Source organism: Furipterus horrens, unplaced genomic scaffold (genome assembly GCF_987537825.1).
Source record: "Furipterus horrens unplaced genomic scaffold, mFurHor1.1.pri manual_scaffold_13, whole genome shotgun sequence".
NCBI classification, from domain to species: domain Eukaryota; kingdom Metazoa; phylum Chordata; class Mammalia; order Chiroptera; family Furipteridae; genus Furipterus; species Furipterus horrens.
In genome coordinates this window covers 36307506-36443815 of record NW_028327183.1, presented here as the reverse complement: position 1 = coordinate 36443815, position 136310 = coordinate 36307506, and the positions used below count along the sequence as shown (strand labels likewise).

The 136310-nt window shown below is 48.5% G+C and overlaps 9 protein-coding genes and 2 long non-coding RNA genes across 20 annotated transcripts; 5 read left to right on the top strand and 6 right to left on the bottom strand.

Moving 5' to 3' along the window:
* The first annotated feature begins 31365 nt into the window (after positions 1-31365).
* PRODH2 (proline dehydrogenase 2) lies at positions 31366-41921 on the top strand. The gene is made up of 10 exons (XM_090259611.1): positions 31366-31599; positions 31675-31871; positions 32065-32203; positions 32290-32376; positions 35967-36047; positions 36130-36285; positions 36362-36528; positions 40160-40270; positions 40688-40773; positions 41692-41921. The coding sequence occupies exons 1-10, from the start codon at positions 31423-31425 to the stop codon at positions 41874-41876; spliced, it is 1386 nt and encodes a 461-aa protein (XP_090115737.1). The 5' UTR covers positions 31366-31422; the 3' UTR covers positions 41877-41921.
* An 11603-nt stretch (positions 41922-53524) lies between these two features.
* LOC149994533 (uncharacterized) lies at positions 53525-54123 on the top strand. Its single transcript, XR_016507619.1, has 3 exons — positions 53525-53725; positions 53835-53884; positions 53975-54123. It is a non-coding gene; the product is annotated as an uncharacterized LOC149994533 (long non-coding RNA).
* A 99-nt stretch (positions 54124-54222) lies between these two features.
* Positions 54223-66868, bottom strand: ARHGAP33 (Rho GTPase activating protein 33). Its single transcript, XM_090259992.1, has 22 exons — positions 65174-66868; positions 64833-64930; positions 64670-64754; positions 64223-64303; positions 63980-64117; positions 63455-63547; positions 62777-62899; positions 62614-62691; positions 62462-62528; positions 62319-62378; positions 62078-62230; positions 61890-61992; positions 60742-60886; positions 60579-60661; positions 60398-60505; positions 58889-59034; positions 58102-58255; positions 57872-58017; positions 57718-57792; positions 55962-56630; positions 55479-55870; positions 54223-55395 (listed from the first exon to the last, which is right to left on the bottom strand). The coding sequence occupies exons 1-22, from the start codon at positions 65174-65176 to the stop codon at positions 54601-54603; spliced, it is 3795 nt and encodes a 1264-aa protein (XP_090116118.1). The 5' UTR covers positions 65177-66868; the 3' UTR covers positions 54223-54600.
* Positions 66869-70533: 3665 nt separating this feature from the next.
* PROSER3 (proline and serine rich 3) lies at positions 70534-76830 on the bottom strand. The gene is given in 11 exon segments (XM_090260366.1): positions 70534-70673; positions 70675-70720; positions 70876-70957; positions 71047-71908; positions 72013-72185; positions 74226-74362; positions 74468-74550; positions 75192-75298; positions 75390-75517; positions 76352-76554; positions 76764-76830. Coding segments are annotated over 11 exon segments (1923 nt in total). The 5' UTR covers positions 76770-76830; the 3' UTR covers positions 70534-70577.
* A 1918-nt stretch (positions 76831-78748) lies between these two features.
* HSPB6 (heat shock protein family B (small) member 6) lies at positions 78749-81444 on the top strand. The gene is made up of 3 exons (XM_090259711.1): positions 78749-79195; positions 80173-80295; positions 80405-81444. The coding sequence occupies exons 1-3, from the start codon at positions 78998-79000 to the stop codon at positions 80588-80590; spliced, it is 507 nt and encodes a 168-aa protein (XP_090115837.1). The 5' UTR covers positions 78749-78997; the 3' UTR covers positions 80591-81444.
* A 56-nt stretch (positions 81445-81500) lies between these two features.
* On the bottom strand, positions 81501-86483 carry LIN37 (lin-37 DREAM MuvB core complex component). Of its 3 annotated transcripts, none has more exons than XM_090259707.1 (9): positions 86167-86483; positions 83583-83658; positions 83354-83404; positions 83041-83070; positions 82880-82965; positions 82616-82794; positions 81875-82015; positions 81713-81786; positions 81501-81628 (listed from the first exon to the last, which is right to left on the bottom strand). In XM_090259707.1, the coding sequence occupies exons 1-9, from the start codon at positions 86198-86200 to the stop codon at positions 81547-81549; spliced, it is 753 nt and encodes a 250-aa protein (XP_090115833.1). In that variant the 5' UTR covers positions 86201-86483; the 3' UTR covers positions 81501-81546. The 3 variants fall into 3 exon arrangements, with proteins under 3 accessions (XP_090115833.1, XP_090115834.1, XP_090115836.1); XM_090259708.1 differs by having other exon boundaries at positions 82628-82794; positions 86167-86482; XM_090259710.1 differs by lacking the exon at positions 86167-86483 and adding an exon at positions 85941-86160.
* Positions 86484-87370: 887 nt separating this feature from the next.
* Positions 87371-88759, bottom strand: PSENEN (presenilin enhancer, gamma-secretase subunit). The gene is made up of 4 exons (XM_090260041.1): positions 88623-88759; positions 88346-88488; positions 87841-87945; positions 87371-87651 (listed from the first exon to the last, which is right to left on the bottom strand). The coding sequence occupies exons 1-4, from the start codon at positions 88742-88744 to the stop codon at positions 87512-87514; spliced, it is 510 nt and encodes a 169-aa protein (XP_090116167.1). The 5' UTR covers positions 88745-88759; the 3' UTR covers positions 87371-87511.
* A 46-nt stretch (positions 88760-88805) lies between these two features.
* LOC149994527 (uncharacterized) lies at positions 88806-90790 on the top strand. 4 transcript variants are annotated; one of them, XR_016507684.1, is made up of 5 exons: positions 88806-89140; positions 89550-89666; positions 89768-90174; positions 90326-90374; positions 90682-90790. It is a non-coding gene; the product is annotated as an uncharacterized LOC149994527 (long non-coding RNA). The 4 variants fall into 4 exon arrangements; XR_016507685.1 differs by having other exon boundaries at positions 89505-89661; XR_016507686.1 differs by having other exon boundaries at positions 88807-89140; positions 89550-89661; positions 89768-90083.
* A 141-nt stretch (positions 90791-90931) lies between these two features.
* Positions 90932-93568, top strand: IGFLR1 (IGF like family receptor 1). Of its 2 annotated transcripts, XM_090260040.1 has the most exons (5): positions 90932-91188; positions 91614-91815; positions 92299-92471; positions 92762-93071; positions 93194-93568. In XM_090260040.1, the coding sequence occupies exons 2-5, from the start codon at positions 91662-91664 to the stop codon at positions 93517-93519; spliced, it is 963 nt and encodes a 320-aa protein (XP_090116166.1). In that variant the 5' UTR covers positions 90932-91188; positions 91614-91661; the 3' UTR covers positions 93520-93568. The 2 variants fall into 2 exon arrangements, with proteins under 2 accessions (XP_090116166.1, XP_090116165.1); XM_090260039.1 differs by lacking the exon at positions 90932-91188 and having other exon boundaries at positions 91247-91815; positions 92765-93071.
* A 400-nt stretch (positions 93569-93968) lies between these two features.
* On the bottom strand, positions 93969-113266 carry KMT2B (lysine methyltransferase 2B). 3 transcript variants are annotated; one of them, XM_090260036.1, is made up of 37 exons: positions 112907-113266; positions 111775-111847; positions 109574-111531; positions 109256-109369; positions 109013-109163; positions 108556-108835; positions 108338-108393; positions 107835-108110; positions 107430-107524; positions 107062-107160; positions 106811-106924; positions 106522-106668; positions 106324-106419; positions 105799-105916; positions 105154-105267; positions 104806-104990; positions 104641-104730; positions 104445-104549; positions 104240-104313; positions 103537-103652; positions 103351-103442; positions 103135-103272; positions 102278-102436; positions 101953-102073; positions 101794-101872; positions 101534-101694; positions 100209-100436; positions 98833-100126; positions 98654-98731; positions 98467-98576; positions 95958-96095; positions 95798-95872; positions 95509-95686; positions 95100-95207; positions 94891-94974; positions 94645-94774; positions 93969-94554 (listed from the first exon to the last, which is right to left on the bottom strand). In XM_090260036.1, the coding sequence occupies exons 1-37, from the start codon at positions 113264-113266 to the stop codon at positions 94279-94281; spliced, it is 8070 nt and encodes a 2689-aa protein (XP_090116162.1). In that variant the 3' UTR covers positions 93969-94278. The 3 variants fall into 3 exon arrangements, with proteins under 3 accessions (XP_090116162.1, XP_090116163.1, XP_090116164.1); XM_090260037.1 differs by lacking the exons at positions 111775-111847; positions 112907-113266 and having other exon boundaries at positions 106516-106668; positions 109574-111462; XM_090260038.1 differs by lacking the exons at positions 93969-94554; positions 94645-94774; positions 94891-94974; ... (1 more) ...; positions 95509-95686; positions 98654-98731 and having other exon boundaries at positions 95801-95872; positions 98467-98590.
* A 940-nt stretch (positions 113267-114206) lies between these two features.
* On the bottom strand, positions 114207-117856 carry ZBTB32 (zinc finger and BTB domain containing 32). Of its 2 annotated transcripts, none has more exons than XM_090259625.1 (6): positions 117805-117856; positions 115770-116749; positions 115442-115515; positions 115263-115331; positions 114973-115137; positions 114207-114777 (listed from the first exon to the last, which is right to left on the bottom strand). In XM_090259625.1, exons 2-6 carry the CDS (start codon positions 116648-116650, stop codon positions 114524-114526), a joined length of 1443 nt encoding a protein of 480 aa, XP_090115751.1. In that variant the 5' UTR covers positions 116651-116749; positions 117805-117856; the 3' UTR covers positions 114207-114523. The 2 variants fall into 2 exon arrangements, with proteins under 2 accessions (XP_090115751.1, XP_090115752.1); XM_090259626.1 differs by having other exon boundaries at positions 114652-114777; positions 114973-115049.
* Between the last annotated feature and the right edge of the window lie 18454 nt (positions 117857-136310).

The window sequence follows — 136310 nt, the reverse complement described above, 5'->3', positions numbered from 1 at the left end:
AGGCAAAGAAAGAAAAATACCATATGATATCACCTAATACAGGAAACTAAAGAACAACACAAACAAAGGAACTAAATAGAACAAAGAGCAGAATAGCAGTCAATAGGGGGGAGGGGAGAGGGAGAGAAGGGGGATAAGTAAGGGAAGGGTTTAATTAAAGAGCCTGTATGAAAGACTCATGGACATGGACAACGGGGAGGGATATGATTGTGGGAGAGGGGGTGGGTTGGGTGGGGGAGAGAAATTGGGGGAAAAGGGGACAACTGTAATTGAAAAACCAAAATAAAAAAAATTAAAAAAAAATAATAATTTTTCTCCCTAAGGTTACCCTCCTTGTCTTTAAAGGGACTACATTAAGTCCATTTTTAATTTATCCTGTTCGTTTGCATAAACATAACAAGAGCAGCAAATGATCACTTATGATCTTTAGTTCTGCTTTGCTGAAACTTACCCAAGGAATATTTGGGGTGACCTTCAGTCTGTTCTTCAGGGCACAGAAGCTGTGCCACATATCTGGCATTCATCCTTGCCTGTACACACCTGTTTTTTCCAAGTCTTTCTGGTCTTTCCTTGTGCCTTAAGGTCCCTTCTAGCCATCTTTCAGGAAAACAACCTTCGTTCTTCCCTGGAAAGATTGCTGTGGACCGCACAACCAACCATGGTACCAGGCCTTTTATCTCACGGGCTTTTATTACCTTTGAAAGTCATTCCCAGTTCCTCAGGGCTTTCTGGTAACGATCTGAGCCCAAGTATGTTTCCTTTAGGCTTGACATTCCAGTCAAAGACTTGGTCAAAAAAAAAAAAAAAGAACCTCTGTTGACAACTGGTCTTATTAGTTCTATGCAAAGGAACTTATGTCATTACTTTCTTGTTTAGAATGCCAAACTCTGGAGGGATCAAATAGGAAGAAAAATATACAACGTGAAGGAAAATCTTTGTCCTAATATTCACTGAACTGGCATTTCCATTCTTCATATTTTCATTTTTCCCCCACTAAAAAATTTTTGTTTGTTTTTCCATTACAGTTGTCTCACTTTTTAGCCCTCTTGTTTCCCTGCACCCTGTCCCTCCCCTCCCCCACATTTAGTCCCCACTCAGTTGCACCTGTCTGTGGGTCATTCATATATATATATTTTTTTAACTTGACCCATCCCCTTACACCTTTCTTTTCCTCCCCCCCGCCCCCCTTGTTACTGTTAGTCTACTTCTTGTTTACATACCTCTGGTTCAATTTTGCTCATTTGTTTGTGTTATTCATTAGTTTCCTGTAATAGGTGACAGCATAAGGTATTTTTCTTTTGTTGCCTGGCTTATTTCACTAAGCATAATTTTCTCTAGTTCCATCCATGTTGTTGCAAATGGTAGAAGTTCCTTCTTTCTTTCTGTTACATAGAATTCCATTGTGTAAATGTACCACAGTTTTTTGATCCACTCATCTACAGATGGGCATTTAGGTTGTTTCCAGCACTTGGCTATTGTAAATAGTGCTGCTATGAACATTGGAGTGCATAGGTTCTTTTGAATTGGTGTTTCGGGATTTTTTGGATATAATTCTAGCAATGGAATTGCTGGTTCAAAAGGCAGTTCCATTTTTAGTTTTTTAAGGAAATTCCAAACTGTTTTCCACAGTGGCTGCACCAATCTGCATTCCCACCAGCAATGCACCAGGGTTCCCGTTTCTCCGCATCCTCTCCAGCACAAGTTGTTTGTTGATTTGTTTATGATTGCCATTTTGACTGGTGTGAGGTGGTATCTCATTGTGGTTTTTATTTGCATCTCTCTGATGGCTAGTGATGTTGAGCATACTTTCATATGTCTATGGGCCCTCTGTATGTCTTCTTTGGAGAAGTGTTTGTTCATGTCCTTTGCCCATTTTTTAATTGGGTTGTCTGTCTTCTTGGTGTTGAGTTGTATGAGTTCTTTATATATTTTGGAGATCAATCCCTTGTCTGAGATGTCATTGGCGAATATATTTTCCCATATGGTTGGTTTCCTTTGCATCTTGCTGATGTTTTCTTTAGCTGAGCAGAAACTTTTTAGTTTGATGTAGTCCCATTTGTTTATTCTTTCCTTTATTTCCCTTGCCTTAGGAGATATATCAGTGAAAATGTTGCTACGTGGGATATCTGAAATTTTCCTGCCTATTTTTTCCTCTAGGACTTTTATGGTGTCACGGCTTACATTTAAGTCTTTGATCCATTTTGAGTTTATTCTGGTGTATGGTGTGAGCTGGTGGTCTAGTTTCATTTTTTTGCATGTCCCTGTCCAGTTCTCCCAACACCATTTGTTGAAGAGGCTCTTTTCACTCCATTTGATGTTCTTTCCCCCTTTGTCAAATATTAGTTGACCATATGAACCTGGGCTTATTTCTGGGCTCTCTATTCTGTTCCATTGATCTCTATGTCTGTTTTTATGCCAGCACCAGACTGTTTTGATTACCGTGGCCTTGTAGTATAGTTTGATATCGGGTATTGTGATTCCTCCTACTGTGTTCTGCCTCAAAATTGCTGTGGCTATTCGGGCTCTTTTTTGGTTCTATATAAATTTTTGAAGTATTTGTTCTAGGTCTGTGAAATATGTTGCTGGTATTTTAATAGGGATTGCATTGAATCTATAAATTGCTTTGGGTAGTATGGACATTTTAATGATGTTGATTCTCCCCATCCATGAGCATGGTATATGCTTCCATTTATTTGTATCTTCTTTAATTTCTTTCTTCAGTGTTATGTAGTTTTCTGTGTACAGGTCTTTTACCTCTTTGGTTAAGTTTATTCCTAGGTATTTTATTTTTCTTGTTGCTATGGTAAATGGGATTTTTCTTTCAGTTTCTATCTCTGAGTTTTTATTGTTGGTGTATAAAAATGCCTTCGATTTCTTAATATTGACTTTGTATCCTGCTATTTTGCCGAATTCACTTATTAGATTGAGTAGTTTTTTTGTGGAGTCTAAAGGATTTTCTATGTACACTATCATGTCATCTGCAAATAATGACAGTTTTACTTCCTCTTTTCCAATTTGGATGCCTTTTATTTCTCTTTCTTGTCTGATTGCTGTGGCTAGAACTTCCAAGACTATGTTGAATAGGAGTGGAGAGAGCGGACATCCTTGTCTTGTTCCTGATCTCAGGGGGAATGCTCTCAGTTTTTGCCCATTGAGTATGATGTTGGCTTCAGGTTTCTCATATATGGCCTTTATTATGTTGAGGTATGCTCCCTCTATTCCCATTTTGCTGAGAGTTTTTATCATAAATGGGTGTTGTACTTTATCAAATGCTTTTTCCGCATCTATTGATATGATCGTGTGGTTTTTGTCTTTCATTTTGTTTATGTGGTGTATCACGTTTATTGATTTGCGAATATTAAACCATCCTTGCATCCCTGGGATGAATCCTACTTGATCGTGGTGTATGATCTTTCTAATGTGTTGCTGGATCCGGTTTGCCAATATTTTGTTGAGGATTTTAACATCTATGTTCATCAGCGATATTGGTCTGTAGTTTTCTTTCTTTGTTGTGTCTTGACCTGGTTTTGGAATTAGAGTTATACTGGCTTCATAGAACGAGTTTGGGAGTCTTCCCTCTTCTTGTATCTTTTGGAATAGTCTGAGGAGGATAGGAGTTAGTTCTTTCCTAAATGTTTTGTAGAATTCACTTGTGAAGCCATCTGGTCCTGGGCTTTTGTGTGCTGGGAGTTATTTGATTACTGCTTCAATTTCACTAGCTGTTATTGGTCTATTCAGACTTTCTGCTTCTTCTTGATTCAGTTTGGGCAGACTATAGTTTTCCAGGAATCTGTCCATTTCCTCTAGGTTGTCAAATTTCTTGCCATACAGTTGTTCATAATAATTTCTTATAATTCTTTGTATTTCTGTGGTATCAGTTGTGATTTCTCCTCTTTCATTTCTGATTTTATTTATTTGGGTTCTCTCTCTTTTTTTCTTGATGAGCCTGGCTAAAGGCTTGTCAATTTTGTTTATCTTTTCAAAGAACCAGCTCCTACTTTTGTTGATCTTTTGAATTGTTACTTTAGACTCTATGTCACTTAATTCTGCTCTGATCTTGATGATTTCCTTCCTTCTACTTGATCTGGGTTTTGCTTGTTGTTCTTCCTCTAGTTCTTGTAGCTGTAGGGTTAAATTTTTTATTAGAGATTCTGCTAGCTTTTTTAGGTAGGCTTGTATTGCTATGAACTTTCCTCTTAAGACTGCTTTCGCTGTATCCCATAGGTTTTGGGTTGTTGTGTGTTCATTATCATTGGTTTCCAGGAACTTTTTGATTTCTTCCTTGATGTCATTGTTAACCCATTCATTATTTAATAGCATGTTATTCATTCTCCATGAGTTTGAATGTTTTTGAGTTTTTTCCTTGAGGTTGATTTCCAATTTTAAGGCATTGTGATCTGAGAAGATGCTTGATATAATTTCAATTTTCTTGAATTTATTGAGGCTTGTTTTGTGTCCTACCATGTGGTCTATCTTTGAAAATGTTCCATGTGCACTTGAGAAATATGTATATTTTGCTTCTTTGGGGTGTAAACTTCTATATATATCGACTAAGTCCATTTGATCTAAAGTGTTGTTCAGTGCCTCAATATCTTTGGTGTTTCTTTGCTTTGAAGATCTGTCCATTGTTGACAATGGGGTGTTAAAGTCCCCTACAATGAGTGTGTTGCTGCCTATATCTTTCTTGGAGTCTTTCAAAATTTTCCTTACATATTTGGGTGCTCCTAAGTTGGGTGCATATATATTTATAAGGGTTATATCTTCTTGATGGATTTTTCCCTTAAGTATTATGAAATGCCCTTCTTTGTCTCTTTTTATGGACTTTGCTGTGAAATCTGTTTTGTCTGATATAAGTATTGCTACCCCGGCTTTTTTTTATGTCCATTTGCTTGGAATACATTTTTCCATCCCTTTACTTTCAGTCTGTGTAGATCTTTTGTTCTAAGGTGGGTCTCTTGTAGACAGCATATATGTGGGTCATTCTTTCTAATCCATTCAGCTACCCTATGTCTTTTAATTGGAGCGTTTAATCCATTTACGTTTAAGGTTATTACTGATAAGTACTTATTCATTGTCATTTTCCCCCTTTGTACTCATGTTCTTCTCTGTTTCTCTCTGTTTCTTTATCTTCTTAGAGCAGACCCTTTAGCATCTCTTGCATTGCTGGTTTGGTGGAGATGTATTCTTTTAGTCTTCCTTTGTCTGAGAAACTCCTTATTTCGCCTTCCATTTTGAATGAGAGCCTTGCTGGGTAGAGTATTCTTGGTTGTAGGCCTTTGTTTTTCATTGCTTGGAATATTTTTTGCCATTCCCTTCTGACTTGTAGTGTTTCTGTTGAGAAATCTGAGGATAGCCTTATTGGAGCTTCCTTGTATGTCATTAGTTGTTTCCCTCTTGCTGCTTTTAGGATTCTCTCTTTGTCTTTGGATGTTGCCATTTTAATTATGATGTGTCTTGAGGTAGGCCTGTTGAGGTTCATCTTCATTGGGACCCTCTGTGCCTCCTGGATTTGCGTGACTCTTTCTCTCCTCATGTGAGGGAAGTTTTCTGTCATTAGTTTTTCAAAGAGGTTTTCTATCCCTTGCTCTTCTTCTTCTCCTTCTGGAATTCCAATGATACGGATATTGTTACGTTTCATGTTGTCCTGCAGCTGTCTTAGAACCTCTTCAGTCTTGTTCAGTCTTTTTTCATTTTGTTGCATTGTCTGGGAGTTTTTGTGTACGTTGTCCTCCAGCTCGCTGATCCGATCTTCTGCTTCCTCTAGCCTGCTTTTAATTCCTTCTGCTGTGTTCTTCAATTCAGAGATTGTATTCTTCATTTCCTCCTGGCTCTTATTGATAGCTTCCATGTCCTTTTTGATGCTGGTATAATTCTCAGTAAGTTCCTTATAGTTCTTCTGGAGTTCACTGTAGTTTTTCTGGAGTTCTTTGTAGTTTCCGCTGAGCTCATTTAGCTTCTCCATAATCCATGTTTTAAATTCTGTATCTGATATTTTGCTCCCCTCTATTTCATTTAGCACTCTTTCTGGGGATTCTACCTTTCCTTTTGATGGGGGGTTGTTTCTCTGTCTCCCCATTTTTGTGATTCCTTTTGTTTGTTGGTGCTTCTTGGAATGATCAGTTCTTCCTGGATCTGCCTCTGGTAGCGTCAGATCATGTACCAGACTGGCCCTAGGCAGCCTGTTGGAGACTTCCAGGGATCTACTGCCTTTGTCTCTCTTCTTTATTTGTTACTATACTCAATCTGTGATCAGCCGTCAGGCTTAAGGACCGTGGGTGTGGCAACTTAATTCCTGTAGGCAGGGCTTTTATTTCCCCTTAGTATGACACCACTTGGAGGGGGATGGTCTGTCTGCTGTACTGGGGCTGAGTCAGCACTGGCTGGTCCTGGGAGGGGGTTAGTGTAGCTTCCACTTACTCCTCCGCCCTCCTGGATCTCCGTCTGTGTTGTCCTTGATGATATTTCTTTAATCTGTCTGGTTGTATTTCAGCTACTTTTTGGTGGATCTTTTTCTCTGGTTAGTTGATTGAGAGTCACTCTGCCCACCTTGTCTTGAGATCTTTTGTGAAGGTGCTGCTAAAACATAATTACACAACCCAGGCAAGAAACCCACACCCTCCAATGTCTCCCCCAAATACAATCCCACTATAGGCTGCAAATGAGCCCGTGTTAATATACTTGTGGAGATACTGGGACTCTTATTTCGTAGGAGAAACAGAAAGGAGTTGTTTTAAATGAAGGAAAGGTAATTTTTGAGCTGGAAGTTGATAGAGTATTAATATTAGTAATTGGGATCAAGGTTATGTAAGAGAGCAATTAACACTTACACTGTCTGTTTGAAAAGGAGGGGAGGGTTACAGTGTGGAGTGTGAAAGTTGAAGTGTATAGTATTAGGATTATATAATCGGTATATACTATATGATTAGCATGGGAGGTAGGGTAGACACAACAGACATCCAGGTAGACAGACAGCCAAAAATTGAAAGAGAGGGCTGGGGAGGTTAGAAGGTAGGAAATAGATTGAGAGAGAATTTTTTAAGGATAAAAATACAGAGTAGAAAATAGCAAGACAGGAAGGGAGAGAGTAAAGAGAGAGAGAAAGTAGAGAAGAGAAGGGTAGGAGAGAGAACAAAAGAAGAAGGGGAGGTAGAAGAGAGGGGACCGGATTAAAATTCTTTTTTAAATTATATGTTATAGAAAAGATTAGGAGATTAAAACATGATATAAAGTTGCAAGATAGAGAGAAAAGGTGAATATAGAGAGAGAGGAATAGGAGATAGGAAAGCAAGAGGATTTGGGAGGAAAAGAGCTCAGAGGAGGGAAGGAAATCAGGAGGAAGAGGAGATATTAGGGAGGGGAGGATTGAAATTGAAGAGTTGGCAAAAGATAGGATGAAGGAGAGAAATACAAGAGGTAGGGAAAGAAGTGGGGGGATGGGGTAGAAAAAGAGAAGGGGAAAGAATGGGAGAGTAAAGGGAGAGGGGGATAGATTAGAATTATAATTTGAATATTAAGAGATTAGAATATAAAGTGTAATAGGGAGAGAGAGAGATTATGTATAGGGAGAGAAGGAAAATAAGGACAAGAGATGAAAGAAAAATGAATGTAGACTGAAGGGGGACAAAATAAAGAAAGAAATTTAATAAAGTTGAAGGTGCGTAGCGCAGAGAAAGGAGAGGGTGAGAAAGGGAGAGAACTTAAAATTATAAAATTAACTGAGAATAGGATGCAGGGGAGAATGCTAAGGGGAGAGAAGGGGGGAAGGGGAGGGGAGAAAAGGAGCGAGAATAAGAAGGGACTGACAGTAGGGGTAGTTAGAGAGAGAGTGAGAGATAAAAGAATGAGGATTTTAACTCAATTCAACTTTTATGCACAGTCTCTGGGTATTCTTGGTTTGTTTGTTTTTTGGTTTTTCCTTGCTTCCTTCCTGAGTCTGCTCCTATTCAAAATTCCATGAGTTTCAAATCTTTTCTGGTTGGTTGGCTGGCTGTGGGAGGGTTCTGCTTGATTCTGGGGTTGCTAGTCTTTTTTTCGTGGGCCTACCACCACTCTGCTGTGAGCTGCGTTTAGTTGTCCCCTCCTGAGGCAGCCTCAGCCCTCCTCAGGCTTGTCCAGCTTCTCCTTCCCCATGCTGGTCCAGCCTGTGCCTGTCAGCAATCCCCGCCCTGCCTCCAGTCCTGTCTCTATTCCCAGGCTACAGCTTCTGCTCTCTTCCCTGTCTATATGCCTGCGCACCCTACCTCTCTCCCTGTCTCAAGATCGTCCTTTTGTTCTGCAGGACTCTGGCACAGTCAGTCAAAGTGCCGGGCCCAGTGGCCCTTTCCTGCCCAGGGCCTCTCCCCTAGTCTGGAGCTTTGCAGTGGCTTTCCTGCCTGTGCTCTTCTCCTTGCCCCAAAACTTTCTCTATTCCGAGCTACCGCTTCCGCTGGCTTCCCTGTCTATCGGCCTGCGCGCTCTATCTTTCTTCCTGCCACAGCACCGTCCCTTTGTTCTGTGGGACTCTAGTGTGGTCGGTCAGCGCAGCACTCTCCTACCCCGGGGCTCTCTGCCAGTCTGGAGCTCTGCAGCAGCCCTTCCCTGCGGGCCCTTCTCCTTGCCCTAAAACCGTCTCCCCTCCAGAACCTCCGCCTCCGCTCTCTTCCCTACTTACACACCCTGCACGTCCTATTTCTCTCTTGGCCCCAAACCTGCCTTTTGTTCTGTGGGATTCTAGCGCGACTAAAGAGCAAACACTGATTTCAAGAACACAGTTCTCCCCCGGTCCGGAGTTCCACAGCAGCTTTTCTGTGCGGCCCATCTCCTAGCCCCAAAACTGCTCCTTTGTTCTGTAGAGCCCTAGCGCAAGTGCTGGGCACACCCGGGATGCCGAGCTTTCCGTCGGAGGTTGCAGCTGAGGATGTTTCTCTCTAGACTCAGGTCACACAGTTTCTCCCAGTCCTGGTTGTTCACTGTTCTCTCCCTCCTCTGGCTTTTTCAGCCAAATCCTCTCCCTAGCTCCCTACAAGAATTCACTCCCGGCTAGTGAGCTCTCCGGCTTGATACTGCAAACGCACGGAGTCTCAGAATGACTCAGCCTGCAGTTTGTGATAAACCCCTCCACCCCCCTCCACGCTGCTCCCACGATCTCCTCCCCGTTCACGTTATCAGATATTCCCACTCACTCAGTCATTCCTCCCCGCATTTGTTCCTCCTGGATTGTCTCCTTAACAGGAGCGAGCTGAGAACACTGTTCCTACTCCGCGGCCATCTTGGTCCCCTGCTTAGTTTGTTTTTGTTTTTATTTTTTTAGATTCTGTTGTTGATAGTTGTGGGTTTGTTGTCATTTTAATGTTCATAATTTTGATCCACTTTTTCTTAAGTTCCTTTAACATACTAAATGATAGTTTTGCTGGATAGAGTTATCTTGGTTGTAGGTCTTTGCCTTTCATCACCTTGAATAGTTCTTGCCACTCCTTCTTGCCTGCAAAGTTTCTTTTGAGAAATCAGCTGACAGTCTTATAGGCACCCCTTTGTAGGTAACTTTTTTTCTCTTGTTGCTTTTAAGATTCTCTCTTTATCTTTAACCTTTGGCATTTTAATGATGATGTGTCTTGGTGTGGTCCTCTTTGGGTCTAGTTTGCTTGGCACTCTCTGTGCTTCCTGGACTTGTATGTCTATTTCCTTTGACAAATTAGGAAAGTTTTCCTTCATTATTTTTTCACATAAGTTTTCAATCTCTTGTTCTTCCTCTTCTTCTGGCACCCCCATTATTCAGATGTTGACATGTTTAAAGTTGTCCCAGAGGCTCCTAAGCCTCCTCTCATTTTTTTCAACTCTTGTTTCTTCATTCTGTACTGGTTGACTGTTTATTTCTTCTTTATGTCCCAAATCCTTGATTTGAACCCCAGTTTCCTTCCCTTCACCATTGGTTTTTTGTGGGTTTTTCTTCATTTCACTTAGCATATCCTTCACTTCTTCCCCTCTGAGTTTTCTATACTCAAGCATATCTGTCAAGTCTGTGAGCATCTTTACCACCAGTGTTTTGAATGTCATCTGTAATTGAAAAATTGAAAAATAATAATGAAAATATGCCTAGGTAAATAAATATAATGCACAAGTCCATTTTAGTTAATTATTTAAATTTATGAAATTATTACTACATTGATGGGTTGTTTTCAGTTGTATGCTGTTACAAATATTTCTGGGGTCAGCATACTTCCATAAATGTCTGCACACCTGTCTGACCTTAGACTTAGCCATAGAAATCTAGGGAACTCTAGGACAGAGTTACTAATGTACACCCCACCAACAGAGGCCTCTTTTGCTAACACTGCATATGCACATCCTTTTTAAAAATATTTTATTTATTTGTTTTTTTTTTATTTAAAAATTTTTTTTAAATTTATTTTTAAAGAGACAGGAAGGAAGGTTAGAAGGAGAGGGAGAGAAACATTGATATGTGAGAGATACATCCACCCGGTGCCTCTCACACACCCTCAACTGGGGACCTGGCCTGCAACCCAGGCATGTGTCCTGAATGGGAATTGAACAGCGACTGTTTGATTGGTTGGACAGTGCCCAACCACTGAGTCACACCAGTCAGGACATTTTTTGTAAAAGATTGTATTTATTTATTTTTAGAGTGAGGAGAAGAGAGGAAGAAAGAGAGGGAGAGATGAGCATCCTTTTAAATTTTGATCACTTGACTTCCAGCCAAGATGCAGGCATAGGTAAGACACACTGCTCCCTCCACAACTAAGAAGGAATACAACTACCTCAAAACTGGAGACAACCAGAAGTTCTAAAAAATAGAGCTGCATGAAGATATAAAGAAGAAATACTCATCCAGTTGGCCTAGGAGGGGCAGAGCTGGGGCAGAGAGAATGCGGTGTGGAGGTGGCGGGGTGGTGGTGACTGTGGCTGTGGCTGGCTGTGGGAAGCGCAACCACACATTAAAAAAAAAGTAGGGAGGGACACCTGGGGAGCGCTCCCAGCCCCAGACTAAACTGCACAGTTCATGGTTCCAGCGCTGGGAAAATAAAACCTCATTGCTTCTCACTGTGAAAACCAGTGGGGGTTGGTGCAGAAGAAGAAACTGCTGGTCTCTCAGCAGTCCATTTGTTTAGAGGGCCCCCACAGTCCTAGGACATCCGCAGACCCCACTCACTCTGGGAACCACAACCATGGCAATAGCTAAAGAGGCACCAGTCCCATACCAGAAGTGGGAGAGGTGCCTGGAAAAGGGGCAAGTGCTGAGCAAGCGGCATTGTTCCCTCTCAGACCCCTCCCCCACATACAGCACCACAACGTGGTGTAACAGTTCACCCTGTACTGATGAATACCTAAGGCTCTGCCTCTTACAATGTAACAGCTTTGACAGCTTTACCTAAGACAGCTCTCTCTTATCAGTTGAGAGGGGGAAGGAAGAGAAATGGGGACATGGTGCAGGGATTAAGAAGCATAATTGGTATATACCAAATAGACAGGGGGGAGTTAAGAATAATACATGAAAAGGTGAAGCCAAAGAACTTATATGCATGACCTATAGACATGAACTAAGAGGCGTGGGATTGCTGGAGGGAAGGTTTATACTGCACAGAAGAAAACAATGGGAAGAGAAATTGGGGCAACTGTAACAGCATAATCAATATAATATACTTTAAAAAAAACTTTCTATGGCTGCTGCCAAGCAACTCATTGCATTCTGCCTGTTCTGCCAGGCACTCAACATTCCCCACCTAGTCTCTCCCCTTCCACGCTATTGTTTTTAACTTTTCTTATCCCCAGTTCTAGTTTTGTGCTTCAGGTAGGTTAGAAGAAATGTTTTTCTCCTTTATGAGTCATAGTTATTTCTATCCCCTTGCCTTTAATTTGTGATCTCAACCTAGGATGCTCAACCCCCTTTTTCAGTAAGAATTTATGGGGAGTCTAGTCCACGCTATTGTTAACAAAGATAATTGAAATGATACAAACAACTTTTTTTAACAGTCTCTTTTCAGAAAATTGTGAAAATGAGGCAGAGGACAAGAAACTTTTATAGGATAAAGAATAAAGAATGAGGAAGAGCCCTGGTCAGGGAGCTAAGTGGGTTAAAGTATTTTCCAATATGCCAAAGTTGCTGGTTTGATCTCCGGTCAGGGCACATACAAAAGACAACCAATAAATGCACAACTAAGTAAAACAACAAATCTCATCTTTACCTTTCTAAAGTCAATAAATAAAAATTGATAAAAAGAACAAGGAAGAGACACAGAAAACATCTGATTACCTGGGGTCAAAAAGTCAACTTTGTTTGGGATGAGAAAACCTATGGTTGGCTTGCTTGGTGTTTGGGGATTGGCTGATTGAATATACTGCATTTCTGGTCAAACAGATCATTTACAGAGACATGAAAGTTAAGTAAGTTTTGTTTTGCTGATGTGGCACCCCATGCAGGAGCAGCTCCATCTTAGGCCTAGAAATTTATTTCACTACTGTATTCCAGATGATGCAGATATAAAAAATAGATCTAGTTATCTCTGAGGTTGTGCAATTTCATTTTGATATGCTTATTTATGAATTCCTCCTTATTTATCTAGTTTAGGATATGCTTATTTCTTGGAACTGTAGGTTCATATTTTTCATCAGTTTGTGAAAATTCTTAGTCATTATTTTATCAAAGATTGACTTTACTGCTTTCCCTCTAATCTCCGTTTTGGGGATTTTTGTTAGACATTAATGTATCTTAACCTCTCATATTCATTTGATTGTCTCTCTGTACTGTGTAATTTCCTGTGCTGTATTTTTCAATTCAATAGTTCTGTTTTCTGCTATGTCTAAATCCACTGTTTTAATTTTTCATTTTAAGAATTACATTTATTATAGTACTCATCTTCAGAAGTTTCATCTCTTGTTTTATTTTTCAAATCAACTTTTTCATTCCTGTTTGCTTATATATTTTTAAAGTATATTTTATTGATTATGTTGTTACAGTAGTTCCATTTTTTCCCCCTTTGCTCCCCTCTGCCCAGTACTCCCCTTCCCTCCAGCAATCCCATGCCCCTTAGTTTATGTCCATGGGTCATGCATATAACTTCTTTGGCTTCAGCCTTTTCTATATTATTCTTAACTTCCCCCTCTCTATTTTGTATCAACCGATTATGCTTCTTAATCCCTGCACCTTTTCTCCATTTCTCTCCTTTCCCCCTCCCAGCTGATAACACTCCAGATGATCCCCATACCTATGATTCTGTTCCTATTCTGGTTTGCTTAGTTGGATTTTGTTTTTATTTTTTAGATTCAGTTGTTGATAGTTGTGAGTTTGTTGTCATTTTAATGTTCATAGTTTTGATCTTTTTCTTAAGTAAGTCTCTTTGACATTTCATATAATAATGGTTAGGTGATGATGAACTCTTTTAGCTTTACCTTGTCTGGGAAGCACTTCATCTGCCCTTCCATTCCAAATGATAGCTTTGCTGGATAGAGTAATCCTGGTTGTAATTTGCCTTTCATCACATTGAATACTGCTTGCCAGTTCCTTCCTGTCTGCAAAGTGTCCTCTGAGCAATCAGCTGATAGTTCTATAGGCACCCCCCTGTAGGCAACTCTCCACCTCTCTCTTGCTGCCCCCAGGACTCTCTCTTTAACTTTCACCTTTAGCATCTCAATCATGATGTGTCCTGGTGTGGTCTCCTATGGGTCCAGCTCGCCAGGGACCCTTTGTGCTTCCCAGACCTGTGTGTCCATCTCCTTCACAAAATTTGGGAATTTTTCCTATGGCAGAGGTGCCGCACACACCCTAGGCTCGGTTGGAAGTTGCTCTGTCCAGCAGAGGCTTCGTGACCACGGCAGAACAAATTTTTGCCCAGGACATTTCTTTATGTCTGGAGGAAGGAAGGTGACTGCTCTCTCTAGTGGAGAACAGCAGGTAGACCCCTCGTCCCTCATGCTTTTTATTGAGAAGGATACCACGGGAGATACAAGATCAACATTCATAAATCATTAATAGCTTTCAGGTACCTACGTTACAATTAACAATAACTGAATACAAACTCCAGTACAGCGGGAACAATGAATAGTCTGTGCCAGGGTCTATTAAACATTTTGACCCCACACTGGCACTAGGTACAAGGTTTCAAATACTTCCTTCTAGAGATTGTTTATACTTAATTATATAATAAAGGAAAGCAGAGAAAGTTATAAAGCATATTAATATTCTTTAAATCCAATCCCCCATGGAAACCCTCTGAATGGTTTTCAGATATGTCTCCTACGCAGTCATTGTTGAGACTTACAGACAAGCACGGCCGGGGTGCCGGTGGCAGGTCATGCTCAGGCCAGGGCTACAATTCCCTAAGCCACAAGGAACGGTTCCCCACATTTTCCTAATATTTTTCAATTATTACTTCCTCATTCTGCACTGGTTGATTGTTTTTTTTCTTCCTTATGTTCCAAATCATTGATTTGAACTCCAGTTTCCTTCCCTTCACCATTGGTTCTGTGTGGATTTTCCTTCGTTTCACTTAGCATAGCCTTCACTTCTTCTCTTATGCGTTTGCCGTACTCAAGCATATCTGTCAAGCCTGTGAGCATCTTTATCACCAGTGTTTTGAATTCTGTGTTTGTTAGGTTGTCTATCTCCTCATCTGTAAGGTGAGCTATCTGCTCGTCCCTTAGTTCTCCCACTGGAACCTTGATCCGTTCCCCGTTTTGGGCCATAGTTCTCTGTCTCCTCATTCTGACAGGCTACTGTGTTTGTTTGCCTCCACATCCCAAGTAGAGCTGTCACTCCTGTTACGTTGTAAGGGGTGGAGCCTTAGGGATTTGTCAGTACAGGGCGACCTGTTTCACCACGTTGTGGCGCTGTATGTTGGGGAGGGGTTCGAGAGGGAGCAATGTCGCCTGCCCAGCACTTGCCCATTTTCCTGGCACTTCTCCCACTTCTGTATGGGACTGGAGCCTCTCTAGCTGTTGCCCTGGCCATCGTTCCCAGTGTGGGTGGGTCTGCGGACATTTTAGGACCATGGGGGCCCTTTAAACAAGCAGAATCCGCTGAGAGACTGGCAGTTTCTGCCTCTCCCCCAACCCCTACTGGTCTGCACAGTCAGTAGCAATGAGGCTTGATTTTCCCCGGTGCTGGGGCCATGAGCTGCGAGGTCTGGTGAGAAGCTGGGGAAGCTCCCCAGGTGTCCCTTCCAACTTTTTAAAATGTGTGACTGCACTTTCTGCCGGCCTGCCGCTTCTGCCACCAACACACCGTGTCTTCTCCGCCCTGGCTCCGCCCCTCCTACCTGTCTGGATGAGTATTTCTTCTTTATATCTTTGTTTGCTGGACTTCCATGCAGCTTGACTTTCTGGAACTTCTGGTTGTTTCTAGTTTTGAGGTAGTTGTATTTCTTCTGAGTTGTGGAGGGAGATGCAGCATGTCTGTCTATGCCTCCATCTTGGCTGGAAGTCTCTTATATTTTTGATTGTATATTTTATCTCTTTAAACATTTTACAGAGGCCTAGTTTATAGCTTGATTTTGACAAGTCCAATATCTGACATTCTTTCAGGTCTGAGTTTGTTGTGACAGACTGTATTTTTCAAAGATGGCCACAACAAGATTTGCTCCTCTTACAATGTGACTTGACACTACTGAAATATAAAATAGGGACTATGTTCCCACTTGATCTGGGCAGGTTTATGACTGTGGCAGAAGTGACAATGTGTGACTTTGAAGGCTAGGATCATAAAAGGCAATACAACTTCTTCCTAGTTCCCTTAAGATGCTCAGTCTAAGAACTTGACCACCAGGCTATAAAGTGTCAGAGCAGCCTTGCTCTGAGGAATCACCCAGAGAGCACTGTGGGATCAGGCAATGAGTTTATTGAGGGAAAAAGGGGGGGGTGGAAGGGAGAGGCAACTTGGACCAACTCAAGGGCCCATAGGAGCAAGGGGAATGGGAAGCAAGGAAATGGGGAATGGGGAATGAGGAAAGGGGAAAGGGGACTGGGGACTGGGGACTCCTGGTCCTCTTCATGGGCCTGTTGGAGTCCCACCTGCACTTCTGCAGGCACCTTTTTTATACTTGTCAACCACACATTTCGGTGAGGGTAAGTTTACTTATCAACGTATTCAGTAGGTCATTTACATCTTATTGCTTCCCCCTACACACCAGGTTAGTTAGAATATTGGGCTAGGTCCATTATCATATCCCCTGGGAACAGGTTCAGTACATCAGCATATCCTTTGGGAATGGCTAAGTCTAGGACCAGGTTGATTAGCATATACCAAAAATCCAGGTGTGCATTTTAGCTGCCTCCATATTCTGACATAAAGAAGCCGAAGTATCCTATGGAGAGGAACTGAGGCCCCCAGATCACAGCCTTGGCTGAGATTTCAGCCAACTAGCCAGCATCAAATTGTCATACATGTGAATGTAGCATCTTTGAAAGTGCATCCTCCAGCCTCAAGTTGAGTTGCCCTTGCTCATACTGCATGGAGTTGAAATAAGCTAGTTAGGCCGAGCCTTGCACAAATTGCCACTTTTTAAGCAAAATTAATTATTGCTGTTATTTTAAACCACCAATTATGGGTAGTTTATCTTGTAGCAGTAGATAACTGGAACAATTGCTTCTGCTGACTCACTCATAGTGGCTTACTTTCTTGTGTGCTTGGTGATTTTTGAGTGTGAACTTATGGTTTAATCTTAGATACTGGGAGCTCTGCAAACTTAAATTGAGGAAGGCTTCCTCCAGAGAGAATTTGCTTCTGGTTCTGGTGGTACTGTTATAGAGTGGGGGTCTCCAAAAATCCCCAGAGCCTACATGTTGGGGGATTGGGAAAGGAAACAGCTTTTAAGATGCCTTCACATGCCTGTGGCTAGTGGCTAGTGTCTTTGTTACACAAATGGCTTTGATGCTTCCAAGGCCCCAGGAAGATGGGAGGGGTTTTTGGACCATGGAATGGTACAGAGAGCACATAGAGCCTCTGAAAGGTTCTGTGAATGGTCAGAACTGGTTACCACACCCACTGCATCAGAGAACGCTGTCAGGGGTTTAAAAAATAAGCAGCAGACATTTTAGCTAGGTCCTCCATGTGGTTTTGAGAAGAGGATCTCCATGCGGCTTTGAAAGGAAAGGGAGAACATAATGCAGCTTTGAAAGGGCAAAGAGAACCATGCATGATCCAGTGCAACATGGCACGTGCTTTCCTGGACTGTTATACGAAGGCTGATGACATCGTACCCCAGATCCTGAAGGAGACAACTGATGGATTAGGGATGGGGAACTTCTGGGCATGTTTTTGGCTTCTAGCCTTTTGGTGAGCAAAGGAAGTCCTGGGTCCCATGGGAAAACAGGGCTCTGAGCTGAAGTGCTCACTGTCCTCCCCAGGTTGGAATATTGTAAACAAAGACCTGTTTTCCTCAACACTAGTTGTTGGGTTTTACACCAAGACGCCACGTGAAAGAACCCCCTTTCGCTCTGTAACAGTACTTAAGAGGAACTATTGACCTGAGTCCATCTCATCCCATCAGGGTCTTGGCTTAATAAGAGAATACCAGGGCCATTTCACCAATAACCCAAGACTCACCATTTCAATAGCTGTTCTCTGTTTTATCCTTTGCTGGATCATGATTTTTTGAGGGGGTGATTCTTGGGGCCTCCTCTACTTTTTGCAAGAATCACAATGACCCAAGAAATGGGTCTTATGCACAATACAGTTCTTTTGCTGCATAAAGGAATCTCCAAATCCCTTGTCCATAGAAAATGCCAAAGAAATCCATTAAATCATTCATTCATTCAACAAAAATTAAGTCCTGGGCTAATCAATGGGGATAAATTAATGACAAAAACAAATGTGGACCCTGCCCTCATGATAGTCAGAGTCTGGTGAGGGAGATTAACTAAGTATTCATTCAAAAATGAATGAAAGTGACAGGAACTACAGGTTTGTATTAGAGTGTGAAATGGTAAAATTCCCCTCATCTTGGGGTGGTGGGGAACTGTTCACACCAGGCCTTGTAAGGAGATATCTTAACTCCTGAGATCTGAGGAGGAGTGGGAGTTAATTAGGCAAATGAGGAAGAATTTTAAGTAAAAAGAACAGCAGGTACAGAGAGCCTGGAAAGAGAAGGAAGCTTGGTGTGTTTGAAGAACATTGAGGAGTGAAGGAGGGTTGATGCTAAGTCAGAGAAATGAAGGGGCCAAATTGTGAGGAAGCAGTGCTTCTTAGCCAGGGTGAACATTTAATCACTAGAGGAGCTGGTGATACTACCAATGCTGATAACAAATTACATCATATTTTCTGGGGATGGGGCCTGTGAGAAACATTCACAATAAAATACTGGGACACAGGACTGGAGCATCAAAGCAAGGCATTTATTCATGAGCCTGCAGAGTCGGGTGCACTGCCAGCCAGGAGCATGTGCATGCAAAGTAGACAAAGAAATCTGGTTTTATACTAACACAATTAGCTCCCCCTCCCTAACGCAACTAGTTCCCCCTCCCTTCTCCTTCTCCCCATTTCTCCTGTTACTGGTTAATCCGGGTTCACAATCTAACACGATTAACTATTTAAGTAAGGGTGTTATTAACTGAGGATAATCTAGTTATAAGTCTATCTCCAACTTATTTGCAAAGTTATCTAGCTACATCTTCCCATTTCTCTGTGTTTAGTGATAGCAGTCTTCCTCCTCTTCATCCCAGAGATATGTGTGAGGAGCTACAGAATGTCATTTCCTCGCCTCTTTTCCATAATTCATCTGTTAATTATCTCCTACTGGTTTGAGAGTCCCTGGCTTCTTTATCCCTTACAGGTCCAATGTCAGGATTTTTAAAAGCTCACTGAGTGCTACAAACAATAGAAGTATCCTTCAATAGGTGAATGGATAAACAAATTGAGGTACAACCACACAATGGAATACTACACAGCAATAAAAAGGAAGAAATCGATACACGCAACAGTTGTATGAAGTGAAAGAAGCCAGTCTCAAAGACTGCATACTCTATGGCTCCATATATTTTTATATTCTCTAAGATAAAACTACATTGATGGAAAAGAGATCAACAGTCATCAGGGGTTATGGAAGGGGCGATGATGTGCCTGTGTAAGAAACAAGGACATAGTGACTCCCAAACCAGTAGAAAATCATTAGTAACAACGGGCAAATATAATTAAAGGGTTTTAAGGGCAAATGTAATTAAAGGGTCTTAAGGGCAAGTGTAATTAAAGGGTTTCAAGGGAAAATGTAATTAGAGGATCTCTGAGAAGGGAGTTGACAGCATTAGCATATTTACAAATCACAATAGGGCCATTTAGATAATCGAGTTAGATTGTAACTCCCAGAGTAACCAGTAATGGAGAAAAACAAACGGGGGAGGAGAAGGATGAGGGAGGGGGAGCTAAACGCATTACTATAAAACCAGTTTTCTTTGTCTGCTTGGTGTGCACGTTCTCCTGGCTGAGGGTGTGCCCGACTCTGCAGACTCATGAATAAACGTCTTGCTTTGCTGCTCAAGTCCTATGTCCCGGTTTTTATTGTGAGCATTTCTCACAATTTGGGGGCTCGTCCAGGATCCTCCACCTGTGTGCGGGATGGGACTCTGAGCCGAGGCAAGGAGACGTGTCCTACCCGCTTTTGGGTGGCTCTCTTGACCCAGGGCCCACCCACCTCACAGTGGCTGGAAGCGACCCGAGACAGCAGTGGATTGACACAGGGGGGAAAGAAAAGCAAACACCGCTGCAACCAGGCAACCTCGTGCATGGGCCAAGGTAAGAAAATTGGACTTAAGTACTGCCTTGGTGGCTGGGCATCCTTGGGAAGCTGATTGTGTGTGTGGCTGGGACGTGTCTCAAGACATGAAGCGAGTGTGGAGTGCCCCTCCGCTGGGTCCGTTCTCCCATGAGGGAAATGGCTGGAGACAGACGAAGCATTTCAGGCTGTGTGCAAAGTCTCTGTAAGAGGGTTGAGCACACAGGACTGTATACAAGAAATGTCCAGTAAGGGAGGTTGAGTATACAGACCATGGATAGAGGAATTGGGTTCACGGGTCTGTGTTCAATAAATCTCTGGTAGAGGAGGTTGAGAACACAACCAGGTTCAGCCACAGGAATCAGCTGAGGATGGGAAATAGAAATTCTAGGCCTAAGGAAATTAAAAGGGGTGGGGGCCAAGGAAGGCCCCACAGACATTCCACCCAACAGTCCATTAGGGAGAATGTTAGAGCACTGGGGAGAGGATCCCTGGACCAAAAGTAAGGAAAAACAGACAATGGTAAAATATTGTTGTCTCCTTTGGCCAAAGGAACCCATTTAGGGGAAATCTGTCTTCTGACCCCAATTTGGGTCTGATGAATGTCGGGTTTGTCAAGCCCTGGTCTTATATGTCAGTGATCAGGCATCAGCTTTTTTTTTTTTTTTTTTTTTGGGGATTAATTGTTTGTTTGTTTGTTTCTTTTTGGAGAGAGGGGAAAGGAGAAAGAGAGGGAGAGAGGCATCACTGTGTGGTTGCCTCTCACTCATGCCCCCAGTTGGGGACCTGGTGTGCGGCCTGGTCATGTGCCCTGGATGGGAATCGAACCAGCGACACTTGGTTTGCAGGCCGACGCTCAGTCCACTGAGCCACAGCAGCCAGGACCAGGCATCAGCTTTTAAGGAAGAGAGGGAATATGCTCTCTGCTGATCACCATCTACCAGCAGATCTGCAGGTCTCTTCCCTGTAAAAAAGAAAAAATAAGTCCTGGGACCCTCTGTCCTGTCTCCCACTGCCTTATATCCCTGGTCATCCAGCAGCCAACTGGGCAGAGGCACCAGGGCAGACAGTACAGACAGAAGAGGCCAGGAACACCTAGCAGATACCCCATCAGTATCCACCCCTATGACACTTAAGGCGCCAGTGGGAACTTATTCTAAATTAAGAAAGGAATTGGAACAATGTAAGCAAGACCTAAAGAACTTCCCCATTCCCTCAGAGCAACCGATGTTTCTCCTCAGGGAGGTCCCCGTAGGTACAGGGCAAATTGGATGTGTCAGTGCTCCTTTAACCAGGACTGAAGTCAGAAATTTCAAGTGTGAGATGAAATGCTTGATAGAGCATTTCACCCTTGAACTGGTGGAACAGCTAGACCAGTTCCTTGGACCCTGCACATATACGTGGACAGAATTAATGTCTATTCTAGACATCCTTTTCAGTGGAGAGGAGAAGGGAGTGATCAGACGGGCTGCTATGAGGATATGGGAAAGGGAACATCGTCCTGGTCAAAGAATTGTCCCGGCCTAACAAAAGTTTCCCAGTATAGACCCTGAATGGGATAACAGGCCAGAGGATAGGGCTCAGATGAGAAACCTTAGGAGCCTCATCATCAAGGGAATCAAGGAGTCCGTTCCCCAAGCACAGAATGTCTCCAAGGCATTCAAGATACAACTCCATCAGCATTCCTACAGAAGTTCAGGGACCAGATGAGGAATATTCTGGTCTAAATCCAGAGAATGCTGTTGGGCAGGGACTCTTAAAAGTCACCGTTGTAACAGAAACTGCCCAGATATTTGTAAGAAATTGCAGAAGGTAGATGAATGAGCCAGATAGATAGAGCAATTGAAAAACTCAGGAAAGCTCAGAAAGTGTATGTTAGAAGACAGGAGGAGAAGCAGGAACTTCAAAAAGCTGCAGGATATCTCTGCAAATCTAGGAACTTTTAGCTACCAGATACTGAGTTTGAGTATAGTCCTTCATCATGTGGAAAATACCAAGGATTGGAAGCATGTTGTGGTTAAATCTAAAGAAGTAAAGAGTATTTAGAAAGTTTGTGACTGTTGCAGAAGGTCTGAGGAAAGTTGTAATGATAAAAAGGAAAGTTATGGAAGTTTTAAACCTTGAACAAGGAAACCTCAGCTGCTTGTGTTCTGATTTTATGAAAGCATACCTTTGTCTGTTCTGCTGTGGAATTCTCTGTATCTGTTTTTGACCAATGAGACCTAGGAAAGGTTGTCTGTAAACCAGTTGGCAAAAATTCCTTTTGCCACCCAGGACCCAGGAAGGGTCATTCAGGGATGCTGAGTGCTCCAGCCTGGGCAAATGAACATGCCTCTGCCAAGGGCACATCTCTCTAGGAGGCCAGTGGACATACTGGAGAGGTAGGGCCTAGCTATCTCTGTTTTGAATTATCGTTCTGTTTATGCTCTGAAAGAAAAAAATTTGAGGTTTTCAGGGAAATTTAAAACTTCACATGAAAGAAAGGGAACCAGGGAAAGTGTAAGGCATGTAAATGAAAAGGTTTGTTAGAAGTTTATAAAGGTTTTGAAATGAAATTGTATGGTTTTTTTGTAATAGAAGGTATAATGCATGGAAATGCACTTTTGAAGGACAAGGATTTTCCTTCACGCCTTTATATTTTTCTCCCTACCTGAACCCTCCAGTATTTGGCATTCTAAAGAAGTAAGAAGTGACATAATGTTACAGAAACAGGGGTGTCCAAAAACAAACCCCAGAGTTTGCGTCTGGGGGATAGGGAAAAGGAAGCAGCTTTTAAGACGCCTTTGCTTGCCTGGGGCTAGTTGCTAGTGTTTTTGTTATGCAAAATGGCTTTGATACTCCCAAGGCCCAAGAGTATGGGAGGAGTCTTGAACTGTGGGATGGTAAGGAAGGAGCCTACAGAGCCTGCGTAGGGTTCTGTGAATGGTCAGAACTGTTTGCAACATCCACTGCGTCAGAGGATGCAGTCAGGGATATATAAGCAGCTGCGGACATTTTAGCTGGGTCTCATGCTCTCTCACGCTCTCCAGCTCTCTCAGTCTCATGCTCTTTCTGGCTCTCTGTCTCGTGCTCTTCCTCTCTCTCTCTCTCTCTCTCTCTCTCTCTCTCTCACGTGTGCCCCCTCCATGTGGCTTGATGAAGGGCCTTCTCCATGCGGGTTAAAGAAGCTGAGTTCTCCATGCAGTTTTGAGAAGGAGAGGAGATCCATGTGGTTTTCAGTAAGAAGGCAGTTTACAAGGAGGCTGAGAATCCACGTGGTTCTGCATTAAAAGCTGGAGGGCACCACAGCACAGAAAGGACCTCCCCAATCAGATTTGAGTCATTGCCTGAACTGTGTCTAGAAAGTAGGGAAATGGTGTTTCGACTTTTCTAAGTCTGGCCTAGTTTGGTAGAGGGAGGCAGAACTGTGTGTTTGTGGGTATTTTAAAGAACATAAGACTCAACAGCAGAAATCTGCAAATAATCTAAATCTATTTAACTGTTAAATAAACAGTTCTTTTTCTTTTCACTAAACTCTAATACTGAGAGTTGTAATTCTGGTGGTGAGCAATCGGGCCCCTAACTAAATGGCCTGTGGGTTCCGTTTCAATCGGAGCAGCCCAGAGGTTCTGTTACAATAAGGTTCCTTTGCATAAAACTAATAATACCAGTCACTAATGGTGGTTTTGTCAGCTGAGGCTTTGACTGGGATGTCATGTCTGAAAGAGGCATGCCTAGGCTCTGCTTGTTACCAGAAAGCCCTGAGGAATGGAAGTTAACTTTCAAGGCTAATGAAAGCCCATGAGGGAAAAGCCTGGCACCTTGGTTGGTTGTGCGGTTCATGCCAATCTTTCTAGGGAAGGAACGAAGGTTGCTCCCCTGATAAATGGCTAGGAGGAAACTTAAGGCAGAATGGGAAACTTGAAGGACTTGTAAAAAGCATGGGTTTTACAGGCAAGGCCAGATGGCTGATGTGTGGCTCAGCTTCTGTGCCCAGAGGGAAGACTTAAGGTCAACCTGAAGGTTCTTTGTGTGAGTTCCAGCAAAGCAGACGTAAAAGATTTATGTGATCAATTGCTGCTCTGGTTGTGTTTATGAAAATGAATAGGCTAAATTAAAACTAGACTTAATGCAGTCCCTTTAATAACAAGGAGGGTAATCTTAAGGAGAAAAGTCATGATTTGGGCAAAATCACAATGCTCAGTGGTAGAGTATAAACTAGTGCAGCTAACTGTGTCTATAAAGTTTATTTTCATTAAAAGTTTGTGTTCGTTTGAAAGTTAAACCAGGTCTGTGACATTATCAAAGATGCTTAATTTACAGACAAGAAGAATGTCAAATGCCTTGCAACTGGATGTCTTCCCAATAAGACAGTCTCACAAATTTAGAGACTGGTTTGTGAATTGTGTTGTGTGAATTAACATGTGTGTTCTTTCTGTTTTCATAGGGCATAAGCCTGTGATCTCATTACCTGAGTGATTGTCTGTACATATAGGCCTCACTTAAGAAGCCCATCTGCATTGTCACTTCCTGGGACTCAATAGTTTGGCTGAACTAAGTGGTTGGATTGGTGAAGTATGGGTTGGTCTGTGGGTTCACTTTAAAACTGATCTCTCTTAGGTTCATTAAGAGCCTCAAAACTCCCCACTCAATAAGTTGATTAGCAGGAAGTAAAAACCACAAACAATGACTATTGAGGAGTCCAGTGAAAAGTTCCTCAAATCTTGCAAAACACCAGTAGGGGGTATAAAATTTTTTACTTTCTTATTCTATTCTCCTTCCCAGCAACATGCCCAATAAATCGCCAAGTGCCTCATTGTTCCCACCATTGTGCCCGCTGTTACCCCCAGACCCAACCCATTGTTCCCACCGTTACCCCCAGGCCAAACCAATCACTAGGCACCACGATACCCTGTTCCAGTCATCCTCTATCCCTCCCTTTAAAACCTTGTCAGCCTGTACACCAGCTGATGTTCTCTCCTTTGAGACAGCCCGGCAGGTTCCTCTTAATAAATCTTGCATCTCAGCTTCCTTGGTTTCGGTTTTTACTATTTCTAACAGTCTCTCTTTTGCCTAAAATAACTTTAAGCAAAGGAGCTCCTCCCCCAAACTGCCAACCTCTCCAGTGCAACCCTCTTCTTCCAATACTTAATCAGCCACAGGCCTTAAGTCAGGAACCCCTTGTGGCTACCAGAATTTATGGCCTAGTATCGCGGAGGTGCCACACACACCCTAGGCTTGGTTAGAAGTTGCTCTGTCCAGCAGAAGCTTTGTGACCATGATGGAACAAACTTTTACCCAGGACACTTTGTTATGTCTGGGGGAAGGAAGGTGACTTCCTCTCTAGTAGAGACCAGCAGCCAAACCTTCATCCCTTATGCCTTTTATTGAAGAGGATACATAAGAGAGATACAAGGCTAAAATTCGTAAATCGTCAATAGCCATTAGGCGTTTGACAGTAACAGATTACACATGCCAGTACAGGGGTCGCAGTGACCAGTCTGTGTCAGGGTCCATAAAACATGTTGACCAGATGCAAGGTTTCATATACTCCTTGCTAGAGATTGTTTATGTTACATTACTGATAAGGAAAGCAGAGCAAGTTCTAAAGCATAATGAGCATAATGAGCATCCTTTGATCCAATTCCCATGGCAACCCTCTGAGTGGTTGTCAATCATGTTCTGCACACAACCTTATGTTGAGATTTAGAGACAAGCATGGCCAGAACGCTGGCGGCAGTCATGCTCAGGCCGGGACTACAGTTCCTTAAACCACGAGGAGTATAGATCCAATACGGTGGCTAGGTCTTCACTTAGTGACAACTCCTCCTTCCCTAGAAAATCTAACCTCCCCCAGCCAAACCTCAGAAACACCTCAGAAAAAAACCCATAATGATCCAGCCAAGGTAAAAGTTTTTGAGGTATTAAATCTCAGACAAACCTTAGAGATAGAAACTGAGTATGGGGACGCAAATGCTTGAGTAGAATGGGTCAAATTTACCATTAAATCCCTGAATAAAAGCAACTGTTATGCTTGTACCACAGGGAGACCCCAGGCACAGGTCGTACCATTTCCACTAGGCTGGGACTCTGACCCCTCAGGAATGGCCTGTATGCTCGCTCTTTACCAGGATGAGAATGCATGGGGAAATGAGACTTGCAGAAGCTTGTCTCTCCTCTTTCCCTCTATAAGGAGTAATGAGACTCAATCCCTCCCTTCATACTCAGTGGGGCCCATGAATTACTCTTCTTGCCTCTCTACGTGGGAAGCAAATTCCGGTACCCCTGTGGGAGAACTCCTAACATGCACTCATACCAGAAATGCGAGCCACCTTCACAGTGGGGCAGACAACTATATTCCCCTCCAAATCCCCAGAGCAGATGTCTGGTGGTATTGTGGGCAGAGGAATCTCTGGAAAATTCTATCTGACAGGTGGAGTGGAACCTGTGCCCTGGTTCAATTGGCTATCCCATTTACCCTAGCATTTACAAAACCGGTCCAGACTGCCCCTGCTAGGAAAAAGAGGTCAATGGCACCTGGTGGATCCTTCGATCCTCATATCTATATTGACACCATTGGGGTCCCTAGAGGAGTTCCAGATGAATTTAAAGCTAGAAGTCAGATAGCAGCAGGGTTTGAGTCAGTGCTCTTCTGATGGTCAACCATTAATAAAAATGTTGATTGGATAAATTATATTTATTATATAACCTGTAGAGGTTTATCAATTATAGTAGGAATGCTATAGAAGGAATTGCTCAACAATTAGATGCCACCAGTCGAGTGGCTTGGTAGAACAGGATGGCACTGGATATGATGTTGGCAGAAAAGGGAGGTGTATGTGCAATGCTTGGGGGACAGTATTGCACCTTTATCACTAGTAATACAGCCCCTGAAGGATCTATCACCAAGGCCCTGCAGGGACTAACTGTCTTAGCAAATGAACTAGCAGAAAACTCAGGTATTGACAATCCTATAATAGGATGGTTAAAAAATTGGTTTGGCAACTGGATAGGAATGATCTCATCATCTCTCATATCCCTTGTAGTGCTAGCAGGCGTCCTCACAGCTTTAGGTTGCTGTATTCCATGCATCAGAGGTTTAGTTCAGAGACTAATTGAGACTGCACTAACTAAACAAATGCCAGCAACTTTTCATAATCTCCTCCTCCTAGAGGCCAAAGGGAATCCTAACTATGAGGAAGAAAGTCGAGAAATCCTCCTTACATTTGAAGGGATAAATAGAATGGTTTGAGTAGTCAATTTTCCAAAAGAGACGGGGAAATTGTAAGAAACAAGGACATAGTGACTCCCAAACCAGTAGAAAATCATTAGTAACAAAGGGCAAATATAATTAAAGGGTCTTAAGGGCAAATGTAATTAGAGGGTCTCAAGGGCAAATGTAATCAGAGGATCTCTGAGAAGGGAGTTGACAGCATTAGCATATTCACAAATCACAATAGGGCCATTTAGATAATCAAGTTAGATTTTAACTCCGGAATAACCAGTAATGGAGAAAAACAGGGGAGAAGGAGAGGGGTGGGGGAGCTAATTGTGTTAGGGAGGGGGAGCTAAACGCATTACTGTAAAACCAGTTTTCTTTGTCTGCTTGGCGTGCACATTCTCCTGGCTGAGGGTACGCCTGACTCTGCAGACTCATGAATAAATGCCTCGTTTTGCTGCTCAAGTCCTATGTCTCCTTTCTATTGTGAGCATTTCTCACAACTGTAAGAGAATTTTTTTAGATGATCAGATTATTATCCTGATTGCAGTGGGGGGTGGGGATTAAACAAAGTCTGTACATAGTGTTAAAATTAATTTAATTGTACACCAAAGGAAAAAAGTTATTTTTATTGTATGATGATTTTAAAAATAAAATTGAAATCTCCCCAGGTAATCTCATTGTGCAGCCCAAGTTGAGACACTGATGGGCCTTGTAGAACATTTAAAGTTCTTTATCTTCAGAAAAATGGGAGCAAGTGTGGTGTCACTGAGGTGGGAACCCTGCAGGAGGATTCATACATTGATATTGGTCCAGAGAGTCAAATGCTCATTTGTCTGCAGGTGTCGGAGGGGTAAGACCTCACTCTTTGTTTGTTTCGTACATTCATTCAACAAATAGCTATAACACCTAATATGTGCTGCTGTCCCTGGGGACTGCGGCCTATTAGGAAACAAAACAAAACCAAATTATTAAGGAATGAGAAAGGAGCAGTTTAGAGATTGCAAGGGAAAATCTGAGATGGACATCAGAGGCAAATTATGATCCCCACACTTGGCCAGAATCTCTGTACTTGATTCCCTGAACTTGGGGTTTTCATGGAAAGTTTTTGGGAGTCAGGGTAAGGGAACAGTGCCCTTCAGATGCTGCACCTGATCAAAGTTTCCATGTCTGTTATCCTTGGGACTTAGGGTTACCATGAAGACTTTTTGGGGATCTCCCCATCACTCATTCACATGGCCCTCTGTGTATTTCTGCCCTCTTCTAGCTCATTCTGGTTCAGCCTCATCCTTGCACCCCTGTTCCTGACTCAGCTTTCTCTTCAGCTTCTAGTTTCAGCCTTCTTCTCTGATCTCCTCTCCATTCAGCAGCCAGAGGATCTTCTGAGAGCCTAGGTCTGAGAGTCTCCCTTCCCTACCTAAAATCTTGTGTGGCTCCCTAATACACTCAAAGTAAAACTAGCCCTTCACCCCACAGATATTAAAGAGATGTAACAACCAAATGCAAAGCATGAATCTGGATTGAATCTGTTGTGTGTGTGTGTGTTTTAAAGCAGCTATAAAAGACATTTCAGCTAGTATATCTCTCCACACCATGTCCCTCTCCTTTCTTGGAGAGTAAATAAATATTTTATTCTCTACAAACAGACAAAAAAGAGACAGTTTAGAGACAGTTGGGGGAATTTGAACATGAATGAGATATCAGATACTAAGAAATTATTATTTTCTTACATATGAGAATGGTGGTATGGACATGTGGGAGGAAAATGTTGTTGTTCTTAAGACATGCATGCTGATGTATCTGTCATAAAGTCTCTAACTTACTTTCAAATGTTTGGTGGAAAATGTTTATATTAAGAGACAGGGAAAAGGAAAGTAAAAGCAAATATGGTAAAGTTATTATATCGTGGTGGAAAGTGTATAAGTGGTCTTGTGGTCATTCTTTAAACTTTGTTTATTTGCAAATGTTTATGCTAAAATCTTAGGGAAAATGGAGATATCATCAATGATGGGATCCCATTCCAACAGACCAATCTGCGAATGTTTAAAATGAGGCAGATGAACAAACTATAGAGAAAATTAACAAAGCCAAATTTTGTTGTTTTAAAAAATCAAGAAGATTGATAAAATCCCCAGTTAGAATGACCAAGGGAAAAGAGAAAGAATAGAAAGCACCAATATCAAGAATGAAAGAGAAGTTATCACTATAAATGCTGTAGTCATTAAAAGGACATAAAGAGAATATTATGAATAATTTTGTGCCAACATATTTGACAATTTAGATGAAATGACAAGTCCTTGGGAAACATGAAATATGAAAGCTAATTCAAAATGAAATAGAAAATACGAAGAGCCCTATATTTATTAAAGAAATTGAATTCATGGTTAAATACCTCCCCACAAAGAACACTCCAGGTCCAAATGGCTTTACTGGTAAATTCTATCAATGATTAAAGGAAGAAATTGTTAGAAATAGTAAGAACTGAAACCAAGGAAGCTGAGATGCAAGATTTATTAAGAGGAACCTGCCGGGCTGTCTCAAAGGAGAGAACAGCAGCTGGCGTACAGGCCAACAAGGTTTTAAAGGGAGGGATAGAGGATGACTGGAACAGGGTATCGGGGCGCCTAGTGATTGGTTTGGCCTGGGGGTAACGGCACAAACAATGGTGGGAACAGTGAGGCACTTGGTGTTCTGTTGGGTATGTTGTTCGGGAGAAGGTACTTGGTGATTTATTGGGCATGTTGCTGGGGAGAATAGAATAAGGGAGTAAAAAATTTTCTACCTCCTAATGGTGGTGCTTTGCAAGATTTGAGGAACTTTTCACTGGACTCCTCAATAGTCATTGTTTGTGGTTTTTACTTCCTGCTAATCAACTTATTGGGTGGGGGGTTTTGAGGCTCTTACTGAACCTAAGAGAAATAATATAGAATTTTTCAAATTTGATACAGAAATATAAATTATGATATGGGAGTTATCTTTCGAAAACTTTAGGAGTGGGAGAAAGACTTATTTTTCACTTTGCCTCCTTTTGTATTGTTTTATTTTTAAAATATGAACTGTGATGTAAATTTTTTAAAGTTTAAAGACTTTTAGCTTTGGCTTTGCTGGATTTAGAATCTGAGTCTTGGCATTCAGTACTGTGAATTGTGTACCAAAGAAAGGGATGATTAAAATCTTCAGGCCTCGGAACTAGGGGACAAGGTCATTCAACCCACACTTGGCCACCAACTGGTTGTGTGACTTCAGGGAATTATCTCTACTTCTCAGGGCCTCTGCTTATAACATCTGTGAATGGCAGGTTAATTTTGCCTAGCTCCTGGTGGGTAACCTCTAAGCCCTTGGAATAGCCTGCCCGTTAAGAGTGTCTTGGTTTACCTGGGGGCCTTGTCTGTGCAGTATCAGCTTGCACTCTGGAGAGGGTGGAGACTAAGTTCAGTCATGTGGGAGGTCAGCCATGCCTATGTAACTGATTCCTAATAAAAAGCCCAGACACCAAAGCTCACATTAGCATCACCGGCTGCAGTACTCTTTGTATGTTGTCACACGTTGTTGCTGGGAGAACTGGGTACTATTCACCTGATTCTAGTGGGAAAAGCCAACAAGACTCTTGTGCCTGGCATCTCTTGGACCCTATGCTCCTCTTACCTTTGATATTTTCATCCTGTATCCATTAAGTTTAATAAACCATAACTGTGAGTAAAAACTTCTCTGAGTTCTATGAGTCTCCTTAGTGAATCACTGAACTTGAGGTGGTTTTTTGGATCACTAGACACAAGGGTAATTTTCCCTGCTTCCAAGTTTATTGAATGGAATAATATAGCATGTCCTTTTTGGTGTCTGGCTTCTTTCACTTAACATTACGTGTGTGAGATTTATCCATATGGTTGCTATGTATCAGTAGTTTGTTCTTTTTATTGCTGTATAATATTTAATTGTAAATGGAAATATACCACAATGTATTTCTCCATTCTGTAGTTGATGGAAAGTTGGGTGATTCCCAGTCAGACCTATTGAAAACTGCTGCTATCAACATTCTATACGTATTTCCTGATGCCCATGTTCAAGTTCTCTAGGATGTATACTAAGCGCGAAATGGCTAGGTTACAGGTTACATGTATTTTCAAGTTTATTGAATAACACTGCACTCTTTCCCATTTTAAGACGAAGCGATTACAACAAAAGAGGTCAAGTAACTTTCATAAGATCACAAAGCCACACTGCCTTGAATCCAAAAATCTTTGCACCCAGAATTGGGCTCTCATTTAGCACCCAGTGGCACGTGTGGACACTGAATACTTGTGAGCTATCATGCTGAGGGTATATGGGGGGCTGTTATTCGGGGTTTTCTTTCCTATCTGAGTTATTCTGAACTCTGTCCCCATCAATTAATAATTAACTTTCCTCCAAGAAGCCTGTGATCCTAAAGATTTGCCTTTTCCTGCCTACTGTCTGGTTAATCAGTCACTGCCTCTGGCTTGTAGCTCTGCTGCCTCCAAAGCCTTTACCTGGTGTGGAAGTGGTGAGGGATTCATGATGCTCCGGACCTGCCGGGTGCTCTATTCCCAGGCTGGCCCCCCAGCTGGGGGCTGGCAGCCCCTGAGTTTTGATGGTGAGGTCTTCCACTTCAAGGGCACAGGAGAACTGACGCGGGCATTGCTGGTGCTACGACTGTGTGCCTGGCCCCCTCTGGTCACCCATGGCCTGGCGGTGAGCAGTGACCTTGGGAACTGGCCTAAGGGCTCCCCAAGGTCTGGCTCTGAGCCCTCGCTCCCTGTCACCCAGCTCCAGGCCTGGTCTCAGCGACTCTTGGGCTCCCGGCTCTCTGGTGCTCTTCTCCGAGCATCCATCTACGGGCAGTTTGTGGCTGGTGAGACAGCAGAAGAGGTGAGGGACTGTGTCCAACAGCTCCAGACTCAAAGCCTCCGGCCCCTGCTGGCAGTTCCCACAGAGGAGGAGCCTGACTCAGCTGTCAAGACTGGGTGAGTAGGCACAACCACCTCATGGGCCATCACAGTCCCTACATGCCTAGTCCCTGGCTTGTGATGGGAGGTTATATTAAAAATAAAATTTGAAAGAAAGACTGGACAAATAGGGGCCAGGGCCCAGAGAGGCTGATAGGGTGATAGAAGGGGGTAGGCAGGCTCCAGGACCTGACGCTTGCTGACTGGGCAGTGAGGCCTGGTATGAGGGGAACCTCAGGGCTATGCTGCAGTGTGTGGACCTGTCGCGAAGCCTCCTGGAGACCTCTGCTCCGGCTGGGAACATCCTCATGCAGTTGAAGATGACAGCGCTGACCAGCACTTGGCTCTGTGTAAGAGACCGGCAGGATGCGGGAGAAAGTTGTGGTTGGCTGCCCACCATGTCCCCCTCACCCCCCAACCCACCACCCCATTCCAGAAGGCGCTAACTTCATGGATCAGAAAGCCAGGGGCTTCCTTGGAGCTGAACCCTGAGAGGCTGGCCGAAGCCATGGACTCTGGGGGGGTAAGAATCTCAGGCTGGGGGTTAAATAAATGGTTGGTGGGGAATTTGGGGAGAGCAGACACCTGCAAGCAGGATGTTCAAATGATTTAACTACCACTACTTTCCAGGCTCAGAACAATCAGAATAAATGTGACTGTAGTTGGAATGGATGGAATATGGGTCATCTGAGGGTTCTAGGAGGTGGGCCTGGGGACTCGGAGCTCTGAAGAGTGATTGAGACAGCAGCTGTTCATCAAGTAGAAAAAAGTATATTGATATTTTATCAATCCACTTAGCTATGCCAGTGTGTGCTGGAAGTTATGATTAGACCAATGGGGTTTGGTTTAATCATTCATTCAGCCATCCGTCTATCCATTTCTTCATTCCTTTTTATTTTCATGTCCTATTTCTACCCTGCCTGCCATTGGCACCCATTCTGTCCTGTATAGTGTATATCTTTGTTATTGTTGTTATGGGAGAAACTCCCAGAAATTCAGTTCTTGCCAACACAGTAAAGAATTACAGATCAGCGAGTCTATTATCATGCAAGTAGGGGGGTTTATTGGTGATCTATTCTCATGGAAGAGATCGGGCCTAGCTAAAATGAGGGTGAAAGGCATAGGCAAAGCAAGTTAAGGTCAGTGAAAGTAAGGGCAGCCAAAGGCTAGGGTGGCAAGCATGCACACTGGGGTGGCCTGAGGCTGGGTGACCAGAGAGTCCTTTGTTCTGAGGACTTATCTAATTGGCAGGATGGGGGTGAAGAAGTTACATGTTGATTGACAAGTAAAGGTGGTGCCGGCTTTCCCAAGGTGTCACGACTATCCAAACTTAGGTATGTGTGGGGGTCAGATAGCCCGAATCCTTCTCTTGCTCCAGGCTTCATTTGTTCATTTTGTTGTAAAACAGATATGTGACAGGAGGCGGTTAATTAAAGTTGTGTAGTTACCCAAAGTTACTTCTGAGCTCTTTCTGTGAGAATTAGAGACTCCCTTATAAAGCAGATAGTGACCAGAGGTAGGCAATTAACCAAGGTTGTTCTTTGAGCCTCTTCCTTTGAGCATTATGGGCCCTTTCCCATTTTCAGGCTTTGGGATGAATACACAGTTTCAAAGGCTTTCTTTCCCAGATAGTGAAGATGATACACAGAATTTCAAGGACTGCCCTCGTCCCTTGTTAACATGGTGTTTCTTGTGATGTTGGAACACCTGGCAATATTATTGGAGCAGGCTCAGGACTGCTGAGTTAGTGGGTGAGACAAGTCTCCCTCCTCCTCCCTGCCTTGATTTGCTATCTACCCTACCTAAAATTATGATTTTGTTTTGCCAAGTATATACTGTTTGGGGGCATATTTTTTCCAAATTTGATTAAGAAAAATTTTAAACATATATAAAAGTTGAAAGAATTTTACAGTGAACACCCATATACCTGCCACTGTTAACATTTAACTATACTTGCTTTAAATCATCTGTCCCACCCTGGCTGGTGTGGCTCAGTGAATTGAGCACCGGTCTGCAAGCTGAAAGGTCTCTGGTTTGATTCCCGGTCAGGGCACATGCTTGGGTTTGCGGACCAGATTGCCAACTGGGGGCATGTGAGAGACAACAGATCGCTGCATCTATTGCACATACATTAATGCTTTTCTCCCTTCCTTTCCTCTCTCTAAAAATAAATAAATACAATCTTAAAAAATATAAGTAAATCATCTATCCCTCTATCCATTGCTCTGTCCATCCATCAATCCATCTTATTTTTTGATGCATTTCAAAGTAAGTTGCTCACATCAGTACACTTCCCCTCAAATGCTTCAGAAAACATCATTAATTGAGCTCAATAATTATTTACAGTACGTTATTTCTTTTCAGGTAAACTTTTCATATAATGAGATGCACAAATTGTAAATGCATGCTTTAAAAAAAAATTTTTTTGTATCCTCACCTGAGGACATGTTTTTATTTCTTTTTAAGAGAGAGGAAGGGGAAGAGAGAAAGAGAAACCAATTGTTTGCCTTCCGTATGCCCCAACTGCGGCTTCCCAACCAGGGCTCAAACCTGCAACCTAGACAGGTTTCCTGACCAGAGATAGAACCCAGAACATTTTGGTTCACAGGACAATGCTACAACCAACTGAGCCACACCAGCCAGAGCTGTAAATGTCCACTTTGATGAACTTGTACAAATACACAAACCTGAGCAATTCAAATACCTATCAAGTTATAGGACATTTCTATCATTGCAAAAGCTCCCTGTGTCCTTCTCCATCAATCTGGGCGATATATTTTAAGATGTACATGAATAGTGTTATGTTATCTATTTCATTGTTTTACATACATTTTCCCCTGAGTTCTCCGACTTTAAGGTCCATCCAAGTGTCTTTGTGAACATCTAATACATTGTTTGCAATTGCTGCTTCTAGTAGTGTGGTTTATCTTTCTTGGGATGGATATCTTGGTGGCCTCCAAGTCTCTACCACCCTAACCAATGCTGTACAGCTGAGTTAGAGATAGTTACGGTTTCCAGTTCCCTAAATGTTTATTGGCCATCTACCATGTTCAGGTGCTATGCTAAGGTGGAGGAGCAATGACAAAGACAAACTCCCTGCCCTCAAGGCACTCACTTGCTAGTTAAGAGACACTTAATAATGAAAACCAAAGCCAATATATAGCAAGCTAAGTATAAATGAGCATTGTAGGGGAAAATAAGACTGCAGAAGGGGCAAGGAAAGTCCTAGATAGGGAGTTGCAAATTTAATCCAGGGGAAAACCTTGTTGAGAACAAAGATCTGGAGGAGAGGTAAGTGGATCTCTGCAGGAAAAGTGTCCCAGGCAGAAGGAACAGCCAGAGCAAAGGCTCTGATGTCAGAAGGTACCTGGCATGTTTAATAGCAGGGAGGCCAGTGTGGTTGGAGGGCAGAGAGCAAGGTGGATAGTGGGAGGCAGTGAGAACAGAGGGGCCAGACAGAGTGGAGCCTAGTGGGCTACAATGAGGCCTTGGCATTTGTTGAAGAAATTGAGGTCCTAAGAGACTAATAGGAGGAAAATATGGCATTTATTATGAGCTAGCCACTGCTCTAAGAATTTTCTATAGGTCAATTCCAAGTCACTTCTCTGTCTGAGCAGTTTCCTCACTGGAAAATGGAGCTTGGAATAACACCTGTCTACCAAGGTCATTATGGAAAGTAAATAAACACAATAGTATATGCAGTCATCTATTATTATAATAACGACAACCTGTATTGAGTGCTTATTATGTGCTGGCACTGTCCTGTTCTTGTTATGTCCAGGCACATCTCATCTATTAACCTATTTTTATCCACATAACTTCATGAAGAAGCTACTATTATCATTTCCATTTTACAGAGGAGAAAACTGAGGCCCAGAAGTTATATGACTTGCTCAAGGCCACAAAGTAACTGGTAGAACCAGGATTCAAACTCAGATTCTGAGCTCTTAACCATTGTATTATACTTCAATAAATTGCATATATGTGATACAGCTACTTCTCAGATCTCTAACAATTTCTAAATATTTTTCCCTTCTTGTGGTTGGGGAGAGGAGACTTAGCCCTTGAAGAAAGTCCTGAGCCGCTCTCACCTTTCCTGCTGCCCTTTCCCAGGACCCCCGGGTCTCCTGCCTCAGCACTGAGCAAAACAGGCATCTCCAGGCCTCTCTGAGCCGCTTGCAGCGCGTGGTACAGGTAATGCCTCCTGCCGTGGCCTGGCTCTGCTGTACCTGCTGGGCACCCCTGGAGCTCTGATCACAGTCTTTCTCACCCTCAGCATGCCCGGGTCCAACATGTGAGGCTCCTGGTGGATGCTGAGTATACCTCTCTGAACCCTGCTCTCTCTCTGCTGGTGGCCACTCTGGCCCTTCGCTGGAACAGCTCCAGGGAGGGCGGACCCTGGGTATGGAACACTTACCAGGCCTATCTGAAGGTACATGGTGCATTCCTGGGGAATTTGGGTTGGGATTTCAGCGCCCTGACCTGAAGTGGCCTGTGCACTCTACCAGGACACACATGAGCGGCTGAGGCAGGATGCTGAGGCTGCAGACAGAGCTGGCCTGGCCTTTGGAGTGAAGTTGGTACGAGGGGCGTATCTGGACAAGGAGAGAGACATGGCCCGGCTCCAAGGGACCAAAGATCCCACTCAGCCTGACTATGAGGCTACCAGTTGGAGGTAGGAGTGGGTCAGGCCAGCCTCTGAGACAAGAAATAATAGCATCTAAACTTTAGAGCTCACTACCCATGATGCTGAGCATCCTGTATGTATCTACATATCATTCCCTCTTCCTGGTCCAGGACTCCACCACATCCCACCTGAACAGCAGCCTCCTCCTTGAGCTGCTTGCTCTCTTCTTTGACCTCTCCTTCCCTGTCTGTTCTCCACATACAGCCAGAGGGAGCCCGATTTATACCTCAATCATATCATGTTCCTCCTCAGTTCAAAACCCTTCCATGGATAGGGAAAGGGAAAATAAATGGGAACAACTATAACAGCATAAACAATAAAATGGTTTTTAAAACTCCACATTATTATTTTTTAAAATCCTTCCATGGATCCCATTGCACCCTCAGTAAACCCTAAATCCTTACAACAACCCACAAGGTCCCACATAATCTGGTCATCATCACTACTCTCACTTTCCCTTCACTCACTGCACTCCTTGATGATCCCCAGGGCCTTTGCACTTCCTATTCCACTGCCTAGAATGTTCTTTCTCCAGACAGCTTCATGACTCAGTCCCCCATCTCCTTAGGTCTTGTGTATTGGTACCTTCTTAGGGGACCTTCCTTGACCTCCTTATCAAAAACTAGAATCCCTCCTCACCTACTCTCTTCCTGGATTAATTTTTTTCCGTAGCACCTATCAACAGCTGAGGTTCTATATAGTCTCATATTAAATTGCTCATTGTTTGTCTCCCCCACTAGTGTGTGGGCCCAGGAGGGCAGGGTTTTCTAATTTGTTCACTGCTGAAATTCGTTCACTGCTTACAGTTGTGCCAGTTGCATGGTGCTGCTCACTCAGTACAGATTTTATGAATGAATAAATAAGCAATTCCAAGTAGTAGGTACTATTATTACCATACCCATTGCACAGAGGCTAAAACTGAGGCACTGAGAAATGGAGTCCCTTATCCAAGGTCACATAGCTAGGAAGTGGCAGGGCCAAGATTTGAACGCAGGCATACTGGCTATAGAACCCACATTCTTACTCACAATAAATCACCCCATGCTAGGGCAAGATGTGTGTGAGCTTGAATATCCACCTCATGGCTCTGGAAAGAAGGAATTTATTTTTTCAACACAGACTTGCCAACCACCTGATTTAGATCAAAATCTGTTTTGGAGCCTGGTCACAATAGCAACCAAGGTTGCCCTAGGTCCTGTCCTCATGGAGTTTTCAAAATCTGACTCTATTTCACAGTGGATCATGGAGAGGTTTGTACAGCTACAGGGACTTACCCGAACTATCAGGGCAAGTGGCCAAGCCATGGTTGGAACCTGAGGTTGCATCCAAGGCCAGTGACAGTCTCTGGGCAAGTACCATATAAATCACATGCCATAAAATTCACCATTTAAAAGTGTACAATGAACTCAGTAGATTTTAGTGTATTCACAAGGTTGTGCAACCACCACCACTATCTAATTCCAGAACATTTTCATCACTTTAAAAAGAAATCCCATATCCACTCATTAGAAGTCACTCCCCATTCCCTTTTCCTCTCAACCTCTGGTAACCACTAATCTTTTTGTCCCTATTCTGGACATTTCATATAAATGAAACCATGCAATATGTGGCCTTTGTATCTGGCTTATTTCACACAGCATGTTTTCAGGGTTCAACCATGTTGTAGTATGTATCTGTGCTTCATTCTTTTTTGTGACTAAGTAATATTCTATTATACGGATGGACCACATTTCATTTATCCATTAATCAGTTGGTGGACATTTGAATTGTTTACATTTTTTGGCTGTTGTGAATAGTGCTGCTGTGAACATTCATGTACACATTTTTGTATAAATGTACATTTTCAATTTTCCTGAAAGTTCAGTTATCTGGGAGTGGGATTGTTGGGTCACATGGTAACTCCATGTTTAAACTTTTGAGGAACTGCCAGATGGTGTTCCACCATCCCACACCATTTTACATTCATACCAAGACTATATGAGGGTTCCAAGTTCTGCACATCCTCCCTGGTATGGTAGCATTCATGTTTTAATATAGATTCTGAGGGAATAATAAATTCACATTATTAAAAAATTAATATGATATGAAAATGAATGCACTGACATATCTCATTTTGACCCAAATACTTATCTAATCATGGAGTCTCCCTGGCCCCCACAGGTAACCCCTTTTGTTAGTTTCTTATATGTGCCTCCTAAATTCCTCTATGCATACAGAGGCAAACACAAAGGTTTTTGTACATGCAAAAGTCATCATGTCTACATACTGCTCCTTACTTTTCCACTCAACTTCATATCTTAAAGGCGAAATAGTCTAGTGATGAGCCCAGGCCTTGGAGCATCAGACAGCCTGGGTTCAAATCCCAACTTGGCCATATCTAGCTGTGTGACCTTGGGACAAGAGACCTAATCTCTTTCAGCTTCAATCTCTGCTTCTGTAAAATAGGGATAATGAGAACATCTGCCTCACGGAGTAGATTTGAGAATGAGATAAGTGAATATATGTGTGTCAGGCAGCGTAAAGGAGATTAAGTGAAGGGGCTAAATTAATGGAGTGTATGCCCTGACTGGTGGATTTGAGTGCTGGCCTGTGAACCGAAGGGTTGCAGGTTCGATTCCCAGTCAGGGCACATGTCTGTGTTGCAGTCCAGGTGCCCATCTGGGGGTGTGTGAGAGGCAAGTAATTGATGTTTCTCTCCCTCTCTTTCTCCCTTCCTTCCCCTCTCTCTAAAAATAAATAAATAAAATCATTAAAAAATAATATTTAAAAAAATTAATGGAGTGTGGGCAAGGTCTGAAGAACCCACGGAATGTTGAGGCACTCAGCAACCCACAAAAGTGGGAAGTGGTTATGACCCTTGTGCTATAAGTGAGGAAGAAGGGCCATACTGAAGAGGGTGTGGCCACACATAGGGTGGGCCAGAAGAGGGGGCTAAGGGACAAACACTCGAGCTCTCTTTTCTTCCACCTTCTAATCTCCTGCCCATGACTCTCTAGGTGATGCAGGATGTAAAAGTTATCTTCCTAAGGGCAGAGAAGAGCAAAGAACAGGTATGGAGGGCAATGGAAAATAACCAATGTGGCATGTGAAGGCCGTAGTGTGGCACCTGGCCTATAGCAGCTCAGAAAGCATTTTTCTGTCTTTTTATCTTTCTAGGTCAGTACCAAGAGTCTCCTTGTTCTTTATACAGCTGCATGGCACTCCTGTCTTCTCTATGCACCATCATTCATCTACCAGTCCCCTGCTTATGGACATTTGGGTTGTTGTTATTCACGTTCTGTAGATAATGCTGCAGTGCATGACCTTGAGAAAATGTCATCTTGTGTGTGTGAGGTGGCCCTTTCTTGTGAGACTGCCATTGTGCCAAAGGCTTTTTGTACACCTTCATCTCATTCCATCTCACAGCATCACTGTTAGGTGAACTCTCACCATTACAAGAGAGGGAAGATGTTCAGAGAAGGGATGTCTCTTGCAGCTGGTCCAGGTGGAAGTGGGGTATTTTATGACTCCAGAGTCCATGTCCGTAGGCACCCCATGTCCCAAGGACAGATATGCCCAGTCCTTGAGGGCTGACCTTCACTCACCTGGTACCATAGCTGAATGAAGCATCTCTCTTCAGTTACAGACGCTGTCTGGAGCTGATGCTAACCCATGTGTCCCACCGTGGCCCCATGTGCCACCTCATGGTGGCGTCCCACAATGAGGAATCTGTTCACCAGGCAACCAAACGGTATGAGGTTTGTCCCTCCCTTCCCCTCCCTAGTTTATGTGCTAGGGATTGGTAGAGGGTGGTGGATGTGGAACAAGGGAAGAAGCAGTGTGGGGACTGTAGGTTCAGAGGAATTCTGTGGAGAACAATTAAAAACATTAAACCCCTGCTACACCTATAGGTCTTATAGTTCCCAGTTGAACAAGGCATCACCCCTTATTTGCTAGGGCATGGGGAAGTCCTAATGTTCTGGGGAAGGAATTGGGATTCACTGGGGAGCCTTCAGGGGCCTTAGAGCAGTGGCTTTTTTTTTTTTCCATTCAGTTTAGAACTATTTCAATGTTTAAATAATTAGAATAGCCATGTGGGTGCCTAATGGCTGACTTTCAGCTCTGGATCTAGGCACTGTCTGGATTGATGATGTGACCTTTTCTGTAGTATGTGGGAGCTGGGGATTCCTCTGGATGGACCTGTCTGTTTTGGACAACTTCTGGGGATGTGTGACCATGTCTCCCTGGCATTGGGTATGTACATGACCTGTTCCCCACTGCCACCACTATGCCCTGCCCTGCCCTGCTCCAGGCCTCATTCCTTCTCAGCCAGGTCCCTTCTCCCATTTTCAGCCAATGCCTGACTATGCTCCTATCTAGAGCCTGCAGATGGTCTAGTTGCTTCCAATGTCTAAAGCCTTGCAGGCCTTCTCTCTGTGCCTGCTCTCTGTTGTGTTGCTGGTTCTTGATCGTTGTATCTTGTTTTCTATGTGCTTTGTTGTATTTATCATGTTGCTCCTCATGGATGGACCTGAAGATTTATATTTTTCTCTGCCAGATGTTAAGGGGTACAAAACCCTTGTACCCTAAATTCATAGCTTGAGTTTTCCTAAGACATCCTAGATATGCAAATTTGGGCTGCAAATATGCAAGGGGACTAATACTGGGCCACAATCTCTCAGAGATGGATTTCTCTATTTTCTTCCCTGCTCTGTTGATAGTCAAGGCCATCCCCTGGGAGTGGAGGGAACTCTTACTCTGAAGGTGTACATTTTTGGGTTCCAGCTTAATGTGAGGAAGTTCTCCTTTATACCTCTCACCCTGTTCAGACTTTAAGCCTCAATTTCTATATCTCCTTGACTCTGTGAAATCATCAAATAGCAGCTCAATTTTGTCTTCAGGGTAGAAGTGCATCCTGTACATCCTTTCCCTCTCTGGTTCTCACTTTCTCTTAATTCTTGGATTAGTAAATTCCTTATTCTCTTTGCAACATTTTAATAATATTAAGATTTTTAAAATGTTTACTCCATAAGTTTTCATTTTTAATTGGGAAATTTTGTCTAACTCATCTATCTGTCATGTTCTCAGAACTAGAACTCTTTGTTCTGAATGGGGTCTAGGGGAGCCTCTCTCCAAACATGAGCCCACACCTTGCCAACACTCTCCCTGCAGGGCAGGCTGGCTATGCCGTGTATAAGTCCATCCCTTATGGCTCCCTGGAGGAGGTGATCCCCTACCTGCTTCGGAGGGCCCAGGAGAACCAGAGTGTGCTGCAGGGTGCCCGCAGGGAATGGGAGTTGCTCAGTCAAGAACTTCAGCGGAGGCTGCTGGGGCGGAGCTTGAGGGTACCTCATTAGCACCACCAGGGGTTATGTGGTCAATAAAAGTCCTGAGCTACTGCCCATGCTGCTGCCTTGCCTCCTTGGAGAAGGGCTAATCTTGACCTCAGCCAGCCCAGCTAAGGTGCTCTGCAGCTCAGGGGAGACCTTTAGATAAACCTAGAGCAGCACAGGCATTGAGCAAAGACTAATGAAACCTCCCCTACCCTGAAACAGTCTACCCTGCAATGGGCCTTGGGTCAGCTCTACTCAGTCCGTCAATGAGTGAAGCAGGAACTTTCTTGACTTCAGTGGATGCCCAGATGAAGAGCAGACCTGAGCCACTAAAGTCAAGAGGCTGGGCTAAGGCTACACGTGCAGGGAGGCACAGAGGGAAGAGGCAACCCACTTTCTCATTTAATAAATATTTTCTGAGGCCCCTTCTGAGCTAGACTCTGAGGTGAGCAATGCTGGGGACACAACAGTGCCAAAGACAATCCCAGGCCCAGCCTCACAGTGCTCTAAGTGCAGTAGGAGTAGAAAGACCCATTTCCAGACAGTGACAGACCAAAGTGGTGAGGCTGTGATGGGGGAAGCCCACACAGAGCATCAGGGTGATGTTGAAGAAAGCAGGAGGATGTAGAAGGCCAGAGGAGACACCTGGTGATCAAGAGAGCTTCCCAGAATATTCATAAAAACAACTAAGTAAATATTGAGAAAACATTCAAAGGTAATGGCACATGTATAAACAGAGAATTGTGAAACAGACTGGGGAGTGGATAGACAAGGAGAGAGTATGGGCAGGGCCAGATGATACAGTCTTAGATGCCAGGCTACAGGGCTTGCACCTGGTCCCAAAGGCACTGGGGAGTCAGGAGGATTTCAAGCAGGGGAGGGACAGAGTCAGGTTTGGCTTTAAGAAGATCCCCATGGCGGCTATGTGGTGAGTGGACCAAAGTGGGGACACAGGCTGGGAGCACCGAGGAACCTGGAGTAGGAAATCCCTCCAGGGTGAGGTTGTGGGGAAGGGAGGAGGGGGCTGGTGGAAAGGACAAGTAGGAGGTTGAGTGGGACGTGGGAATGATAGGCTGGATGGGAAGGAACATTCAAGGCAAGGCCTAGGGTCCTGGTTTAAAGAGAGGACAGCAAGGCCAACCCAGAGACAGGGCTCCAGGAGAAAACGCAGTTTGGGCGAGCTACTGAGGTCGATGTGGAGCCTGGTGGGTATGAAGATCCCAGGGGACATCCGGAACACAGTGGGGCCCCAGGACTGGGGCAAATAGAAAAGGCTGAGGCAGGGACAGAGAGAGGAATCACCCCATGGGGGTGGGTGAGAAGCATGGGAAGAAGACAGCCAAACACAGGGATCAGGAAGGACCAACCACCTCAAACAAATCCTGGGACGGGGTAAGAATGGGGTAACATGTAGGGTGCAGCTAAAAGTTTGGGGGAAGACATCACTCTCTCTTCCCTCTTGTCACCTCAAGACCCTAGAGGGAGGGGTGCCTCTCACTGGAGGGAGCCTACTGCACAAATGCAAAAGTGGCAGGAAGCCAATGATGCACTTGCATGCTTATGATTTCTGCCCAAATCACCAGAGTTGGTGCCCCACGTGGCAGTCATGTGGCAACCACTGTCGGAGCCCTTTTGTAGGTGCCAAGGCTTTTGGACCCTGGTCTGGGCCCCAAAACCTTCTTAGAGCTTACTGGGTCCTCAGCTCTACACTAGAGCCCCCACTCCCAGCCCACTGACCCCACCCTCAGGCTGTCCCCTTCTTCCCTATTGCTCCTACAGCCCCAGGCCCCACTGTTGATTGGAGCCTGGCTCTACTTGGCAGACTCTTACCCCTGTCCACAGATAGCCCTCAGACCTGTTTCTGCCCTCGGTCCCTTTCCCTAGCCTGTAGACCCCACCTCAGCACACAGACACTTCCCTAAACCTCAGCCCATGCCCCAACCCTCAGACCCTCTTCATAGCCCTTAGACATTGACCCATCTCTCCTCCCTCAGACCCCAGCCACCACAGCGAGGCCCTTTCCTCAGCTCACAGACCCTATCCTCGGACTGTCTTCTTCACTCTCACAGCTTTTAGACACCCCCACCCCCACCCCTGATGATTAGGCCCCTCTTCCTCCAGCCCATAGATAATCTTCAGACCCTCTTGCCAAACCTCCAGACTCCTCTCCCAGACTCAGATCATATCCTTGTAGCCTTTACACTCTCTCCCCCAGTTGGTGCCCAGCCCTCAGGTGTCCCTAAATCCCTTTCAGCTCTCAGAATCCCTTAGACACCCACCGCACCTCTTTCCATTATTATCATGTAGCTCTCCCTGAACCTACCCCTTTTATCATTCAGACATCCCTCTCCAAATCAGACCTCCATCCTCTTCCTTTTCACACTGCCCCTCCAAGGACTCCCAGCCACTTCTGTCTTTATTGCTCCCAGAGGTCCTGTTCCTTCCTCCTGCCCTCATGAGAGATCCTAGCTGATCCCTGCCCTGGAGCTGACTGAATCCAGAGCCCACCGATACCCTTTCTGAGCTCTCACTTCCCTGTGGATCTGGGCTCCATTTGGGATCCAGAAACCCAGGTGGGCCATCTGTATCCCTTGGCTGTCACGGGGGGCTAAGGCTGGAGTCTCATCCTGCTCCAGAAGAGATGTGAGGTTTTGGCTGCTGAAACTGCCTGTGGGGGCTGGATGAAGGTGCAGTATAGAGGTTTTGACTTCAGTTGACCAGTCAACAATTTTGTACCACACATCTACTATGTATCTGGCTCTGTTGTCTGTGATGGGGATTTAGGGGTGAACATGACCTTCTGGGTCATTGTAAATGAAATATGGAAATATAAGAGAGTGATGAGCATGAGGTGGACACACTTGAAAGGATGGCCTTTTGGGTGGGGTGATACTTGAATCTCACAGTAAAAAAAAGCTGGGGGAACCCTGGCTGGTGTGGCTCACTGGGTTGAGTGCCAGCCTGTGAACTGAAAGGTTGCTGGTTCAATTCCTGGTCAGGGCACATGCTTGGGTTGCCAGCCAGGTCCTCAGATGGGGCTGTGAGAGAGGCAACTGGTCTATGTCTCTCTTGCACATGTTTCTGTCCCTCTCTTTCTCCCTCCTTTCCCCTCTGTCTAAATAAATAAATAATTTTATACTTCTGGTCAAGATGGTAGCATAGGCAGACACGGCTGGCCTCCTTGCACAACCACATCAAATTCACAACTAAAATACAGAACAACCATCACTCAGAAGCATCAGAAATCAGGTGGAATTAAAGTCTGACAACTACAGAATTAAAGAAACCACATCCAACCAGACTGGTAGAAGGGCTGGAGACACAGAATGGGCTGGTGCCACATCCACATGTGGTGGATAAGAATTCAGGAAGGTTATCACAGAAGCAAGGAGTCCCAGCCCCATACCAGTCCCCAGCCCCCCCCAGCCCAGGGTTCCAGTGCCAGGAAGATAAGTCCTCATAACTTCCAGCTGCAAAAACCAGTGAGAATTGAGTCAGTGGGAGAAACTTCTGGAATCCCAAGCAGTTCCTCTTAAAGGACCCACACATAGACTTACTCAGACTCACTCCCTCTGAGCTCTAGCACAGGGGTAACAGCTTGAAAGGCACCAGTGGCATACAGGGAGGAACTGAATTGTCTCATCAAGGCACGAGATGGGGACAGCTTTCTCCTAGACAGAAAGATGGACAGAAGCCAGTGTCCATTTTCTGAATCCTTCCCCTATAGAGCAACAGAACCAGTAGGTTGGAGCCATATCTGAGAATTCATCAACCTGGCTAACACTGTTTTTCCTGCCCTGGAGATCACCTGAGGCTCCCTCCCACCCAATTTACAGCTGTTAACAGTGACTTTTCCATATGAATGGCTGGCCTTGGCTCATGCTTCACAACTTCCTAAATCCTTTCAAACAATCAAAAGCTGGCCTCAGTGAGCCTGCAGCCCTGTACTTCTTGTTAAGTGGCTCCAGGCCCGGCACTAGCAGCAGCCAGTTAAGATTCACAGCTTGGTTTCACCTGGGAATCTAAGCCCAACACAAATAGCAGCCATCTCAGACTGCTTTATAGCTCAGGCAGGGTGACCCTGGACAAAACACAGGTAGGGGTTGACCTTGTCCTGCACCACCCAGGAAATCCCAGGGCCTGCACACCCAATGGATAGCTATAGACCATGTCAGAGCACCATCACCCTTCCCCTGAATAGCTGATCATCCACGGAGGGCAGATGTTAGTGGTCAGTGGTCACAGCCAGTCCTTAAAGCTGACTGGCCTGGGTAAATCTCTCCCATTGACCTTCCAACAGCAACCAGGTTTCAACTACAAGAGGAGGGTGAATTCAGCCCACGTGAAGGGCACACCTCGAGTACCCAGCCTGGGTGATAGGGGAAGCTGTGCCACTGGACCCTACAGGACACCCACTACATTAAGCCACACTACCAAGACAGAGAGTCATAGCAGCTCTACCTAATACATAGAAACAAACACAGGGAGGCTGCCAATATGAAGAGGAAGAAACATGGCCCAAATGAAAGAACAGATCAAAACTCCAGAAAAATAACTAAATGAAATGGAGGTAAGCAATCTATGATGAAGAGTTCAAAACACTGGTTATAAGGATGCTCAGGGAACTTAGGCAGGACCTCAGCAGCATAGAAAAGATCCAGTCAGAAATGAAGGATACACTAATTGAAATAAAGAGCAATTTACAGGGAAAAAACAGTAGAATGAATGAAGCCAAGAATCAAACCAATGATTTGGACATAAGGAAGAAAAAAATAACCAATCAGAACAACAAAAAGAAAAAAGAATAAAACAAACAAGGTTAGTATAAGCAGCCTGTGGGAAAACTTCAAGTGTGTGAGAAACGCTCACAATAAAAACTGGGACACAGGACTTGAGCAGTAAAGTGAGGCCTTTATTCACGAGTCTGCAGAGTTGGGCATACCCTCAGCCAGGAGAATGTGCGCGCCAAGTAGACAAAGGAAAATAGTTTTATAGTCTTAGCTTCCCCACCCTAAAATTGCCACCCTAAAGTGATTATCTTCCTCGCCCTAAAGTCAGAGTGATTAACTTCCCCACCCTAACACAATTAGCTCCCCCTCCCCTCTCTGTCTTCCCGGTTTCTCCATTACTGGTTACTCCGGAGTTACAATCTAACACGGTTATCTAAATGCCCCTATTGTGATTTGTAGATATGCTAATGCTGTCAACTCCCTTCTCAGAGATCCTTTAATTACATTTGCCCTTAAGACCCTTTAATTACATTTGCCCTTTGTTACTAATGACTTTTTACTGGTTTGGGAGTCACTATGTTCTTATTTCTTACAAGTGTTCCAGCATTTTCATCATAGGTGTGCCAAGAGAAGAGAAATAGCAAGAAACTGGAAATGTATTTGAAAAAATAATGAAAGAAAACTTCCCTAATTTGGTGAAGGAAATAGGCATGCAAGTCCAGAAGCACAGAGAGTCCCAAACAAGATGTATGCAAAGAGGCCCACTTCAAGACACATCGTAATTAAAATGCCAAAGGTTAAAGATAAAGAGAGAATTTTAAAAGCAGCAAGAGAAAAGCAGCTAGTTACCTACAGGGGAATTCCCCTAAGACTGTCAGCTGATTTTTCAAAAGAAATTGCAGGCTAGAAGGGATTGGCAAGAAATATTCAAAGTCATGAAAAGCAGGGACCTACAGCCAAGATTGCTCTACCTCTATGATATCATTAGGATCAATGGGCAGATAAAGAGCTTCCCAAACAAGAAAAAAAACTGAAGGAGTTCATCATCACCAAAGCATTATTATATGAAATGTTAAAGGGACTTATTTAAGAAAAAGAAAAGCAAAACTATGAATAATAAAATGGCAATAAATACATATCTATCAACAGTTAAGTCTTAAAAACAAACCAAACAAACAAGAAGAACAGAGGCAAAATCATGGATATGAAGAGGGTTTTGATGGTTGCCAGATAGGAGGAGGTGTGGGGGAATTGGTGAAGAGGTAAGGGGATTAAGAAGTACAAAGAAGTGGTTACAGAATAACCATGGGGATGTAAAGTACAGTATAGGAAATGGAGTAGCCAAAGAACTTATACACATGACCCATGGACACAAACAATGCGTGTGAGCATTGCCTGAGGGATTAGGGGGTGCTAGGTGGTGGGGAGCAAAGGGGGAAAATCAGGACAACTGTGATAGCATAATCAATAAAATATAATTTAAAAAATAAATCTTTATAAAATAGCTGGTGGAAATGAATTTTGGAAAGATGGAATAACCAATGCAAAGGCCCTGAAGTCAAAACACACTGCATATGTGTTCCAGCAGGAAGCAAGGGGACTAAGTGTGAGGACTGCAGCTGAAGAGGAAGCAGGTACAGAGAGGAAAGGGCCTCAAAAGGATTATATGAATTTTTTTGCATTTTGTTCTGTGTGTGATGGGAAACCATTGGCATTGTAAGTAAGGAATTAATATTACCCAGTTTACAACTTTGTTTTCCTTTGATTTTTGTAATCTGATTGCATATCTGACCACTTTGTGAACTTGCTTAATAGTTATAATTGTTGATTCTTTTACTTTTTTGTTATCTGCCAATGGTGACAGCTTGGTCTCAGGTCTTCAATCTTTAAACTCTAATTTACTTATTCTGTCATAAGGTGTTGGCCAGAACTCTCAAATCTTGTTATCAATGAGCAATTTTTTCTTTGTACTTGATATTTAAGGGAACAAGTCTATGTTTCCGCATTGTTTCATGCATGCTCATGGGTTTTGTTTTATAATTTTTATTAAGTAAGGAATTTCTTATCTATGCTTAGTTTTCTGAAGTGTTTTCCCCGATCACAGGTAGGTATTGAATTTTATCAATTACTTTTTCTGTACCTACTGAGTTAACATGATTTTTGTCCTTTAATCCACGAATGTGCTTTATTACATTGATAGATTTTCTTTTGTAGAATCATTCTGCTTTCTGGGAATACATTGATGGGTTATCCCTTTTCCTTTTTTAGGGGTTTGCATATATAATTACAAACAGAATTGACATGTAATTTCATTTTCTTATTCTGGAAACTCTCATCTGGTTTTGGAATTAAGGTCATACTAGTCTCATAAAATGAGCCTTGCTCTCTCTCTCTCTTTTTCTTTTTTTTTTTTTTTTGATTTTGTAACAAGTTGTGTAAGAGTTTCTGTACATGAAATGAGGTGATTGTCATTATAATAATTAACTATATTAAGAAATGTTTTGTGTTTTAAGATCCATCTGCAGGGATCATTAAAGACAAATGCAGAAACCCAGTTAGGATGCCATTGCAAAAGATAGTGAGCTATTGAGAAAAATAAGGTGCACTAAGTGTGATATTCAGAGGTTCCTAAAGGATCTCATTTGGAAGGATTTTGTGGCAGAGACCAAGCTGGGTTGGATCAAATGCACGATTGATTAGCCATGTCTGCGAGGATATAGGAGTACAAGGACAAGGATACCATGCAGTTGCTCTCCTTGAGGATATGATATAGAGTATTGAGGAAGAGGAACTCAAGGATGATGGCTGCAGAGAAATAATGCTTAGGGCATGATGGGTGCAGAGACGAGGACTTGGGAGGGGTGATCTGAGCAGGACTATTGGGGAGGGAATTGGCAAGGGCATGGAGGCAGAAGTGCTGAGGGGGTTGCTACCTAGATTCTGTTCTTACAGTACTCAAAAATAAACTTAAGAGCCTTAGCCAGGTAGCTCAGTTGGTTAAAGTGTCACCCTGATATGCCAAGGTTGTGGGTTTGATCCCTGGTCTGGGCACATACCAATGGATGCATGGATGAATGGAACAACAATCGATGTTTCTCTCTCTCTCTCTCAAATCAATTTTAAAAAATTTAAATAAACTCAAGAGATTTCTTGATAAAGTGTAGAGTTTGCTTTCCTTGAAGAATTGGATGGGACCTCTACATACACTGAATTAGGGCTAGGTGGAGGCTGCTTGCCCTGCACAGTACGTGAGGCTCATGTAAGCCCCAATTCACACAAGCCCACTTTGCTCTGGCCCTTAGGTCCCTTTGTGTGATTTTGACATCTCTGGGGTGGGGGATGTATGTTGACATGGCAGGTAGATGTCATCACTTGTTCCAGCACTCTGGACTTAATGATGAGCAGTGCTGAGATGGATTCTGAGGCAGAGTTCCCAGGGGCTGGAGGGTGGGGATTCCAGGACATAAGGATGCAACCTGGAGTCAAGGGTCTCCCAGTCAGGGAGAAACTGTAGGGCCTGGGAATCGGCAAAGGTGCTGCCGGAGTAAGGGATAGGGAGCTTCTAAGCCTTGCTGCCCTCAGTTGTCCAGATAGATGGTGAGAACTCTGCTGAGCAGACAGGGCTCTTCTCAGTGCTACTGTGCTACAGCTCTGCCATGCATCTCCTGCTGGCCTTTCGGAGCCAACCCAACCAGTGAGTGGACAGGTGGTGATGCCCCCACACTCCCAGGGCCCTGAGTGTCAGCCCCAGAGAGCTAAGGCTCTCTTTCCCAGAGGCATCTCTTCCTTACAACCCCATCCCATTCCCTGATGACCTTCCTATCACCAGTGACCCCTCATCCTCTCAACCCCTTCTTGTCTCCAGTGAGTATTCCCAGTCTCCTGGTGCCTCCCACACTCACAGTGATCCTCTCATCTTCTCAAAGACACTGTTCTGATATCCACCTCCCATGTGACTCCTTTTATCCCTCAGTGCTCCCATCCTGCCACCTCTTGTCTATATTTTGTCCCTTTTATCATCCATTCCTTTCCCCACTCTTCTGCTGCAGCTGCTGCCTCAGTGGCAGTATATCTGTGCACGACAATGCCTTCTTAGGCTGCAGCCTGGTGGTGCAGCACCCACTGCAGGCGGAAGATGACTTATGTCTGCATGACCAGCAGGGTCGCACTCCTCAGGACTGGGCAGAGCAGGGTGGTGCTGCCAAGCAGAGCCAGGAGGTAAGCAGGGCCCAGGTGAAGTAGGGGCATCAGGGCCAGCATCCCAATCCTACCTCACCCCACATACTCCTCATTCAGGTGCTGGAGCTGTTACAACTAACTCTGTTGTGCCCATATATCTGCACTAGTGCGTAGTGGTGAGTTGGCACCTACTGCATTCCTGGGCCAATTGCAGGCTGGCTCTGGACACAGCCTGTGTGGCTCCCTGTCCTTACTGTGGCTAGTGCAGGTGGACAGGTAACTGTTCACACTGGGAAGCTTACCCACCCACCACTCCAAGTTACCCTAGACTTATCCTCAGACTGCCCTTTATCCCACGGCACTAAGGCCAAAGCAGACCAGGAGACCTTCCCAAATTCCAGCCTTGGGTTTCAGCCAGGTAAGTGGGAGAGATTGGGAGAACAAGGACCACCCCTGTCCTTTTCATGCCTCATAGTCCCGTTCCCTTCTCTAGCTGAGCAGCCTGTGGCCACTAGGGCTGGTAACAGGTATACCCCTCGTGGAGCCCAAGAAGCTGCTGCCAGCCTAGGGTGAGCCCTACTGCACCTCTGAGAGCAGCTCTCACACACTCATGGCCAAGTGAGAGGTAGCCCTCCAACACCCCTCTATGGCTGTCCAGCAGAGAGCTCTGGGGAGAGTCAATCTCCCACTCCCTTCACAAGGAAAACCCCTTTGTCTTTGATGTACACTGTCTCCCCTCTCCATCTCAGCGTCCTATGGAGGGGCCCCCCAGTCACAGTGCAACAGCTGAAGGCCCCCGGATTCTAGCCTGATATGCTGTTGGCTGACCTGCAGCACTGCAGGTGTGCCACCCCTAACCTCCCTAGGCCGACATAGTCCCACAGACCAGTCTCCTGCCTGCCCTCCCAACTCAAGTGCTCATAAACAAAAGGCCAGGGAGTGTGACAATGACCATGGATATAGTCTTCATCTCTGAACCAGCACCTCACATGGCACCCTCCTACTGAAGTGAGCATGGGTATGCAGGTCTATGTGCTGTGTCTTATAGACTGCAGAGGAGGCGGTTGTACTACAAACGGTGCATTCTGGGTGCTGGCTCTGACAGCCAGGCTTTGTGACCTGGGCTCTGTTTCTCTCCTGTCCAGTGGCTGGCATAGATCAGCAGCCCCTGGCACATGGTGATCTCTGCCTAGAGGCAGCTTCCACCCTATGCAGGTTTGGGCCTCTGTGAATAGCCTGCTTTCCTCTCACCTAGCACCCTGCACCACTCCAACCTGCTGCTACTGCTGGTGCTGAGCCCCTCTGCAAACCTGTTGGGGCTGCACCTTCTCTTCGAGCCTGTGTGGCTGGGCCCCCTGTATGCGGCTTTGCAGCCCCAGGGAACAAGCGAGGGGCAGTCCGGCACTATGCCAAGCTTGCTGCCCAGCCCCCTGCTGCTGCAGGTGCTGGAGGTCCTGCTGTTTCTGCAGGCCCGCTGGCATGTTCATGGCGGTCTCAGCTCAAGCTGTGCAGCTGGTGTGACCAAGCCTGGCCAAAGTGAGTACCTGTCTCACCTGCATGCCCAGTGTCCCTGTCTAGCAGCCAATAGCTTACCAGACCCCTCAGTCTCCACAGGACTCAGCAGGGCTAACCCTGAAGAGGCTCAGGTCCAGGGCTGACCCCACCTCCCAAATCGTACCCATGGCTGCCGCTTGAGTTCATCTGTGGTGATATGCTTGCTGCCACCTCAGACCTACAGTTTCTGCACCCTGACCTAGGAGGTCTTCGTGACCCTACACGGCACCCTGCCAATCATGCCTCCTCACAGGAGAACTGTTCTGGGCTGGAAAAGAGGCCTGGGGTAAAAGCTAAAATGGAGGCAGGCGAGAGCCTGGCCTTGGAACCTCTGGTCCCAGGCCCCCACCAGGCATTGATTCGGGCTGGACTGGGCCACGAGCCTGCTAACTGCTGGGCCAGCCTGCAGAATACCCGATACCTGTTGCAGGAGGCCATGATCCAGGTACAGGACAGGCTGGCAAGAGGGAACGGTTGCCATGGAGCCTTAGGCAGAGCCCGTGTCCCCACATCCAGCTTCCTTTCCACAGGACTCAGCTCCTGAGGTGAGCTCCCCAGTGGATTGGACCACACTGTATTCCACCAGGTTGGAGGGCAAGGAGGGGTGGTGGTAGGTGCTGGGCATAGCTCAGCTATACCCCCCTAATTCCAACCAACTGGTTTGTACTCCTAGAAACACTGTATTATGAGGTGGCTCCCAGAGGCAAGACTCCTCCTAGGCCTGTGCCCCCTGTGATGTCCCAAGGCCCCTCCTCATTCCAGGTAAGAGCCAAAACAGGAACGTGGAGGACCAAGGGAGCTACGGAGCACCTGGGCCACCCATGCCAGCTCTCTGCCATCACTCTGCAGGCCCTGTAGACTCCTGAGGTCACAGGCCACCATGGAGTCCAGAGGGACTCAGCCTGGGACTCAGACAACAGCTTGACTCTAGGCAGCAGTCCTATTCCCAGCCCTGACCTTTGTCCAGGCTACAGCCCCACAACAAGGGTCAGCCTGTACCACTGCCTGGAGCCCAGCTCAACAGTAGGGATACCCCTCAGGGCCCTGTGTGACCATTCAGCACCTACCTTGTGACCATACTCCCTCCAGTTGTCACCAACCCCAATTTCTCTGGCTGCCTCTCCTCTGACCAGGGACTCCTCCCCAGGAACCCCTACTGTCCCCTCACCCCTAACGAACTATCCTTCCCCAGGGGCCCTGTCCTGCACTCCAGCCTTCAGGACTCAGCCTACCTGCTGCAGACCTAGGTTTTCAGGAACAGCCTGAAAGGAAGTTCTCAGCCAAAATCCCAGTTCTGCAGGGGCTATGGCAGCACAGGGATGCCCTGCTGTACCCCAAGCCCTGCCTGTTGACTCACAGGGAGGCTTCCCATACCTTGAAGATTGCTGGCAGGGAAAGCCACCAGAGCAGGTGAAGCAGAAAACCCTGAGCCCATGCCCTTCCCCCAAACTCCACACCAGGCCTGTCCTGGGAAAACTCCATGGCCCCTGAATGGCAGCTCCTGCTTTTTCCCCTGCAGGCTGCCAGTCCTGAGCTGATAAGAGGAGGTTCTTTTTCCAGCATGCAGAAGTGAAAAATGGGCCCCGGTGGGAGTCTTCCTGGGCCGCTTCCTCATACCTCGGGTAACTCTCAGCCCATCCCTACCCCATTGCTCCCCAGGATGGATCTACTGGAAGAGTTCATAGCAGAGCTGCAAGGTGAATGCCAACGCGGAGACAGACACAGCCTTTGACCCTACTCCTGACACAGATTCTTAGGATATCCATGGCCTCTTCTCTGCAGATATCACCCCTCAGAGCCTCCCAGGAAGGACTCCCCACTCAGCACCTGCTGAAGTGATAAAATTATAAAGCAACCTATTGCCTCTTTGTTCACTGAGCCTAGCCCCAGCATGACATTAGCAGCCATACTTTTACCATTTTTATTCATTAATGTTGTCAGATGGTTTAATGGGGTATGTGGAGAGATGGGCAGGAGCTGGCCCCCACCTCTTATGCACAGGTCAGGACATGCTAGGGGCTGCTGGAGGGAGAGGGAGGACAGTGTGTCAGTCTAGCCCTCAGATTTGTGTGAGAGTCCCCATGATGGAGGATGGTGGGGGGATGCGTGTGCCTTTTAGCCCAGGGTAGGGAAGCCATAACAGGTTAGGGATCCACATCAGAAGCAAGTTACAAAGTTAGAAACCTGGGGTAGGGGTCAGGAGCTTAAGAAAATACAAAACAAGGGATTGGGTTGGGCCAAGATCAATGAGGGAACAGAGAAGAGAGAAAGGTCTCTGCTCTGACTCAGCAGTAGCTTTGGGTTTGGCCCTCAGAGTGGAGGGACCAGCTGGGAGTTGGGTAAGGGGGTGGAGGCCCAGCTCTCTCCCTTCCTTGGCCTCCATTCCTGTACAAGGACCCTTGGTGGTGCTCACCCCCCCTCCCATAGACTGGTGGGGCTGCCCTGTAGAGCAGAAGAGGTTCGGGAGGGCACCAGGGCCCAGGCACCCTGTGAGGGGTGTGGGGGCCCCAGGAGGCCCTCTGTTTTGGGGGGAGGCAGGGGTCTGGAGGGCAAGGATCTGAACGGCTATGGGTATGAGCAGGAGGGGAGGAAGAACTGGAAGAGGTGGATGAGGGACCCCTAGGCTCTAGGGCTAGGTTGACATAGAGGGGCTCAGGCTGAGTGGGACACTGGGCAGTGTGCTGAGGGGCTGAATAGCCCAGGTTATGGGGAAAGCAGGAGGGGGGGGGTGGGTAGCGGAGCAGAAAGTCAGGGGACCTGTGGAGTGGTGGTGATTGACCAAGCATGCCATATGAGGCACTGAGCCTATCTGGGGGCATGGAGAGGAAGGGACTCCAAGACCGGATGGGGCCAGAGTAGGAGGACCCCTCACCTGCCTCAATCTCATAGTATAGACTCTCTCCCCTGTAAAGTGGTGCATGGGGACCCAGGGAGTTCCTCCAGACTGGGGCTGGGGAGCTGGCCTGGAAGGATGAGGAGGACAGGGGATGCAAGCTTGGTTTGGGGACCCCAAGAAAGGGAGGCAGGTACTCCTGGGGAGCTGAGGAGAAGTAGCCAGGGGTTCTCACAGAAGAAAGAACCTGTGAGGAGACAGAACATAGCCATTAGGCCGATGTCTCTGGCATATCCCTGAAGTCCCACCCGTCCTGAGCTGGGTACTGACCTGGGCAGGGCCTCTGCGTCCCCTCCTTGAGATCCCCATGGGCCACGGGCTCCTCATGAGGCTCCCAACACTTTGCTGCCTTGGTAGGGAGGGTGGGGGTCCTGGAGCCCAGGCACCAGGGTGGGCTAGGGGTTGGGAGGGTGGCCCACTCCCTGAGATCCCCAGGGGCTCATCACCCACTTCCTGGGAGAGTGAGTGGCAGAAAGAGGAGCGGGGAGCAGATGCGGTGCTCCCATGCTCCTGGTGGCTCTGTCTCTGAGCCACCTGCTGAGCCCGCTCGGCGAGGGCCAGGGCCATGAGGCGTGCTGGGTTCTTGGGAGGTGGAGGTGGGGCCCCACCAGGGCGCAGGAGGGACACGGATGGGGGCAGCAGCGGTGAATCCATGCCTGGCCCTAAACAGAGAGGAATGGGAAGGGGTATCAGCTGGGCCCTGAGTGTAGCCTCAGGGTCCGTGAGGGTGTTAATGGGCTGAGTAGGACTCACCATACTCTCCTTGGGCTTCCTGGGGACCAGGTAGTGCCAGCTTGCTGCAGATCTCCTGTTGGCAGGTGTCACTCAGCTGGACTTTGGCTCCATGAGGCAGCAGGGGGATGAGGTGGGGGTGCAGGCCTGCGCTGGGACTGAGTGCTGGTGTCGGGGTGACTGAGGCAGGTGTTACCCCAGGCGCCAGCAGCTCCAGGACAGCAGGTGGCACTGATACTGCCAGGGGTTCAGAGATGTCCAGGGCAGTGGGTGAAGCAGGGCTGGTGGGCCCACGAGGTGAGAAGGCCTGGGGGGTTGCCCTGGGTGGGAAGGCAGAAGCAGGGGCTGGTGGGGCCGGGCTGGCAGGAGGTGCAGGGTCCCCCGGGGTAGGACTGCTGCAGCGAAAGGTAAGGGGATCAAAGTCGAGCCCCCGGAGCCCCTCCAGGCAGCGGGGAGGGCTAAAGTCCAGATCTTCACCATCATCTAGCCAGGCTGAGTTTCGGTGCGGGGAACCAGAGAGTGCCCCCAGCCCAGCTGCTGAGGATGAGGAGGATGAGGACTCAGAGGATGAGGAAGACTCAGAGGAGGAAGACGAGGACAGGCTCTCACAGGAGCCAGCAGGTGCCGGGCCCACGGGGAAAGCATCACTGCTCGAGTGGGGTCGCCGTAGCCTGTGCAGCCTCTGGAGGCCTGAAAGGGTGGTGGGTGGGGGGAAGTTAGGGGTCAATGCTCAGAACTTTACACACCCATACATCAGTGAGAAAAGAGCACACAACCAGGAGGCTGGGAAATAACATGCAGAGGCACTTCCCTGGATAGGGTCACAATGGCTGTAAATCCAGGGAGAGCTGGCTGTTCTGACACATGGTGACAAAGGAAGTGAATAGCAAGTCCCTAAGGAGAACCATTCCAAACCCCAAGACCAGAATAAAGTCTGACAAGCCCCCAGGCTGTGAACATGGGACCAATAGGATCTTAAACAAGGCTGCTAGAAGTACAGACTGGAACGACCACTTTTGGAAAGCAATTGGGCCTTTTCTTCTTCAGCTGAACATGAGTATACCCTAGAGCATGTACCCCACTCCTGGGTACATGTAGAGCTCTCTCAGAAGTGGGGGCATAGCAGGAAATGCTCATAAGAGCCCCCAAATTCATCGGGAGTAGGAAGGACAAGCAACCCTGGATGGGATATCACATGGAACACTAGGGATAACCAGATGGAAGTGAGCCTGAGCTCTACCTGACAACAAAATGGTAGTCTGTAACGCAGTGGTGACTGACAGTCAAGTTCCACATACAGCATGATACCCCCGTTTTTATAGTGCCTTTAACCTAAATTTTAAAATGACTAAAACTGCACAGTATATTTATGTATGCACCTGTATGTAATAAAAACCTTAAAAACAAGAGGATGATGACCATCAAATCAAGAGGATGCCTCTGGTGGGGAGGCAGCAGGTAGGAGAGGGGAGGAGCTTATAGGTAAGGTTGCAGGGCTCTTTTAGTTCTGGCCAGTGGGTACATGAGTGTTCATTATATTATTTAATTTTTTTCAAATGAAATTAATAAGATTGAAAGGACCCTGTATGGACTAATGATCACAGTGTATCATAAACCAAGTGTGATGCTTTATCCAACTCATTATATCCAATGTCCAAATTAAGAACTTATAAAACCCCAAGATCCCCAAATTTGAAGCACAGCATTCGGAGGTCAACTCAGGGTCCCAGCCCCTCCCAGCCCAACCCTGGCGCAGGCCAGCCCACCCTGAGCTCACCGGCCCCGCTGGCCTGCGATGACAGAGACTCCTCACTCTTGGCAGATCTCAGTGTGACTGTGTCAGGTCGGCTGCCTGCAAGGAGAGGTAGAAGGGTCACAAGGGCACTCCAGAATGCCTCCCACACTGCTATGCCAGCTACCCGACCTCTGACCTGAAGGCTGCGCTGGGGCACGCGTGACCCCCAGCCAGGGAAGAGGCTTTTTTCGGGGGATGCTGGGGCCTCGGCCCAGTGCAAAGAAGGTCTTCCAGCTGCTCCCCCCTGGCTTCCGCTGTTTCTTACTTCTCTCCTTTTTCCTCCTGGGGTTTGGGTGAGACCCAGGAGGCAGTGTGAGGAGCTGAGGCCTCCAGACTAGACCCTCCCCTCCTCGGCACCCCACTCACCTTTCCACAGGTGAGGCTGAGGCCTTGGGAGCTGTGGATTCAGTGGGTGTCCCCAGTCGGCCCTGGGTGCGAGCCTGGGCTTCCTCCAGCGTCAGCAGGCGAGTGGAGGGGCCACTGCCCACAAGGGACTTGGGCCTGGAGAGGAGGCAGCGGCCTGGGGAGTTGGGAAAGTGGGCAGCTGTTAGCCCAGGGGCCTTTCAAGGACACAGACAAAGCCAAGCACTATAGCCCAAGCCCCAGCCCCAAAGCGTGCCCCCCTCCCCCAGCTGGCAAGGCAGGGGACCAGAGAGTATCAGGCAGAAATGGGTGGGCAGCAGGCAGGTGAGCAGAAATGAGGCAGAACCAGCTGATGAGGCAGCTCCCAGCAGCCAGCGAGGGCAGTGGCTCTGGCTTCAGTTACCTCGGGCCAGAGGACCCTCCGATGTGCTGAATCTTGGTTGGGCTGGGGTCCGGGACAGGGTGGGGAGTCTGGGTGGGGCCTGGGCAGGGTCAAGTCTGGGGACCTCCCACCTCCTCCCAGGTGAACCCTTGGACCCAAAAGCCCCCAGGAGCTACAAGGGGTGAAGGAAGAACGATGTCCGGGCCAAGAAGTGGGGATCCTGAGCGTAGGAGCTGAAATGAGAAGGGTGGGGTGGGGTGGGAGAGGCCGGGGCGGGGTCCTCAAGGAGCCGTGAAGGAGGTCCAGCTTCAGTGGGTAGAAAAAGGGCGGGAGCCCACCTGCCCTCCCACTGCAGCCCTGACAATGAGGAGGCAGGAGCCAGAACATCAGGAGATGGGACAAGCTTACCTGCAGGGTCAAGGCCAGCAGAGGTGAAGGTGTCACTGAACAGGACATCCACATGGGTGAGCAGGAATTCCACCACCACCGACTGCACCCGCACCTCTCGGAAGGCTGCTGCCCCGCCCAGCCCCACTGACTCCAGCTCCATGGACCTGAATGGGAGCAGGGGGAGGGAGAGCAGATGCCTTGAGCCACAGCTGCGGGGTATCCTAGCTAGGTTAGGTGGGGAGCAGATGGAGGCAGTGACTGGCATTCAACACTTCTGACTTCATCAAACTGATTGCACTTAGCCAGGTTCTCAACCTTTCCCCAACCATTCTCCCTCACCACCTTCCCCGTCCCAGTCAACATAATCTTTCAGTGGTAGTTCAGGCCAGACACCTTGGGATTGTCATTGACTTCTCTCTTTCCCTCACACCCACATCCAATCTGCCCCCAAACCTGGGGAGTTCCACCCACAAAATCTATCCAGAATCTAAACTCTTCTCTTTCTTCACTGCCTCATCCTGGCCCAGCTTCCATCTTCTCCCCCTGGAGCATCACAGCTGTCTCCTCCCTGGTCTCCTGCTCCCGTCCCTGCCCCCAAAGTCTACTTCCCAGTCACAGCTGGAGGAAGATATGAACACCTGAGTCATGTAAGGGCATCCAGGCTCAGAGCCCTCTCCTGGCTGCAACTCACTCCTGGTAAAGCAAAGTCCTCACAGGACCCACAACTCATAAGTCATCCCTCTATCTGGTCCCCCACCACCTATCTGACCTCATCATCTCCTCCCCCTCATCCCCTTACTCACTCACTCACTCAGCTCCAACACTGGCCTTCCTACTTGTTCCTCCTGACCCAGTCCCAGGACCTTTGCACTTACGGTTCCTTCTGCCTGGGTTTTATTCCCCAGATATACACATGGCTCCCTCTCTCACCTTTTATAGATCTTGACTCAAATGTTACCTTCCTCAGTGGAGTCTTCCCTATCCACCTTATTTAAAATTATAAACCTTTTCTGTATTCCAAGTCTGTCTTTGCTTCTTTTCCCCCATAGTTCTTATACCCACCATCTGATGCACCACTTATTTTATTTAGGACAGACGGCTTGCCTTTCTCAGTCACCATCAAACCCTCTGGGGCTAACCCTGCTGCTGGCTATAGAAGACTTCTTACTGAAGTCTTCCCTGACACTCTAAACATTACAAAATGCCATGATCCTATGCATGCCCCTTCCCTGCAATCTTTCTCCTTGCCACGCACTACCATCAGACCATACTGTGTATTTCCTAGTTGTTAGTTCACTGTCCATCTCCCCCATGAGAATGTGAGCCCAGGAGCCCAGGATCTTGCTCACTATTCTGTCCCCAGTGCTGAGAACAGTGGCTGGCACACTGGAGATAATTAACAAATTATGAATGAAATGAACAAGAAAACAAAGTTGAGTGAGTTCTTAGGGTAGGGGTAGGAGGAGACTTGGGGCTCAGCCCATGGGAGGGTGCTGTCAGTGACAGCCTGGTGAGCTACCAGCTTACCGTAGCAGGTTGGGCGCCCAGACAATGGCCAGGTTGCGGGCATGCATGCTGGTGTTGGCACTGTGTCTTGCCATGCGGGCCAGGTGCCTCAGCAGGTATTCCAGAGTTCTGGGGTAGGGAGTGGAAAGCGTCAACTCCCTTGTGAGCCCACCATAGCCCTTTCCTACCCCACCTGGTTTACCTGTAGTGTGGCGGGGGCAGCTGCTGTATAACATCATGGACACGCACCAGGCGTTCCTCTTCCCCAGGAACTGACATGGCCTCCTGAGATTGTGCACAGGCATGAGTGGGGCTGGGCCCCATGCATCCCAACACCCTCCAACCTCACCAGCTCCTTTACTCACATTGAACTTCCCATAGAGCTGATATGTGAGCAGGGGGTTGGGCAGCTCTCGGAAGTAGAGCTTGCAGAGGGAGGACACACTGTGGATGTCCTGAAGGAAGGCAGGGCCAGACAGTTCAGGGATCCTCTCACTGTCAAACTCATGCCTGAGGCCACCAAATCAAAGAGCAGAAAGATTCATGTCAGAGCTTGCCCACCTGGCTGTGCCTTTCCCCTCTCTACTATCCACAGATGGCTGCAACCCAGAGACTTACTTCATCTGCAATAACCCTGTGTGCCAAAGACAGCGGCAGAGGAGGTCACTGAGGCTCAAGTGGGAGGTGCCCTGCCTGTAGCTACCCAAGGCTATCTGATTCCAGAGCACAACCATGCTATTTCCAACAAGCTGTGCTTCGAGAGGTCACTGGAAAATGTGGCTGAAATCCCAGCAGCCCTGCTCACAACTGTCTGGTGGTGCCCCACTGCTTGAGGATTAAAGCTCAATACACATGAACTCATGCTGCATCTCACATCCCCAGACTCCACCATCTTCACTTCGTGGCCTTCTGTCAGCCTCAACACTTGTGCCTTACTCTTTCTCACATTTTAGACTGCCATGCGTGCTGTCTCTCCTTAGTTCAGAACCCTCCCGTGTAAAAAAAAAGCCTAACATTTGTCAGAAAGGCCTTACATGTTCTGCCCCTAATTACTTCTCAGACGTCATCTCTTACTTTCCTCTTTGGACTGGCTGTTCCCTCCACCATGTTTTTCCCAGGATATCCACGTTGCTCGCTCACTCCCTCCCATCCTCCAGAGGGAGCTCTTCCCCACGAGGCCTTCTCTGCCCACTCTACTGAAAACTGCAATATCTCTCCCAAATTTATTATGATCCTCCTAACCCTCCAATCTCTTCTTCTCCATAGCACTTGTTATTTACTAGTAAACGCTCTCATTTCTTTGTTTCTGCTTCCAGAATGTGAGCCCCATGAAGGTGGGAAGGTGTGTCACTTCCTCAAAGAAGCCCTCCCTCCCTCCAGCCCTGACCCAACCCCATTTTATGCCTTTTCAACTCCCGAGATCTTCCCAACTTGGCACTTGGCACATGGCCTAGACTAGGGATGATGTTCAGTAAATGTTTATAGAGGGAAAGAATCGGTGGAGGGCCCTTACCGTAGCCTCTGGATATTAGATGACACGCCTGAGAGCCGGTAGATTCCATCCACCACCCCATGGGCCTCAATAAACTCAGAGCAGCAGCGAAGCACCTGGGGCACTAAGGGAAGGCAGTAGGGTCAGGGCTGGTCAGGCCAAATCCTGAGTGGGAGCAGTGGCCTAGGCAGGTGGGCCCAGGACCTCACCATCTTGGCCCGAGTTGCTGAGGTGCTCTCCAAGGTCACAGCCAAACACCCTCTGCCGCAGGATACCTCTCTGTCGAAGTCGCTGCCGAGAAGGACGGGAGCGCATGAAGGTCCGCAGGAGGCCAGCCAGCTTCCCACGTGGCCGGGGCACAGCTGCGGGGTAAAGGCAGGCCACATAGGGTCAGTGCAGTTACCAGTCCGGTGAGAGGGGGACAAGAGCCTAGCCTCTTGTTTTCATTACCTGAGGTCAGAGAGGAGGCACCCTGGGAAGCTGGGATACCACATAGGGGACCATCGGCATCTGTGGGGTGAACCATAGGTGGAAAGGATGGATGGCAGGCCAAGAATGCAAGAAGGCCTCCCCACTTTGCCCTTGGCACTTACCCCCCTTGAGTCCTGAACAGGGCCGCTCTGTGAATAGTTCCACACACTCACTGGGGAAGAAACCAACCTGAGGAGGGGTCGGGGTCAGTGCCTGGGCCACCCTAGCTGGCACAGCGTCCTAGCCCCACCTGTCTACTCCACCCCAGGCTCACCTGGAAGCCTCGCTTGCCCCGCCACCAGCTTCGATCCTCTGTGGGTGGCATGTCAATCACTGAGACAATGTCTCCTACCTGGGAGTAGGCAGATGAGAGAGTCGGAAGAGGCTGGGAAGTGGGGAGTCCAGCTGGAGTCTGCCCTCTCCCCCGAAAGCCTCACCTCGAAGGACAGCTCATCCGGTGCCTGGGCTGTGTACCGTTTCACCACATGGGCAGCAGCCACGGCAGGAATATTGAGCGAGGCCTCCTCACTGAGAAGCAATCGCCTGCCATGGTTGTCCAGCTGAAGTGGAGGGTGGATATGGCAGGGAAAGTCCAGAAGGCGATAAATAAGAAAGACACAGAAGGTTCTTCCATGCCCAGTGGAGACCACCACTTGTTCCCCATCTAGTCACTCAGAGCTATTGGTAAAACACCTAAATTCATACCCCTTCCAAAAACAAGGCCCCTTCCTGCCCCTCATATGTCCCAGGGCTCCCCTGCCCTTAAGTCCTCCTGACACACCCCTGCACCCTCACCCTCCACAGCAGACACTGCACATCGGCTATCTAAAAAGCTGCTGGTTTTAGTCACTCTTAGCCAGGCCAAACCTATTTCTAAATGATATAACTTGAAATTCCCACATCCCCACAGCCAAACAGCTGCTTAAACACACACACACGTACACATGCTCGCACTTATTCACTTTCACAGGGATTAACCCAAACAGACACTGAAACGCCAACACCTTCTCCTGTCCGGCTCGTTTCTTTCCTGTGCCCACACATACTCCCAGGTTGGTTGCTCCTCAGACATCCCTCACTCACTCCCAACTCCAAGCCCTGCTGTCCAGGCCCACCTCCATCCAGGTGAGCACAGGCCCACAGTTGAGGTTACTGTCCACCAGTCCTGACAGGGTCTCCAGGTATTGCAGCAGCAGCGGCACCAGCATCTGGGGTCAGATTGTCAGGGTGGGTTCTTGTGAGGAGACCCCATGACAGTCCACTGTCCTTATATACTACCTTATCTTGCCTCTAGGCAGGATAGAAATTCAGCCTCAATGCATGGGTGCCACTGCACTGTTAAGTACTAAAATATTGTCATACCAGTTTGTACACAGACTATGCCAAGCTCCTGTGTGCTTCCATTGGTCTGGCCATAATGACCCTCCTATGGAACACCCCAAAACTCCCCATGATCCTTAAACTAAAAGGAGCCTTCAGAAACCTGCTATAGTCCTAGGGCTTCTGCATTCTAATTGGTTGGGAGTTGAGCCATACTTGTGTTTAAATATTTATTAATCCCCCCTGCCTTGATGATTTCATACATTCATGAGGAGGACACACCATAGTTGAGGCAGGGATTGGGATAACAAGCAGTTTACCTGGGCAGCCCTGGCACCCTCTGGAGGTGGGGGAAGTTCTGGGAGGCAGGAAAATCTCCGGTCAAATATGCACCGGTGGAGGTGGGCATCCAGGGAACGGAAGTCGTCATAACTGCGGAGAACTGGCCAGGAACGACCCTGTGGGAGCCAGAGGGAGAAAAAGGAGCAGTGGTCCCATTTCACTGAGCTGAGGACGATAGCAACCAGTCCACCGAGCTAGATGAGAGGCAGGCGTGGCCTTACCTGACAAGTCACCTGCACCCCAAACACCAGCTCATTCTCCCCAGAGAAGCTAGAGCCTTCACGCTCTGGAGAGAGTAGGAGCTGTGGAGCAAAAGAAAGGCCCAGGTGAGGGCCTTACTTTTGTTCCAGTCCTAACCTTTCCAAGTGAGCACTGTCTAGGGATAGGGCTATGTTCCCTAAGGGCAGAGTCTGATGATACCTCAATCTGAGTACAGGGTCTTGGCACAGAGTATTTAACTAACAAAAAGTTGTTGCTAAATGGATATAGGGAAAAAAAGGTATGAATGATGAGCAGCTCTGCCATTCTGCCCTGCAACTCCTGCCACTGACTGCTCAGATGGGTGGGGAGCAGCCAGTCCCAGGGACTGGTCTCAAGGGTAGGGTAGCTGACATTGCTTCAGGGTTGGGTGGGATCTCATCTTCCCACCTGGGTGAAAAACCTCATACCTGAATGTGTCCAAAGTCAACATTCTCATAATGGAAATGGGCACAGTCAGCCAGCCGAGGGAAGGGACCTCGAGGAGCTGAGAGCCTGGGGAATAGGTGACACATCACTAGTGGCTCCTGTGCTTTGCCCACTTGTAAGCTGAGCTACTCCCTCACCTCTCACCTCTTCCCATGCTTCCCCTTCACACTGGGACCCCCAGTGGGGGGTAGGGGCTGCACGGAGCCCTCCCCTGGGCCATTCACGCTGTCAGTGCTTCGAGCCTGTAGAGCAGGAAAAAGAGTCAGAGGCCCCCAGAGATGGGACTAGAGATAACAGGAGCATTGTTATCTTCCACTCTGAGCCTAGAGGCCTGAATCACTCCATACACTGCTCTGAGCAGGGTAGGTCAAGGGGAGGCGAAGGCCAGGCTGAGGACAGGCCTTCATCTTCCTGTGTGGTCTGGGGCGGGGGTGGTGTAGAAGAGCAGAGGCCAAGGGTGAGGTGGGGAGAGAGCATGCTGGTACCATGTCTCTGGGTTTAAACTCCTCCTGTAGGCCCTGGAGAGCATAGTCATCTTGCAGTTGTGCCTCTCCACACCTCTCGTCGATGTCTGGACAATCACAGCTTCCATTTTATCAGTTGTCCTGCTCCCAGCCTCTCCCCTCCTGCCAGCATCTTCACAGCAAGCAACAGTATAATTTTCACACAACACAAATCTCCCTCTGTCTCTCCGTAGATCATGGACCTTCAATGGATCCCTGTTGTCTCCAAGATAATTCTCTGGTCTGTTTATGTCTCCACCCTCATCTCTACCCATTGTCTCCACTCTCAGAGCCCTCAAATTTCTGAGTCTAACAAAAGTACCATTTTTTCATTTCCTTCTAGGCCTTTGCAAAGGCTGTTCCCTCTGCATGGAATACTCTTCCCTATTCTTTTACTACGTTCAGTCTTCCTCATCCCTCAGGTCTCAACTCTCATGCTTCCTCCTCTCAGAAGTTCTCCCTGATCCTTCAGGCTGTAGTAGCAGTCCCCTCTTCTGGATTTCCCCATCCTGAGGTTCCCCAGACTCGGCCTGGACTGCCCCCATCATAGCCCTGAGCACTCTGAGATGTCAATGTCTCGTGACAAGTCCACCTTCCCCATTGAACTGTGACCTCCCCAGGATCGGGGCCTGGGGCTGAGCCCCCAGCTCTCCAGCATTGCCCAGCACATAAGTGGGCACAGAATTGGTGCTCCTCATAGGTAGGGTTGTGCCTGATTCCTTGCTGCGTCCCAATGCCAAGTGTCAGTCCAGTTGCCAGGGGGGTGGGGTAAAATCTGATGAATAAATTAACCAGTTACCAGAGTGGACACCCCAAACTGGGCTCTAGTTTCTCCCTCCTTCACATCCCTGCAACCCAAAATTCTTCTTGGGTCTCACCCTAGGCTCTGTTCCCCTCCAATCCATGAAACTCCCAATGGCAGGATGGGACCTGACTCTGTGTCTGGAGCATGGGCTTGCAGAGGTCACAGTTAATGCCTGTTAAGTGAACGAATGAGGAAATAAATGGATGAATGAGCAGGAGCAGCATGGTGGAAGAGGGAGACAGAGAGGAAGGAGGATGAGAACAAGATAGAGAGGAACCAAGGATCAGTGCTGGCTTGGGGTTGGAGTGGAATGAGGAGGGGCACAGCTGGAAAGGCTGGGGTAAAGGTTCAGGCTGATGTGAGTAGAGGTTTGCTTGAGAGAGACTGGGATAGGGTGAAAATGGTAAGAGAAGAAAAGGGTTAGGCTGAGGATGGAGCTGAGTGGGGGCGGGGCTCGAGAAAGAGAAAGGGGCTGGTGGTTAACAGGAGGAGGCCAGGCCAGGAAGGGATGGAGGTTGGGACAAGACGATGAAGATGGCTCTGGGATGGGGACTCGGAGGACCCAGTGAGCTTCAGCAGGCCCCTGCGGGGGCCACTGGGGCGATGCCGGGTCCTTCCCGGGACAAGTCCCTCCTCCTCCCAAGTCCGAGCCTTCGGCCATAGTCACCCCCATCCAGGGTGTGGAAGAAGATGCAAGCTGAGAGGGCGGGGCGGGGTAAGGGCTTGGGACCAAGATGGGGCTGGGGGACAAGAGGGCCCGCAAGGAGGGGTGAGGGGCGGCGCAGGCCTCGAGCTCGGGCGGAGCCAGGGGAGGGGCGCGCAGGGCGGGGCCGTGCACGGACAGACTGCCACGCGGACCGACTGATGGCCGCGTAGGCCCCTCACCACCATGGTCGCGTGGCCTCCTCAGGTGCTGGCCGCGCTAGACCCCTCGATCGTCGTCCTCGTCGCTGATGCCGCCGCCATGGCGACACAAAGGGGAGGGCGCGAGCCGCGCGCGCGGGCAGCTGCAAGCTCCGCCCCTAACCGCTGCCTGTGGCTGAGGCCCTAGCCCCACCGGGGCTGGGACAGTAGGGACGAGGCGCAGTTTCTCATTGGCTCCACCCTTGACCTGGGACGCCCCGCCCACCTAGAGGCTTTTCATTGGCTTTGGCTTGAGTCCCATCCTTGGCTGGGTCCTGCCCGGAGTAGTTTGACAGCGCCACGCCCATGACTGCTTTCATTGGCTGTCATTCCCCCGAAACACACCCCCAGGCTCTTTAAGCTTTGTTTCTAACCCTTTTAATGCTAAGCAATGGGCCCTACCCCTTAGTCCACTGTTTCCTCTCCTCTGACACTCATAATTGGGTTCTCCCATAGGCTCAAGGCTTTTCTCTATCCCCAAGCAGCTTTTCAGTCTCAGTCCTGTAAGCCCCACCTTGTCAGTCCTAACACCAACCCTTTCCACAGAATACTGAGGACATTTCGCCCATGGACGATTTCCACTGGCTCAGATGCTTTGCCTGGAACATAACTCTAGGCACTCTGCGACTTAGCCCTACCCACTGGATATTGACAGCCTCAGTTCCCATGCCATCCCCACGCCTGCCTGCAGCTGCTTCGAAAATAGCGATATTTTGAGTCGGGAGTTCCCCGCGATAGCAGGGTGGGTCAAGCCGAGCAGCGTTTGGCCTTGATCGGCCCGTCATGCTTGCAGGTGCAAGATAACCAAACTAAATTCAATAGTTCCTTTTTTCTTCCCCCTATAAAACAACTCCCTCCTTCCCTAGGAGTCCATAGTCAGAGCCACTCGCGGCACAGCTCCCTCCCTGCCTGCTTATTCCCTCAATAAACTTTTTTCCTGCTCGCTGCGTCTTGGTGGCTTTCTGAGCGACTCCGTTCTTACAGATATTTTCCTTGCTTTCTCTACTGCTTATTGCAGGCCGGCCTCCAGCCTTGTCTCCTTTTCCGTAGTAAAAAGTTTAGCCCAAAACGCCAGAATACAGCCACACCTCCCATAAAGCCAATTCCAATAGTCCCCGCCGTTTACGGAGCCAGGTTCAGAAAATGCTAACAATGCCCTTTTCAAGAGGACACTCCCATTGGTCATATCCTCAACAAGGGTCTTAGTGTCAGACATATATTTTTGGTTTTATTTTAATTTATTGATTTTAGAGAGAGGAATGGGGGGAGAGAGTGAAACATCGATTTGTTGCTTCACTTATTTATGCATTCATTAGTTGATGTCTGTATTGCCTGACTGGGGATCCAACAAGCAACCTTGGTGTATGGGGATGACACTCTAATCAACTGAGTTCCCCTGCCAGGGCAGAAGGTACATCCTTGATCTATCTACTCATTCATTCAAAAACTCTGATCACGTAATTTGTAGACACATAAGTGACCAAAATGGGAAAATATACCCAACGCACATAGAACTCAAAAGCTACTGGGAGGAAATAATAAACAAAATAAATAATTTAAATATAGAATATTAGGTGATGTGTTTTATGGATAAAAATTAAGCAGGGATTAGGGAAATGGGGTGCTGGGAAAGGGGTCAATTTACAGTTACTTATTTCAATTTATTGAACTTGCAGACTTTACTTCCATCACAGATACTTCCTACATGATGTTCCCTCTACCCAGAGCATTCCTGTCACCCCAACTTCAGCCTCTTGGGTGGCTGCAAATTCTGACACTTTTCTCATAAAAAGTAGAGTGTACACCCTCTCCCCTTTGAATCTGGGCAGAATTGTGACAACTTCAACTAATAAATAGAGGAATGGTCACTATGTGACTTCCAAGGCTAGGGAGTAAGAGGTAATGCAGCCTCCTCCTGTCCACTGGAACAACTAGCTCTAGACTTGCTGAGGCATCATGTGAGAAGTGTGATTATGCAGAGGTAGTCATGTTTTGAGGAAGCCCAAGCCACAGGAATTCGTGTACTGGAGTCCATAGTTCCAGCTGATCATCTGAGCCCTGGTGCCAGACTGTTTTATGCCACTGTTTTGGGAGTGGTTTGTATCCCAGCAATAGTACTTGAAGTAGCCCTCTGTCAGTTAGTTAAATCGGACCTGTCTCAGTTTAAATGTAACTTTCTCAGGAATCTTTCTAGGCCCTACTCACGCTCCAGTTAGACCAGGTTCTTCTACTATAAACATCTTTTATTTCTTCTTATATCTAAACATCTATTTCCTTGTTATTGGTTTTATTTCAATGTAGTTTGCTCAAAAAGGCTGAAAACAAATATTTACCATGTCTGTGACAAACAAGCCACTTTTTATAGAATATAGTCCATCTTTTAAATAGGTATCAAAAAGGAAACTAGTAGAAATTCTGTCATCTTTGCTAATAGTTTAGAAAATTTTTTTCAATTATTTATTTATTTTTAGAGAGAGGGGAAGGGAAAAAGAGGAGAGAAACATCAGTGTGTGGCTGCCTCTCGCATGTCCGCAACTGGGGACCTGGCCCGCAACCCAGGCATGTGCCCTGACTGGGAATCGAACCAGCGGCCCTTTGGTTCTCAGGCCTGCACTCAATCCACTGAGCCACACCAACCAGGGAACAGCTTAGAAATTTAAAGCAGTATCATTTCCTATGCATTCGGTTTATGGAAGTCAAAGTTCTATCCAGTTTCAAGAAGAAACCTAGATTCTACTTTTTGAAGGGAAATGTTTCAAAGAACTTGTTGACAAAACAATAGGTTTTTAATAATCCAGACAGGTGATGATTGTCGAGACTAGGGTGAGGGCCGTGGAAGGGGAAGAAGGGGTTAATTTCTGGGTAGATTTTAAAGGTAGAGATGACAGGACTTGCTGGTCAATTGACTGTGGGTGTGAGGAAAAGAGAGAAGTCAAGGAGGACCATGAGGTTTTTGGACCAAGCAGGAAGAAGGAACGCTTGGGAGGAGCAGGTTTAGGGGGAAGATTGGGAGCTCAGTTTAAGATTCGTGCAGTTTGAGACATCTTGCAGACCTCTGAATGAGGATGGTGGGCAGGTAGCAGGATATAGGAGCCTGAGGTTTAAAGGCCAGGTCTGGGCTGAAGATAGACATTTGGTGACTATCAGAACAGAAATTGGATTTAGATCCATTAAGCTACAGCACCACCTGGTCAGAATGAGTATAGATAAGAGAGGTCAAGGCCAGAGAGCCCTGGGACACACTAAAGTGACAGGTTGGTGATGCTAGAAGCAGTGGTAGGGAATGCTTCAAGGAGGGAGGGATCAATGAACCAAATGCTGCTGTAGGCTCAAGCAGGATATGGACTGAGAACTAACCATTGTCCAACTCTCTGATAACCCCATTAGCTTCATGCCCAGAGGGCTGTTCCTTCTAATCTGAGACAGTAGAGTCCACTCTGGAGTTAAGGTGAGTCCCAGTCTCGAGTAGAACCCCTCCCCCGGCTTGCCTTCAAAGAGGATGAAACCAGAAAACAGTCTGTATCACAGGACAGAAATTAGGGTTGGGGTGGGACAGGAGAGAGGTAGGGGGCACGGGGAGCCATTTCTCTAAAATAGCATGACTCTTGGCCTTTCCAGACTTAGAGACAACCAGTAAACTGAAAAATATTTTTCATTGGGAAAAACAGTTTGTACAATTCAAAGTCTTCTGGTCTCAAATGAGGCTCCTTCCCTCCTCAGCTGCATCCTTGGCAGCCTGGGGGATGACCTAGCTGGAAGAAACCAAGACCCTGGGGTCTTCAGTGTGGCCCAGCAGGAGGGATAATTGGGCATCCACTTCCCTGGAAAAAAGCCAGGTAGTAGAGACTGAGGTATGTGCTCAGGATTGGGGTCTGGGGCTGTGGACAGTTCTGGGTAAGGGGTTCAAGAGAGGTGGGCACTCGATGGGGGTCTCAGAAGATTCAGGGTTTCGGTGTCATAAATCCTAGATAGTCACCTTTTCTGCTGCTGCAGCTCCACCCTCTGAATCCTTAGCACCTGCAGTACAGGGTCCTCCGGGAACTCGCTGCTGTCGGAGTCTGGAGGAAAAAGAACGAGCTCCAGGAATTTGTACTCATAATGCACTGGACAGCCATCCAGATCTTAGTAGCCACGCACATAAGCTTACCTTCAGCAGCCTGCAGAAGCCCAGCGGCCTGGGAAAGTAGGTCCTCTGGAAGGGTGTGCTTAGCAGCAGGCGAGGATGTGACCACATCCTCTAGATACCCAGCCTTGAACATTGTGGACGGAGACTTGACGCTTCTGGAAGCCCCCTCAGCTGGAGAGGGCGGGAACTTGGGCTGAGCTAACCTGACTTCCCTGCAAAGCACAGACCCTGCTATGCTGGGTGTGACCTTCGCATTCAGAAACTCCGCCTTAGACCAATCTGGCGGGATCTCCGATTGTGGGAACCGTGAATCATACAGAGGGGGTTTAACCCTGGTTTGATGGTGTGTGGTCTTGATTTTCAGAGATTCAGCTGGGGATGGAGGTAGGCCCTTGAGGTGAGGGTGAGTGTCCTCCAGGCTTTCCGGAAATAGCCGAGCAGCCACTACTTGGCCTAGAGGGCCTCTGAGCTGCGGGCTAGGCCCCTGGTCAGCCACTGTGATTAGTGCAGCAGGTTCTGGGCCCTGGACTCTACTCCTCCGAGGCTTGGGGCCCTGCCTCTCGGGCTGGGCGGGGCTGCATGGCTCAGGGTCGCACAGGCCCTGGGGGGCGGCAAGGGGCATAGGAGTAGAGGCCCAGGGTGAGCCCCCGGAAGATACCCACGGACCAGTCTGTGGGGCCCAGAAAAACCCATGCGTGCTGGGGCCTGAAAAGATGTGTGGAGAGAACCCTGGGGGAATAGCAGGACTCTCCACATAGAAGGCTTCGCGGTTACCAGGCCGGGCCACATTGCCCCAAAGTGGGATGCAGTTAGGCTGTGTTCCCAGAGAACCAAGGGTCTCTGCAGGGGCAGGTGAGGTCTGCAGACAGATGGGAACAGGAACCTGAAAGAAAGGATAGTGTCCTCAGTCCCACTCAGGCTTCCCCTTCCTCCGGCTTCCCTTAGGATCCTCCTCAGTCCCTCAGGTGCCTCCCTTCCCCATCTCACCGGAGGGGTGAGGGAAGAGGTCCTTGGCAGCACCCAGGTTCCATCACCCTGACCTCCTTGAGCCTCTTCAAGCTTCCGCCGCTGCCTCCACTGGTACAGAATGTCATCCTCTGGCTGCAAGGGTGCCTGGGAGACCAGGGCTGGAGCAGGGATGGGGGCTGTTGCAGGAGTTGCTGTTGGGTAAGTAGAGGGAAGGGGGTAAGACAGGAACCCGATGACAGCCTGCACACAAACCCTTTGACTGTACCAGGTTATCAGACAGGGTCTCCAGATAACGTCCCAACTCCTCTCTGGAGTGGGAAGTGGGGAAGGGGCAGTCAGAGGAGAGAGGATTCATGGACTTCTCAATCTATCATCATTCAATTCTTCCTTTATTAAAAAGTGTTTATTGAGCTCTTACTATTGAGCCAGGCACTATTCTGGCTCATACAACAGTGACTCACAGCAGGGCCACTGGATGTCCTCAGTCCAGTGGGGCAAAAACGACATCTTTCCCATCACCCAGAACATCATTTCAACAGTGATTATCAGTAGACAATTATCATAGTCTCCCAGAAGCCCTACCATCTGATGCTGCACAGAGAGGGAGGGGCATCATCTCAGACTTCTCTCTCCTCCCCTCCCCTCTAAATCCCCCAAAAAGATGTGTGGAGAGAATCCTGTGAATCTACTTCCAAACCTGGCCACATCCTTCTACTCTGCTCTTCAGGCTCTGGCCCAAGCCAAACTACCAGCATCACTCACTGGGTATCTATAGCAGCCAGGAGGAGTTTGTTAACACTCAAGGAAGGTCATGTATCCTCCCTCCTCAGACCCTCCCTGTGGCCCCCCAGTACTAAGATAATGACCAATTGCCTTCCTAAGCCTACTTAGCCCAAAGTAATCTGACCCCTGCTGACCTCTCCTTCCTTATCCCACAGGACTCTAACCTCTAGCTCTTGCCTTTTCTAGCTCATTGTCTGCACCATGCTTCCCTCCACTTCGGGGTCTCTGTACATGCTAGAGGGCTCTTGTCCCCACCATCATTCAGGTCTCCACTTAGATAGCATCTCTTCTGGGAAGGCCTTCTTTGACTTCCCAGCATCACAATCCTCTCCTGCAGGGCCCTCATTTCTGCTTACATTTCACATTTGTTTGTGAGGTTATGTAGCTGCTCATAACACTCACTATGCTGTGAGTACCCTGAAGATTAGACTATGTATGGTTGGTTCATTTTGGAATCTAATCCTGCTCACAAGGACTTGTACACAGTAGGAATTTAATGTATGTTAGATGAATGAATGAATTTGATCCGGAAAAAAAAACAAAAACCTTCATGAGATAGGCACTGGTTTTATCCTCATTTTACAGATGAGAAAACTGAGGCTCAGAACGAAAAGGTGAAGCTTAGATGGAGGGAAGAATCAGACAGGCAAGTGCTTGAGCTGGATCACACAACATGCACGAACACCTCCCTGTTTACTTTTGCTCACCTATTACCACTCCTGGGAGCCCCATGAAACACAGAGCACCTGTCCTATGCTCCACTGCATCCCAGTACCTGGGCACAGAGTAAAAGTAACGACAATGATGGCAGTAATAGTAACCCAAGTCCTTAATCTCATCTCTGAAATCTTGGGGGCAGAAATTTGAGAGTTCAACAGTTTGCATGTTTTAGCAAAGTTGCATGGTATGAAAAGTGTAGACAGGGATCTGGCGCAGTACGCCAGACTCAAGAACACTGGTATTTAGTTGAACAATATGCAATTGCCAATATTTAACCATTTCTTGCTTACAAAGGAAAAATTTCATGTGGTTCAATGTAATATATCCATAGCAAAAAGTATGAAGTTGCCCTAAATGAGATATAGATAGATAGATAATAAGTTTCCTTCTTATTGTAAGGTCAGATTTTGCTGTCAAATCAGGTGTGGTGCCAAATTTGCAAAAAGCCTTCTGACTTTGGAGCTTTATGTACAGATAGGCAGACAATACAGAGAGAGAACCTGTCATACAATTGATAGGTACTTACTAACAGAGTGGTGTTACGTACTCCATATATTCACCAACTCATTTAATTTTCACAACACCCATAGCAGAAGACTATAATTATTATCCGTGTTTTAAAGTTGGAGAAAGAAGGAAGGCCCAGAGAGGCCCAAGGTCACATAGCTGGTTAGTGGCAGAGCTGAAATTCACACCAACTGCTTCAATCCTTGCTCTCTAGAACTCACCATGTGCCTTGGGGTCAGAGCCCTTGCTGGAGTCAGGGGTGAAGGTCATGGAGGAGGGGGAAAGGCCATCAGAGCTGACTGGGAATGAGGGATTGCTGGCATCACTGAGGCTTCGGGAGGAGGAGACAGAGGCCCTGCTGTAGGAGGAAGGCAGAAGTGAGGCAACAGGGGTCTCAGAGGCAGTGAGCTAGGCCTGGAGCTGTAGGAGTAGGAAGGATGATGAGGTGGGTGGAGGAAAGCACCTGTGTTTCAGCAGCCTGGAAGCTCTGCTTTGCAGGCTCAGGATCTCCAGGTCCAGTAGGGATGAGTTCCATGTGCTGAGGCTCTGTGAGGTGAGAGGGTCAGAGGCCAGCCCCTAACCCAAAGACTGTTCAGAAAAGGGCTCCAGATAAAAGGCCTGGAGTACACGTCTGCACTCCACCTGGTACCCTCACATGCTGGCTTCAAATCTGCTCCTTCTCCTCAGGGAAAAACAATCCAGTTTTCCTCTGTGGATCTACATCCCTCGATACAGTCACTGTTATAGAAGGGTTGACCCTACCTTCCTGACCAGGCCTGGCTAATCAGTCTGTCCTCTGGTTCACAGTGATTGTACGTGAAGAGAGTGAGCCCTGGGGCTTTGGATGCAGCTACTGGAAAAGCCTCCACTTTCCTGTGAATTAAATGTTAGAAGTCTAGAGCTACTGAAGCCATTTAGTTACTTTGAAGGGAAAGCCTGCCTGAGACTGAGCCCAACAAAAAACAGAGAGTCAAGATAGTCAAGTTCCTCCCAATAGTGTTCAAACACCTGGATCCAGCCATGCCTGAAAACATCTACTTTTGGATTTTTTTAAATTGCAGTAGCAAACAAATCCTTTTTTCTTAGTTTGTTTAAGCTTCCTTGAATTAAGGATTGACTCTAATTCTATCCCAGGGCTGATGCTGTCAGTTCAGGTACATAAGGGAAGGAGTGGATGGGGATGTCACCTGCTTTATTTCCTGAAGGGGGGCCATAGCCTTAGGCTGTGATGCACTGGCCACCTTGGCAAGAGTCGGGACTCCTGTGTTGAGTCTTCCTTCTGGTTTACTGGCTCCTGGTGAGAAGCCCCAATTGATTTGGGAGTGCCAGGGAGCATTGAACAGGAAAGGTTTTGAGCCAGCCATGGATGGGACTGAAGCAGGTACCTGCTTCAAGTTGACTGCTAGGGTCTGGAGGTTCAGGCTTCAGCCACCAAAAGTTAGCTGAGGTTGGACCTGTGAGCTGGCGTTCCTCTCGGCTTGTGGGCTGAGCCTGGCGGAACCGGTTTATGAACCTGTGGGCCTCAGAGAATGAGAGGTGAGTGGGGTGAGGAGAACCAGATAATAATAATCCTAATCACAATAGCCAATTTTTATTTAGCACTATGGCAGTGCCTGGTAGTTGTCACTCAATATCTGTTCTCTTTTCTTATAGAGTAATGCAATATTATGTAAGACTAATACTAGGCACATAAACACTCTTCTATAGATACATTTACCAGGTGCCCTTGTAGCTTTATGGCCATGTAACTAGGCTCTTGACTAACAGGGTATAAAGAGATGTGATTCTGAAAAATGGATGTTGTTGGGAGCCATTTTGGTCCATGAAGGAAAGGGCAACACCCTAAAGTTGGGAGGGCAACAAGATAGAAGGAAACTGTATATCTGATACCTCAACTCAGGGCTGCCATATCAGCCCTGGTTGCTTCTGCCTGGACTGTTAGGTTAGGGAGAAATAAGTACTATCTTGTTTAAGCCAGTATTAATTTGGGACTCTATTATAGCAGCTGAATTTGTGTCCTACAAATCCAAGTGCTCACTATGAGGCAGGCATTGTTATAGAAGTTTTACAGACAGTAACTCACTGAAAGCTTAAACAGCCCTAGAAGATGTTATTCATATCCCCAATTTACAGACAAAAAAAAAAAAAAAAAACTGAGGCCAAGCTCATACAGAGAGTAAGTGACAGAGCTGGGATTTGAACCCAGGCAGCCCATCTCCAGAGCCCTTAACACACATGAAATGTGGTCCTGAAAGTCCCGCATAAACAATGCTGGTTGTGATGATTATTACAGGATGCATGCCTAACCCCCCAATCTTTCTTGCCCCTTAGGGGTAATGGTACTTACCTGGCCACCACAGAGTCACCACTGTCAATCAGGGTGGGTGGTAGGGTGGTACCCATCTGCTCCTCAGTGGTGCTCGGTGGGGAAGGGGTCCCCGAGCTGGATGGCCAGGACTTCCCAAACAGCTCAGGGGAGTTGGGACTTGTGGCCAGGGCCTTGGGAACTTCTGGGATGCTGGATCTTTGAGACCTGGATGGGCTCTGAGACTAAAATAGGGCAGATGGGGAGAAGAAAAAGTGAGGCCTGGGGACATTCCTGTAGGGAAAAAGACATACATGAAGTCTTAGCCCAGAGGGGAGGAAACACATTTCACAATGGTAACAAGTCAGAGAAAATGAGGCTGTGATGGTGGTAGAGGGCTGGAAATAGGCAGGGCCATGGGGAGGGGAGGAGGGAGAGTCTCTTTATCTCTCACCTGCATCTCTTATCACAGGTCTTCCTTCCCTCTAGTCCTCACTCCCTTGCTACTGGGCTGGCACACAGCACTCTGTGAGGTGTCTTCACCTTCATGTACCAGGTCTGGCTTCCAGAAGGCCAGTAGTAGTTTCGACTTGGGGGAGCAGCCCCAAATGGGCTGTCTTGGGTGGAGAAAACTGGCTGGCTGCAAGGGGAGAGTGGGATTGGCAGGCTGAGCATGGTCACGGTGGCTTGGGAAGAGGTGGGGGGAGGAGTGTAGAGGGTAGCATCAGGAGGATGGGAAGAGGAGAGCAGAACAGACTACAATTCCCATGGATTCCTGTAAGATGAACTATAATTCCCCTGCATATTCAAGATAATGATACTGGAGGCACAATTCCCACCAGCTCTTGAAGCAGTCTCAAAACAGAAGAACCCAGAAACTGCTAACCGGTGCTTCACAACACTAGAGCCAGCCTAGGAGTCGTCTTTTAAAAATACAGATGTGTGGTCCGCACCCCAGACCAAAAGAATAAGAATTATCTAGAAGCAGGAGCTAGACATTTGTATCTTTCAAAGCGTCCCAAGTGATTTTGAGGTGGAACTCAAATAAGAACCATGGCTAAACACAATCACTACATTTCCCGCAAGTCCCTGAGACACTGTCTAAGGAGAAAAGGGTACAGGGACTACAATCCCCATCAGTCACTGGGCTCGGCCTAAGCAAGAAAGTTCAAAAAAAAACAACATCCACGGGAGTCTGGGGGCAATTTCAAAATTAAGAACCTTAATTCCCAAGATCCCCCGAACCATTTTAGAAGAAACAAAAAAGCCCTCGGGGCCATTAAGGGAGAGGAACGGAAGACGCTATGGGACCTCTCGATTGGGAGTTGTAGTTCCCATACGATTGAGAATGAGAGACTACAGACCCCAGTAAACCTGACCCTAGGCTGTGTTGCTCCCACCCTTAGCTTTCCCCAAGCCTCCTATGGTCCCCGGAAGAGAGACTGACCTCACCTGCGGTTCATCCCGCAGCTACTTCAGCGATTTCTCCTGCCCCTCTCCTTCACCGCACGGACTTGGCGAGGCTCTCTGTTGCTTAGCAGTGCCCTATCAGCCCCGCCCCTCTCCATGGGTGCCCGCGCGGAAAGATAGCAGCCTCCAAAGCGACCAATGATAGAGAGGAAAATAAAAGTAACTGGAATGTGGCCAGAGGGGGGTGTCTCACAACTGGCTGTAATGTCGGCCTGACGGAGAGAGCGTGTTTGATTGGAGAACCACAGCGGGCACCAGTAATTGGCAAGCCTGTGGACCAATGGCAAGATGTGAAAATGGGCTTGGGGGAAGGAGTTGTAAAGTACACTTGCTTCCCAGCGGTCTGTCTTCAAACCTCGCCCCTTCTTGCTGCGGGGATCTCGACCAGACCGCATTCCAACAATCGTTTTTCCCTTAGCAGGGGCAGTCATGGAGACTCTCCCCTATCTAACGGATGCCCCTCCATCATTCGGACCTGCAGGCCTGCCCTGCATGGTCATCTAACAACTTTTGTCCTGCTGCAGGAGCAGCTGGTTGCTCCAAGTGCCAAGCCTGGGCTCCTGGCCAGGTGGCTGGATCAAAACGAGCTATTTTGGGCCAGGCACGCGGCCCCTGGGAGGCCAGCCTGAACTGTTATTGCCCACGCCCCCTGGCCGCTGCTCACCTGGCAGACCCGGCTACCCTGTGCATCAGAGGCTGAGTCAGAAGCACAGAATTAGGCCCGGCTTGCCGCGGGGGATGGGGTGGAGGCTGGGCTGAGATGGGAATAGGCTCTGTCCTGTGTCCTGACAGTTTGGCCGATCCACCGCATTCCCTACACCCAAGACTCTGCTCGTAAGACTGCCATCTGCGTCATCTCCAGAGCTGCCTACGGGGCGGGGGTAAAGGGACTGGGAACTCTGCGGAGGGCTTCTCAGGCCCTGGGTCCCAAATGCCGCGCTGCGCTTCCCACTCCAGCAAGGCTTCGCCTCCTGAGCCTTAGTTTCTCCTTCGGGAAGTTGGGGAATCTTGATACTTCTCTGGCACCAAGCGGGAGCTTAATAAATGGCCAAGTCATTGTTGGCTTTCTAAATAAGGCTCTGTTAGTGTCTGGGTCTGGCCGCGGTCCGAAAGTCCTCGGGCGGCCCGCCGAGGGGCGGACACAAGGCGTACTATAAAGCAGCGGCGGCGCACTCAGGGGCACTACGAAGCGTAGGGCGGCGGCGGAAGAGGAGCAGGATGGAGATCCCGGTGCCTGTGCAGCCGTCTTGGCTGCGCCGCGCCTCGGCCCCGTTACCCGGGCTTTCAGCGACAGGGCGTCTCTTTGACCAGCGCTTCGGCGAGGGGCTGCTAGAGGCCGAGCTCGCTGCGCTCTGCCCCGCCGCGCTGGCGCCCTACTACCTGCGCGCACCCAGCGTGGCGCTGCCTGCTGCCCAGGTGCCAGGCCTGGAGAGGGGCTGTAACCCGACTACTTTCAAGGCCTGGGGTTCAGGTCACCCTGGGTGTGTGTGTGAGAGAGGGAATGTCCCTTGACTTTCTCGGTGAGGAGTCCGGCCACTCAGAGGGGCTTCCAGAGCTTCCTAAGTAGGGAGTCTCCGAGGCCGGATTACTGAAGCGGGTCGGAGGTCCCAGTTTATCTGAGGAGGGTCTCAGTTCTAAAGGGACTGATAGGGTGAGGATGTCACTTTGAGGGGGGCGTCTTGGTGACTTTGAAGGAGGCTGGTGACCCGGGGAATCCGGGGTGGGGGTGGGGGAATGGGAGCCCAGTCATTCTGAATGGCGTGGTGGCTTCCCAGTGATTCCTGTGGGGAAGGGCTGTTTTGCTGTTCTTGGTGAAGAGAGAGTTTGGAGACTGTATGGGGTGACCCTATGTATCCTGGAGAGGCAGAGGGGAGGCAGGGCCCTGTGACTTAAGAAAGGGGGGTCTGGCCACTTTGAGAAGCAGGGGAGGAGTACTAATTAACTGCTGAGGGCGCAAGTGGTCCCGTGACTCGAGTGGGAGGTTAGAACGAGGACTCTGGAGACGGGAGAAGGGACATCTTGGTGATTCCTGGAGGCAGGAGCCGCGTGTTTGTGGCAGTAAGGACCCTGGGGGCTCTGAGAGGAAAGGGGCTGAGGAGTCTGTGTTCCGGAGGACACGTTGACTATGGGGTCATTGAAACTGGGGGAGTTGGGGTGGGCCTCACTCTGTGATAGCGGGAGTTCCTCTCTTGGCAGGGGAAGGTGGCCTCATCACTCCGGGTGAGAGGTGGATGAGACTAGTCGTGATGAAGAGGTCATTGGTGGCTGTGAGTAGGAAAGGGACTTCCTAGTTTCAGAGGCCGGGGTCAGCTGCAACATCAGAAGCGACCAGGGAGAGGCCTCGCTGGGTCCTGGGAGCCGTGCCCCGCCCGCTGACAATCGGCTGTGCGTAGGTGCCGAACGACCCTGGGCATTTCTCGGTTCTGCTGGACGTGAAGCACTTCTCGCCAGAGGAAATCTCCGTCAAGGTGGTTGGTGAACACGTGGAGGTGCACGCTCGCCATGAGGAGCGCCCGGTGAGCCGCCAGGCGGGGCAGAGACAGAACCCAGAGCGTATTCCTCTGGCCTAAGGGAGGGGGACAGTGATTGGGAAGGGTTGGGCTACGCTAGCCTCTCCCCTTCCAGGATGAGCACGGATACGTCTCTCGCGAGTTCCACCGCCGCTACCGTTTGCCGCCTGGCGTGGACCCTGCCGCCGTGACGTCAGCGTTGTCTCCTGAGGGCGTTCTGTCCATCCAGGCCGCACCTGTGTCCGCTCAGGCCCCACTGCCACCGCCAGCTGCTGCCAATTTGGGGTCGGGGCACGCCTGAACCCTGGGAGCCGCCTCAGGCCCCCTCTTTTAAAGCCGACCTGACTCCACCCAGCCAGATATCCCAAGCATGCCAAGACACTCCCTTCCCACCCACCCAATTTGGGATCCAGCCCAGACCCTTCCAACCTAGACTCAGCCCTGATAATCTCGACCTTTTCACTGGCACTCCTGCTCATACCCGGACACCTCTCTATCTTCCAGACCTTATAAGCACAACCCCTCAGTTTATAGTCTACCTTCCCCACTAACTCCCTTCTTGGCAGATAAACCCATTCAAAACTTCCTCCTATTCCTTCTGATTCCTCTATGAAAACATCTTCACTCTAACACCAGATTATGATAGAGACAGCCCTGCCCCTATTTTAAAGCCAGTTAAGCATAATCCATCCACCCCAGGGCAATGTCCCACACTCTGCAGACTTCCCACACCAGACAACCCAGGTATGGTCTTCCCCTCATTCCAACCAGACACTCCACTCCCCACCGCCCCCAACCCATCTTTTGACTTGAACTCTCAGCCAGCCACCAGGGACTCTTGAATCCCTTTTGTGACTCTCACCCTTGGACACCTATTCTAGGCCAACCAGCACCCTCAACCGTACAGATACCCTGCCCATCTCCCCAGACTCTGCACAATGTCCTTACCGCCATCTCCAACTTTACCCAAGACCCTGAAGTCTCTAACCACAGGAAATCCACCTTCCAGACACCCCCTCCCCCCTTATTCTCCAAGACCCAGCCCAGCAACCACTTTCTTTGATTCTCCACAATCCTCCTTCCTTGAATTCCCTGCCGCCCCATCCCCTCACTCCTACCTAGGCCCACTCCCCCAATAAATGTGCTAAAGCTGTGCCAGCTGCTTTGTGTCTGGGACTGGAAGGATGGGCTGGAGCAATCAGAGACCAGTGTGAAGAGGGGAAATGTTTATTGGGGTAGGGTCAGGGCAGGGGAATATCACTGTCGCTCATACATCTCCCGTAGGATCTTCATGCTTTCAGAGTAACGAAGCTGGTTCCGATGAGATGCCTCCTTCCATCTGCAGCAGGCGTGGGGAAGCAGAGGGAGGATTCAGCAGTTGGGGCAGAAGCCATAGAGGGGCAAGCAGGTTGGGGATGCTCACCTCTGGCGGATGCGTTTCCAGCGCTGCATGTTGCGATAGATGAGTGTGGAGGGTGAGGGCTCAGACTCAGAGGGCTGTGTGGACAGAGAGGCGAGGCTGGGTGGCCATACCCAAGCCCCACAACATATGTCCCATAGCCCCAGGCAAGCCTTGCAGACCCACCTCATCATCGGTGGTACCCTGGGTCTCAGGCTGCAGTGGGGATGGAATTCGGGATCTGCAGGCATCTCCAGGTGGCCCAGGGGCTGTGGGAGGAGGCAGCTTGTACACATCACAACTCTTGCTGTTGGTGACCTCTGAACCCTAGGCACACAAGAGCCCCATACCAGGCCCAAAATTGTCAGAGAAGAGAGCAAAGGGTACTCATTTTACCTCTCCTGCCTTTCCCAGTGACAATAAATATGAGGGTCCCATCAGGGACCTATACTTAGGAGTCATCTCTGAAAGATGGGGAGTTTACCCAGCTTGGAGGTCAGGTCTGCCCCAGAAATCCCTGTCTTCTCCTTTCCAGTCCAGGGACCCCCTCTGACCCCTACTAAAACAGTCCAGAGACTCCTATCTATGCCTGCCAAGCCCAGAGGCTCCCCATATGCTCCTTTAGATCAGGTGGCTATACCTGTTTACAGTAAGAAGCCCTCTCTGGCTCCCCAGTTATTGAGGACCTGATATTGGAGGTCACACTTGTCTGCCCAGGGGAACCCTGTCTCCTATTTCTCCCAGACCAGACCGCTACATCTATCTGCTCTAGAGAGCTAACCATCCATATCCCTAGCTTAAAGGTTCGTATCTGTGTGCCTCACTGGATCCAGGAGACATTTAAGGACACAGAAACCTGTGCCTGTCTATCCTACTAGTTTGTGACCATCTACCTACTTGCTCCCTGACTGTTGGGCAGGCACCTACCACCCATCCCACCTCCTCATCCTCAGGCAGTGGAGGCAGCGGTGAGCTGGGTGAGCGTTCGTGCTCACGCACTGAGGGGCTATTGCGCATCCAGGCACGGCAGATTGGGTACAGCGGTGTGTTCTCACTGAATTGAGCCAAGTCCACACTCCGGTCAAACAGCTTAATCACATACGTATCTAGAATGGTAGAAGCGGGAGATATGTGAACATGTTCACATAGCCCCCTATCATTGCCCACCCTCTAGGGCCACCACCTACTCACTGGACCGTTGTGGCCCTCCTTCAGTGAGCCCATCATCCATCTCCCTCCTCTTCTTCCTCCGCTGGTGAGGGAAGCGGGCAGATGGCCTGTGTGATTTGGGAGAACATCAGCACCAGGGCTGGGGACCTCTTGTCACCTGGCTGGGACCCCTGCTACCTTACCGTTTGCCAGCGGCCGCAATGGAGCAATCCCTGTGGGGAGAGACAGGGCATTAGCAGGCTGACCCTTAAACAAATGCTTGCTCAAACCCCCCTAAAGGACACCTTAGGGATACTAAGATCAAGCCTGAGAGGCTCACATGGACCCCATTAACCACTTAGGCCTATGTCCCACCTACACCCCTGAGGATCTAGGTGCCAACTACAAGGGGACCTAAGTGGTTAGGACTGTGGTGGAGGGGGCACAGTCAGAGCTTAGATGAGGGAAGTCATTCACCACAAACCCTCAGATACAGATCCCATCAATAAAACTTACTTGCTGTGGGTATCTGAGGGGGTCTTCCCAGCTTCCTCATCCAGACGCTCCCTGGTAGCAGAAGAGAACTGTGGGCTCAGGGTTCCAAGGGACCAGGGTGGGAAGGTAATAAGTGGCCTCTCCATTGGGCCCCTTCTTCCCTAAGCCAGGGTCTGGGGTCCCACCCAGATCCACCCAAGACCAGAGGGCCCCCAACCCCCTATCACCTCAGGCTGGCCTAGGTCCCAACCTGTCCATGTGACTCTTCTCCAGGAGACACTGCAGAACAGCATCCAGTTGGTTCCGGGCCTTCGCCATCTCCAGCTCTGGAGAAGAGGGTACCAAGCAGGAGTCAGTTTCCAGGTCCAAGGCAGGTGGGCAGCCAACTTGGCTTGGGAGGGGCATGCATAGCCAATCCTATGGTCAGCTCCAGGTGTGCTGAGAAGGTGTGGCGTAGCCTGACTATTGAAGCAATGAGCAAGAGCTCTGAGTTCCAGTACTGTCTCACCCAAGGCAAGTCGCCTTACTTCACTGAGCCCGTTTCCTCATCATGAAAATGGGTGTCAAAATGATACCTATCTGCTAGGACTGTTCTGAAGTTTTAATAAACCTATGTTGCATATAAATCTCTTAGCAGAGTGCAATAATAAGTAACATGTACATAGTGTTTATTGTGTGCCAAGCATTGTTCCAAGCATATCATACATATTAACCCACTGAATTCTCACTTTAACCCTGGCAGGTACATATGATTTTTATCTCCATTTTACTGAGGCACAGAGACGTTAGGTAGTTGCCCAAAGTTACACAGCTAGGAAATTGCAGGGCTAAGAATTTGCACCCAGGCCATCTGTCTCCACAGCTGAAGTTGTAAGGCAGGAACTCAAAATGGGTGCAGATATGCTCTATTTGGCTGAGGCAGTGGTATTATTTTAAACTTGAATTAAATCTGAATGAGCTGACATTTAATCTGGAGATTTCACCCAAAATACCCATTTTGCCCCTCACTCCAGGAAATATCTGGGCCCACCTTGTATGTTACAGGCCCTGCCTGGCCCTGTCAGCCTGTGTTTGCCTTTCCTTCATCACAGAATTTAAGGAGATAATGATGTTATAAACAGTCTCCTCTCACACTGTAAGGTGTTCACTCAGCTCTTCCAACTAGTAGGTGCTCTGGTCTAGTGCTCAGAGCCTGGAAGGACACTTGGGGATATGCTTTGGCCAACCCTGAGACTTCCTGAGGATACCAGGAGATGCAGAGATTCCTGACATCACTCAGAGGAGAGACAAGGTAGGGATGTGGGTTAGGGACAGCTGAGATTCTAGCAAAAAGTCTTGGGCAGAAGCCATGGTATGGATCATGCCCACATCTCTTTCATTAGCCCGGGTTTCTGTTCTGAAGTTCAGATCTTGGGATCCCATGATTTCCTGGACACCTCCCCCTGGATATTGCCCAGGCTCCTTTAACCTACTGGGTCCCACACTAGCCTCATTGTTTTCTAAACTTACCCTCTTTCCCGAACCCCTACTAAGGGGTAGCCCTGCTGTCCCTAGTCCCTTCCTGGGCCTCACATGGACACTCCTCTCCCTCCTCCATCCCAACCCACCAATTCCTGTCCACTTGGCCTCCTGAGTTTCTCTCCCACCTATCCCAACACTAACCTGTCCACTCTGGTCCTTTTCTTCCTTCCCCTGGGCTGCCAACCCCTTCTGATCCACAGTCTACAAGGTGGCCAGAGAAATCTTCCTAAAACCAATTCTGACCCTTGATCTTCCCCTTAGAACTCTCCAGAACTCTGCAGTGTCCCCAGGACAGACTTTGCTCTTCAGCCTGGTGTTCACAGGCCTCCATGACCCTACCTTCCCTTCCCCAAACCATCATTGTGGTCAGGTCCCCTATACTTTTCCACCCACGACTTTTTTGGCATGTGAGGGGCATCTTTATTAACGCACTCCTCAGTTCAAAACCCTCCCTTGGCTCCCCATTTCCCTCAGAGCAAAAGCCAATGTCCTAACCTTGGCCCACAAGATCTGTTCCTCTCCTCTCCCCTCTTTGCCCTTATCTCCTCACTCTACTTCATTCTGTTCCAGCCACACTGGCCTCCGTGCTGGTCCCTGGATAGGTCAGGCAAGGCTTCCTTCTAACTCAGGGATTTTTCAAAATTATTTCCTTTGTCTGATTTGCTGTTCCCTCACGTATCTTCATGGTTCTCTTTCACACCTTGCCTTGCTCCTGATATCCTCACCTTCTCTTTCCTGTTTCATCTTATTGCCACTTATACCATTTAACATCCTACATCATTTTACTATTATATTTTGTCTGGATTCTGTGCTTCTCCCACCGCCATTAACATGCCAGTCCTGGATTCCCATAAGCTCACCCCCAACCCAAACTGACTTCCTCTCTCTCAGTTTGTTTCCCCATCTACAACATTTCCCATTTTTAGGGTTACTGGGATACAGTGACTGCGAAGATTAAAAACTTCCCTGTACTTCAGGCAGTCAGTACATTGCTTGACTCATGACCACTGCTGGAAATGGAGAAACTGGGACACAACGAAGGAGAGTCGTTCTCAGAGTCGCACGACTCAGGATCCCCATGTCTTACCTGTACCACACTGCTTGAGCCACCATCAATCTCAAAGCTATTTTGAGCACAAACCAGGAAGGTATGCAGGTGGCCAGGAATCGCTTGATGTCTGACAGCGATACTAAGAAAGGCTGCAAGGGGAAGTCGCGTAGTCTGCCTCACCGCAATGATCCTGTCTATCAGGACTCCCATACCCTGATCAGTTCCTTGCTCCTTCACAGGCCCCTGATCTCTGGGTCCTCACCTGATTTCTCCACTTTCACCTTCACCGGGAACATGGTTTGCGCCTGGGGTCTGACTAGCTGGGTCAGAGGAGCCAAAAAAAAGCCTAGGGTCACAAGTCAAGGCTGCAGGCCGACTCGGAGCAGTCAAAGATAAGCTGCGAATGCGAGACGTCATCCGCGGTGAGCAGCCTCTAGCTCCTTTTCTTGGGGCCCCATCGGGCAGTCGCTTGTTCCCATTAGTCAGTGCAACCGTCGATCTCGTACCCTGACCAATTGACAGCTACCACCGGGGGCTCCCAGTCCTATGTCCCACTTTCCTGGGAACCCATTTCCGGAAACAAACCAACCAAGTGCCGGTGCGCCTTCTGGGAGGTGTAGTTCTAAGTCCGGAGATTCAGCCGGAGTAACAGCGCCTGCGCCGCGCGAGGCTTGGCATGAGACACAGGATTGGGGGGGTGGGGCGGGGACATCACAAAGCTTTTCGGATTTCGGTGTTAGTAGCTTCGAATAATGCCACTTAGGTATTAACAGGACTTGTTAGGCTTTGTTCCCTCTGAGCACTCGCTGGGTGTCAGCTACCTATTAATTTCTTTTCAGGCACAACCTTACTCACTTAGCAAATATTTATTAGTGTGCAAGTCAGTAGGTACTGGGGACAAGCAGTGTACAAAACAAACAAAAATACTTGCCGTAATAGTTTATATTTTAGAGGATGGGAGATAAACAATAAACAAGTAAAACATTTTAAAGGAAATGTAGTAGGGGAAATAATATAGCCTGAAGGAGCATAGTGAGTACCAAGGTGCAGATTGAAATTTTAAATAGGACGGCCAAGGAAACTCTCTGATAAAGCAGACATCTTCAGAAAATGGGAAACTTCAATTTTACCACATATGCCTTGACCACTATGCACTGTAGTCCACACTTCAGATGAGAATACTAAGGTCAAATGGGAAAGTACTGTTTTCAAACTCACATACTACCTGTAAAGTATAGCAGCCCCTAGTAATGGAAGCATTATTTCTTTCTTGGTTCCACTTCTGTAAAATAGGTTTTTGGCACAGGACAGTTCCTATATCAGAAGGTTATGAGCAGTATTCAGTAAGAAAATGCCCATAATGTGTGAAGCACTAACCTTGGAACAAAGTAAGCATTCAGTGAATGTTTCTGAATATTAATAATCATTTTCTGTTTCTGTGTCCAAAAGATCCCAGGAAGTCAACATACAGAATTAGGGTTATTTATTGGGGGATGTCAACAGAGAACATAGGAGATGGGAATAAGTATTTGGGGCTTGAGCCTGGGCTCAGAGTACAGAAGCCCATCCTGCAAGAATGATCAGGTCTCAGGCCTGTGCAGAAGTTGTCAGGGGGTACCCAGGGGTATGGTGAAGGAGAGGTAGTCCCCAAGGGCACCCCAACGGGACCGGTAGATCTGAAAGATGGTGATCCAGGTGGTGAGTATAATCACCCAGAAGAGGAAGCCTACAGCTGAACGCCAGACATCTGTAAGAGATATTAGAAATGGGGAAAGTTGGCTTCACGAGCTCTCTGATCACCCCCTGACCAGCTCTCTCTTTTTTTCCACAGAGCCCTAGAATTCCTGAACTTCCATCATCCCCTCCCACTAAAGCTCCATGTTTTCTCTCCACCCCTTCCCCCCACCGCCTACTTTCAACCGTGCCCTGGACTCACAGCCTTTGATTTGGCTCTGCTCTGTGTATGCTGGGACAAGGAAGGCCTCTCGGAAGAACCAGAAGATGTTGACCAACCAGAGAAAGGGCAGGAAAGCAAACCCACCTACAGAGAAAAAAAAAAACAAACTGAGACATAAGGCAATGAGTATCTTCCCCAACACCCATCTAGAGGACTATTTGGAAGGTCCTCTCCCACACCCAAGTTCAAACTGAGATCTCTGCTATTAGGGACTCAGGTATTGGGGCTCCTCCCTAGGATCCAGGAATCTGATTCCTCAGCCATCTCTTTCTCAGGACCCAGGAGTCCAACCCTCAAATCCGCTCCTCTCTTGCGACCAAGAAGTTGAGACCCAGCCTCATACTTCCTCAGGACCCAGGCCCTTCCCTCAGACCCAGGTGTCCGAGACCTCAGCCACTTCATCCCTTAGACCCAAGAATCCAGGCCCACAGACCCTATTCCCATCCTCTCTCTTCTTGTGGGACCCTGGGAGACTAGTCCTTACCCAGGTAGTACTTCCGGCACAGGTTCAACTTCTCCTCGTTGGACACCCGCTCCAAGTTCATAGTTGCGCTGGGGCCGGGTGGTCCCGAGGGTCTGAGGGACAAGACCCGAGTCTTGATGCAAGGATCGTGAAAATCCACGCCCCTTTAACGACAAAACAGAGATAAACTGAAGGGTGGGTTTGCTAAAAGCAGGGCATCCCTGCCCCCACCAGCAAGCTGAATGGGTTGAGACGCTCTTTATGTTTATCGGGATGCTCCAAAAGACCCCCATCTCACTTGTGGTGTTTACTTCCTCCGGCTTGGGTGCCTTTGCCACTTTCAAGTACGGACGTTTGCGTGAGATGCCGCAAGTATCCCTGGAGTTTGTAGTCTTTTTTGATAGGCAGCACTGTACGCATGCGCTTTCAGGGAATTCCTGACGGTAATTCTGAGGAGAGCGTGCAGGCCTCCAACACGCACGCGCACTATGGAGTTTCTGAGGGCGCCGAAGAACTACACTTCCCAATGCTCTAAAGCAACGGAAGTGATTTAAGAGCAGACAGTGAGTGTTGGAGGATTCGGGTAAAAATGGCCGAATATTTAGCTTCGATATTCGAGACTGAGGACAAGTGAGAACGAGTGCAGGCAAGGACCACTTGGGTTTCCTGGTTGTTGTGCGGCGTGGGACGGTATTTCTGGGGTATCCGGCCTCCCCATCCTTCGGTTCACCTCTGTCTTTGCACCTCTTACAGGGTTAACTGCTCTTTTTATTTTAAGATCGGGGCCAGCTACACAACAAACCGACTTTCACCCAGGTAAGACCTGGCAACGGATCCGATGGGTTAACGCCTCGCGGCCATTTCCTTTCTGTTGCCCATCATCACGAGGTCCCGCCTTTTCCGGATTTCTTGGGCTCACCCTATCGCCCGGCTTTTTTCTTGTCTGACCTCTGCGAGTTCCTCCCCAAATTTGTTCATGCCCCCCGTACGTACAGACTACACCCCTGGATTGTGTCTCACTTCTTGGCCCTCCCTCTTCTGGTTTCCTTAGGGACATGCAATGCTCATGCACTCAGGATGATTACTTAGTCTTCTTCTCTGGGAACCTACGTGTACGGTCCCACCCCAATCCTTTTGCACGTAGCCCCGCCCTCTTTGCTCACGCCGTGCCCCTCTGAAGTTTAACCAGAATAAAGTACTGCCCATCCTGCACTGGAATCCACAGAACAGTGCCCAAACCGCAGACGGATCGCACTGTGAGTGAGGGACCGATCTTGAGGGCAGGGCAGACGGCCCTCAGCAGACCAGCCCTTGATTCCATCCTACCCCACCTCCAGGTCACGTGAACAAGAACACTATTAACTTTGAGGATGAGGGCTGGCAGGGCTGGGTTGAGTTTCTAATGGTCCAGAAGCTCAGCTGAACGCCTCCTGGTCTCTGCAGGAGGTGTTCACGGACCTGCAGAAGTAAAGGGAGATTGAAGAGATGAATGTGTGCGACACTTGGGGAACCACCGTGTGAGCAATGTCTGTGTCAAGGTGCCTACTTTCCCCCCATTAGAGCCCAGAAGTGGAGGCATTTCAATGCCTGAAGGTCACCACTGAAGCCTCATAGCTGAAGGTCCATCACTAAATCCAGTCCAGCCCCAGGGCTGCTAACTAATCTCTTAAAAGGTTTCAGAGGTTTACTGCTGACCCTGACCAGCTTTCCAGTCAGTTTCAGTGTGAAGAGGATGCTGAGCAGGCGGTAGCTGAAGTCGGTAACTGCTCGTGCCGTGGGCAGGTTGTATGTGCTAAGCTGTCTTCTGTCACTGACTTCTGGGAGTCATGCTGTCAACAGTATGAAATGGGGTATGGCAGTACAGGGGTGGGATGGGCACCTGGAGTCCCAGACTCCTTGTGTGTATGTTGGTGGAGCTATCATTCATAATGTTCTCCATCAATTTATGCTCAACACAGAGAATGTACCTGTGGTGGCTTCTGCAACTTCATGCACCTGCAGCCCATCTCCTAGAACCTCCACTGACAGCTCTATGGGCAGGAACCCAAGGGTAGGTATCAAGACATCTCAAACCCCTTAGGCTCTTATATCCTGAAATGAACCTCATCCTATGCCCCAGTAACAATGGCTCAAAGCCTTTGGTATCCTAACACTAGCACTGCGCCCCATTCCAGGACCAGCACCTAAGTCCCATCCCCCAAACCATCCTGAACCCCAAACCCAAGACCAGCTTGGATCTCCAATCCTGAAATCAGCCCCCAAGCACCTATCTTGAGACCACATCCAGGAACTCTAGTTACTTCATCACCTGGTCTGTTCCATGCCTCTAAATCTCCTCTCCCCAATCCTGTTCCCAGGTCAACCCAGAGGTCGTATACCCACCACAGTCCCCGAGAAAGAAACCAGTGATGTTCTCCAGACCACCAGCATGGCTGCTTTGAGATCCTGGCCCTCTTGTCCTCCACCCTGGAGGACAAGCAAAGATGTTCCTGGCCAGGACCCCTCCTCAAAGCTCCCTTAACTTCCCAGGGCCATCTTTCCCAGCCTCTGGGGTCTACTACCCCTCCCCGAATAAAATTCTTTATTAAGGTTTAGAGCTTGAGCCTAGCCTTGGGCTGGAGTTTCCGTCCTCCCTCATATCTGACGGAAGGGGAAGTAGGCGGGTATCTAGCCACAACTTGCAGTTGAGGAGCTTCAGCAGACTCGGGACCGAACGCCCTAGAAATCCCCAGGTGGGACTGGTGGGCTGGGGGCACCTTTGTGCTGGAAACTTACATCCATCTGAAGCTTTTCAAGGGGAAGGCACTTGGTTGTGGCAAGTTGGAGGATTCCCAGCCCAGAGGAGATTGGAGTTAGGAGCTAAGGTAAGGTCACCTGGAGTTGAGTGGGAGTCTCCAGTGGATGAGACCTGGGTCCTTCATCCTGATTCCAAGATGGAAGTTGGTAATACTTAATGCTTAAGTTTATCATATGCCAGGTGCTGTCCTAAGAGCTTTTTTAAAATATATATTTTTTCAATTACAGTTGATTCTAGTAAAGGTTTTAATTACTCACAATAATCCTATGAGACAGGTGATATTAGCTACTATATGGATAGAACATGGCTGAGGTGGGATATGTAGTCCCGCTTTCTGGCTTCAGAGCCCTTGCTCTAGCCATCTTGAGACCTTGTGGCCTCTAATAATGGGCCTGGAGGACTTGGGGCTGGGAGTAGATTCCCGGATTTCGCAGGGACCTGGGGGTCCTATACCCTCACATCGACTGCTTCCTTCCTGGTTTCCTGGGAAAGTGTCTAAGGCGCGCTGTGGCCGGAAGTGTGGTTGTGGGCCCCAGCGGGATGGGACTCCTACGCCTCCTGTCTGCCGTGCTACTCTTTGCCCAGGCGGTGTCGCAGAAAGCCTCCCAGCACTGCGGCCGGCTGGAGTATTGGAACCCCGACAATCTATGCTGTGGCAGCTGCCTGCAGCGCTTTGGTCCGCCTCCGTGCCCAGGTGAGGAGCAGGGACTGGGCGTATACGTATGCATATGTTTGTGCGGAGCGAGGGGGTGATGGGAAGCCAGAGAAGGATGGAGGTTTGGGGGGGTTCGCTTTGGGGTAGGGCGGGTGGGCCTTAATCAGATAAGGTAGGTATGGGGGCTAAGCCAGTGAAAAAATGTTAAATGAGGGCCATCTCTAAGGTTTTTGGCCCATTAGGTAGGGTCCGGGGGTGAGGGAAGGGTAAGCTGTGCAGATACGTTCCAGTATGGGCGGGGCTTGGTGTGGAAGCAGGAGGGGCATTAAGGGGGCGGAGCCTGTGGAGGTTTTGAGAAAAAGCGCAAGTGTAGGGAGGGGCGAATGGAGGGGTAGGCACGTTCGCTGATGGCTGATGGGCGGTAGTGCAAGGGGCGAGACCTGCTCGGGTAGGACAAAGGAGGAGGGACGTTGCCGAAGAGATGGGCCTGGGAGCCACATATGAAACCCTGTCTCCTACTAGACTACGAGTTTTCGGAAAACTGCGGGCTCAATGACTATGGTGATCACGTAACGCACCCCTTCAAAGAATGCCCTCATGGGCAGTGCAACCCAGACAGCATGGAGCTATGTAGCCCCTGTGGTGGCAGAGCCAGGGCCCCAACTCCCGCGGGAACCTGGCGGCGCTGCGAAGAGGTGCTGATCTGATGGGGCTCTGGACAGCTTGGGGAAGGGGGTAGCCTGCAGGTGGTGGAGCAGGGCCTGGGGGTTGTGGTTTGGGGTTGGGTGGGCGGGGTCTGAACCAAAAGAGGTGGTATAACCCTGCTGAAGAGGATGGAATGGGAACATATTATCTAGGGGTTACCATTTGGAATTAAAGTAGCATGAGGGCTGGATTTGGCGGAGATGTGGCCCCACGGAGGGGAGGTTTGGTCAGAGGAGACAGGAGTGAAGCCGCCTGCTTCACTCAAACCCTGTACTCCCAGAAGCTGGCCCCTACCAAAGAGCCCTGTCCCCTGAAGCCTGAAACACCCAGGATCCTAAGCTCCCAGAAACCCAGCTCACCGGCAGTTTCCAGCCCCTCATGGACATCTGAGCACACCGTCCCTTGGCAGCCCTTGCTGACTATTGCCTTGCCCCTGGTGCTGGTTCTGCTTGTGACCTCAGCAGCCATCCTCTTGCTCAGACAGAAAAGCCATAGCTCCCATCACCATTGGAAAGTTGTCCATTCCTATCCTGGCTTGGCTTGCAGTGATTGCAGTACCTCTCCAGGTTCTCTGGAGTCATCAGAGGCAGGTAACTAGTTCATGGGAGGTGTGTGCTTCTATTCCTGGGCAGGAGGTTAGTCTTAGGCATGCCAAGGGTAAGATGGACTGGAAGCCCACCCTTCCTCCACTTCATGCCTCCTTGTCTCCCAGAGCTGCCAAATCTGACATCGCAGCCCCTGTCTCGCCTCCTGGATGAACTGGAGGTGCTGGAGGAACTGATTGTGCTGCTGGACCCTGAGCCTGGGCCAGGTGGGGCATTGGCCTGTGGTACCACTCGACACCTGGCTGCAAGATATGGACTGCCTGCTGCCTGGTCCACATTTGCCTACTCACTGCGACCCAGTCGCTCACCTCTGCGAGCCCTGATTGAAATGGTGGTGGCAAGAGAGCCCTCTGCCTCTCTGGGCCAGCTTGGCACACACCTGGCCCAGTTAGGGAGAGCAGATGCTCTGCAGGTGCTGTCCAAACTTGGCTGATTTGGGGCTTGCCCTTCCTAGTTCTCAATAAAGTTCCCCTTCAGGTTAAGTGCTTGCTGCCTCCCAGATTCATTAAGGAGCCCTCTTGAAACAGTCCCATTTGGGCCAAGACACAACATTCTCATCCCCTACCCCCTCATAAAAGGGCCCATTCTATCATACATATAAGACCAGATGTGGGAGAGCTGGTCTCAGGTGCCTCTGGGCAACCAGGGTCCCCTCTTGAGAAATACTTCTGCTACCCCTGAAGGAGATCTTCCACAGGGCCCAGCTGGGTTCTAATACTTGGAAGCCTTGACAGACCCCCCAGTTTACTTCTAATTCTGAACAATAGCCTCTCACCTACCTGTTGAGGCTGATGGGCTTCCTTAGCTCAAAATGAGTGTGGGACACAGAGAAATGGGAGCTCTTACCTGCCCCTAGCACCATACTAACCAGAAGGTCACCTCTCCAAACATTGACAGACTTTATTGTGGGGGGTTCCCACCAGGGATCCCACCCTCTTAAATAAAAAAAGTGCATAGAAAAGAAGGGATTTAGAAACCTTTGTACAGTATCTACATTCTGGGCCCCCAGGGCACAAAGGGAACAACTGCTGGGTTGGCTGGAAGGGTAGGGGCAGGGAGGGCCCTTGACACCTGCATGCCCACATCCACCCTGAACACGAGGGTAGGGGCGAGATGCTCTGAGAGGGACTACGGAAGCCCCCAAACCGGGGCAAGATGGCAGCAGGGGGATGGGGTGTGGGCAGCCACAGCTTCAGTTAAGGAATCGACGGCAGCGCTTAGCGCCACAGTTGCAGGGCAGCTTGTTGCTGGCATCCTCAATGGGGAACTTGTAGTCGTAGGTGAGCTCCTCGCCACGGAGGATGCGGCGCAGGGCAAAGATGACGATATGCTTCTGGCCCTCCACATGGATGACTCGAGAGAAGCAGTTGGGCTCACAAGAGTGGTTGATGAAGCGGGCAGCATTGCCATGCATTGTGGCATCCACCACATCAAAGTCATCCATGCGGAACATGTAGCACCCAATACCCTACAGGGACAAGGTGGGCAGTCAGGTGCTCTGTTCCCAAGGATAGGCCCTGCTTCACCCACCTCAATCTCATGATCTGGCAGAGCCCACCTTCCCATCGTAGAACTTCTCACGCTTGTCAGTTAGCACAGAGCGAATGACAATACCAGAGTATTCAATGACCATCTCGCCAGCATCAATGTTGCGCTTACAGAACAGGCCCCGCCCATGGATCGCAGATCTGCAGGGTAAGACGGGCAAGGGTAGCTCAGGGGGACAGGGGGAGAGAACAAGGCAGGTCCACACCAGGGCACCAGTCACCCACCCAAGGGGCACTCTTCCCACAACCCCACTAACCTGTAGACACCCACAGCCTCTTTGGATGTCTTCTTGAGGTGGCGAAAACGCATGGCCATGGGCAGCTCCAGGCTGGTGGCACGTCTTGCGGGGGACGGGGGGTATATAGCAATGTCATACAGGCTGATACCCAGGAATAACCTCTCCTGCCCGTCACCCTCTTCAGGACTCTTTCAGACCACCCCAGCACCCTAGCCTGCCCTCCATACCTAGTTGACCTGAGCTGCACCTCATCCTCCTCCTCGTCACAGGTGGCTCCCTCAGGGAGCACCCTGTGCTGGGAGGCCAGGAAGTTGAACATGTCAAAGGTGCACTTCCTGCCGGCAGAAGGGAAGAAAGGAGGGAGGTTTATAGCCATTACTTTGAGACAACATTATCCCTCTATTCTTGGGCTGGGCCTGCTGCTGGCATGGTAGGAGGAATACCACTACTACTGAAGATACAGCAGAAGGGGAATGAATGAGGTTCATTCTTCTCATATGAACTCTAGAAATAACTCTTGGAATGGCCTAGTGTCTTCTCTCAGGCCTCAGTTTCCAATCTGTATAGACTTAATTCCCACCCTTGAGACTGCCCATCCGTTCTCCCAACCCAGGCATCATACCCCAGACCTCTCACCGAAGATACACCTCGGCTCGGGCTGCCCCATGGGGATTCAGGGGTGGCTCCTCCTGGCCCTCTCCTTGCTGGTGGTAGCGAAACTTATAGTGCTGGCAGCGCTGGGCCCCAGGCAGCTGCTCTGCCAGGAAGATGACAGCATCATGGTGGATGCCCAGGAGCCTTGCCCCACTCATTCCTGAGGAGAGTCAAAGGTGAGGATGCACAAGTCATATCAGAGGCCCATATTGCCCTGAGGAAGTCATCCTAGCCCCCAGAGTCCCTGTGGGCTCCTCTCCCACCCACTTACCACTAAAGGAGAGATGTCTGAGCCGGGCATGCCCTCGCGCCTCTTGCACCTTCTCAATCAGAGTTCTCCATGCCCCTGAGGAGAGGGCAGGGCCAGAGCAGAGTCAGGATGGTATTCTATGAGATACCTTCCCTCCCTATCACCACTACTCCTGACTCACCCTCCAAGCTCTCTGCCTCCACGCTGAAACCATCCTCACTGCTGATTTCGAAGCGCAGATGTGGGCCAGCCCGTTTCGGGGCCTGGTTCTCCTTATCCTCTGGGGATGAAGGCTCTTCCTCAGAACTTGAAGCTTCACCTGGTCCCAGGGAGCAGATCAGAGTAGGTAAGGATCACCCCTCCTGGAGTCAAAACCTCCCAGTTCCGTTCTCTCCCTCCCTTCCTGGGCACAAGCACAGACTCTAGGTCTGAAGGCCCCTGCTATATATGCCCAATGAGCCATACAGACCAAACTTGATTTTTTTCTAAGGGTCTGCAATCCCCTTCTGTAGGACTTCTTGGCTAGATGAACAGTTCTGCGGAGGTCTGGAGTGTTTAGGCTCTACACGCCATGGCTTACTCAAACCCAGTCTACCATAAACGTTCACCTCTCATTCTTCTGTCTCACGTAAATAGTACAAATATATTATTATATAGGACCATCCTCAGAGAACCAAATACATGTACTTTATGAGCTATTTAAGGGACTTTTCAGCACTAAAGATTTTAAAGATAGAGCAGACAGGAATTACTGATGTAGGAGATGTAGATGTGAGAGAAAAGAGAGGAACATGTCAAGGAAAACTGAGTTTTGGGGCCTGAACAACTGGAGGGTTAAAACTGCTATTTTTAGAGAGAGTAAGGGTTGGGGAGAAACAAGTTTGGGATAAAGGTCAAGAGTTCAGTATGGAACATGTTAAATCTCAGATTCCTATTAGAAAAACCTTCCTGGCAACTTGCTGGTGGAGATCGTATGCAGGCACCAGGATAAAGAAATGTGGCTAGCAACTTGGGGGCTATCAGAATTAGAAATGGGATTTAGGGCCACAAAATTAGACAAGAGCAGCCTGGACATGCCAAAGCTGACAAGTTGAGGCAAAGAAGGAGCACGACCAGAGAGGTGAGGAGAGGGATAGGGTTCTGGAAGCCAGGAAAGAAAAGTGTGTCAAAGCGGGAGGGATCAGCACATCAAATGCTGCTGACTCAAGCAGGATGTAGACTGAGGACTGACCACTGTATTAGGAGAGGCAGGACTCTCATTGTCACTCTTTCTCCCCACATCTCTTCTCTGGGCCAACCTGTCCACATGCCCTCCCACCCCTAAGCAAGATTCCAAACCTGACTTGCTGTGTGACCCCCATCATCTCTAGGCTGCAAGTGCCCTTAAGTCCACCTGATTTCTTCCACCTCTTCTTAGCCCTCTTCCATCCTCACCTCCATTCTGTTCCCTGAACAACATTCTCTTCGCCTTCTTTCTCAATGTTCATTCTAAACTGCAGTGCACTAGCTGATACCCATGTATGTTTCCTCTACCAAAATGTGGTATGCTCCCTAAAGGGCAGTCAGAGACCTGTCTGTCATGGTCACTGTCATTGCTTCATGCCCTCTCTAACCCCATAAGCAGTCTTTCCAGTTAAGCAGTCTCATTCCACCTCATTCCACTTCCATGGACAGCAGCTACACTCTACAGAATGAAAAAATCCCCATGTTGGGACAGGACTGGGGCCACTAGAAACTCCAAACCTCATGCTTTTCGACTACCAGCTTACTTGGCTGCAGCACACCCCACAACCCCTGCCCTCCCTGAGGGCTTTGCTGTCTCAGCCCTCACACCAAACCCCTCTAATCTGTTGGCCCACCTCCTCCTCCCAGATTCTTAGCTGAGCTTTTGGGCAAAGTGCCTGGGTGTTGTTTTGGCTTCCTCATTAACCACTGTTGATGATTCTAAACTCCGACACAACATCCTCCCTACCTTGTCCCACTGGCCCACACAGTACATACCAATCCTAGACCCTGCATGCCTAGGGCCCACTGTGCATTTGGGATTGGTGACTACTCCCTTCCCTGGGCCTTTGGGATACCTCTCTTCTCTAACATTCTTCCTACTGTTCCCTCCCCTCCTCTGGGTCCTAGGTCGGAACCATCTCTGGATAATCCCCAGAGATTCATCTTTGGTTTTACTAGGTACCTAACCCTCTGACCTGGCTCTGGAGGTCTCCCTGGGGCTCTTGGGCATGCTGGACGAGGCACTTTCAGAGGCCCTCTCACCTTAAGCTGAAACTTCCCATCTCTGTTTCCATCACAGGCCATAAGCTTCCCGAGGGCATCTCTATAATTTTAACACCCAGCCTCAGCCTTGTTCCCAGATGGGTGTGCAATGTGTGACACTTAGTAGTTGTTTTCTGTTATTTATAATTTTTATTTATTGATTTTAGAGAGAGAAAGGAAGGGAGAAAGGGAGAAAACATTGATTTGTTGTTCCTCTTATTTATGCATTCACTGGTTGCTTCTCATATGTACTGTGACCAGAGATTGAACCTGCAACCTTGGTGTACTGGGACGACACTCTAACTGAGCTACCTGGCCAGGGCCCATTAGGTGTTCTTTGAAGTGTATCAATTCTTTATTGTATCTATCACTCAGCTGAGCACGCACAGGGAAGGCAGTGAGAGAAAAAGGCCAGTCCCTACCTGAGTAGTGGTGCCACTGGGATTCAAGCAGCAGGTCGGGGGGACCATCAGGAGCCTGGGAGGGACCATCACCTGGAAGTGGCAGCAGAGGGGACTGCTCCTGGAGGGGCCTGTGAGGAGACACCTGTCAGAAGAGAAAAGGGACAGAGATCCCAGAGCTTCCAGGGAAAAGGCACTGGCCACTCACCTTAGGCTTTCCTCCCCATGATCATCCAGATTGAGAACTCCACGCACTGTGGGCGTTTTCATCCTCACTCGACTAAACCTGTTGGGTGGGGGAGGGGGGGGACGACCACGAGAAGCCTGAGCTGCCTTCTTCTGCCCAATTCTCTTGCCCACCTCCACAGCGTTAGCATACTCACTCACCCGCTGCCACTAAGCCCTGGACCCTGGGGGGGATCCTCCAAGGCCTCTCCATCTTCCTCCAGCCGGGGGGTCTTGCTCGGAGGAGGCACTGGTGGGGAACGGCCAGAGAAGGTGGACACCCTTTTGACACGGATGGCCTGGCGGGGTGGGCTGGAGGGCCCACTGCTCAACACCAGCGTCAGTGGAGGGGGTGGTGGAGGTGGGGCAGGGCGGACCACACCTACCACTGGCAACACACCCAACAAGGGTCCTGGGGGCAGAGTCCAGGAAGTGGGAGCCGTGGGGGGGATGGGAGGTGAAAGAGGCAGCTGCTTTACTGGGGGGGAGACAGGATCACCCTCCCCAGCCATCTTTACAAACACTTGCCCCAGCTTGTTGACAAGAATGATTTTGGATGTGGCAGGTTTGGGGGGCTCAGGGGCAGGGCCCAGGCTCAATACTCGAACTCCTGGAGCCCCAGGGAGCCAGGCAAACGTCCGAGTGGGGTCAGCTGGGCTAGGGGGCAGGCCCTGGGGGGGTTGGCTGCCATTGGCCAGGGGAGGTACTGGGGGGAGTTGCTCTTCTCTGGGCCCAGTACCCACCTCCCCAGGCCCCCCTAAGTTCTTCAACACAAAATCCACAATTTCCGAAGGCAAATCCTCAGGAGGTCGGGCCCTGTCCCCTGCAGCCCCAATGACCCCAGCCCGGCCTGCTGCTGGCCCTGAAGGAGGAGCCCCCTGGCCCCGAGGCTGCTGGGCTGCCTCAGCCTCGCTGTCTGTGCCATCATCCACTCCGTCCAGCTGTTCGATGCGAGGGGTTCCAGGGACAGTGCCAGAAGCCAAGGGAGGGCCAGACACCACAGTCACAGGGAAGTGGATGTAGTGGGGGATAGGGCTGGCCTCCTCCTCTGAGCTGTCCCCTGGGCCCCCATGGCTGCTCCCCACTGCCCCTGTGGCCACAATCTCTTCCTGAAAGGGCTCAGTCCCCAGCAGGCTGGCTGCAAAGTCCAGGTCAGCAGCACTCAGTCCTGATACCACCTCCATGTCCTCAAAGTCTGGGCCCAGGTCTTCAGGGGGTGGTGGAGATGGGGCAGGGCCAGGGGGAGCCAGCTCCCCTGAGGTAGGTGCAAGGGCTCTAACGAATGAGGTAGGAGGGGGCACCCTGAGCTGAGGAGAGGTTCTGAGAGGGGAAGAGGCCCGCCATGATGGTGGCAGCCTAGGGGCCAGGGGGCTGGAACGACGGGAGCGCCTGGGGGGAGCTGGGAAGTCCGGGTCTCCCACTGTGGGGATGTGGTGGGTCAGAGAAGATGGACTTCCTGTGGGGGGAAGGGTCATTGTCAGCCAGGTGCTCCCGCCTCACCTGTCCCACCCATCCCCTGAATATTCCCAGGTGCTCACCAGGGGAAGGCAGAGGTCCAAAGGAGACACCCCCCAAGGGCCTCCGGGATGGTGAGTAGTTGGGCACTTTGATTCGAGCCCCTGAAAAGGAGCGGGGAGCCGGAGGAGGGGCACTGCTTGGATCTGGCCGAAGAGTGGGGTCCAGGTTCTGAATAGGTGAGTGGTGCTCAGGAGCTCCAGGGATAAGGGCCTCTGCATCTGGTGGGGGGTTGACATGATCTTGGGGCTCTAAAGAGGCAAGAAAACAGCATCAGGGATCACAGGGGCTCTTTAGCAAAGCCTCTCCTCACATGCCCTCCATCCTTTTGAGCCAACTGCATGTTCTTCACCCCTGTTCCTGACCTAGTCATGAGCACTATTTCTCAGTCATCACCCTGGGCTCAAACTCCTCCAGGGTTTGTGCAAAACCTCCACAGGTACCTGGGTCAGGATCCCTTTGTGACTCTTCCCTTAGCCATCCTTTGCTATCTCCCCACTTCCTGGCTGCCTACTGCTGTGATTCAGGCCCTGCATGCCATGAGGAGCACTGTCCTCTCTCCAGCACAGCCAGTCTTACCACTTTCCTTACCTGCACTGTGCGTCCCTGCCACATCAAACGCATCCGCCCTACCCTGGCACTTCTGGCTCCCCATTATTTGGCTCCACCCAACCTGTGCAACCTGATGCTGCCTCCTCCCAACGTTCCCTTGTTTCCATCCAGGACAGCTGCACCCTCCTCCCCTCCCCACTTCATGTCAGACTCTAACCTGGAACAAACTCCTTACTGCAAACACAATCCCAATCTCTTCCTCCTCCCATTCAGCCCCCAATGGCTTCTCCCTTTATCAGTCTCTAAGCCCATTCTTTGCTCTGTGCCATCATCTAGACCTTAGCTATATCCCTCAGTGCCAACGTGGCTGTGAAGGTGCCAGATTGGGAATCGAGCAGATCAGGTTAGAATCCTGGCTCCACCACTATGTTACTGTAGAGAGAAACTACCCTTTCAGGTTGCAGTACAGCAGAGCTCGTACCTTCCTCAGAAAGCTGTGGGGAGCATTACATAAGCATGAAGCCCTGAGTCAAGTGTCCCTAAAGGCTCCTTCCATTTGTACAGAAGTTGTTACCACCTCCCCCATCCCAAAGCAGGTAACATGGTGCTCTCCCCTCACTCCCTATGAAATGCTGAGCATAGCCCCTGGCACATAATGCACAGATACTAAGTTGTCATTGCCATTACAATGAAGGAAAGAATGGCAAGCATTCTTGGAGCTTCTTTAGGGAAGAGAAAATTAAGGATCAAGAAGGTTGCATCCAGGGAAAAAAATTAGGTAGTTCTAAGGCCATACCAGAGGAAGGGGTAGGGCTGTGCACAATGGTCTGGTTCTCCTCTGCTGCCTCTAGGTGAACTGGCTCTTCCCTTGGCCCCCACGGTCGATACTCAAGAATTCGGCACCGATACCAGCAGCGCCGCCGAGCATCCACCGTGCTCCAATACAGACGGGAGCACCTGTTAGGTGGGTGTGTGGGACACAGGGTCAGGACAATTTAGGAAATGAGATCTAGTCCTGGAGTCCCAAACCCCACCAATTCCCCCTAGGCTGCTCACTGGTAGCCAATGGGGAAGAGCCGTCCCTCGCAGTCTGAGAGATCAGACAGAGTACCCAAGGAGTCAATTCGGATGGAGCCTATGGGGCAGAAGAGATGTCAGGGAGGGGGGGGGGGGCAGGCAAGGTCAGAAGAGCACAGTAGAGAGCAAGCGACTTACCAATGAGCACATTGATGGCATCAGGTTCAAGCCCTGTCAAGAACTTTCTTTTGAAGTTGATGCCCTCAAAGTCCACATAGACTCGGCGGAGAACATCAAAACCATCCGGAGTTACAATCTCCTGGAGTGGATGGGAAATGGGGTTACTGGATTGGTGGGGTATGAGAGGGATGGGAGGGAAGGCTCTGTAGGCAGGGACTGGACAGCTGGGGGCTTGGCTAAAGGACACAGGGAGAACAAGAAGCACTGAGAGGCAACAGAGGTCTGTGAGTGGAAGGGGGAAAGAGAGCAGCAGGGAGCTTTCTCCCCCATTGTAATGGCCCACCTTGCCATCCAGCAGATCTGTGTGTTTCTGACAGAAAACTTTCTTGTCATCCTGGAAGATGCAGTAACTGGCCCGGGCACACATGAAGTGGAAATTGCTGAGGCAGGAGGAAAGGCAGCAGCCCACCGTGGCTCCAGGCTTTAGGCAGAGCTCACAGCGCTGCGGGTGGAAGGGGCTGCTGAGGGGAGAAGCCAGTGACCGGGGCCAGGGCCTGACGCTCAGCATCACTGTCCTTGAGATGCTGCTTGGACTCGTCTAGCCAAGCACTTCACAAAGCAAGGGCACTCACCAAATATAACCTTTCACCTAACTGCATCCAAGGCTAGGTTCACATCAAAACTATTTCAGATTTTTTTGAGGCAGAGTGTTGAAAAATAACAAGTTAACACTTGCCGAGTGGCATTTATCATCTTTCTCACATAATTCTAATATAGAACCTGTATTATTTAACTTAATCCTCACATCTGCCCCCTGCAGTAGGTACCTCTACTGTCCCACTTCCTGACAGTGAGCTTGAGAATTCTACAGGTCCCACATTAGTGAGGGAGGGATTCTCACCTCACAGAGACATAGTAAGAGGTAAATGTCATACTGTATGGAAAACATCTAGCTTAAGATCAATCAAAGGGAGGTTTTCCTAATCTTTAGTGTCCCAGGACAGAGGGCACAAAAAAGGTGAGGAAAAAGCCATTATCTCTCCCACACCAGAGTCTTGGGACAACCAAAAAAGGTACCTTGGACCAGTAGTGAAAGGACATGCTGTGGTAGAGACTATGGAAAAAGAGCTGCCACCACTGAAGGAGGGGCCCTACCTGAAACCCCAAGGGCTGCCCACCTCTCCAGGCCCGTGCCCTCACCATCTGCCTCCCTCGAGCCACAGCAGCATGCACATTCTTGAGAGAACCATCGTTTTCCTCAAATACTTCAGCTGACCAAATGGCACAGTTAACATGTGTCCACTCATTCTGCCCGATATACAGGAGCCGCCCCGCTTCCTAGGGACAGAAGAATGATGTGAGAAGAGGCCTCAGGAACCAGCCCCCAAAACCTTGGGTTCATGCAGTAACCCACACCTTAGAGTCCGCATCCCCATATTTAAGGCAGAGTGCACACTGACGAGGGTCCTCCAGGTGTGAGAAAGCAACTGAATCCTTGCCCTGGAAAGCTAGAAAAAGTGTGAAGGGAGGTCTAAGATTCAGGTCCTGGAGCCTGGCCCACAAGCTCAGCGGTTCTAGTTTCCAGCTCCCACTTCCCAATACCTGCTGAGGGGTCCCCTGGAGGCTGCCCTGATTCTGGGGTCTCTGGTTCCTGCTGTCTCCACTGAGCGTAGACATGGTCCAAGGATGGGGGCAACACGGCATTGGGAAGGACTCCACTGTGGATAGGGTGGGTCAGCATCTGACATGTCTAACAAGGATGGTTGGACTGGGACCCACCCACAATCTCAGCCTAAACACGCCATGACACCCTTTGTTCTCTCTCCATGGGGCATTTTGCTGTCTCCTAAACAAGCCAGGCCCTCTCATGCCACCTTTGGCACAAAGAAGGCCTGCTATTCCTCATGCCTGGAATACTCTTCCTTCACATCTCAGATAGGACATCATCACTTCTAGGAAATCTCCGGTCCTGGTCTCCATCAGGCACCTCTGCTGGGCTTCCTTATTACCACCCTGACCATCTGGGTCATCAGTGACTGCCCAACTCCCCAAACATAGCTCACTCACTGCTATCCCCCTTCAACACTGCCTTGCACAAAAAGAAACAAAGTGAGAGCTAACTTCACAGTCTGAATCTTTGCTAATCTACAACCACTGCAGACTGTCATCCTGGTCCCACCACCCTCCAGATCCCAACTCTGCTCCTTCTCTATTTTCAGCCCAGTTTGACCCTGGATTCCCATGAGGTGCCCTTTCCCTTTGCTCTCACTCCCTGGTTCCCCTCCTGTTACCCGGCCTTACTCACTTCGGCAGCCGGGTATTCTGTCGCCAGTACTTGGGGTCATGGGCATCGAACCAGCCAAATGTAGATTCTAGCAGCTGGGGAGTGGGTAATAAGATGAGAAGAACTGGCTTCCCCAGGAGAGTTGGCAGGGGAATAATATGAAGGACCCACTCTTTCCTCCCCACACCACTGAAGCCACCCTAATAGCATCCCCCAAAGAGCCCACCTTCAGTAGGAGCCCCTTCATCTGGCCTCCAGCCCGGTGCTCCGGGGTCGCTCCCTCTTCTGAGTGTCTCATCAGGATGCCCACCATGTCCTCCATGAAGCTGTGCTGTAAGGGGGCTTGTCAGGATCTACTCCCCTGCCCAACCCCACCTCTCTCCTCCTGACATCCACCTGTTCCTCTCAAGTGTCCCACTCACCACAGACTTGTAGTGGCCTTCCTCAAAGCGCTGACTTACAGCTTGCAGATCACATGGCCCTGGGTGCAGTTGCTTTCCACCTTGTCCACACTGCAAAAAGGGGAAGTCAGCACGGCTGGTGATGGGCCTGGCCCCACCCTACCCTGCCATCCAAGCCCTCCAGACCTGGGTGCACAGCAGCAGTGGGACCGCCACCTTGGAGCTCAATAGGCCCTGGAGCACCTGTCGCAAACCCCTCTGCAAGGTCCCACTCAGGGCCTCTCGCCAGCGGGGGTGCGTAGCCCCAGCACATGGTCCACAGGTATACAACACTGAGTCTGGCAGCCCTGAAAGGATCTCATAGTCTTCATCTAAAACAGCCAGGGTGAGAAAGGAGAAAATGGTTTGGGGCTCTCAACAGCTGCTAAGTTGCCAAGGACACTTAGACCAACTGTCTTCTGAAGGCCTGTGATGGGGCACAGGACAGGAATCCCCACAGGCTGACATCACACTTCTGGTACTCTGCTTACTCACCTGAAAGCCCCTCGCACTTGGCATGCACCCAGTGATCACACTGTGCACACTGCATCATCTTGCTTTCATAGTCATTGTCTTCATAGCAGCGTGTGCAGATCGGGCAGTAGTTTCCTAAAGGAAGAGAACAGGGCAAGTCAGAGGGCTGGGACTACTAACTGCCCCTCAGAATTTCTGTCATGGGGGTGGGAGCACCATCCCTTGACTGCTGCATGGGCTGCCTCCATTATGGTCTATCCTGGGTCCCTACCATTCCCAAAAAGCTGGCTGAGAATAAGGCCTCTTTTTTAACCCTGCAGCCTGATGCTTCACAAAGAATAGGGCCTTGTTACACATGATGCCTGAATAAATGAGGAAAGCCCAGGTTTTCAAAGGGTTCAATGGAGACTTGATGTTCCAGGAAGAATCTCAGGGACTACCATGTGAGTGGGGTCCCAGGCCCTCCACTTCCACTGCCCTCAGAGAGACTGCATCCCCATTTTACATACTGGATGAGCTTCTATGGAAGAATACCCTAAATAGAAAGATTCCATATCTAATAGGGTGGAAAGCCCTAGGAAAAAGCATCTGATTTGTTCTAACTGCCTGTGCAGGAGCCTGGCCCACTCCCCAGTGGACACCCAGGGCCCACTGCCAAGTCCCCACCTTTCTCATAGAGCTGGGTGCACCTGGAGCAGAGGCTGTAATCTCCAGACCACTCGACGTCCCAGTTCTTGCCTGGAGTCGCCCCACAGCTTTTACAGCGCACACAGGCTGAGCAGATCTGGGAAGGTGAGGGGCAGGGCAACGTTAGCGGTAGAGCCAGACATCAGGTTAGAGCAGTGTGAGTGGAAGATGGGAAAAGAGTGGACGGCAGGCTCGAGATAAAAAAGGTAAGAGGAGAAAAAGAGAGGAATAAAGTAGAAAGACTGGTGATGAGGAAACTGGGAGGAGTGGAGGTTAGGCTAGAGCAGGGGATTCTGAGCCTGGGACTCTGGAATCCATGTTCCCCTAAAAACGTTACGTGCAAATTCTTGTCTGTGTGAAATTCCTTAAGAAAAAATGTTTATCCAACTCTCTAAAGAACCTCCAACCTTTCCCTCCTCATGAGTCCTGGCATAGAGCAAGGCTGAGGATGGTGGCAGCATTAACTAGAACTCCAAAGCAAAAGGTGTGGGCCTCATTTCTCACCCAATGGCGCCTTTTGCGTGTGGCCCGGGTTGGGTAGCTGGGACCCAGGCAGGCTGGGTGGTAAGCATGGCGGCAGCGCTCACACTCCAAGAGGTGCTGTTGGAAGTTTGAGAAAGACAGCAATGGCAGGATTTACTGACAAAAGGATACCCCTTTCTTCCATTCCTCCACCCACCCCAATGGCTCCAGTACCCAAACCTTGGATCCCCGGCCTTTGCGCCCACAGACATGGCAGAACTTGCAGCGGCGGCAGCACCAGGTGTCATGATGTTGGGGCAGGGGCCGCTCAGCTTCCTCCAGGCAGAATGGGTGGAAAGGGTCACAGCAGACTTGGCAGAACACCAACTAGGAATTGGGAGAGTGAATGGTAAGCACAGTGTGAGGCCAGGAGGCCAGGGCATGAGACCCTGCTAAGAGGGCCCAAGAAATCAGACAGTAAGAGCTAATGGAGACTTGGGAAGTTGTGTAAAAAAAGTGGGGATCCAACCTCGTGCAGGCCTTTGCTGGCACACAGCAAGCACACCATAGGTGGCCCCCCTGGTACAGAGGTGAGCACACTCAGGCCTCCCATCAGCCACACGTTCTCCAGGTCACAATCCTCCTGACGGAAAAGACAAGGGATCAGAGCAGTCAACAACATAAAAGTCAAATCTATCTACCTTAAAAAGCCCTGGCTTCTCAGACACAATAAGTTTCTTTCATCCACAGTCCTTGCCATCCTCCCCTTCAATGCCATACCTTGAAATCCACACGAACCCGGTGCACACCATCAGGGGACTTCTGTTTTCCAGTCCAGCCATTGGGAAAAGAAGTAAAAGGACCAGGGACCAAAGCATCCTAGGGAGGGATGGTGGTGGTCAGAAGGCCACCCACCCCACCTCGGCAGGCTTTTCTCCTTGCTACTCTCTCATCCAGCCTGCCCTACCGTGTCTTTTGCCAAGATCCTTTGCTTTCCAGGACAGGCTTGCCTCACCACTCAGGGCCTGTTTTCTGCTGTGGATAACCCCTGGCACTCAGGTGAGCCTGTTACCCTGACTTGCCAGAAGTTCCTAGGGGGCAGGAGCCATGCCTTCCACAGGGGGTTCTTGGTGTGGGGCTGTGCTAACCTTGTCCAGGCGCCTCCGGGCCTTGAGCTGCAACACAGGCTGCAGGGTGGGTTTGCGGGGCCGGCTCTGCTCCTCAGGTTCTGGCACTGGTAGCTCTAGGCAAGACACATGAGCAGAAAGGTTCCCCCTCTTCCCTGCCCCACTGTCCCTCTTTTACAACCCCCAAATGTTACCTGATTCTCTAAGGCCTTCTTTAAAAGGTCTGCTAGGGTTATCTTTAGTTAGGCCTTGCTCAATAAACCACTAAAACACCTCACACACCAGCTCCCCCATCCACTAAGGCCTACCTTCTTCTCTACACTCAGCTACTTTCTCTATCACACCGATAGAAGCCCAGAGTCAGAGCCCTGTCCCTTCCACACACAAGACACAAATCTGACCAAGGAAGCTATAAGCAATTCGCACCATTCTCTCGGGGGGTCCGACGCCGGGGAGCAGGGGGACCCCCGGGCTCTGAGTCATCCGAATCCTCGAAGATATCATAGGAGGGTCGCTGTTTGACGCAGCGCCGGGCTGACTTGCGCTGCAGGAGGGAGTCCTGCTCCTCGGACCCTGGGGGGGCCACCACCTCCTCCCGGGGCCCCCCAGCTCCCGCCCCCCGGCGTGGGCCTGGAGGACCAGGGGAGGCCTCAGGAGATTCATCGGAATCCCAGGGCAACAGCGTCTTCACTATCGTCCGGCCTGTGGGAACAGGGGACTTAGTAGGATCTGAGCTCAGCCAGGGACATGGGACATTTAGATGGAGAAAACCCAGAAAGTGGGGCAGAGAAGAACAAGCAAAAGAAACAAAAGCACACAACAGAAAGAGAAAAAGGTGGTAGACTGCAAAGGGGAGGAGAGCAAAGAAAACATGGTTTTCTCCATACCACAAATCTAAAAGTTCTTAAATGCTCCTCAAAACTTGTTACCTTTTTTAGCCAGTCGCTCCATCTTCCGAGCCTCTATCTTGTCGCACTTTCGGTATCTGGGGAGGGGAGCAGCACGTCACCAGGGTAGGGGACTGGTGGTCTGGGGGAAGAGAGGGAAGCTCTCCACAAGGATGCCAATCTCACTGCTCTGGTGGGGCAGGGGGCCTTGGTGACAGACAATCATGGGTGGAAAGAGAAGCTGAACCATAGCTACTCACACACAGCATTGCTTCTTGGTGTTGGGGCCCCCAAACTTGGGTTTGTCCAGGCAGTTGACACAGGAGCCACAGTCCTGCACACGCAGACAGCCCCGACAGTGTCCACAGCGTGCCATCCGCATCTTCTTGCCATGATGGGAGGGCAATGAGCGTCGGGGTGTGTGGGCCAGGGCTCCTCCAGACCCAGCAGGCTCTGAGTCTCCCCCAGGCCCTGCTGAATCCACCTTTCCCTGTTGTGACTGTGATGGGACACTCTCAGTCTCAGATGCTGATGATGTATCTAGTGCAGTGGAGAGAAGGGGATGGAGCTACAAAGCCACCAGGCCTACCGCATCTCTGTTCTCTCCTAGACCTCATTCAATTGGCCCTCTGGCCACTCTCCCAGGCTCTTGGTGCACTTGCTTGCTCCCATATTTGACAGAGCTGTCAAATTTCCCCATAAGACACCTGCCCCTACCCTCTGTGGCAAGGTCCTGCCGATCCCGGAGAGGCAGAGCACTGAGGCGGGGGACGTCTTCAGGTACCATGGCCCGGGCCTGACCTAGGGCCACAGCAGCATGACGGCATACATGTTTGATGCGGGGGCCTTGCACAGGGGATTCAGGGCCCTGGGGAAGGAAAACCAGGAATACATGTGAGTGGCTGCTACTTGTGTTTCTGCAACAAGGCTCCTTCAGAGGGCCCTCCACCCACTCCATACCGATGGTCTCTCTCTCTTAGTTTCCACTGATTCATCTTCAGACTTGACAGAACCTCTGTCTGAGATTTGCTGGACACTCCCCACGACTTCCTCCATGGGCCCTCCAGGACTTGGCTGGTGAGAAAATAATAAGCAGGGTCAAAGGCTGGAAAGTGATGGAAGACAGAACCAGGGAAGCAATACAGGAAGCTGAGGAACAGGGAAGGACTGACTCTGAAGAGTCCCTACAATTTTGGAAGGAAGCAAGTGGTTAAGAGATTGCAGGGAATTGAGGCTAAATGGCTGGGTGCAGGGGCCTGGCCAAAGCACCATGCTTACCAGGATCAAAGACGCCACCTTTTGCTGTTGCTGCTGGTCAATCTTGAATAGCTGCACCTTGGCTCTCTTTAGGAGGCTGAACATTTTCTCCTCTACGCCAGACAGTGGTAAAGGACCCATGCCTGCAATCCTGGCTTTTTCCAGTGGCGGCGGCTGCTGTAATGGTGGCTGCAGTGGTGGTGGAGCCTGGGGTAGCAGCTGGGTTTGCAAGACCTGTAGAGGCTGCTGCCCATTGCTCAGAGCTGGAGTCCCAGCCGGGTGCACCTCGGCCTTAACAGGGGTGGCGACCACGGGGGCAAATCGAGGCAAGCTGAGATGGTTGGTGCGGCCCACTGCCCGTGGCTCAGGCTCAGCTGGAGATTCATCAGCAGGAGGAGGCTCTGGCTCAGGGGCTTCAGGGGCCCCAAGAGGAGGAGTAGTAAGCACCGATTCATAGATCTTCAAGTGGGCTTCACTTGGGGTAAACTGAGGGGCCCGAAGGAGCAGGGGCCTCCGGGATGGAGTGACAGGGGCAGGAGGTGGGGGTGGGGCCGGCGGAGGAGCAGGGGGAGGAGGGGGCAGTTCCCGGGTCAGTGAGGTCCAGCGAAATGTGGGTTCCCTTAGGATGGACCGTCTCTTTTCAGGGAGTGGGACTGGGATAGATAGGGGAGTTGGGGCACATGGTGGAGAGGGGGCTGGTGCTGGTTCTTGGGGGGCAAGTGAGGAAATTGCAACAGGTCGTAGAGCAGGTGAGACCTCCACCTTTGGGGGTTTGGGGGGGTCTTCATCCATAAATCGCCGGGGTGTCTTGATGACACGGGAGGACCGGGCACTCACCACAGGCATAATAAACTGTCGGATGTTCTTCAGGAAGGTGGTGCTTTTGGGGGCCACAATGGGGCTGTCTTCCAGAGGGCTTCCTGTGGTGGTGCTGGGGGTTGGTGTGGTAGGAGAGGTGCCCTCTGGTCCTGCCCGAGCAGCTTCCCGCTCTGCCCGTTGGCTGGGAGTCAGGGGAGGCCGGCCCCTCTTCCTGGAACACGTAGCTGGGATTACAGGAGGGGATTCTTCCTGCTCCTCTGGGGCAGGTGGTGGTGGAGGGGATGGTGGAGGTGGTGGGGTCACTGAGGGTGGCAGAGGGCATAGTGGGAATGGAGATGTTGAGGGAGATGGAAGAGGTGGGGGAGGTGGAAGGGCTGGAGGAGTCAGGGGTGGTGAAGGCAGTTTTGCCTCTTCCTTTTTCTCAGCTAACATCGTCTCTTCCTCAGCTACAGCTCTCTCTTCCTTCTCTTCCCCTTCTTCCTTGTCTTCCTCTTCTTTCTCTTCCTCTCCCTCCTCCTCCAACTTCTGCTCCTTGCTCCAGCAAGGGTCTTCTCCCTGTCCAGATTCAACTGTTCCTTGGGAGACATCCTGCCAGGTTTCCTCATGTTGATCTTGACCCTGACCTGACTCATGTCCCAAGGACAATCGTCCCATCTTCATTCTTTTGGCCTTTGAAACAAACTTGATCATGAGGGGGTGTCCACCTCGGCCTCGGCCCCTGCCTCCACGGCCTCCTCGCCCAGACTGTCCTCCACGCTTGGGGGTCCCAGGTCCTAGGCCAGGCCCCTCCTTGTTCTTCCAGCTGCCAGTTCGATGTTTTACTGGAACCACAGGAGGTGGGGGCTCAGGTTTGGGGATTGTCACAGCTGCTTCTGCCACCATTACTGCCTGTTGCTTCTTCCTACAGGGGCCTGCTGGCCGTCCTGGGGGCCGTCCCCGAGACCGTCGGGGAGTAGTGGGCTCACATGCCCGGCTCCGGGGAGCTGGGGGAGTCTGGGCCCGCCGGAGAAGTTCAGTCAGTGCTTGCACCATCCGTTCTGTGCCCTCCTCACCCCGTTTCCGGGCAGGAGTCTTTGGGGGGGTAGGAGTCACATCTACTAGTCGAGAAGGCAGAAGGGGGGTCGTCTTATGTTTGCGGCCCCGACCTCGAGAGGCTCGACCTAAAAGGAGAATAGGTGTGGGGAGATGGGTCAAGCCAGCCCCGTGGACTGAGAAACATACTCCAAGAGGGACAAGACTAAGTCTTACTTGTCTACTTCCCCCACAGCCCAGCCTAGCTTGGGTTTTGAACACAGAACATATTCACTAACTGATGGAGACTATCTGAGCAGGGAAAAGCTGACACAAAGAGTGAGAATAACATTCCTATAAAACTACAGAGGTAGCATTTTCCCATCACTCACCTCGCTGGGACCGGAGCGCAGAGCGCAGGGAACTGGGGGCCACATCTTCATCTGAATGAAAACCCTGAAACTCCTGATTTAGGGGACCAAGGGTGGAAGGGAGAAACAGCAGTCAGTGCCAAAGCCCTCGTTCCACCTTAAAGTTGGAACGAGGAATATCCCCTTTAACCTGCGTACTTTCAAAAGAACTAAAAGTCTGGAAGGTGAAGGGAATAGAAAACAGGGTCTCTCCTTCCTTAGGGATGAAAACACAAAGTATTCCGAACTCCCAGTTCCTGCACTAGACCATACCACCACAGCTGTCAGTGGTTTGTTGGCCCAGAAGGAAAACGAACAGGGTCTTCTCAAGCCAGGCAGTAGGCACTACCATCAGATTCCCTTATATTCCAACTCATAAAAAAGTGGGATCTCTGTTTACATCCTTTTGGGCTGTAGTTTCTTCCAGAATGCAGATGGAATTAGGGCCACCCAGCCTGGTGTCTATCAAATTTTTATCACATTAGGATCTCCACACTTTCCTGCCTTTTCTGAGAGACTGGGGAAAAATCCTGAGCTGAACTCAGACCCGCTAGAGTGCCCAGTCTCAGCCTTCATTCCATTTCTCTTCAATCTGTGCCCCTTAAGAGGAAGCCCTCCACCATTCTACCCTCTCACCACTTCAGGTCAGAAGAGGAAATGAGGCACTGGTGAAACAAGGGCTGGGTGAGAGGTTATGAAGCTGGGCGGGGCAGGTTACAGGTAAAAGCCCAGAGAGCCCTAGCCCACTACAGCCAAGCTGCTGCTGTCAACCACCGCTGGCTGGGTATGCAGTCCCCATTAACTTCCTCGCCCAAACCTCTAATGCCCTGGCTTTGCCAACTACCAAGAAGGATCAGCCCAGGACACTTCAGTACGACCCGCCACGGACCCAAGTGCCCAGCTGCAGCTTAGGCTTCTCTGCTCACTTGTAAAGCCCCTTCCACCGACAGCTCCATGCAGCCTACCTCCTCCCATGCCTATTTTCAGGGCTCTTTCTCGCCGCAGGGGCCCTGAGAACCTCGCTTCCCCACGTCACTCTTCTGGGCCACCTAGACCCCTGGAAGCCCCCGGCCTCCGCCCAGCCTGGCGCTGGGGACGCCTCCGACCGCCTCACCTCATCGTCGGATTCCCCGTCACTGCTCTCCTCCTCTGGCACGCAACCCCGGCTCGGGCCCCAGCCCCGACCTCGGCCCCGGCCCCGCTGAACGCGCGGGCCGGCCCACAGGCGGCGGAGCCGGCGCAGGCCCCGGCGGAGCCCCAGCAAACGGAGCAGGGCCGTGTCCTCCCCGGGCTCGGCTCCGCCCGGCCCCGCCGCGCCGCCGCCGCCGCGCCGCAGAGCTACCCGCACTCTCTCGGCCCCGCTGCCCCGTCCGCCGCGGCCCCCTCCCACGCCGGAGCCTCGCGGCCGGCCCGGGAAGCGGCCCCGCGCGGAGCCAGGCCCCGGGCAACTGCCGCCGCCCGCCGCCGCCGCCATCTTGGCACCGTGAGAGGGGCCGGGGAAGCAGGGGGAGGGGCGGCCCGAAAGCAGGGCCGGGGGGAGGGGAGGGACAGGAGAGGTGGTGCAGCCGCGGCTTACGACAACAACCCGCGCCACCGCAGGTCTGGCGGGAGCCGGGGGCTGGGCCGGCCACGCGCGGGGCACCACGGGAGTGGGAGTCCGAGGCCGGTCAGCTTTCACCTTACACCGGGCCTGAAGAGCACAGACGCCGCGTCCCGGCCGACGAGGGGGTGAGGCGCAGAGGCCTCAGGGAAATGTAGTCCAGGCCCCTCGCTCCTTCCTCCGTGAGTTAGGACCGCAAGAGCTGTGGCTGTGGGGTCCCAGCCCGGACCAGAGAATAAGCTAGCTCGAGAGCCACCAGGAGGTGTGGTTTTCGCCCCAGACTCCTCCCATAAACTACCACTCCCAGAATGCAGAGGGCTTCTTACCCTGGGAACCCCGAAGACACTGGGAAATGAAGTTCGCGACTGCAGGAGGCTTGGGTTGGGGAAGGGGCGGTGGCCAAAGGTTAGTCTCAATTCGAGGTACAACCTGGCCGCCGTTCCGCACAGCGTGGAGGAAACGTGCCGCAGAAGCCGTGGCCCTTGTCCTCAAGGAGAGGAGGCGGGTGGTTGAAAGCAGAGCGGAGCACGCGTTCCCCTCGAGCCCGGGCCCGGGACCCCCCAGACTCAGACACCGCGCACCTTCGCTTGCTGTAGAAGGGGCAGTAACTTGGGTTCTCACAGCCTTGCCCCTCAGAGCTTGCTGTTAAGTCGACCTGAATCTCGAACCCTCCCGGTCCTCTTCCTCCCGGGGAGGACAGGGAGGTATAGGAGGCGGCCGCCGCGCTGAACAGCGGACGCACGGCCACTAGGGGCCGCTACAAGCCTAAGGACAAGGCTGCGCGCACTCCCACCCACCCACACAGACTCAAGTCTGGACGCACAGAAAATGCTTTATTTTGGTGATGAAATAAACATTCCCCGTACAGTTAACCTTCACTTGTGAAAACTTCACTTGCCCTCACTCCGCACGGGATCGCTGACTGAGGCTCCTGCCCCTCCACGATCATCTGGGAGAGGGCTCTTGGCGACCTTTCTTCGGTGCTTCTTAGAGCCGAATCTGCTAGACAACCGAAGCCGCGGTGCCGGGTCAAAAGCCTAGCCAGCCCACCGGCCCGTCTTTAATTTTTTCATTCTTTGGCTAAAGGCAAAAAAGCTACTGATATCCCTTCAGGTGCAGGAGGAAGGGGGCCTACGTGGAGGTCGAAGCCCGGGATGGCCTTGAGGTGGAGGAGTAGAGAAAGGTGGAGCGAATGGTCCAGCCCGGTGGGAGCTGGCTGGGCGAGTGGCCGCGCATGTGTGCCTGCATGGAGGCCAGGCTGGGGCAGCCGGCCCCGCACAGAGGGCAGCGGTAGGGTGCAGCCCCGTGTGTCCGCAGGTGCTTGGTCATGGCCGAGAAGTCCCGAGAACGCTGAGGACAGAGGCCACAGGAGAAGGGCTTCTCTCCTATGGAGGGTGGAGAGGAAGGCCGATGAAGGGCCGGTGAAGCAAAGAAGGAGACTACGGCTGGCCTTAGGGGTAGAACCGGGCAACTGGGCAAGGGAGTTGCGTGGGAGGCAGGCATGCAGAGAGGGACTTCGAAACGGGCAGACCAATGCTTGGAGAGAAGCAGACAACTTAAACTGGACAGGTCGCACCTACCTGTGTGGACCCGGTAGTGTGTCTCCATCTGATGCTTGAGTGAAAACCTCTTTCCACAGACTGAACAAGAATAGGGCCTGGACCGAGCAGGAGGGGGTGGGGGAGGATGTTGGCAAGATGGGCGTCCTGCTTTGCCCACATGCCCCACACAGGTTGCAAGTGCTCCTATGGGGATAAAGAAGGCAAAGGAGGGCAGAGCTGGGAATCCCAGGACCAGATCACTAAAACACCCAGGCAAGACATCAGGCGCTATGGTGAGACTGAAGCAAAAGTACCCTCACCCTACTCACCTGTCTGCCTCTGATCAGACTCTTCCATTTCCCCAGGGATGAGCTTTGTGGAGCCCTGGAGGAGGGAACCTGGAGGAAGCAGAGTGAAGTAGGGGCCCTGCACAGGCTGGACTCCTGCAGCCCCAGCCCCAGCAGAGAGATCGTATTACAGGGTTCATGCAGGACAGTGAGGGGCTTACCTGAGGCAGGGCTAGAGAAGGCCAGCTGGTTCTGGCTCCAGAGCCCTTTGTGGAGGTCCAGGGACAGTGGGATCCTGGGGGTGGGGGTGGGGAAGAGTAACAGATTTGGTAAAACCTGGGATCCTGATTGATCCCATCCTGGAGAGGAAGGTGTTATGAGTTCTCAGGGACTGAGCTTTGGCTTCCCCTGTGATGAGAGCTTCTTGTCCTATCTCCAACTCAGGAAATGTACAATAGAGATAAGAGATGTGGTGCCCTTCCACCCATCACTGCTGCCTCACCTGAGCCATGCCCTCCCAGCCAGGCTTCCTATGGCCCCTTCACTCACCTCTGGTCTGGAGGCCAGACCTCTTGCCAAGCTCCAGTAATGGGGGTGCTATGGAAGAAGGGAGTGCCATATCTTTGCGGCAACAGCAAGAAGCTCCTCCACAGGGCAGGCTGGCCCTCCACTAACCAAGGGGCTTCAGCCCACCAGGGCCTAGAGGTGATGCTGGTTTGGAGGGAACCTGGGGAGGGAGTGGAGCCAGGCAACTCCCCCAGACTTTCCTCAGAGTCCTCTGGACTCTCCCTTACCCACATGATCACTTTTTGCTTCCCATCTATTCCTCCATGGCCAACATGGGATTGGCTGAGTTTCTCCTCTGATCTCATCTGCTCCCCCTGACCCTCCTGCATTGCCTCTGCTATCTCAGGGCTCTCTCTTGGTGTCCTGTGCTGGTGCACTGTCTCCTGTTCTCTCCCACCAGCTCTAATAAACTTTGGTCCCTGCTCTCCAAGGCTCCCCACTCCCCTCTCAGAATCCCTTGTGGGTTTCTCTGGCTCCTGCTGTTCCTTCAGCCCTTGACTCAGCTCTACTCTAGCCCTGTCTCTTCTAGCCTTCCTGCATGCCTCTTCCAGGGACTGCACCCCCAAGGCCCTGGCAGCCTCCTCAAGGGGCCCCAGTTCCCGAGGTTGCAGCTCAACACTCTCCCCATAAACAAAGTACAGAAGCTGTGCAAAAGTGGAAGGGCTGATGCCTTTCACCAGAGTCCAGTGGCCCCTTTGGCCCAGCTGCTGGCTCACACCTGCCAGCACCAGGCTATGCGCAGGGAACTCCTGGCTCCCCACAGTGATCATGGTATCACATAGTGCTGGCCAGAGCCTGGCTGCTAGCCGTACCAGCCGATCAGAGTCATAGGGGCTAGGCAGTCTTGTTGTGGACAGGGGCATTTTGCCTTGCCTGGGAACCAATCTCAGAGGTTCTGAGACAAAGGCCACAGCGTGAAGTCCATGGTGGAAAGGGGAGGGAGGAACAGCATATTCTCAAGCCTGTGGAAGTGAGGGGAGAAAGAGTGAGTTGCTGGTTCTGGATCAGAGCTCTCTGTCCTGAATGGAGCAAATAAACTAACCCAGGAGAGGACCTGAGCTTATCCAGAATCATAAAAGGGGCCTCGGGTGGGGTGGCAAGAGAATGGAAATTAGATCAAAGTCAGGACTTAAAAGAGCAAGGACCAGATAGTTAACAAGTATGTCAAGTAATGGGTTAAAGACTAGTATGGACTGTATTCTGCCAGTTAGCAATCTCTGACTTAAAGGGTAGCAGACACTGATACTTCTGCTTCTCTGGGCCTATCTTCAGGGAAAGACCTCTGGGTAGGCCAGGCTCTTTTCATTCAAGACAAAGAGATCACCACAAGACCCAGTCAGCCCAAGCAGTTAGGGATAGAGCAAGACACAGCTTCATGAGAGAGTTTTGAGAGCTGGTGTATCCCCACACAAGCCTATCATGTGGAGGTGAGGGTCCCAAGAGGCAGAAAAGTCAGCAACGCAGGAGTCATAGCTGCAGGAGGGCAGGATCCAAGGTATCAATCAATCATCTCCTTGAGGCTGAAGCTTCTAGAACTGGAATAGACCAAAGATGCCTGTCCAGTGACTTAAGAGAGCAGGTGCAGAAGCCACAGGAGAGAAGTCTCTTGACCCAAGGATGGAGAGAGGTTGGAGAAGATTTTGGCCACTGAGGAAGTGAGAGAAAAGGAGATGAGAGCTGTAGAGGGGCAAAGTTATTTACTTTCAAAGTTAAGATAAGGAGATAGTTTAATTTTGTTTTTCATAAGCCAAAAGTGAAGAATAGAAAGACAGAACCCAACAGGCAGAAATTTATCACACATCAAAACCACCACACTGGCTTTTAAGAAAACTAGGGACCCAGATACAAAGAGACAGACCCAAGTGTCTCAGTGCCCAGTAGCCTAGGTGTGGTAAGGACCCTTATGCGAGGGAAGATTGTTACTCCCTCAGGGAGAGGGCTACAGCTTGGCAGGAAGTGAACAGAAAGACGGGTATAATGGGAGGAAAGTCTCAGCTGAGGAGAAGAAACCACTCACCAGTTGTAGCTTCCTCCTGAACACCGCATGTTCTGAACTGCTATTTGGGCTCCTGCCCACCACCCCAATAACCCCGCCCCTGACCTCACAGTCTTTCATTGGATGTCCCAAATATCAATCTGCCACAGTCCCCACTTGGGGTGTGGTCTTATACCCCTGGCTCTGCTTCACCCCTCCAGGAGAGAACACCCCTTTTACTTCCAGAATTCAGGCACTCTGCCTCCTAACCTCCCATCTCCTTATTTCTTTTGTGAACTTCTAGTCACATAAGTGTTTCTGAGGCAACAAAAACTTTGAACTATTCAGACCTGCATTTAAGTCTCATCTCCGTCATTTACTAGTTGATTCACCTTGGGCAAGTCATCTCTCTGAGCCTCTATTACCTCATCCATTAAATAGGGATAACCTCTGCTTATCTCATTTGGAGGTGGAGGTGAAAATGAAATGATGAATATGAAAGTGGTCTGTCAGTACATAGGATCATTCAAATAGCATTAATTCTGTTTTGTAGAGAAGTCAATAGAGCTCTAGCAGATGAATCTGTTTCTACTATCTCAGAAGTAAAAAAGACTGAAATATCTGGATTCCAAGGAGAGAGTGAAGGAGGGCCAAAGCATGCTGACTTGGTACTAGGAAGCATTGACTGCTTTGTGGAGATGACCACTGTCATTTGGGTTACCACTGGGGTTGGGGTGTGTGACTCAGATCCTTCCATCAAGCTCTGAAGGGGGCAACCCCAGAAAGGGTCTGTAATGGTCTTTGAAGAGAAAAACTTCTTTTCTTGGGTTGATGACAAATGACATTTCTCTGAAATCAGAACTTTGGGGTTTCTTTCACTTCCTGCTCAAAGGGTCAAGGTCCTCAGAGATTTCCCCTCTTTTCACACTTTAGCACTTGTTAACCTGGGCGAAGGATGAGGTCTGAGAAACTCAGCAATTTTTTTCTGTTTCTCTTTATTCTATTATCCTCATCATCCTGTGGCAAATTTTCATTTATTCGACAAGTGATAAATCACTTATACGTGCCTGGCATATCATATATTGCCCAATGAATAACTGGAAAATAAACATATGAGGTACTGGTAGGTTGGTCTGGTGACAATACATAGTCTGATTCCCCCTTATTCTTCTCCCTTAGATCCTTGTCCCCTCCTAGACTCAAATATTATGTCTGTAAACTCTTGTTTTGCCCTTCAGCTTCAGGACCCCAAAATATCCAGACCAGCCTCTACTTTCTCCCTCCAGACCTAACATGCTTTCACTCTACCTCTCATTCTAGCTTGGGTGCAGGCAGGTGTTAACCCTTCCTAGATCAGACAATGGGTGTGCCAATGGGTGGGGCTGGTAGAGGAGCAATAATAGGGTGGGAGAGGGGAAGATGAGTCAGAGTGAAAGGGAAAATGCAAATGGGCAAGCTGTATTCATTTGCTACTCTGAATGTTAAATGTTTTCCATTTCTGAGTTTTCTAACTCCTCACACCACCACACCCAGGGACTCATTAGATACCCATATAAAAGACACTTGGCCTGGACACATATAAGCACCAATGCCTGATATTTATGTATACAGAGGGAAATATCCTCTAACCAGGAAGTACATGATCCCTTAATACGTGGAATAAGTTGGGAAAGCTATGAAGGAAAAAACCCAAGTGTAGAAGGAAAAGGTACAGGGGTCTGGAAGATTACATCACCAGTGTGGTTCCCCTCACCTCCCAGCCCTATATCATATGTCTGTGACTCAGCACCTCCACTGGTGTGGTTTGCCCATTGATGATCAAGAGAGTGGAAGACTACCCCCAAAGGAAGCATCCTCTGTAAGCCAAATGTAGTTGATGGGGAGTGTCAACAGGCTTTTAGGAAGTTTAAAAGGGGGCAGAAGAGGTAAGGGAACTCCCATTCAGTGAACAAAAGCCCTCAAGAATGAGAAGCCCTTATCTGGCCTCCCACTTGGTATCTACTCCATCTAAGGATATCCCTTTAGAGATTGCCTTCCCGCCTTAGAGGTATCTCTAGAGCTTTCTACAACTCAGCCCTTATGCTGGTGACACTCTAGGCCCTGCTCTCTCTCTCCATTTTTTACAGCACAGCCCAAGCCATCTTGCACTGAGTAAGCAGTGACAGCAGAAGCAATTGACCCTGCTCTTTTTATTTTTGAAAGGTATCCCTCCCCAGTCTCAGAAACCTTATCCACACTTCACTTCCCAGGCTAACACAGTAGGAATCACCTACAGTTGTCTCCCTGGGAACCACAGGTTATGAGGATGTAAGCCTGGGTTCTGAGAGAGGGTAGAGTGGGTAGGAGAGATTGGGCAGTACATAGTTGGAAGAGAAGCATGTGGGAAAAAGGCATGACTTTTGCCTCTCAGTCCTTTACAATACTCATATTTCTAAGTAAAGTTTGAAATCTGGTATTTTTTATTGTTACTGATAAGTTTAACCAAGACCCCCTTCAAGTACAACCCAGCTTGATATAAAAATATCAGTGCAGCAATACAAGTGTGAATTCTCTTTAACTATTATAATTAAAATTAAATCATCAAAATAGACCAATTAAAAGGATGTTTATTATATGAGAAATATTCTCTCTTTATCTCATTTATTTTAAATATTGAGTAACTTCAAAGTTTAACAAGATTCTATTTAGAAAAATTGTATGAACTTTCCACTCTTCTCAGGAACACATCTCTTTACCCAAATTAGGTAGTTAAGACCCTCCCCCACCCACAGCGTTTTCTATATATTAAGACCAATTATCCAAATTTTACATAAATTTTCAAATATTTGATCTTTCCAACACATACCAGAGAATAGACACCACAGAGTGAATTTATTTCCTCCTTAAATCTGTGTTCTACATAACCCAAGAACCAGCTATAGTCATAGTCAGATGAGCTAAATCTAGGTCATAGAGACCCTATCATAACACACTTTTTGTGGATTAATTGGGGGAAAAGAAAAACTAGACTAGAAGAAAAAAAACTTAGGTTCCACTACATCCTCACAGTGAAGGGTCTTTTTCTTCAGCCCTAACATGGGGCTAACTCTTCCAAAACCATCAACTTCCTCACATGGACTGTTTTCAATAGCAGTACTGAATACCAGTATTGCCTTAAACCCAGGGAGAGGGCCCCACTCTGACATCCTCTGGCTGTGTCCCTCCCCATGGGCTGAGGAATCCAAGGGCTTCTAGGAAGTGCTCACATTGAACCTGTGCCCATCTCCCCAATTCTAGACCATGGTCTGAGAACTTGGAACCCTGGACCTCCTGGCCCAAATGGCCCATTTCCAGGGCCTACATGGACCTCAACTCCAGGTCTATACTCATGAAAGAGAACTGTGGGATTCATGTAACCTTAGGCCATGACTGTGGGGGGGGGCAGGTAGACTGAGCTTGGACATGCAGGTCAGTATGTAAGATACCTTGAAATGTGCACCAATAGCAGGTGTGGGAAGAAAAAGGGGAATCTCTATTTCTAGTCATGCCTAGGCCCCATAAATAATATGGGAGCCTACTTTATTCCAATAGTCCTTAAGCTCTTAGGGGGATCACCATCCCCTTGTAAATGTAAGCCGTGGAATCAACTCTTTACATCAGAAAATTGCAGACTTCATATCATTTTGTATATGAATAGTGAGGGATTTACAGACTGCTCTGAAGCCAATCCTTGGACAGGTCAAATACTTCTTGTTTATCCCTGTGACCACTTTTGCCCTCTTTCTCCCCATAAACCAACATGCATCCAGTTTTTCTTATGATTTCCAAGACTTTGCAGATCCTTGAAATCCACTCATAGACCACTACCCCCTTGTATCCCCTACCCTTGGCTTAAGAACTCTGGGTGTACATGAAAGCACTCTGAAAGCTTTAATACCATATAATGCTGGAAAAGTCGAGTGAAGTTAGATATCAACCCCTTGCCCTATAAGTATAAAAAAGTCTTCAGTAAGGACAACCTGGGTGATTTTCTAAAAAGCAGGATATTTCACACACCTCTTCCTGTGCTCCAGTACAACATATGTACAGCTTTTCTATACACCTGCCCCTTGCTTACAGTCTGATATTTTCTCAGAGTGTCCAGAAAGATTTGGGGGAGAGTTCAGGACAGGGACTAAAATTCCCCAGACATGACCCAACCTAGGTTTTGTCTAGCGCCACCACAAGGCAGTGATACTTCATGGAAGGGTATCTGTGGGCAATCGCTCCTTGTGGTTTAAGGAACTGTAGCCCCAGCCTGAGCAAGACGAGCCGCCAGCTTTCTGGCCGCGCTTGCCTCTAAGTCTCAACATAAGGCTGTGTGTGGAACATGACTGACAACCACTCAGAGGGTTGCCATGGGAATTGGATCAAAGGATGCTCATTATGCTCATTATGCTTTAGAACTTGCTCTGCTTTCCTTATCAGTAATGTAACATAAACAATCTCTAGCAGGGAGTATGCGGAACCCTGCACCTGGTCTGAATGTTTTATAGACCTTGACTCTAATCAGTCAGTGTGATTCCTGAATGAGTGTATATTATCTGTTACTGTCAAATAACTGAATACAATAGACAATTTATGAATTTTAGCCTTGTATCTCTCACATGTATCCTCCTCAATAAAAGGAATAAGGGATGAAGGTTTGGCTGCTGGTCTCCACTAGAGAGGCAGTCACCTTCCTCCCCCCAGACATAATAAAGTGTCCTGGGTAGAAGTTTGTTCGGCCGTGGTCATGAAGCCTCTGCTGGACAGAGCAACTTCCAACGGAGCCTAGGGTGTGTGTGGCACCTCCACCATAGGTATCAACTTGGCTGGGGTTTGGAGACCCGCCCCTCCCTAGAACCCCCTAGCTACATTGTTCATCCTGGACCCAATACTGGAAAGTCTGCCATGAGCACTTCAACCCAGCATCCAGAGACCCCTAAAAGCATGCAGGCACATGTTCCCAGCACAACCTGGATGCAATGACTCTTGACAACTTCCCATTGGGCTTTCGACCTCATCAAAGCTCACTCTCAGCCCAGGCTGTATCCAAAGATCCTGGAAACCTCTTAAGTGCACGCTAGTTTCATCCCTTGTCCAGGGACTCCCAATAACCTATAGAGAGTCATGACTTCTTCTTCCAGTTACCAGATCCAGACTCAGCCCAGAGATCGCAGACAGCCTATCATAGTTCAGAGGCCATACTTCATGGCCAAGGACCCCACACAGGGCTCCGAGGGCCTCTGACTGCAACACAACACACTTCCAAATCAGGTTGGCAGCAGGAACCATGGACCAACTCACAGGGCATGCTGGCTTGGCCTCAGCCCATCCAGGGCACAAAGGTGCCCAGAAGACCCCATTTCCAGACTCTCCAAGGCAGAGGGTGTTCCCAGGGCCCAAAACTCTCAGCCTTCGTTTCCTGATTCTCATGGCGACCACTCAATCCCCCATAACCCAGCTGCACCTGGGCCAGGCCCATGCCCAAAGAAGAGTAAGAAAAACCACGAACTCACCAGCTCAGACTCTGTTCCTTTCCCCACTTGGCCTCACATTCATTCAGGGCGGCGCAAGCCCTAGTGTCCGTTAAAAGTGGGGATTGTCACTAAGCCAGGAACTGGAGGCCCAGGCGTGTGGTCTTTACACCCGGATCCCGAGGCGGGTGCTGATTGGCTGCAGCACTGGTTTCACCCTCTTTCCTGGCTCCTGCTTAAGGAGCGTGCTCTGTAGCTTGGGAGGCACCTAGGACAGTTCCATTATCACGAGCCTGCCTCGAGCCCGCAGCTGATTGGCTCTGGGGTTCTTGTTCGCTCTGGCTCTGTGGAGGGGTAGAGCCTAGAGTCTGACTGGTCTGCAAACTGGCGCTTCATGCCTCTGAGGCTGAGACCTCAACTGCCAGCCTGCTCCCAATGCTGACTGGCTTTGGAATTTGCCCTCTCCCACACTTTCTATAGGGAGACTGGGACCTGAACCTCCTTCACTTGAATAGCCTTGGAAGCTCCCTTCACAAAAATTCAGGGATCTCATCGCTTTCTTCTGTCTTACCACGCTGAGTAGCTCTCTTTGCAAACCCTTTTACCTTTCTCTCAACTCCTTACAATCTGTGGAGAAGTATGTCTGTGATTGGCTGAGGGGCCCTCAAAAGCTAGCCAGACTTCGGGTGCCTGTGGGCAGCTCCCCTCTCCCGCCTGCTGCCCAGTCACACCACTGAATGGCTGCAGAACGCACCCTGCCTCACCAGGAAGTATGTGAGGACAAGAAAGACACACAAGGGAGTAGTGCCTTGACTCGTGAATGGCCTGAGCCTGGATACTCGCGTTTCAAATGCTCATTGACACCTCAACTGTCAGCTGCGCTAGGATTACCTGCGTACTTCGTGTACCAGGCTCCTCCCACCCACCCCCCACCCCCGCCCAAAACCGTGGAGAAAAATGGCTAATTTCGCAACCCTTCTATTAGTTGACCCAGGCTTAGAGCCCGGCCAGCGGGCTTTCTGCCTAGGCGGGGCTTTGGTACTGACAGATTGCGAGCTTTCACGGCGCTATTCTGCGAGGGCCCGCTACCTCCCTTCTCTCTCTTCGGGGGTTGCATCGTTGATTGGCTGGCCCCACTCTCTTCTAAGTGGCTTAGACTTGGGTTTGCATTCAGACACATCCAATGAGGTGCAAGGGCGCTTTAAGGAGGCGGGTATTGCTCAACCGGTTCCACTTTTGATTGGTCCCAGGGGACCGGGAAGGCGGGAGCCCAGTCCAACGGTTTCAGGAGGTGGGGTTCTGCCTCAGTCATCGGCTCAGCTCCCGGGCTCCGCGAAGTGTTGTCCCGCGCCTCTGTCCCTGGGACTGGCTGAGGCGCTAGGGGTGGGGGGTAGGGGTGTTGGCGCAGGAGAAGCATGGAGAGGAAATGCAGAGGCTACTGGGGCAGTACACTGAACTAAAACAGGAGGGATATCGCTTAAGAAGAATGTCCGATCCGCGGAAGCAAACCCCTCAAAAAGTAGGAGAAAGACAGGCGTTGTAGCAGTTGTAACAGCAGTTTCCGCTTACTGAGCCCTTCACGTGTACCACGCTTTCTGCGTCACCTCACTGACTTCTAAATAATCCTGTGAGGGAGCCGGTAACTATCTGGGTAGGAGGCAAAGTCACTTGTTCCACAGCGAGTATGGGCATTGCTGAGACTCCGACCTTGTTCTGGTGAGAGTCCAGCATTCAAAGTACACTATGATTAAGTAGGGTTGATCTTGTAGATGTGGGATGGGGTCTCATGTGGTCACGTTGGCCCTGGTTTACCTCATCTATAAATGAGAGCTGCTTTTTTTAAATTTAGACTTGAATCTGATCCTGAAGTCTACAGCACTTGGGGCATATTTGCAATTCCTCAAACAGTTGGGCAAATTCATTTGCATTCTAGAAAAGGATATTTAAAAAATCAACTGCGTAATATGTTTTCCACTAACACTGAAGCAGGTCAGTTTTAAATACTTTACATACATCATTTGATTGAATCCTTATAACAAGTTCTATCAGATATTTACTATTATTTTTCTCACTTCACAGACAAACAAATTGAAGCTAAGAGAAGAAATTGATTTACCTTAGATCTCACCAGAAGTAATTGCCAGAGCTGGGATTTGAACTAGGCTTGTTGCAATCTGACTCAAGAGCCTAAGCTTCTAACCATTGGTATTCACTGCTTCCCATCCCAACAGCTACAGTGTCCACAGTTGGGCACACATAGTCCTGCGCAGTCCTCAGCCACCCTAGAAAAAGGAATGATGACAAAACCCATTGGAACAGACAACCAAGGTGCGAGGAAGTAAAGACACTCAGCTCACATATCTGGTTCTTGGCAGAGCAGGGAGTAGAATGATACATAACCTTCTGAATTCAAACCCACATTCTTAATCAGTCCTTGCACTGCTCCTTTCCCATTTGACAGGAGAAAAAAATATGGTCCTGAGGAGAAATCGGAGCTGGAATTCAGGCCTGGTTCTATCAGAGCCAAGAGATCATGCTCTGAAACACACTTTCTCCAGGAAGTACTTATCTGGTAGCTCCTGGGTTGGATCAGATAAGAGGTCCTCTGATCCAGCCAGTCTTGTCTGCAAACAATGAGTTTATCTGCTCCCAATTTTGGCACTAAAGGAGATTAGTAGTGTTTATACAACCTCAAGACCATTGGGAGCCTCTCATTGGAAAGCCCTACTCATGGCTTCCAGTCAAGATGGAGGTCGAGGTAGACACTTCACCTCCTTGCACAACCATAAAGATTACAACTACCTCAAAACAAAACAAACAAAAAACAGAACTGCCAGAAAATTGAACTGTATGGAAGTACAACAAACAAAGATTTAAAGAAGGAATATTCATCCAGATGGGTAGGAGGGGTGGAGATGAGGAGTTGGGATGGGGAGGATGCAGTGTGGCAGAGGTGAGGCAGTGGTGGCAGGGGAATGGCTATGGCTAGAAGAACAAGTTGTCCCACATTATAAAAGCCAGAAGGAATACCTGGAGAGTGATCCCAGCTCCAGGCTAGACCACGCAGCTCAAGGTTCCAGCACAGGGAACATAAAGTCTCATAGCATCAGGCTGTGAAAACCAGTGGGGGTGGGGGCAACTGCATGTCTCTCAGGACAGTCCATTTAGGGAACCTCCATTCTCCTGGGACATTGGCAAACCCACCCACTTGGGGAACCATAATCAGGGCAACAGCTAGAGGGGCACCAGTTATATAAAGGAAGTGGGGGAAGTGACTGGAAAAAGGGCGAGTGCCGAGCAAGCAGCATTGTTCCCTCTCTGACCCCTCCCCCACATACAGCACCGCAAAGCAATGAAACAGTTTGTCCCTGCACTGACAAATACCTAAGGCTCCACTGCTTACAATGTGACAGATGCAGCAGCTCTACCTAATACACAGAGGCAAACACGGGAAGGCTAAGTTGGGGAGACAGAGAAGTACGGCCCAAAACAGGGAGCAGATCAAGGTGCCAGATGGAGAAATAAGTGAGGAAGAGATAGCCAGCCTATCAGATGAAGAGTTCAAAACACTGGTGATAACAATGCTCAGAGAAATTATTGAGTACAGCAAATGCATAAGGGAAAAGATGAAGGCTACACTAAGTGAAAGAAAGACAAATCTATATGGAACCAATAGTGAAGGGAAGGAAGCTGGGATTCAGATTAATGGTTTGGAACATAAGGAAGAAATAAACAGTCAACCAGTACAGAATGAAGAAACAAGAATTCAAAAAAATGAGGAGAGAATAAGAAGAATCTAGGACATCTCCAAAAGTGCCAACATCCGAATCACAGGGATGCCAGAAAAAGAAGAGGAAGAGCAAAAAATAAAAAACTTATTTGAAAAAAATAACAAAAGAAAGCTTCCCTAATTTGCTGAAGGAAGTAGACATACAAGTCCAGGAAGCACAGAGAGTCCCAAACAAGCTAGACCCAAAGAGGACCGCACCAAGACACATCATTAAAATGCCAAAGGCATTCCCATAAGACTATTAGATGATTTCTCAGAAGAAACTTTGCAAGCAAGAAGGGACTGGCAAGAAGTATTCAAAGTGTTGAAAAGCAAGGACCTACAACCAAATTATTCTATTCAGCAAAGCTATCATTTAGAATGGAAGGGCAGATAAAGTGCTTCCCAGACAAGGCAAAGCTAAAGGAGTTCATCATCACCAAGCCCTTATTAAATGAAATGTTAAAGGGACCTATTTGATAACAAGAAGAAGATCAAAACTATGAACTGTAAAATGACAACAAACACAACTATCAACAAATGAATCTAAAAAACAAAAACAAACTAAGCAAACAACTAGAACAGGAAATAATAGATATGAAGATCATTTGGAAGGTTATCAGTGGGGAGGGGGAAGAGTGATAAGAGGGGAAAAGGTTCAGGGATTAAGAAGCATAAATGGTAGGTGCAAAATAGGCTGGAGGATGTTAAGAATAGTGAAGGAAATGGAGAAGCCAAAGAACTTATATGCACGATCCATGGATGTGAACTAAGGGGGTATACTGGGTGGAGGGGGGCAAAGGGGAAAAATTGGGACTATTATAATAGTATAATCAATAAAATATACTTTAAAAAATCCCTACTCATAATATTTACCATTTATCAAACACTACTTATGGGTCCAACAAGGTAGAAAGCATTCACATCATCTATGCAGCATCTCACTGAATCCTTATAATAATTCTAGGACTTAAGTATTATTATTGTCCCCATATTAACAAGTGAGAAAACTGAGAACCAGGAAGGGATGTAACATTTTGTTTACAGAGCTAATGAATGGTAGAAACTGGATGGGAATCCAGAGGTCCTTATTCTAGAGCCCTAAAATTCAGTTACCCAGCATGTGCAGACATGAGAAGATGAAGTGAGGGACCCTGGGCTCTGGCAAGGTGGAGTACAAAGGATTGTTGACTTTATTCTGGGGGATGCATTATGAGATTAGGAGAGTCAAATGTCTGAGAAGAGTAGAGAAATGACTAGCTTATTGAGTAACTACCTGTGCCAGAACCTATGTTAAAATAAATCTTAAAGACATCAAAAAACAGAGAGCCTTCTGGTTAAGAAACTGAACACCAGATCCAAACTGCCTGGCTTCATATTCTGGTCCTCCTACTTACTAGTTGTGAGACCTTTGGCAAGTTACTTCACCTTTCTTGGCCTCAATATTCGCATCTGTAAAATGGGGATAATAATAATTATTACCTGTCAGGACTGTTGAGAGGATTAAATGAACTAATAGAACAATGGTGTCTTTTTTCTTCCCTAATGCCCTGAAACCGAATTCCTTCCTCACAGTCACCATCACCTGACTTGACTCTGGTGTCAGATACTTCTCATGGGAAGGTTTTGGGGAAGTATGCTCCCAGAAGAGGTAGCAAGTTGCAAGGACCCAGAAACAGGAGTGAACTTAGTATGTTTGAGGTACAGCAAGAAGTCAGTCTGGAGCTGGGCAGATGACTAAGACTCAGGAAATCAGTTCTACTGCACAAGTGTCCATAACAGACAGAAAAATGATCCTGTACTTTTCAGAACATAAAGGTCTTTTCCCAAGCTCTGATCTCTGGATAAAACCAAAGCCATGGTTATATTGAGGCTTGTAAAGCTTAGAACTCAGGTCTCCTTGCTCCCCATCCAGGGCTCATGTGTAAGGGTCAGCAGACTTGCATTCAGTCAAATATTTATTAAACTCTGTCAGCATATGACATCTGTGCTGGGCCTTGGAGAAGGCTAACCCCTTTGAAATCTTTAAATTCAAAAGTGTACCCTTTTATAAAGGAATTACTGTATCCTCCCAGAACCAAATGGAAAGTATAGCAGCTGAAAACCATAAGGGGAACTTAAGCCAGGGGAAGGGGAGGAAGATAAGTGAGGGAAGACTTTCCAGAAAAGTTGGTAATGCTTGAGTATATATTTTTGGAGTACTTACTATGTGCTGGACATGGTGTATAGTACAAACCATATAATGACAAGCAAGAAGAGATTGAATTTATTAGTCTTCTATGGATAACATAAAAAATACCACAGACTGGAAGGTTTAAACGACAGAAATTGATTTCTCTCAGTTCTAGAGGCTGAAAGTCCAAGATCAAGGTGCTGGCAAGGTCTGTTTCTCCTGAGTCCCCTCTCCTTAGATTGCAGATGGCTGCCTCTCAACTGTCCTCAGATGTCCTTTCCTCTGTGCATGCACACTCCTGGTGTCTCTTCCTCTTCTTATAAAGTGACAGACTGAATAGTATGCCCTCCCAAAAAAATCCATGTTAAAATCCTAAAGTACTGTACCGCCCAATGTGGGAAGTGATTAGGCCAGGATGGAGCCCTCATGAATAAGATTAGTGCCCTTATAAAAGAAGCCTCAGACAGCTCCCTTGACTCTTATATCATGTAATGTTACAGTGAGAAGATAGTCATCTATGAACCAAAAAGCAGACCCTCATCAGATCTCAAGTATGCTAGAGCGTTGATCTTGGACTTCTCAGTCTCCAAAACTGTGTACAATAAATTTCTGTTGTTTATAAGCTACTCAGTTTGTGGTGTTCTATTATAGCAGCCCAAATGGACTGAGAACACCAGTCCTAATGGATTAGAGCCTTACCCTTAGGACTTCATTCAACCTCGATTTTCTTCTTAAAGGCCTTATTGCCAAAGATAGTTATATTGAGTGTTAGAACTTATGAATTGAAGGGCACAGTTCAGTCCATGGCAGTGAATATCTGCCACTGAGGGCCAAGTCTGGTAGGCAAAATGCTTATTAATTACTTCAGAGGGAGAGAGCATAGCAGAATAGTTCAGATGTCAGCTTTGACAGGGTTTGGGCCCTACCTGTACCTCTTACCAAATGTGTGACCTTGCAAAAATCAAATGAGCAGACAGCTCTAGCACAAAGTGCTCATTAAATGTTGGTTGTTGTTATTAATTGCAAGTAAAACTGCATTAAGTACTATGTGGAATAAACCACAAGATAGATACTTTAAGAAAGTAAAACAAGACTCTGATTTGGCCAGGGTTCTTAAGGATGACTTCCTGAAGGAAGTGATGCTTGCACTGAGCTATAACGGATAAAGTCTCACTAATCAGGCTGGGTATTGGGAAGAGTCTTCCAGGCAGTAGAAAATTAGGTTTTAGAGCTCTGGGGCAGGAGAAAACATTGCCTGGAAGTTCAGTGTTGATGGAGCAGAGAAAGCAAAGCAAGGGGAAGCAGGGGAGAGTGAGGCCAGGGGTGGTTGGCAGGATGTAGCCTGGTAGGCCGCGCTCAAGATTTCTGGCATTCTCCTACGAGCTCTGAAAAGTCACAGAAGGAGGTGTTTATTTTTTTACAGAGGATGGTTTAGTGAACCCCTATGTACCTATCACCCAGTTGTTAACAGTTATCAGCATTCTGCCTTTCTTATTTCATCAATACCCCCTCAGTTAAAAAAAAATTGTTTTTCTCCTTGCACATTCTAGTAATGAAAGCTATTAAGAAAAAAAAAAAACTTCTTGAGAAGGGGAAACATAATAAACATAGGTGACTTCATTATTAGGCAGTGATATGATCAATAGATACAATGTTTCTCTTTATTGATTCTTTTGGGGTTTCTACACAGATACGTCATCTATGAGCAAAGAGAGTTTTATTTCTTCCTTCTTTATTTGTGTACATTTATTTCCTTTTCTTCTCTTATTGCATTATCTAAGACTTCCAGTATGGTGTTAAAAAGGAGTGGTGAGATGGGACATCGTTGGCAATTTGATCTTAAGTGTTCTTTTTGTACAGCAAGAAGAACTGGAACACTAGGGATCTTCCTTTAATTATGTGTTCAACAGTACTAAAGTAGAACTTCAAAGAAACTATTTTCTTAACCTTTTACCTTTTCTATTTCTTTTTATTCCAGTTGCCCATGTCATCTGAGAAGGCATCTAAGAAGCATCTGAGGGATTCTTCATGTCTTTAATACTCCTTATTGGATTTTGAAACATGTATTAGTTAGAGTATTGTTTCCTTAATCTTCTGTGATATCTGAAACTTGGATAAAGACACCTATTCATAGGACAGCTTTTTTGTTACTGGAGGAATGGCCCAAAGTCCAGGCTGCTGTTACTGTCAACTGTCTTCCATCTGGCTTCATCCTGGTAACAAAGGCCATTTGAGGAGATCACAACTGTCCACATTCTCAATAGAGGCATTTGACTACTACTGTTGGGGACTGATGACATCTTTTTTTTGTCAACTTGGATCTCATGTTTGGCATGTTGCTTGTTAAAATAATCCTCCTTCCTTTTGCACATCTCACACATTAATCTTGGCCCTAGCCACTGACTTGTTTTGACCAATTGGACAATAGCAAATGTGATAAGAACAGACTTAAAAATTGCTTGTACACTTTGGAACTTGTCCTCTCTTGTGGCTTCTTGGGAACCCTGCAAGTATCACCATGTGAACAAGCTTGAGCTGACCTGCTGTAGACACATGGTCCAGTCAGAGCCATCACCCTAGCCACCTACATCAACTGCCAACCAGCAATTCATGTGAGGGAAAACACCCTAGACCAACCAGTCCCCAGTCACCCCACTAGCTGACTGCAGCTGCATTAGTGAGCCCAGGTGAGACTAATAGAAGAACTGCCTGGCTCAGCTCAGCCCAAATGGTCCCATAGGAGCTAAAAAAAAATCAATATTTTAAGCCACTGTGTTTTGGGACTGGTTAACAAAAGCTAACTAAATTGCCCCAGACCAGAGTAGTTTCTAGGCAACAAATATCACTTGCCTTGACTCTGGGTATAGATCTTAAAAGTTCAAAAATTCCTTTAGTTTCCAGACCTGTCTCCTTAATTTTATGAATGAATTTTTTATGAGATGAACTAATACCAGGTATAGTGTTAAAAATAGTTTATTTATTTTTAGAGAGAGGGGAAGGGAGGGAGGGAGAGATGGAGAGAAACATCGATGAGAGAGAGAAAACATCAATCCGTTGCCTCACTTAGGCGCCCTGACCAGGGAACCAAACCCACAAGCCAGGTATGTGCCCTGCCCCAAAATTGAACCGGTGACCTTTTGCTTCAACTGCACGATGCCCAAAAGCAGTCAGAGCCAGGTATTTTTTTTTTTTTTAATCATTTTCCCAGCAGGACTGAAAATGGCTCTTTGAAAAGACGGTTGCCTCTGTTTTGCATCTTTCTATTTCCATTTGCAGCACATCTGAAAAGACAGTCGATTCAGTGAGAAATCTTAATTCTATTTCATGTTTTCAATAGATCTCTTGCTTAGGTTAAGTGATATGTCCCTAGCTGAGCTCAAGAAGGTGCTGAAGGTGGTACAATGCGGAGAAGAGTAAGAGTCATCTACTGCTCACAGCCAAGGAGAAACCAGAACGAAGCATTGGAATCTCGAGAGAAGCCCCTAACTCCTGCAATGTCCTTCCAGCGCCCTCTACTGACAAGGCCTAACCTTGTGTCCGCTGATAAATGTTGGAATTACGAGGCAATAAATTGGTAACTGATACAGATGAGTGTTGGGGCCCCCGTTATTTTAAAAAATAAATAAATAATAAAGTAATGAACAACACAAACAAAAGAGCAAAAATGAACCAGAGGCATGTAAACAAGGAGCAGAGTAACAGTTACCAGGGGGACGGGGGAGGGAGAGAAGGGGGGTAAGTAGGGGAAGGGTTTAGTAAAGGAACTAGTATAAATAACCCATGGACAGGTGGGAGAAGGGGTGGGCTGGGGGGGGGGAGGGAGCAATGGGGGAAAAAGTGGGACAACTGTAATAGGAAAACAATAAAAAAATAAATTAAAGGAAAAAATCACAGTACTGATATGGCTAACATTAAATTCTCAGTGCTTTCTCTGTCATTTATCATCAGGAGGAAGGTTGATGAGGAGAGGGGTCCAGGGTCTGTTTACTTGTACAACATTATGACTGATTTAATTTAATGTACAGAGAAGAGTGTGTTATTAAGGTTAAAAATATTTGATGGTATGTGTTCTTGTGTTTTGAATATTTTATTTATGAAACATTCAAACAGTTTAAAAAGTGCTGAGTAGGTAATGGCAATTCAACTTGTTTGCTAAATGAATATTTGTTTAAATCTGTACACTTTCAGTGTTTATACAAAGAGTGCACATACTTTCTAATAATTGATTTAAAATGCTTTATATTATTTGGCTAGAATTTGCTGTTTTTTAATAAATGTGAATTTTTTTAAATAAATATTTTTGCTTTCCCCCTTCCCCTCCATCACCCCAAATCCCCAGTCTGCTCTGAGTAACCTACTCCTCCCTCTCACAGCCTGGACCGTTGGATGACGCTGACTCCATCCCAAGGCACATGTCCCAGGAGTGGTCTGAGTTCACCATCCCCTTTTCCCGCCATGGCGATGGGACAGCACAGCATCCAACTAGGACAATGGAAAACAACTTGGAAGGGGCGCACGCCATTTCCGGGACCTCGCACATCCGGTCAGGATGAGGGAGTGGTGATGAAAATCCCTGCCTCCCTTCCCCGGCAGTTTTTAAAAGTCTTTCATTTTTACATTTTATTTTTCTCCTTAACACTTACTATTCTCTAACATGTCTATTTCACTTACTGGTTTTCTCTATCTCCCCCTCCAGAATGTAAGCTTTATAAAGGGAGAGAGTGAGGTCTTGATTTATTCTCTGCTGGATCCCCAGCACCTAGGACAATGCCTAAGGCATATAATAGGTTAGTAATAAATATTAGAGTGCATGAATGAGTTGATGGTATTCACAATTTTACGGGAAATATATTAACAATTTTAGCACCTAGGACAGGGGCAGAAGCAACCTGTCTCAACAAAGCCTCCTAAACCCTCTGGGATTTGGGTATCAGTGACATTATAAGATAGGTATTCAATGGATCTGGAAAGTAGATTCTTATAATACTACAGCCTTTGAATCTCCAGGAGTCATATCATCGTTCTGGGAAACCTCATGTGACAATGTAAGCTTTTCTGTATAAGGTAGGTTAACCCACACTGGATTCCTGGTTCTGACCCATAGCTCAGGATCAGCAAGTCCACATTGGGGAGCCGGCAAAGTCAATGGCCAGATTTCCCACACTTCTGAGAAGGCTGTTCCCTGTTGTCTGCTCTGTCTCTGATGCAGGTCACTTTTAGCTCAGTTGTTCTGATGGGACTTAAGTAAAAAAAAAAAAAAAATCAAATTCCCTATAATCTGGTAAACCATTTTGGTTAATGCTACTAAAAGCATTTTTGATAAATTCGGTGAGTGGGCTCTTTGGTGACCTGAATGTTTTGTGAGTTGCTTTCTAGTGAATTGCCCTCTTTTCTTACTTTCACTCCATTTCTCAGCCTTGTGTAATTTCTAACTGCAATCCAAAATGAAGACATTTGGATTGGAAATAATGCTATCAGATTAAAATTTTCATCAAGAAACTAGTATAACTGACCCATGGACATGGACAACAGGGTGGGGATGGACTGTGGGAGAGGGGGAGGGTGGGTTAGGGGAGAGCAATGGGGGGAAAATGAGACAACTGTAATAGAAAAACAATTTTTAAAATTTGTCAATTTTTTTCCAAATATTGACATTATGTACTCTGAAAAAATCATCATGCAAGTGTAGGTGTAAATTATTTTTTAAATATATATCAACTGTTAAGCTGGATAATCTTTGCTGAATTAAGAAAAATTAATCACCATAATAAGACAATTTATAAGAAAGGATGTATCCTGTGCATAAACAAACTTCTTCTTTTCCTCCTCTTTAGAGATATACAAATATAGAAACATATAGTCAGGTGTTTTTCTTTATATAAACTTTTTATCTTGGAAGAATTTTAGATTTACAGAAAAGGTGCAAAGCTAGTACAGAGCATTATACCCTTCTCCCAGTTTCCCCTAATGTTGGCATATTACATAGTCATGGTACATTCATCAAAACCAAGCAATAAACACTGGTACAATGCTATTAATTAAACACCAGATTTTATTTGGATTGTATTAGTTTTTCCACTAATGTCTTTTTTTCTGTTCCAGGATCCAATCTAGGATTGCATTTAGCATACATTTAGTTTTCTGCTTTGCCTTTTTCTCAGTGAATAATCTGTCTTGGAGATGGTTTCATATCAGCAAATATAAATGTGGTGAACTTTAAACTTAGCTGCATAGTACTCCATGGTATGAAAAAAATGAATTATATAACTGGTTCTCTTCTGACATGCTTTAAGATGTTTCTTAGTTATTGCTTTTCAGTTACCCCTGAACATAGGTATTTGTACAAACTTGTAAATGTATATTCAGGATAAATTTACAGCGGTGGAATCAATTGAGCCAGAGGGATATAGGTTTCACATTTTAGTGGATAAGCCAACTTCCCTTTATGGAAGGTACAGTGGATGTAGTCAGAGGTATGTTCCTGCTTGATTACTATATAACATTGCAATTTATTCTCAGATGGTGAAAGAAGGTTGGCTCAGTGGGGCAAGAGAGAGAGATAAGCCTGGGGCTGTGGCAAGGAGAAAAGGACATAAGGGCCTTTCAGGGCATAGCTGAGGAGCTGGACTTTGTGCTGAGGCCACTGGGGAGTCATGGAGCATTAGAGGCTGGATTGAGTCATGGACAGATGTGGTCATGTAGAAGGAACACCATTGAATGACTGCCTCTCTCTTGAGTGTCCTGAAACTCATGTCTTGGCTCCCCTCTCACCCACAGGAGTGGGCCTCTGAGAGAAGGGATCAAGGCAGATAAACCTGTTCTGCCAGCTGAGGCCCAACCTGGACAGGTCAAACTGCTGCCAGTCTGGCTGAGCCACACTCTAAAGGTATGTGGCCAGATGGAGCCAGAGAAAGTAGTGACAGACATGCAACAGAGGTGGAGAGGTCTCCCTGACCCTAAGACACAGCATCTGGCAAGGCCCGACCTGTCTTGACTACTCGGTTAAAGTTTAGAAATATTTAGTGATAACTCTTTCCTTAATGCATACATCATGACCAGCAGTGACGTTTTAAAAAACATTTATTTCTTCATTTTTGTTGGAGGACAAAAGCAATAATCATCATAGAAT

What these genes read in the sequence shown, in the direction of transcription:
- PRODH2 (XM_090259611.1), top strand. Translation starts at nt 31,423, where the DNA reads ATGATGCTCCGGACCTGCCGGGTGCTCTATTCCCAGGCTGGCCCCCCA. An exon ending in TGGTCACCCATGGCCTGGCG is followed by an intron (nt 31,600 to 31,674) that starts GTGAGCAGTGAC and finishes CCTGTCACCCAG; the next exon opens with CTCCAGGCCTGGTCTCAGCG. An exon ending in AAGCCATGGACTCTGGGGGG is followed by an intron (nt 32,377 to 35,966) that starts GTAAGAATCTCA and finishes GCCCTTTCCCAG; the next exon opens with GACCCCCGGGTCTCCTGCCT.
- ARHGAP33 (XM_090259992.1), bottom strand. An exon ending in AGGGTGCCAGGGCTGCCCAG is followed by an intron (nt 63,548 to 63,979) that starts GTAAACTGCTTG and finishes ATCTGACCCCAG; the next exon opens with ATGCTGGTGCCGCTGCTGCT. An exon ending in CTGCCCCCGCCACACTACAG is followed by an intron (nt 60,506 to 60,578) that starts GTAAACCAGGTG and finishes TCCCTACCCCAG; the next exon opens with AACTCTGGAATACCTGCTGA.
- HSPB6 (XM_090259711.1), top strand. Translation starts at nt 78,998, where the DNA reads ATGGAGATCCCGGTGCCTGTGCAGCCGTCTTGGCTGCGCCGCGCCTCG. An exon ending in TGGCGCTGCCTGCTGCCCAG is followed by an intron (nt 79,196 to 80,172) that starts GTGCCAGGCCTG and finishes GGCTGTGCGTAG; the next exon opens with GTGCCGAACGACCCTGGGCA. An exon ending in CTCGCCATGAGGAGCGCCCG is followed by an intron (nt 80,296 to 80,404) that starts GTGAGCCGCCAG and finishes CTCCCCTTCCAG; the next exon opens with GATGAGCACGGATACGTCTC.
- LIN37 (XM_090259707.1), bottom strand. Translation starts at nt 86,200, where the DNA reads ATGTTCCCGGTGAAGGTGAAAGTGGAGAAATCAG. An exon ending in CCCTCAGATACCCACAGCAA is followed by an intron (nt 83,071 to 83,353) that starts GTAAGTTTTATT and finishes CTCTCCCCACAG; the next exon opens with GGATTGCTCCATTGCGGCCG. An exon ending in ATTGCGGCCGCTGGCAAACG is followed by an intron (nt 82,966 to 83,040) that starts GTAAGGTAGCAG and finishes CAAATCACACAG; the next exon opens with GCCATCTGCCCGCTTCCCTC.
- PSENEN (XM_090260041.1), bottom strand. Translation starts at nt 88,744, where the DNA reads ATGCGTACAGTGCTGCCTATCAAAAAAGACTACAAACTCCAGGGATAC. An exon ending in GGAGGAAGTAAACACCACAA is followed by an intron (nt 88,489 to 88,622) that starts GTGAGATGGGGG and finishes TTGTCGTTAAAG; the next exon opens with GGGCGTGGATTTTCACGATC. An exon ending in GCAGAGCCAAATCAAAGGCT is followed by an intron (nt 87,652 to 87,840) that starts GTGAGTCCAGGG and finishes TATCTCTTACAG; the next exon opens with ATGTCTGGCGTTCAGCTGTA.
- IGFLR1 (XM_090260040.1), top strand. Translation starts at nt 91,662, where the DNA reads ATGGGACTCCTACGCCTCCTGTCTGCCGTGCTACTCTTTGCCCAGGCG. An exon ending in CCTGGCGGCGCTGCGAAGAG is followed by an intron (nt 92,472 to 92,761) that starts GTGCTGATCTGA and finishes CTGTACTCCCAG; the next exon opens with AAGCTGGCCCCTACCAAAGA. An exon ending in TCTGGAGTCATCAGAGGCAG is followed by an intron (nt 93,072 to 93,193) that starts GTAACTAGTTCA and finishes CTTGTCTCCCAG; the next exon opens with AGCTGCCAAATCTGACATCG.
- KMT2B (XM_090260036.1), bottom strand. Translation starts at nt 113,266, where the DNA reads ATGGCGGCGGCGGCGGGCGGCGGCAGTTGCCCGGGGCCTGGCTCCGCG. An exon ending in ACGGGGAATCCGACGATGAG is followed by an intron (nt 111,848 to 112,906) that starts GTGAGGCGGTCG and finishes CCCCTAAATCAG; the next exon opens with GAGTTTCAGGGTTTTCATTC. An exon ending in CATGGGGAGGAAAGCCTAAG is followed by an intron (nt 98,577 to 98,653) that starts GTGAGTGGCCAG and finishes GTCTCCTCACAG; the next exon opens with GCCCCTCCAGGAGCAGTCCC.
- ZBTB32 (XM_090259625.1), bottom strand. Translation starts at nt 116,650, where the DNA reads ATGCCCCTGTCCACAACAAGACTGCCTAGCCCCTATGACTCTGATCGG. An exon ending in CTTCTCTAGCCCTGCCTCAG is followed by an intron (nt 115,332 to 115,441) that starts GTAAGCCCCTCA and finishes TGCTTCCTCCAG; the next exon opens with GTTCCCTCCTCCAGGGCTCC. An exon ending in GTCTGATCAGAGGCAGACAG is followed by an intron (nt 115,138 to 115,262) that starts GTGAGTAGGGTG and finishes TTATCCCCATAG; the next exon opens with GAGCACTTGCAACCTGTGTG.